Source organism: Plecotus auritus (genome assembly GCF_963455305.1).
Source record: "Plecotus auritus genome assembly, chromosome: 4".
NCBI lineage: Eukaryota > Metazoa > Chordata > Mammalia > Chiroptera > Vespertilionidae > Plecotus > Plecotus auritus.
The window spans coordinates 178,468,614-178,612,792 of NC_137775.1; the positions used below are offsets into that span (position 1 = coordinate 178,468,614).

The following is a 144,179-nucleotide window of genomic DNA, read 5'->3' on the forward strand; positions in this document are numbered from 1 at the left end:
CAGCTCTCCACAATCATCCTTACACAATGAGGAAGTTATCTAGCTGTTTTTTCCAGGTGGACTGGAAAACAACCAATGCAAATCAAACCTTCTCACTTCATCAAATATCATTCACCCAATGACTAAATTTACAAAACAAAGAGAGCCCTAACAACCAGTTTGGCTCAGTGGATAGAGCATCGGCCTATGGACTCAAGGGTCCCAGGTTCGGTTCCGGTCAAGGGCATGTACCTTGGTTGCGGGCACATCCCCAGTAGGGGGTGTGCAGGAGGCAGCTGATCGATGTTTCTAACTCTCTATCCCTCTCCCTTCCTCTCTGTAAAAATCAATAAAATATATTTAAAAATAAATAAATAAAAAACAAAGAGAAACACAATATGGAATGGTCAACTTATAACAACAGCAAGTTTTTCTTTAAAGTAATATGTGCTTAATTCTAGTTCTAATAAGGAAGAAATAATGTATCATCCAATATACCACGATCAAAATACATTCATCATTAATATTTGGGTATAATGCCTTCTAGTCTTTTTTCTGTGCTTTTTAAAAAAAGCATGTTAAGATATGTAATATATATATACACCATTTATATGATATATATCTACAGCATGTTAAGATATATATATATATATATATATATATATATATATAATATGTACGTATATATATTGCTGTTTTATTTTGCTTATCATTATTACAAATATTTTCCCATTGTGGAAAACTAGAAGAATCCACTAGAATTCAGATTGCTTCAAGAAAACAACCTAAGAAGCTATGTATGTTAATTCCCCAGTTAATTCTAGCATTGGAGAGGAAATGTAATCATTTTTAAATATACACAGAGCATTCTGGTTCTCCTTAACAAAGGCCTGCCCTCAAGGGAAACTATTTTGCCTCAGCCTAACAAACAGGTTTCACCAGCGCCTAACCAATCTGGAGGAAATAAAATATTTGAATTAATAATAACTCAGATATTCAAAATTAATGACAGACACCAAAGTCCAGACAACAACAGTATAAATATCAAAATACCTACACCCAGGTATATCATACTCAGACTGCAGAAAATCAGTGACAGAGAATAGAATATCTTTTTTAAAAAAAACCAGAAAAGCCCTAACCGGTTTGGTTCAGTAGATAGGGCGTAGGCCTGCAGACTCAAGGGTCCCAGGTTCGATTCCGGTCAAGGGCATGTACCTTGGTTGCAGGAACATCCCCAGGGTAGGGGGTCTGCAGGAGGCAGCTGATTGATGTTTCTCTCTCATTGATGTTTCTAACTCTCTCGCCCTCTCCCTTCCTCTCTGTAAAAAAAATCAATAAAATATATATTTTTTAAAAAGCCAGAAGAAAAGAACTCCTGCCTGTAGAGAAAAATAAAAATGACATCAAACTTCTCCTCAGAATCCATGCAAGCAAGAAGAGTGGAGAGAAATACTAAAATTGTTGAAAGCCATGTGATAGGAAAGTGTTTGGGGGTACCCAAGACCATCATCATGTTCCGTGACTCACTAGAGGGACTCACACCATTCAGAAAAGCTATTATACTTGTGGTTAGGGTTTACTACATATTACTGTGAAAGTGTACAGGTTAAAATCAGAAAAGGAAAAAGGCCCACAGGGCAGAGTCCAGGAGAAACCAGGTACAAGCTCCCAGCTGTCCGCTCCCAGTGGTCACAGACAGTGCTTAATTCGCTCAGAAATGGTGTGTGACACATGTGAAGTGCTGCCTGCTTGGAGCCCCCACATGACTGACCTTAGCTACTCAAGTCTCTAGTCCCCACCAGAGGCCAAGCTGATACAGTGTGGCCCGGGGTTCCAGGTGAACATAAACAGATGCTCACCATAAATCAAATTGTTGGTATAAACTATCTGACAAGTCCCAAGACCCCAGGTACACAAATAGTACACTTTTATCCCAAGGGCTTAGACATTATCTCTCAGGAATGGTCAAGAACCAATCCCAAGACCTTTGCAACGTATGGAATTTGGACAACCCAGGCCTGATGAATTAACACTTTACTACACAGGAAGCCATCAAGGAAACAGTAGCCTAGATGGGAGGCAGCTCACCAAATGGTATTAGAATTGAATACAGAGCTGCATGGTCCTGTGTGCCCCTTTTCTGTACAGGCCATATGTCCTCAGTGGAGAATATGCTAGAATATGAGCAGCCAATCAGGAAGGTCACCAGTGTTCTATCATCCTTTTGAAAGTCCCTCAGTGGGAAGAGGACTTGGCAGGAGCTCTGAAGCCCAGGTAAGATGCTAGGTAGAACATGGGATTACTGCCCTAGGATGGCAGTGTGATGTAGAGAATTGCTGGAAAGGCTTTTGGTTATTAAGCAAATAGATATATTAATTAACATAATGCAATTCATCTGTTAGCTCTTATAGATTATCCTTCAATAGATTATTGTGATACTGGAAATAAAATACATAATGCAGAGAAATAAATTATTTAGGTTAGAATTTTGTACTCTTAAGACATGCTAATGAAAGATGATACTTTATAATGGAGAAACTTTATTTCAAATAATAGTAATGAGGATGAGGATGATAATGAAAATGATAATACCTCCATTATCCACTCTGCTAATTCTATATAAACTCTTGATCCATGTAGCATTTAAACAATTCATTAATATTAGAAAAATGTAAATATCATATTCTTAGGTGTTTTACTTCCCTTCCTTCAATATATTACTCACAAGATGCAAATAGTAAAAGAAAAAAATTAAATTTTGGAGAATGATCCTGTTAAAAATATTCAATATTCACATAACATCACAGGGAGTTCCTTGAAGATGCTAAGTACATACTGTTACAGAATTTTTAATCATAAACTTGTTGAAAAAGCATTTAATAAAGTTTAATTCTAGTTCCAATAAAATGCACTTGTAGCTCCTCTTTCAAGTTTAGTTTTCAACTAAATAATAACAGCTCTCCATTGCCTATCAGAGGACATCCAAACTCTGACATTCTAGACTCCCCATTGTCTACTTCCATCTAACTTATCTGCCTCTAACTACAGCCCCCCACAAATGGTTCCCCTCACATCAGAGCAATTCTGGAGACTGGTGTCAAAATCAAGGTGTCAATGGATTTGGCTTCTCCTCTGGCCTTTCTTCTACTGTAAGAAAATACATTTCTGTATTTCAGTCACCCATCTACGGGTTATTTTGTTATGGCAGTGCTAGCAGACTAACACAGGCCTGAACACCAGGACACTGGGCTCATTGGAAGCCATTTTAGAAGTTGCCACAGAGGATGTTGGGCTTATTGTCAAGGCCCTTTTCTGCAATAATCTTTTAAGAGGACTCTCTGCTATTGCAGAAAAAGACACATTTAGCACTCTCCAATTTGCAATATTAGCCTGACAGCTATTAAGCAATCTGAAATAAATCTGTATTCAGAGAATTCTAAGCTCTGTGATTTACAGTCACCTGCAAAGATGTCAATTGCTAGATTTAACATTCTTTATACATTCAAAACTCAAGTATTCTAAGTGCATAACATTAAAAAAAAAAACTTTGATATTTGCCCCCATGTGTCCTAATTTGTTGTATTTAAAAACGTTTTTTTTTTTTTAGATTGGACCGATTTCATTTGCCAGCATTTATATATCCATGCATATCCTAGGCATCTGAACAGAAGCAAAACCATAGTAATATACTTTCTTCCAACTGAGTTTTTAAAAAAGGATTGACGTATGCTGAATTTCCTACAGCTATAGACTTTCAGAGAGCAGTCTTGCTCTTTTAAAAAAAATTAAACTAATAGTTTTATGGAGACCTTTTCAATGTAAAATAACTTGTGGGAGTTCTCTTCAAAGCACTTGAAAGTTCTAATAATCTAGCCACCCGCCCACATCAATACTATTCATTAGAGCCTCTTTTTACTTGAAAGGAAGTATAACAAAACAAAAAAATCGAAAGAAAAATAAGATTAATCCAAGCATATACACCAACTCCATTTCTCATTAACAACTGTACCAATTAAAAAATAAGCTGTCATGGACTTGTGGCCTCAGCCATGTCAGAATAGCCAGTATTAGACTTAGCCTTCCTGCCATAAACTGGACAAAATATATAAAACAACAATGTTCAGGATTGGATGGCAACATAGATTTTTTGGTAGGCATCTAAGTCTTCTTTGCCTACCAAATAGAGACCCTACAATGTGCCATGCACTATTTTAGGTGATAGGGATATAGCAGTGAACAAATCAACTAGATCCTCACCTTTATGAGAAAGCTAGGTAAATGAGGAGGGTGGGGAGCAGGAGCAGTATAATAGGAAGAATTAAAGGCAAGGGAGTATGACTCCCACAAGAAACTAATATGATCCTTTCAGAATTAATTACTAAAACCTCTTGTCATTTCATGTCACCCACACTTTCTGTAGTTGAGCCACACCAGCTGGTCAGGAATAATCTTAATTTTAAGGACTCTCTAGTGTCCAGCGCAGAACAGAGACCAATGCTTGTTGGATTGCCCTGCCCTAAAAACTAAAATTCAATAAAATGTAGTTCACAAATATAAGATATATACACACATGAAAGTATATTCTAGTCTCAACCCTTTCCTGTGTCTTGAACATGAGCTTTAAACTCTCTTCCTTAGCTTCCTGAGATGTGAGATATGGGGACTGGTACCTTACAACTTAATTCTGGATTTCTTTCTTTAAAATCTACTAGGTTTTATAGACAACTACAAGTTAACCCCTAAAATATAAAACCAGTTATGTTTACTATCCATGTTAAAATTTTATCAAAATGGACACCTGCCATAGCTTTACTTCATTTTCTAGAAATATGAAAGGGAAAATATACACCAAAATTCTAACTACAAAATTCACTGACAACACTAAATAAAAAGGAATGGTGAGGGCAGGGGGAAGAAGAAAGGGCCACAATTGTAAGCAATTCTATGGGATTGAAAACTAAAAATTGTTTTTTGTAACGAAGAGGTGGTTTTTTCTTTTAGCAAAATCATACATGCTGAGATTTATGATGTTGAAGCTATTACGTGCTTACCAAAAATGGTTTTCCTGCAGTTAGCTCTTCTCAAATATTCCACTTCTAAACTCTCCTTATATAAGCAAAGAGCCTCAACAATAGTCTCCTACGTCTCCATGGCAAAGGTAACAAAGCTTGAGGAAATAAGTTTAAATAGCTAAGAGGGTTTTACATTGGAAACAAGAACTTTCTGGTAATGACAAGACCAGTCACCTGAAGTTACTTTCATGATCATTCTCTCCTTGAACATTGGATGTTTAAAAACATTCAAACCAACGGGCTCCTCCCAAACAGCATCTCATCCTATTTCAAGCCTATTTTCCTACATTAATTACAACTCCCAAAACTAAGTATATCTATTGATAGAATTACGGAAAAAGCTAAATATAAACAGGCTTAATACAGGTCAAGCCCCAGGAAACCAGGATCTAGAACTGAAAACTGGTTGCCAGTAAGTGCCTTTTCTTCTATCAGAAAACAGAAAGTGATACTATTCTGTGTAGCTCTCATGGGCTCTTGCCCAGCCAGCTCGTTTTCGAGCACCACCGAGGGAAATCTTAGACTCACATTTAATTCACTAATAAATCAGACATACACTCCCCAAAGCCATTCCCGTCAATTTCCAACAGAGCCCTTTTTTTCAATCAGAACTGCACTCCAATTCAGGGCAGAAGAGAAGGGCCAGTTTATCGCAAGCTAAGAGCTGTTTCTACTCTCACTACCTCAGAATATTCCAAGGAAGTTATCAATTCAACACACAGGGAAACTGGAATCCATGTGTTAAGAAATTAACTTGGAACTTCTCTAACTTTTGAAGGTAGCATCTAGGCACAAATACAGATTCCCTATTTTGTCTTTTTTTTTTTTTCCTTAAACAAAACAGTTTTGTTTCTTTAATTGATTTTCAGAGAGGAAGAGAGAGGGAAAGATAGAAACATCAATGATGACAGAGAATCATTGACCAGCTGCCTCCTGCATGCCCCACTGGGGATCGAGCCCGCAACCTGGAAATGTGCCCTTGACCGTAACTGAACCTGGGACCCTTCAGTCCGCAGGCCAACGCTCTATTTACTGAGCCAAACCAGCTAAGGCCAGATTCCCTGTTTTGAAAAAGTACTAAAAGGCTAAATTTTTACTTAACAGTACTACTGTGTTCAATTCAAAAAGGACTCAACACATAACATTGTTAAAAAACATTTATTTTGATACAGTCTACCATAAATAAGTCAGTAGAGGTTCCACTCTGCCACAGATGCATCTGAGAAGAGCCCTGTGCCATTCAATTGGTGAACTTTTGAACGATGTCCCATCTCTTAGGCCAGCCAGAGGGCACACCTTCCATGTTGTTACTGTCCATTGATTGCTTCCAAATCCAGATGACCAAACAGTCCTTTATCCCCAAAGTAAGCTAAAATGTTTGTGAAGAGGAGAAAGAAATTAAACCCCAAAGTAAAAACTTCTTAAACATAGTTTAAGAACTAGAAGATTTTATACATTCATGTCAGTGTTTACTCGTCTACCAAATTCAGTTACTAGAAGAAAAAGATCAATCTCATTGAACAAAAGGAAAAATCAAACATAGAAACCCATATTTAAAGAATACAATTTTGTTAGTTTTGACAGTAGTTACATGTTATATAAACAAAAAGGAAAGTGCAAGTTGAGGTCAATAAAAGATATATGATAATGATTTTCATTAACATGAAGGACTGATGAACCCAGAAAATAAACCTGTAACATTACTAGATATAACATCAGTAAAATTAAAAATAACATTTATTGAATGCTTTCTATGGGTCAGACAATACACAGAAAGTTCACAACTCTTAGTTATGATCCCTATTTTAAAGAAGTTGAAACTGAGGCTTTGATATGGTTACATATTGTTAGTGGCAGAGTGGGATGTGACCCAGGTGCTCTTAACCATTAGCCCACACACATCCCAAAAGGAATCAGCCTTCATTTCTGCCTCACCTAATTCTTACCCCAAGCATTCTACCCACTAACTAGCCCAAACTCCTGAATCATTTGCTGACCAAGCAACAGGGTCCAGAAAAGAGATAAGAGGTGTTTTAGAGATAAGAGGTGTTTTATTTCTAAATCTTATTGATTAAAGATGTGATTCTTAGTAATATGGCAATAAAATTGTACCACAAAATGACAATTTGAGCATTCTGTAAAATTTTTTAAAAGTATTTTTCCTTGAACACCTATAATAATCTGAACAATAAAGATTTATTTAAAAAAAAAAGTATTTTTCCTTTGAGAAAAAAACACTCTTCTAGTTCCAATTTTCAAGAATGTATTAAAATCTCCCATTAAACAGCAAGTATTTATGAATACAGTTAAGATATGAAAATAAATTACTCATCTACTAAAATTTCCTCCTCAATGGTAATGAGCATCCAAAATAAAGAGAAAAGAAAATCTTCCTTGGCTTTATACAGATAATGGGAACAATAATTCTCTTAATTAACCTTAGTCTTGACATATTTTACCTAAATAATGTTTTACTAAAATATTGCCCTCATTCATTAAAAAACTGCATTTTTAAATGCGTATCAAGCAACATTTTTGACCACATGCCATGCACTGTCCTGGGTGAGCTGCATAAAAACAAATATTTTCCTCATCTCAAGGAACCCAACTAATTAGCAAAGAAAAAAGACCAGTAAATCATGAACTATATTATTTATGTAAGTATTACATAAATAAATTCATACATAAACAATAAACTTTATGTTAATGAACAATACATTTTACATTAGTAAAACCCTAGCAGCTATCATTGTTTCTTTCAGGGTACAAACTAGGCCAGTGGTCGGCAAACTCATTAGTCAACAGAGCCAAATATCAACAGTACAACGACTGAAATTTCTTTTGAGAGCCAAATTTTTTTTTTTTTTAAATATATTTTATTGATATTTTACAGAGAGGAAAGGAGAGGGACAGAAAGCTAGAAACATCGATGAGAGAGAAACATCGATCAGCTGCCTCCTGCACACCTCCCACTGGGGATGTGACCGCAACCAAGGTACATGCCCCTGACCGGAATCGAACCCGGGACCCTTCAGTCCGCAGGCCGACGCTCTATCCACTGAGCCAAACCGGTTTCGGCGAGAGCCAAATTTTTTAAACTTAAACTTCTAACGCCACTTCTTCAAAATAGACTCGCCCAGGCCGTAGTATTTTGTGGAAGAGCCACACTCAAGGGGCCAAAGAGCCGCATGTGGCTCGCGAGCCGCAGTTTGCCGACCATGGAACTAGTCCGTCTCCCCAGTGCAAACAGCACAGTATATGAAATGCTATAACTGGATAATTCTCTTCAGACACTTAGTCAATTCTTTCCTAAACACAGATACTCCTGGAAGGAAATCAGAGATGCCCATAATGACAGAAAAGAGACTCAGCACCAGAAAGGAGCGCTGAGAAGACACTAAGGTGAAGAAATGAAAAAGCAAGGGGCGATTGCTCCATCTAGTTTGCAACCAGGATCAACTCTTGGTGGGATAAATGAAACCAAAAAGTACAACCAAAGGGCACACTCTATCCCCACCTCTGGATCCCGGATCACTTGGGACACACACAAAAATGCTATTTTCCAGCATGCAGGTCCAGTCTCAAATGGTACCACAAGATGCAAAAAGCTCACCAAGAAATCAGAGTGAGCTGACTGATTAATGAATGCAATACTTTTTTGGCAGCTACTTTAGGTGCTTACAGGACAAAATACTATAATGTAAATACACAACAACCATAATATAAGCAAAGAACGACAGAATACTATGGGAACACAAAAACAGACGAGCTTCCGCTGGAAGATGGAGAAAATGATTTAGGGAAGAGGGGACATTTGAGATTGGGCTTTTCTAGAAGTACATTTTCAAGTGGAAACGGAGGGGAAGGAGCATTCCAGGCTGAGGGAGCACAAGTACATGGACAAAGGCATGAAAATACACAATTCATTCTGGAATTGGCAAACACCATCTTGCAGCTAGAGCATTGTTCCCATAGCACAGTGGTCGGCAAACTCATTAGTCAACAGAGCCAAATATCAACAGTACAACGACTGAAATTTCTTTTGAGAGCCAAATTTTTTAAACGTAAACTTCTTCTAATGCCACTTCTTCAAAATAGACTCGCCCAGGCCATAGTATTTTGTGGAAGAGCCACATCAAGGGGCCAAAGAGCCGCATGTGGCTCGCAAGCCGCAGTTTGCCGACCACGGCCAGAGGAGAAAGAAATGAGGTAAAAGCCCAGCCTCAACCTATGAACCAGGAAGTTACAGTTCAATTCCCAGTCGGGGCACATGCCCGGGCTGTGGGCTCAATCCCCAGTGTGGGGTGTGCAGGAGGCAGCTGATCAATGGTTCGCTTCATCATTGATGTTTCTCTCTCTCCCTTCCTCTCTGAAATCAATAAAAATATATTTTTTAAAGAAATGAGGTAAAGGAGATGACACAAAAATTATTAAAAATCACTATTAAGAGTTTATTGCGCACATATTACTTGCCAAGTACTGTTAATACTTCACATTCAGTATTCTTAATCAAGCCTCATGGCAATCATATGAACTAGTATTATGCCCATCTTATAAAAGAGGAAACTTCATTTTAGAAAGGTTACTAGCCTCTTCGGGAAAGATATCTGTTGGCAATTTCCAGTGCTTGGAAAAATGTTCCCACAGTCTGACCCAGTCGCCCATCTCTGATAACGTCTCTTAAGGTAACATTTCTCTAAGGAAACAACTAGTCTAAGGTCAATCAGCTAGTAAATAGCAGACACATTATCTCAAGTCCCCATTTTACAAAAAAAAAGGAAATGGCAGTTCAAAGAGGAAAGGCTAAGGAAAAAGGAACTTAGTGGTGCTCTCTGAAAGCAGTTTTAACAAGCCATAGCATAAATGTTAACAGTAGGAGGTTAAAGGGAGGGAGGGAAGTGAAGAAACGTAGCAGTGAGTGAAGACCATTTATTAGAGCACTTTATTAGGGAAAAGAGGATTAACTGCAGAAATGGACAAGTTGAAGGTACATAGGGTGCTCATCTCAAGGAAAAAGACCCTTTCCTCTTATATAAGAGGCTGATAAGGCAGAGAGGGTAGAGGAAATTCCTATCAGATGGCATTGTGCTAATTACATTAAGAGGTAAGATCATCTGAGGGAGGCCACGTGACCCAGTGGAAAGAGTGTAGGCTTTGGAGACACACATACTCATATTCCACCACCTACCAACTGTGACCTTCTCCGAAGAACTGAAGGGATAACTAGAAATATTGTATATAAAGTACCTGAAACAGTGACACATTGTTAAGTGACAGTAATATTGTCATTATTATTTTCTGCCCATTCTAGAAAAAAATGGCTTCAAGAAGGAGTTTGAAGAAACTGAAGACCTAAAATGGCTGATAAAAAGTCTGTTAGGGCAATCCACATGAAATGTCTGTAAAATAGAGGGTCAAGTTGAAATCCCACAGCAACTGTACAGGGGTCCTGGCCATTAGAGTGCCAAGACTATCAGTCCCTCCCATAGAACAAACCTGCCTGTTCTAGATTCTGCCTTTACATATATGTATATGCATACACACATATGAATAGTTTTCATAAGTATACATATACTCTTTGTACCTATGCATGTGTGTAGTTTTCACAACATGCATAGGTACAAACACTGGCAAGGTTGTTTCTGAGAGAGAAATTTAACAATGCATTTTCAGAACCGTAAGTGCTCAGATAGTTGACTTATTAATCCCATGAGAATTTATCATAAGGAAATAAATCAAAACCTATAAAATCTAGGTGCATAAAAATGTTCATTATATTATGTAAAATATTGAAAAACTGAAATACCTAAGTAATCAAAGCCTGGAAAATATATGGGATATCAACTCTAATTTTAGGTGAAGACAATAAAATACTACGTACTCTTATAAGAATGATATAAAAAGTTGTATTTATCTGAATAAGGTTAAGATGGAAATATGGGAAATTTAAAACAGTTTACCTTTTAAAGTGGTAGGATGATAAATTAGTGCTTTTTAAAAAAAAATATGCTTCACTGCAACATACTGAGGATTCTTAGAGGGAAGGTCGGGGGGAGGGAGGAAAGAGGTCAACCAAAGAACTTACATGCATAACCCGTGGACACAGACAATAGTGGGATGAAGTAATGGAAGTGGGGAGAAGGGAGTCTGGGGGATAAAAAGGAGGAAATATGTAATACTTTCAACAATAAAGATAAATTTTTTTTAATTAAAAATATCCTTCATTATGGTTACATGATACAGTTAATAAAAATTACAAAGGGGAGAGAAAGTACTTACCTGCTAACAAGCTAAACTGGTCTGCAAAATGCTGCAGTATTCCAACAGCCCAAAACTATAACAACAGGTAAAGCTCCATTACAATGCCTACCACTACTACTCTTCTGCTTCCCAGTGACTCAGTACTAACTATGAACATTTGCCCTGAAATGTTTATTTGTAAGAACAGTACCTCAAAACAGTTGGTTCAGGCATTCCAGGATCTGCACCCCTCTTAAATCCTGAGAGAGAGAGGGGAAGGGAGGAGAGAAAAAAAAAGAATACTAGTTAAAACCCCGGCAGACAAAAAATTTACAATCAAGACTTCCTTTTTCAATAACCTAGGGTAGCTGGAATGATATCCCAATCTACCAGCTTTAACTTGATCTACCTATGCTACAGAACAGTTTCTAATCTATTATGTCTAGGACCAATCAGTAGGGAAGACAAACTTCTTCCTATTATACACACAATTTAGCACAGGAGCTAAAAGCAGAGGCATGTACTATCTTTCATTATAAAACATATTCAAGTTATTATTTAACAACCTAATGAAAAGTCTGTTCTTATTATAAGCATGATTAAATAAACCTTAACGTTCGGTTTTGTTTAACCTAATCAAGTCAACATTCTTATTACAAGTATGATTAAATAAACCATTTACCATTTAAAATGTTTATTAGCACTGGCCAGGGTGGCTCAATGGTAGAGTGTCAGCCTATACACCAAGGGGTCTCAGGTTTGATTCCTGGTCAAGGATTGCAGGTTGATCCCAGGCCCCCATTCAGGGTGGGTGTAGGAGGCAACTAATAATGTGTCTCTCACACATGAATGTTTCTCTCTCTCCCGCTCTCTCTAAAAATCAATGGGAAAAATATCCTCAGGCAAGGATTAACAAAACGTTTTTTAAATGTTTATTAATTAATAGGACAACATATTAATTTGCTGAAATAACTGATTAAAATTAGAGTAGGTGTCAAGAACTGAGGGGTATGAAATTTTATCCCACTTTTTCAAGACAACAAACTTGTGTGCCATATTCCTAGTCAGAAACAAAGAACAATTTATTACTCCCAGCTACAGCTGTAGTCAGAGTATCCTCATATCAGAGACAACCCTGCATTTAGGGAACCAGAATTGTTTATAATGGGCAGTAAGCATGTCTCCCCTTTATTCTGGAGGGAGATACTATTTTCCAAGGCTATTCATTCTACAAACGCGTCCTTAAAAAGATAACATGGAACAAAGGTAGTCAGGGCCTGTTCACAAGAATTGTAGAAATTCAAGACACTATGGAAAACTGTCTCCCAACAGATGGCTCATTAAAATATTTTTGTTGGTAAATGTCCAAACTGATTCTTTATTATGTCCTATTTTACAGCACTGTAATCCCACTATACTCACTGAAGTCCTAAAAAAGGTATGTTTTAACCTCAACTACACAAGAAAATTAATCTACAATTGCAGGTTTTAGTGAGAGGTGAGATGGAGAAGTAAAAGAAGCAACCTGGAAACTAGGTTAGACATAAATTTATATACAGTGTAAGAAAAAGGGCCATTAACAAGGAGAAGTACTGAAAAAATAGCCTCAACGTCAATCTCAACCTGATTTGGATGCTAGGGTGAAAATACCACAACGGTAATCCTAGGAAAGAGAATATAGCCAGAGAGCACAAAAAGGAAAACAAATTCTAGGATGGCGAAGAAAAGCATTATCTACTCTTCGGACCAAAGCCCTTGATGCACAGATTGCAGCAACCAGCTACAGCTTTCTGGGAAGCAGAAAAGGAATCTCAAAGAGGAGGGAAAGGTAGATGAAAAAATGGATAAAGCAGCAAAGAAACCACAGGACAGAGACCAAGAGCAGACTATAACAGGACCCCACCTACACAATGGAAAAAGAAAATGGCACAATGAAGGGGAAGAATCAAAGCCCCCCCACCCCTACCTTTCTTAGCTAAAAAGAGAGCTGGTCCCACTGTTCCACCAGCCAAACTGGGCCCTTCTACCATTTGAAAGACGGGAAGAGGGGTAACAGCATAGACTGCAACAGTAAGCTGTCAATTATTTAATCCTTGATACTTATACAGTCACTAAAACCTGGAAAAGTAATGCTTTTAAAAAAAAAAAAAAATGTGGCCCTGACTGGTTTGGCTCAGTGGATAGAGCGTCAGACTGCAGACTGAAAGGTCCCGGGTTCGATTCCAGTCATGAGCATGTACCTTGGTTGCGGGCACATCCCCAGTAGGGGGTGTGCAGGAGGCAGCTGATCGATGTTTCTCATCGATGTTTCTAACTATCTATTCCTCTCCCTTCCTCTCTGTAAAAAAAATCAATAAAATATATTTTTAAAAAAATGTGTTCAAAATAAGGGAGGAAAAAGATCGTTTTTAAGCCCTGAATACTTAAGTATTCCCAGATTATCGGTTGGCTTGCAATTCTTGGGGAACGTCCAGCATAATCAAAGGCTCTTGCACTTTCTCTTAGGCAAGGCACCTAAAACGAATAGGAAGCTAAAATCATAGGATTTTGAAATGTGAAACTGAGTTTTAGAAAATAACAAACGTTATGCTCAAACTGACAGCGCTGCGGCTGTCTCTTCCCACCATGTTGCCTGAGTCGGGCAATTAAGATTAAACAGAAAAAAAACGACCCAAGGCTAGAAACAAGATAAAGTCCCAATGTGCAGCCCTAGATGAAAAATAAATGCCTGCGCACTCACAAATCTTTGCAGTACGGCATAAAGGTTAAGCGTATGGGCCTTGATGGCCTGCCTGAGTTCACAGCTCCCCCACTTAGCTGTGTGGCCTTCCGGCAAGGAACCAAACTTCTCTACGGCTCGGCTTCCCCGCCTGTACAAGGGGTTCCATAATAAAAACCACCCCGCCCTTCTTGGTGCAGGTTAGGAAGCAGGGGCATCCAACAACTACTGTCATAATCGCGCTTCAAGGCAGTGGCGGGTCCGCGTCTACAGGCCTCTTTCTCGTCAGGCCCACCTGGACAGGTGAGGACAAACCCCCTGAAAACCCACCTGGTGCCAAAGAGTGCAATGTGTCGCTTTCACATAATGTTCCTTAGTTCGTCTAACTCTCGCTTAGTCTAACTCTCCCAACAAGCCTGCAAAGCATGTCACCTCCGCTTCACAGATGTAAAAGCAGAATGGGAGGGATTGCGTGACTTGTTACAGACCATAAAAATACTAAGAGGCCGAACAGGAACTCGCACTCAGGATGGACCGACCCCACTTGACCCGACAGCCTCAAAGGACCTGAAACGTGACACGGCGTGGTCACATTTCTCTCCCCGTCCCAGAAGCCAAAAATGGAGTCGCAGCCTCCGCACTCCCTGCCCTCCCGTCTCCTCACAAGTTCTTCTCCCACTGACCCAGGTAAATCACGAGAGGGATAAAGCCCCAGCGGATGGCAAACTGGCCGCCCTTGAAGAGCTGCTGCAGCCTCTGCTTGGCCTCTTTGCTCAGCTTCACCATGGTGACGGCCCGGGCGGCGCTGCGAGCACCCACTACCGCGGCGGAGTCCTCTCTCCGAAGAAAGAGAGGCGTGTGCGCAGGCGCCACACACGACTTTTACGGCACGAGTCGTGAGCGCCGCCAGCAGAGGTCGTAATTCATCGCCCGGAACCCACCTCGCGCCCGCCGCGGTGGTGTCTATCAAAGGCGCATGCGTGGTCGAGTCTCCTCGCTGTCCGAGGCTCAAGTTCACCTCCAGGTTTAGGAACGCTTGTTTCGCCCGTTGCAGGATTCTGGAGGCACTGTTCTTTCCGTTTGGAACGCCCTCCTCTGTTCACCGACTTCTCCATTTTTTCAATAGCATCTCCACGTGTTCCCTGCCTGACAAAGAAGAAGCATTATATTCAAAAGGACTGGGTTTTAGGAGAAAAGATTAAAGATCCATTGTTCCTTGAAGGCACCATATTCTCTCTTATCTCTTGCTGTCGCCTCTGCCAGAAATGCCTTCCCACCCCCCCACCCCCCTTTTTAAAGTCCAGTCAAGTCATCTCCTCCAAGATGTAATCTTCCTTGCTTTGCTCCTGGCCCCTGTCTGGGCAAGATGAGCACTTCCTCCTGGTGCCTCCAACTCTCCAGTTGATTTATCGATATTTATTTATGTGACATTCTTCCTAAATAGACTACAGGCATTATATCCCCAGTGACTGTATATATTACTCTGCGGAATTGGCCAATTTGAGAATATTTTCCTCAAGCTGTGATAGATAAAAGAACACTTTCCATTGTCCTGGAGCAACACATATGATTAAATTAAAAGCTTGCTTTTTCCAAAATGTCATGTAGTTGGAATCACACAGTAGGTAAACTTTGGGGATTGGCTTTCTTTCACTTCGTAATGTGTATTTAAGTTCTCTCCATGTCTTTTCTTGGCTTGATAGAGCATTTTTTTATTATTAAACTTATTGGGGTGATATTGGTCAACATGAACATGTGGGTTTCTGTGTTATAAGATCTGTATATTGCACCGTACCCACCACCCAAGTCATATCTTCTCTTGTCACCTTATATTAGGACCGCTTTCTCCCCCCACCCCCTTCCCTTTGGCAACCACCACACTGCTGTTTGTGTTCACGAGTTTCAGTTTTAGATCCCACATATAAGTGAAATCATATGGTTCTTAGCTTTTTCTGACTGACTTATTTAGCTTAGCATAATGTTCTCAAGGTCCATCCATGTTGTTGCAAATGGCGCTATTTCATGGCTGAGTAGTATTCCATTGTGTATATGTACCACAATTCTTTATCCAGCCCTCTTATCACAGGACACTTTGGTTGTTTCCATGTCTTGGCCACCATGAATAATGATCGAGCATTTCTCACTAGCACAAAATAATATTCCATCATCTGGATGTACAGTTTATTTATCCGTTCACCTATTGAAAGACATCTTGGTTGCTTGCAAGATTTCGGCAATTGTGAATAAAGCTATGATAAATATCTGTAGGTTTTTGCATGGATATGAATTTTCAACATCTTTGGATGATTATCAAGGGCCATGATTGCTGGATTGTATGATAAGAGTATGTTTAATTTTGTGAAGAATTGCTATCTTCCAAAGTGCCTGTACCATTCTGCATTCCTACCAACAACAAATAAAAATTCCTGTTGTTCTACATTCTCCCCAGCATTTGATGATGTCAGTGTTTTGGAATTTAGCCATTCTAATAAAGTATAACAGTATATTATTGTTGTTTTAATTTGTAATTCCCTAATGACCTGTGATGTGGAGCATCTTTTCATATGCCATCCCATCACTTTTGCTGATTCTATTTCTTAAAAATTCACTAGGCCCAGGCAGTACTCAAGGGGTTGGGAATCACCCAAGGGCATACATACATAGCAGGAGATGGGGCCCCTGGGGACCATTTCAAAGGCTGCCCAATATAATTCAATTCAGAAAAAAAAAAGGAGGAGAGGAGTTGGAGACAAGCATAGACAATGCTTTTGAGGAGTTTTGCTACAAAGAGAAACAACGAAATGAGAGGTTAGTTGCAGAAAGATGTGGCATTAAAGTATGTTTCCATTTTAATTATTTTACAACAAACCAGATCATTCTTATCAATAAAAGTGGCATATTTAATATATTGACTGTGTAATTAAATAGAATTCTACTTTACACCATTATTCATATATTTCTTAGAAGTATTGTGACCAATCGTGCTCTGGTTTGTAAAAAAAATAAACGTGAGAGGGAATTTTAAAAAATAGTCTGGCCCTGGCCGGTTTGGCTCAGCAGATAGAGTGTCAGCCTGCGGACTGAAGGGTCCTGGGTTTGATTCCAATCAAGGGCACATAGCTGGTTGCAGGCTCCTTCCCGGCCCAAGCCCTGGTCAGGGCTCATGCAGGAGGCAACCAACGATGTGTTTCTCTCACATCGATTTTCCTCTCTGTCTTTTCCTTTCTCTTCCACTCGCTCTAAAATCAATGGGAAAATATCCTCGGGTGAGGATTAAAAAGAAAAATAAGTCTGTTTGTACCCATGTGGGGGTCCGTATTCCAGGGCTTCCAGGAGACTTGTCTGCACAGCCTCTCATTACTGATCAGCCACCGTTTATTTAGGCAGATAAAACCAATAGGCCCCAGGGAGGGCAGACATTCTCTCTTGGCTTGAAAACAAGCCTACAGCTGCTTGGAAAAGGCAGGCTGCTGGGCCGAAACGCACAAGTGGCAAACAGCCCAATGACACCAATTAATATGTTACTCAACTGGAGTGATCATTAAAATCATAAATAATGTCCGTCGTTGCTTTATCTTCTGACTCTACACTACAATAACACAATAAATTTGCACTAAACACAAAGACAAGAGTAAATGAATGGGCCCATTAATTTGCAAAAGCAAATGTCTTAGATATGTCTAATGCTAGTCCATAGAGAACAAGGGAGTCTTAGGATCAGGCAACTGCAGGGTTTGGGGAGGGCCATAAATAATGTGCTTTCTTCCCTTCCGTGCGCAGAACCCACTCAGGCATAAGACACAGAATGGAAATTAAAGTGTTAGCTTTCCAACTGATAAGATGGAGTCTTTAGAACTGTCTGTTCTATCCCCCTTCTCAGTCCAGACCTTGAGTCACCATTTCCTTATACTGGTACTGGGCACTGAGGGGAGAAAAAGAACGTGAATCCTCACAGCTAACATCTTTCTAATGGATTTGCTGTTCTTTGAGAAAGATGAGTCATTGGAGGTCACCTGCCATAACATGGGGAGGCCAAGCATTTAGAGCGAGTAAAATGCAGGATCATGTTACTGCAGGGTTAATGAGAAATAATGTCCCACTTGGTTTGGACTATCGGAAAAACGCAGGGGTAAAGGGGAGGGACTCCTCCACGATTTCCAGGTGATCACTTCTTGTCCCCTGTCTCCCCTCCCATCAGAGAAGATCAGAATCTTGGCCTGTTTCACTGGGAACAGGGGACAGGCAGGGGAGGGAAGCCAACAAGCATACCCCAGTTTGCATGCTCTCAAAATTCATGTTAGCACAGGATTTTATTGGAATGTCTTCTTTTCTGGAAGGGAATGAGGAGCGTGTGGGCAGAGGCTAGAGGCGTTATCCAACACAAGTTCCTCTACAGAGAAACAGGGTCAGACATGTGGGTGGGGAGTGGGGGAGGGGGGCAGAGGGGAGGGTCCCCTCTACCATCAGAGAGGTGCCCAACATCTGATGCCCTGGGATGCCTGCTCTAGAAAGGACGGCCAAATACACACTGAGAGGGGAAATCCACGGCACCAAGCCCTAGACCAAGGACTGGGAATGCAGGGATAAAGGCACACTCAAGGTGACCTAGGAAAGCTACAGCCTGGGTAAGACCCCACCACGGCTGCGTGCACGTGAGCCTAGAAGAGCTTCATCGTGTATACCCAACTGTAAAGGCATATGGAGGATAAGCGGCACATCTCTTGCCCTGAGTCATTTCCCACTTCCCCGGGCACTCAGGAGGCTGAGTTCTGGGGATTCTGTGGAGGAGTCCTCAGGGAGCTTATATTTCATCACCAGGACAACTCTGCCATTGGCGAAGAGCCTAAGGCCGGTCTATGCCACCAGAGAAAACCCTGGATGATCTACCAAATCCCTTCCACTCTGTGGCTCTTCAACTCCCGTGGCCTCTGATTTCCCCCTCGCCTGTGTGTGCTGTGCTGTCAGCTTCCTCCTGGGAATGCTGGACTCCGGGTGGGTACCCCCTCCTGCGGGAAGCCTTCACTGACCCCTCAGCGGCTGGCTGGCTTCGTGCGTGCCCCTGGACCAGGGGTGGGCAAACTTTTTGACTCGAGGGCCACAATGGGTTCTTAAACTGGACCGGAGGGCCGGAACAAAAGCATGGATGGAGTGTTTGTGTGAACTAATATAAATTCAAAGTAAAGGAGCAGAGGGGAGAGCAAGAGAACCGGATAGAACAGCCGGATCCGGCCCGCAGGCGGTAGTTTGCCCAAGGCTGCCCTGGACGGTGAGGTTCCGCGGATGGACCTCACCTTATGTCCCTTAAGGGCAGGGCCAGTTTCTCATTGAACTTCACACCCCAGCGCCCAGCACCACGCCTGGCAGAGTCTGCCCTCTGTAAATATCTGTTGCCTTAAACAGTCCCTCCAACCAAAATGATCTCAAGCGCTCCAGTTTCTAGGAAGCCCCAAATCTCAAAATTCCAAGGGCAGGTTAAAGATTAAACGACGTGTGAGAGCGAGGCTGGGGCGGGCTCCGTCTGTCCCTCAGGGCTTGTGTGACCTGCAGGCCACCCCAGGGGAAGGGAGGCATGGATATTCGGGGCGCGGCGGATACCTAACATTATTTGAATTTCGGGAGCTTCATCGAACCTGCAGGGAGGTCAATGGACACCACACCCAGGGAGGCGTTAGGGGTGGATTCTCAGAGTCCGCAGTCTCTGGGCTGGGGCTGGGGGACTTTCCCCAGGCCGCCGGCAGGGGGCACGCGAGGCCTCCGGGGGGTGGGGGTGGGGGGACGCGGGGAGGGAGCTGGGCGGGTGCTGGGTGGGGGCGGATGCTGGGCCGGGAGGGGCACTGGGGCAACTTTTTGGTTGGCTGCCTCCGGGTGCTGACAGCCCAGGCCCCTTTTAAACTTGGTTTCTCTGGCGCCCTCCCCTTTCGGCCGCGGCGCGCGACTTGGGTAAGTGGGTCCCGACTGGTTCGACGCCGGAGCGGCCACGTGGCCGGGGGTCTCCCCAGTGACCCTAAGGGTGCCCTTGTTGTCCCGGGCCTGCCCCGTCTGTGCCGCCAAGATCGGGGTTGTGCCCCAGCTCGGCGACCCCTCGGGAGAGGCGCTGCCAGCTCCGGGGATGGAGCCCACAGGGAGCCTCCCTGATAGGCCTGCCTGGGTAGGGACCCCATCGCGGTGCTGGGAACGCTCCCTCCCCGGGACGCACCCTCGGGTCCCCCTTCCCCAGTGCCCGGGAGCCTGGCACCTCTCGCGCCTGTGGTCCCGACGCCCCAGGGATCGGACCACAGGGAGCTTAGCTTCCTCAGAACGTCATTTCGTGGGAAGTTTAGCATTTCGAGGATTAGCCTGCCCCGGGCGGAGGCGCAGAGGCCGGGGCGGTGTCCTGGTTCGGGGCGCCCCGCGCGCCCCCGCTGCCCAGGGTTCTGATGACCGGGCGTAGCCAGTTTAGGAAGCGGCTGCGATCCGGGTCTGGAACGCGCTAAGTTTCCGTGCGGGGCAGGGCGGTGACGGCGTTGGCAACCCACGGGGGTAGTTTCGCCCACCCTCTCCCGCCACAGTTGGCCTTGCGTTGCCAGGGAGGCTGGGCTTTTCTAAAGGTCCAGGGGTGAGTCCCGCGGGAGCCGGTAACATTTGCAGCGTGGGAGGCCAGTCTGGGGGGAACATCTGAACCGCCGGTTCCACCAGGGTCAACACCAGGGCTGCCCCGGGAAAGGTTTGTCTCCAGGAAGCACTAAGTTTGGGGCAGGCGCTCTTGAGCTCAGCGGGCACATGAAGGGTTCGTTACCCCGTCCACATTGCTGCAGAAAGTTAGTATCCGAGTTGACAGATCTAAAGTCAGAGCTCAGTGAGTGAGTGAAGGAATCCTGGTAGCCCTCAGAGATACTACCTAGCAATCTTCGTTAGAAATGTGAGGCTCGGGTGGTGTAGGCGTTGGCCTCAGCTGTGAACGGTCCTTTTACTGATGAGGCAACCCAAGAGGACGTCTATTTTTATCGTGCTTTCAAAGAGGGAAATAGTGCGGTGCAGGCTGTGTTGTAAGCACATGGACGTTTGCTGCCCCAGCGCCCCAGTCTGGGGAGGAGCACCACCTCCCCGGGAAATGCCACGGCCAGGCTTTTACAGTTGCCTTCGGTGTGGAGCCAAACTGTTTAAACAAGTCCATCTGAGAAAGACATGCACCGAGAGCCAGGCCGCGTGCGTCTATTTAAGGGTTGTGGAAGCTGAGCAAGGGCTTTGGCTCTGGGCAAACGAGTGGCTGGCTTCCTTTGGTTTTAAAACCCATTAAAGCTTTGTTTGTTTTTGAATATATTTTTATTGCTTTCAGAGAGGAAGGGAGAGGGGGAGAGAGAGAGAAAAATCAATGATGAGAGAGAATCATTGATCCAGCTGCCTTCTGCACACCGCCCACTGGGGGATCCGAGCCTGCAACTGGGCATGTGCCCTTGACCAGGAATCGAACCTGGGACCCTTCAGCCGCAGGCCGACGCTCTATCCACTGAGCCAAACCGGCTATGGAGCTTTTTTTTTTTTTTTTCTAGGCAGATAACTGTTGCCAGTAATGGTTTTTTTTTCTAAAATTATTATTCCATGCTATGAAACTGGAAAAGTGGTGGCTGCTGACATTCTGTTAAATGGATTTCCAGAGTACAGGAATGTATTTCACTATTCATTTTACTCCTCTCACTGGAAATCTAGGTGATTCCCAAGTGTCAGGAAATTTGGAGATTGTCCCTTTTTAAAAATAGGGATTCTATTCAACAGTAGCTCTTTATTCCATCACAGTGTGCTAGTAGATGGTCACAATGAAAGACATTCTTGACCAAAACAAAAAGTCACCACGTGATATTCTTAACGTTATTCTTTTTACTTTCCTACCAGGCTCAGTCCAGCTCAAGATGCTGACAAACTTCAGGTAAATGGAGAGAATTGGATTAAGTTATGATTAAATAGTCGAGCAGAATTCTTGGCCAATGATGAGAACTCTAATCTGATGGGATATGCCCCTGCTCTGATGGGTTAAAGGATTTACCTGAGGCCAACCTGGTAGGAATTTATTAAATGCTGTCACATCCCTCCCCACTTTAAAAAGGATGTTTAACTGATGGACATTTAATCTTTAAAAATGTTTTTCCAATGGTGACTATTCTGAGATTGAAAAAAGGTGGAGATGAATTGTTAGCATTATTAACATAGGATTTGGAGTTTTAAAATGTGGTTTTTAAGTCAAACATGACAGTCTGAGTGGGGAGTTCTATGATCTATGGAGTTTGGTAAGCTGTTTTCTTAATGTCATGTCTTATCTAGTAATTGCTGATCTAATTACCTCCGGTGGCACTTTTCTTACAGGGCTGGTGCTGCTGGGGAGACAGAATTGTGCTGGAAAGAAGCTTTTCAAGTAGATAAGGTGTATCTGAACAGGTGATGGTGGATATATGCAACACAGAGGCTTTTGCTTTCTTTGTCCCTTTCACGCTAACAGCGGGGGTGAATTCTGGGGGTGGGGGGCAGATTTCTGTTAGAGCATGTATCTGCCCCATAGCGAATTCCCATAGAATTCAACTCCATTATTCCAGTTTTTGTTCCACAGCCCCGAATCCTGCTTGGCACAGTAACCAGACTGGGTATGCTATACTTATCTTAAGGCAGTTTTGTCCACTGTGCTTCAATTTACAAGTTATTTTAAATCCCATTCTTTTGACTGTAAAGATTTTTTGTTACCAAGTATCCTTTTAAAATCCTGGTTTTATATGCTTACAGATTTTTCTAAAGTGCTGTACACAGAACACTTTAATGATTAAATGTGACCCTTTTGACAAAACAGATAGATGGATTCCTAGGGGTGGGGAGGGGCCTGGGCGGTTTGAGGAGCTGTTTGACATCTTGATTACGCTGGTTATTATGCAGTGGTCTGATCTAGGATGAGTTTAACTGAATGTAAATTGTTCCAATAAACATGACTCTGAAAACTTACCCTTTCTGGCATCTTAATGACATTTCCAGTGAAGTCTCTGGGAAGATAGTCCTGGGTCAGCACTTGAGTGACTTCCTGAGATGTTAAAAGTGGTAAACACATCAAAACCACTTTGGAGTATGAATCACATAAGTGACTCATGTACACAATAAATACCTGAGAAACAGGACCGAGAGGTGTATGTTGGCTCACTTATCAAGGATATACAATTTCTGTTTATGGATGTTTCAGGCAATACTTCCTCGTCTTAATAGTTGCATTTTAAATCTCACCTGTGATGTGGCCCTTCTCCCTCAGTCTCTTAACAATCTGTTCTAGTGGCCACATGGTAGCAGAAAATGGAGTGGAAATTATTTTACCTGTAATAGTCTTGCTTTCCACATTGGCAATTTTCCCTTCGGAAAAAATGTTGCGTGCTCTTGGCCAGTACTGGCTAGCCAGGGAATTAGGAAATGAACAGAGGTGCTGCTAAGTAATCTGGCGTGGGTTGATCTCGAAGCTTAATGGATAAGCAAGCCACATGGTTTAGTCCTGGGAGAATCAGTCTGAACTCGCCCTTTTTCTCTTGGGATATTCAAAGATGCTTTTAAAAGGAGGGATGGGCCATGAACTGGTTGTGAGCCATAGCTCCAGTAAGTAGCTCTAACCTGCAGAGCTGTTGAGGCCTACCCCGGGACTAAGGGTGCTTCCAGCAGCTGCATTGTGCCATCTCACCAGTAGGAGCAAGCAGTGCCCTTCAGATGTCCTCTTAGGGTTCCAGGTTTGGTACATCCCCTGCTCCATCTCAGAAACAGTTGCCCTGTGCCTTGGTTATGTAGCCTAGCATCACCAAAGAAATCGGGAGGAGTGGAGCCATTCCCACATGTGTTCTGCAGTCAGCTTGCCCTCTGGCATAGCACATGCCTGCGTGTTAGCAGAGCAAAAGCAGGAGTGGGAAGATGCCAGCATGACTATTACAGGTCCAGGCTGCTCCTTTGTGCTCGAGGGCCCTGAGAAATGAAGCGAATTGACTTGAATGAAATGTTTTCAAAGAGGATTTATTAATTCAAGGGGAGAGGCTTGGGCATGAAAAGACTACAAAAGAAAATGGGATTGAAATACAGTGTTATGCTAATGGTTATGGTTTTGCTAAAAATGTGAACTCCAGTCACTAATCTCTTACCCAGTATTACAGTTACACTGCTGCTATGCCAGTTCAGGTACACATGTTGCGTTAATCTGATTTCAAGAAGGGGCATACCCTGTTTCTGAGGGCCTGAGAACAAGTAGTACTTTTTTTTTTTTTTTTTAATATAATTGATTTTTTACATAGAGGGAGAAGGAGAGTTAGAAACATCGATGAGAGAAACATCGATCAGCTGCCTCCTACACACCCCCTATTGGGGATGTGTCCGCAACCAAGATACATGCCCTTGACCGGAATCAAACCTGGGACCCTTGAGTCTGCAGGCGGACGCTCTATCTACTGAGTCAAACCGGTTAGGGCGAGAACAAGTAGTTCTTGTTTCTTAAAAGCAAGCAAATCTTTGTAGTTCAAGTGACTATTCCAAATGAAGGTATGTTCTTTGAGATTCCTGAATCCCTAAAACATTTATTTATTTGATTTTTTTTTTTTTTTTTTTTTTTTTTTTTACAGAGAGGAAGGGAGAGGGATAGAGAGTTAGAAACATCGATGAGAGAGAAACATCGATCAGCTGCCTCCTGCACACCCCCTACTGGGGATGTGCCAGCAACCAAGGTACATGCCCTTGACCGGAATCGAACCTGGTACCCTTCAGTCTGCAGGCCGACGCTCTATCCACTGAGCCAAACCGGTTAGGGCTCCCTAAAACATTTATATGATTTGGGAAATATTTGCTGTTTTCCCTGTGTGTTAAGTTCTGTGATAGAGGACTCCTGACTTGATGGAGATTGCGAAATGTGACTTAACCACATCACTATGTAAGATGAAGCTGATTAGAAGACTTCTGTTGTAAGGAATAATTTCACTTAGTAATAATTTCTGAATCAATAACTGAAAGACTCAACTGTTAGAACAAACTGAAGCGACTATTATAGCTATTTACACAACACCAATATATTTCCAGGATAACTTGAGATGGCTTAAACAGATAGCAAACAATAAAATAATTGGAAGAGGGAGTAAGCTTGGCAAGGAGAGAACAGGATTGTGTAAAACAAGCCATTTGACCTTGTGCTTTTGGCTCTGGGAGCCAGAGAAGAGAGCCAGTTTGGCAGATTTGCCATTGAGCACTTGAAGCTTTAAATGGAAGGGGCAGGGCCATCTGCATTCCAGGCTCCTTAGAACCCAAATGAGAAGATGCCTTCTCCCCCTTCATGATCTCTAATACCTTGAAGGAAGAAGTAGAACAGAGAAGACTGTCCAGATAATGAAACGGGATCTAGAGATAGTGGAGACATGCTTTTTGACTCTAGAGTCCGGTCAGTTGCTGAGTGAGCCCTGAGGCTGGACCTACTCTGCTGATGGTCAAGCCAGAGTCTGGGATAAATAACACCTCTTGAGAGCAAGGCCATGTTGAGATTGTGTGAACAGATAAACAGCCAGCGATGAGTCTGAAAGGCTCGTTGTTGTTTTGTACTCATAAAGGGCTGCCTTTCCAAAATTCACTTTGTATTCATAAACTGAAAAGTTCCGATTGCCATGTGTTGTGATTGTGATAAAGGGATTTAGCACAATCTGGGACTATGCAGCCATGACTAGAAGACCCCTTAAGTGGAGTTTATCTGTACTGCAAGGGGCCAGTTGTCTTGTGGTCCCTCCACCTCTACTCCCCAAATGTGACTTTCCCACATGCAGAAAGGTGCTCTGCACGAAGGCCTGTGTCCTCGCTTCCATATCAGCATTTACAGAACAGCAGCTCATGACTTCAAGTGAAGAGCTACAGGGATTTTCTTCCAGGCTCCTCAAACGCTAGTTTTCGTGTTGACTGTTTATAAGTGGCCAGAAACTCAGAATTAGCTCCTCGCAAACTAGTGTTTTTCTTCATCAGAACTGGTCAAACGGGAGGTCTTGGCTTGACGGCTAAGGCGAAGCTTGGCCAGGTCCCCTGTCCTGGCCCGAATCCAGAAACCACCCAAACGTTCTACTTCGACAAGTAGCTTCCATGCTCGTGCGGGGCACTGGGCACATCAGAGGCATGTTCCCAAACCAGCTGTAGAACATGAACCCACACCCAAGGAACTGGGACCAAGCTCCACCGCTCTGGTTTTAACATTGACCAGAAGCTTCTAATTTTAGAACCCAAAGAACAATAAAAACCTGGAAACATTGAGTCGTGTTGGCAAAATTAAACCCTTCAGGTTGTGTGCTTGAATCTGAGTTCAGTTAATGGGCACGCGGTGAGTCAGACCCTGTACAAGTCCTGGCTAGTGTCCATCACTGCAAATATGCACTGAATACAGTCGATGTTATTGGCTAAAGGTGACCGGAGACACACTTGCTCGCCAGGGTAGCAAGAGGACAAGGCAGGGCCCAGGAGCAGTGCAGGGAAATCACCGGAAACAAAGACGGGGCCAGTGTTCCTGGAGCGCTGAGCAGTCAGAGAGGCTGCCTGCCTCTCAGTTTGAAGCATCTTTCCTCTCTGTCTGCTGAGTGGGGGCATTTTTAATCTTGCACTTCCTTGTGTAAAGAAACTACATCACATGCCCTGTGGTTACACAGTGTGGAGATGAAGACCGCGAGGCCAGCATGACAACATGGATGAGGCCCATGAGGTAGTTCAGGGAGCACTGCACGCCGTTCTCAGCTCCTCGCTCCATTTCTGGAATGTTCTCTTGAAGATGAGTCACAGTGAGGTCAAAGGACCAGAGACCTGCAGGGCAGCAGCAATTGGGACAAAATAGATGTGAATAGGCGGCAGAGACTTAGTGAGAATGCCAGCCTTTGCACTGTACTGTCTACATGCACTTTTCTGTTGCTCAGTTTCCTCATCTGCGATATGGGAATATTTAAGAGCACTGTCTCGCTGGAGGATTACATGATAGAAGATTGCGGAGAGTGTAGCGTGGCCATCTGCATATGTAGTTACTGTCTTAATTTGTGGTATTATAATTATCTTTGTGAATCACCATTACCACCATCGTCACTAAGTAACAAAAACTTCATTGTGGATGTATTTATACCTTCCAGTTCATTTCAAACATGTTTAGGAAACAGAGCGAAGTTTTGAGTTTCCAATCCAGTTCCATTTCCAGAGTTTTCCTCTTCACTCCTGGTTTAGCAGATAAGGAATTGGCCTCCTCGCTCCCTCTACCTCACAACTTCAACACACGAAGGCTAAGTTTGATTACACTCCAGAGGCAGCCTCAGGACCTGCCACACAGACACCAACTAGGGCAGTAGCCAACCGTGCTGATGACAATGTTGCCCTGGAGTGACAGCATCTTCCCCGGGATTCTGGTGCCTGCTGCATGGGCACCGGCTCCCAGCTGCTGCCTGGGTGGTTTACCAGCCAGCTGGCCTTCTGAATTCCTATGGTCTAGCTCTGGTCCTTCAGAATCCTCTTCTACCCTCTGTCCTGATCCCTGGATTAAACTCTGAACTCAAGAATTATGTGGAGCTCGGCCAGTGTGGCTCAGTGGTTGAGCACTGACCTACGCACCAGGAGGTCACAGTTCAATTACCAGCCAGGGCACATGCCCAGGAACCAGGCTCGATCCCTAATAGGGGGCGTGTAGGAGGCAGCCAATCAATGGTTCTCCCTCATCATGTTTCTATCTCCCTCTCCCTTTCTCTCTCTGAAAATCAATAAAATTAGAAGAAAGAAAGAAATATGGGGAGCAAATATGCCATGTCCTCCCAAGTCTGCCTTTGCAGCACTGGCCACGCTTGCTGTCCTAGAGGGCTGCCCTGTCACCCTGCTGCCTGGTCAGGCCACACGTCCTTCTGGGCTGTCCTGACACCCTGGCACGTCCACTACGTCTCTCAGGGCTTGGCCTGCCAAAGGCCTCGCCCCACACTGCACTCTGACCTGGAGCGCGTCTGTAAACCCCATGCCTGGTCCTGAGCACGCAGTGCTTCCAGAGTTAGGAGTATTCGGAACCGGCTGCAGCAGAACAATGCAAAGCGCTCAGAGAACTGAGGGCTAATTATGCAGTGACAGAATTATTTCTAAATCAGGGGCACTAAGAGTTACAGCTCTTAGATTCTGGAAAGCAACGTGACTTATGGGCAATGTGCCCAACTGTTTTGTAGCCAAAGTTCTGTGACTTAGTTTCCATCAGAAGGAAACCAGTATTTACTGAGCAAATGCCTAGAATGAGTCCTGTGCTCGGGGATACCTGGTGGATACCAAGGCAGGCCACAGGCTACTGGTCCAGGTGAGGGGACAGGAGTCACAGCCACCGGGCCTGGCGTGCTAACCACACAGACAAGGGCACGATGCACCCCGGGCACTGGTGCTTTCCACATGTATGATTTCAGCAGCTCACCCCCAACCCCAAGGTCATTTGTAATTCGAATTGTAAATGGCACCTCGCTGGCACTGGGTGTGTGGGAGCCACTCGGCATCTGTTTCACTCAGCTCTGTGGTTCTCTCTGTCTCCCTGCGCACCCCACACTCCACCCTTACACAGCAATGCTTGTGAAAACGCCGAACCTGTAGCCAAAACATAAGAAATGGTGATGACTAAAGATGAGCGTTAATGTTCATGTTTAACAAGTAGCCCCTGCAGACCACACTGCCCACAGGAATTATTTAGTGCATCACCAGGACCTCCCTGACAGGTAGGCACCATCACTACTATCCCATCCCACCGAGAAGGAACCAGGGCACGGAGAGCTTAGGTACCTCGCCAGCATCAGCAGGCATTGCCTGGCTCCACGTCCGGAGCTGTCTCCCTCTCGAGCGTCCAGGGTGTCCTGTGCCTCTGGATCCTTTCCAAGGGTCAGCAACAAAAAAACAAACAAACAAACAAACAAACAAAAACAAACAACCCACTATTGCAATAGAGAAAAGTCTGAAGTTCTCTCATACTGAATGCTTTTCCCGGATGCAGGCATTGATGATGAAATCTCACATTTTCCAAATGTGATCATTTCCTTTGTGTCAGGGAGACAAGAGTCACTGGTGGACTTATTTTTCTTCCTTTTGAACTAAATATTTGATTGTCATAATATAATGTGAATTGCATAAATCTTAAATGGCTAATCTGTTCTCAGTTGTTCATACAATTAAGAGCTGGAAGTGCAAGCCAGATACCTCAATAGAGATAATCCTCCCACTTAAAATAATTTCGAGGTTAGGCAAACTCCATATGAAAGTACAGGTTTCTAACTCAGCTATTTGGGATTAAGAATACAGTTTCTGCCCTAGCCAGTTTGTCTCAGCTGATAGAGTGTCAGCCCTCATACTGAAGGGTCCCAGGTTCGATTCCAGTCAAGGGGATGTACCTTGGTTGCGGGCTCATATTCCCTCCATGTACAGGAGACAACCAACCAATATCTCTCTCTCACATCAATGTTTCTCTCTCTGTTTCTCTCCCTCTCCCTTCCACTCTAAAATTTCTTACGCATCCGTATTATATCAGAGAAATAAGGTTCCCAGGTCAACCCATGGTTTTATAACCTCTTAAATTGGGCCTACAAAACTTGCATTTTCCTTCCCAATATTCCAAAGCTCCTGTGGACTAAGGGGCTCTGGTCTCCATGGAGAAATCAGAAACGTATCACCCAACCCCATGCTCTCACCACTGTGGCCCCAGAGGTGGGAAGGTGAAGCTCCGAGTCCCCAGAGGGAAGGGGCTTGCTGGTGCCTGGTGCCTGGAGCAGGGGTGAGGCATGCGGAGCAGTGCACAGGATGCTTGCTGAATGAGTGAGGAAGACATCCTTGGTTTTTGATCCACTCCTTCCACCACCACCACCACCACATTTCCCACTCCATGCATTTCTTTTTTTTTAAATTGATGAGAGAAAATCATTGATGGCTGCCTCTTGCACACCCCCTACTGGAGATTGAGCCCACAACCCAGGCATGTGCCCTTGACTAGAATCGAACCTGGGATCCTTCAGTCCACAGGCCAATGCTCTATCCACTGAGCCAAGCCGGCTAGGGCCAAATTTTTAGGTTTTTTAAAGAATCCATCAGTGGCTTCCCAAGGGTCTATTTCCCCTCAAATAAAATCCAAATAAATTTTATGTCCGTGCCCTGCCCAAACACCCTCAGCTCATTCCCACCCCCATCTGCTTCTTTATTGGACAAGTCCTGTGAGCGCCAATGGCTTCCTCTCCCGGGCACCAGCGTCTCTGCCAGAGGGCCTCTCTCCAGCCACAGGGACATAAGGGCAGGCTGAACGTGCACAGAGGTCAATGTCCCTGTGAACAACCTTCGACTGATGAGTGACAAGACTTGGAGAAACACCCATTTCCTCGGTCCCTGGTGGGAGAATTCGGAGGTATGCCCTCCAGGGGTCCTCAAACTTTTTAAACAGGGGGCCAGTTCACTGTCCCTCAGACCGTTGGAGGGCCGGACTACAGTTTTAAAAAAAAAACTATGAACAAATTCCTATGCGCACTGCGGGCCCGGGACGAGTCGGCTGCTAAGCAGGACAGGCAGCGGCACCCGGCGGGCTGGATAAATGTCCTCGGCGGCCCGCATGTGGCCCGCGGGCCGTAGTTTGAGGACGCCTGCCCTAGTCTCTGAGAGGGCCGCCATGGGGCTGCACCACCGTCAGTGGTAACACATACATCAATGCACCTTTTTTCACAAAAAAATTTTAATGTGTTTTTTCTCCAGTTGAGATTATGCTCAGACACAAGCACTGGAAAGAAGACACAGAGCACTGATATAAAGGAGAAAAAAAAGGACAAAAGCCGTCTCCGAGTTTCATTACCGTGAATGTCCACAGCCTCCTGTAGCCTTTCTAGGAAGGTCCCCCTGCTTGTGGCTGGGATTTTGCAGCCAGCTGGGGAACTCGCTGGTAAACCCTGGACAGAAACAGGAACTCTACAAGAAGTGAAACCAACTTCCATCCAAAAACGAAACCACCACCGATCACATGAGATGCCCATGGCAACACCTGGCCCACAGACAGGGGAGTAAATATATGGATCAACTGGTCCAGCCGCCGGACCGCCTCATTCATCCCTGTACGTGAGAGGGAGGAAACATTGTGAGCCATTGGATTTCCGTCCTTCCTCCTGGGAAGTAATGTCGTGCATTTGCTGGCTTTGCGACCCATGCACTGGGTGAACGACGGCGGAAACAAGAAAGATTCCTTTCAGTCTAACTGTAGATTCGTCAGTCACAGGATTTTCAACCTGGAAAAGGCCTTCAGGATCAGTTGTGGGAATCTGAACAATTAACAGATGGGTAAGCTGAGGACTGGAGACACTAGGTTTTGTGGAGCTCATTATTTCAACTCCTGTCTCCGCACTCTTTTCTATCACACCGTACTGTCTTAACAACTACGATAATATCAATAGACATTATTATGGCCAGCATGTTGACGGAATGGAGATAAAGGACAGAATTGGCTGAATACTTACTCTGCCAGGCACAGAGTTCTACGCCTCCTACATATATTTGTCTCACTTAATCCTCACAACTCAAAGAGGTTGATGGTGTCTCCCTTTTTTACAGGTTAGGAAATTGAGGCACAAAGAGATGAAGTTATTTGCTCAAGGTCACAGAGAAGGGAAAAGGAGGAGCTGAGGTTTAAACCCAGGCAGTCTGACTCCAAAGCTTTTCCTCTTGACTCTTCTACCATAATTGAAGACTATATTTACAAGATCATTTTAAAAATTATAAGGAAGCTCAAACCAGAACCTGTGCTTTATTTGAGGCTTCTTTAAGATGAATTACCAGAGACTAGGAAGATTTTCTTTTCCGCAGAGACCGAGGACACTTTCAACGCCACGTCACCGGCTCTTACCACAGAGCTGTTTTATTTTGGATGGTGTTATTTAAGCCACACTACAGCCAAAGAAGTGCAGTTTAAAAGAAAGCATGATTATAAGGGGCTTTGTAAGAAGTACATTTTAATAGACTCCCCCATAATAGCTTTCTTTATCTTGGCTCTCAACGCTCACGAACATTTTCCAGCGGAGGGGACCAACTGCACAAATGCAGGGCAGGCCACGCGCTCCAGCTTGAAGTTGGCAATATGACTACATGGCAGTGTGAATGATGCAAGTTTTATAAACGAAGAAAAAACAAAGAAGATGCCAGATTCCTCCATTTAGCTCCATTCCTGAAAAGAATTCTGCCTCTCACTGTCACACAAGTGAAGATCAACAGTCACATTTGGGGTTGAATTCGGGGGTGGGGGGTGGAAGCTTATCACTGGCCAGAATTTGAAAATGCTTTTAGTGCACTGCTTTTCTAGGTCTAAAATGGCCAAGGAACTTCCATGATGTATTTTGAGGGGCTTCGTTCCTCAAAGTACCATTTATATATCCCTTTGATAACAATGTCATCCCTTTCTTAAGTGCTTCCTATGTGCAAATATAGCGCCAACCCTAACTGGGCTGGCGGAAGGGGGAAGGGAGTGGTCCTTATTTCTCCCATTGTATAGATGAGGAAAGTAAAGTCTAGACAAGGTAAGTGACTCCCAGCTGGTACGAGCCATAGCTGGTTTTATTTTTTTTTTAATATATTTTATTGATTTTTTACAGAGAGGAAGGGAGACGGAGAGAGAGTTAGAAACATTGATGAGAGAGAAACATCAATCAGCTGCCTCCTGCACACCCCTTACTGGGGATGTGCCCGCAACCAAGGTACATGCCCTTGACTGGAATCGAACCTGGGACCCTTGAGTCCGCAGGCTGACGCTCTATCCACTGAGCCAAACCGGTTAGGGCCATAGCTGGTTTTAGCTGGATTCAAATCTAGGCCTGTATGACTCCTAGTACCCTCTCTTATAGGCTACTTCGCTGCCTCTCTCAGAGACCTGATTGGCTGGCTCATCAACCATGTTCCCTGAGCCAGGCCTACTTCTTGGCCCCGAGGACCCACGATGCCCAGGGCGGCACAGCTCACCAGCCAGCTGGCCTCTGTTGTCACCTGCGAGGCTCACAACCCAGTCCCTCTGGATGGTGATGGTCAGCACCGTGCTGGCCAGGTTTGCCAGAGCCGCCAGGGTAATCACAGCTACGTAGCAGGCCACCTACAGAAGGAGGGCAAAGCCAGCTTGGAACCCAAGAATGGACTTCCTCAGCCCACGTGGTACATACAGCTACTTATCTGACAGCCCGAGGACGAGCTAAACGAACACAAAAACCTTTGAGAGAAAGAGGTTCAATGTAGGTTTGGAGCCCAACGTTATTGCGTTGATTCTAAGCGCTTTCTTCTTCCCACCCCATCGGCACCAGATCCGATGCTAATTTGTACTTTGCAGACAGAGACTCTGCTGTTCTATTGACTTCATGTCTGTGGAATTTGGGCTCTGATTCACAAATTAGGGGTGAGGAGAACAGTGGCAAAGACTAGCCAGATCCAAAACCAGCGAGCAGGGCTGTGCAGGGCTGTGCAGATCTGACTCACTGACGGGCACTCAGGCCTCGCCTCCGACCTCCACTCTGGTGGAGTAAGCGGGACGTGGGGACACTCACAGCGACCCAGCCAGGCCAGGTCTGCGTCGTTCCCCCCTGTAGGAGAACACCAGCATCAGGACAACACAGCCAGCCACGGAGGCATTCTGAGTGAAGAGCGAGGCACGAGCAACTGCGGATGGAAACACTATTTACTCTTGGTTTTAAGATTCAGGTTGCAGCTACCTCAGTGTTTGATGCAGAGCAACTGCATTGGACCAAATTGCTGTGCCAACCACGTTCTTGCTTCTATCAGCAACTGCAGGCTTGAGCAAAAGGCACAGAGCAGGCTCATGGACTCACTGGAGGCAAAGCCTTTGCAACAAAAAGAGAAAAAAAAGCAGGGTTTTGCAAGTAAATGAAAACATGCTTTGAGAGAAAGATGTCATGAAAAGCAGGATATTAGAAAAGTGAAAGAACTTAAAATTTTCTACTGCTCTATCACTCGCTTCTCGAGTTGATTTGTGATTGAAGTTATCAATACGGCCTAAGAACCAATACTCCAGAGTCTAAATCAGTTAGCCTTCCGGAGGGTGTGGCTTCAGAGAATGCCTTTTTCCAAGCCTTCTCAGTGGACAGAAAACAATCAGGTTGACTAGTCATCAGAAGAGAAGGAAAATCGTGGAAAATTTTACATTCTCACTGGGGAAAGGAGGGTTGCAAAGATAGTAGAGCCAAAAGCTAAAAGGAGATCTACATTTGAACAAATAAGTCTCCAGATATTAATCCCTAGTCTAGACAGATTACTTGGTACAAAGGTATCTCTGACACCTAGAAATGGACTTTAAGAAAAATGACACGAGTATCTTGTACATAGGCAATACCAGAATTTTTTAAAAATCAGGAATTTGATACTAAAAATCTGCGATGGGAAAGAATCTAAACACTACTTTAAAATGTAGTACCAGAGAATGACACAAAGCTGAGTACGTCTATTTCCAGTTTTTAAAAGCTGTGCTCTGTTGCTATTATGTTCAGATCTGTATTTCATTTCACTAAATAAACCAAAAGAGTGAGATCATAATTCACCACATTATTGTATATGCCGTAGACAAGAGTATTACCTCTATTTCTTGGTTTCCTGTCAATCCAATCCCAATTAAGACCCCAAATATTAGTACATATCCAGCCATCACTAGACCAAACACTGTTGGTAGGAGAACATTGTGTCCATATGATTCTATCAGGAACACAGACACGGCAAAGTGCCTCGTCTTCTTGAAGAAGGCAAGTAAGAAAAAATTCAGAAATCCCTTATATGTTTGTAAATTAAGGAATACATTTCTAAATAATTCAGAGGTCAAACTGTCAATCATAATGGAAATTATAAAACATTTTTAGCAAAGCATATCAACACTTGTCAGATACAGCTAAAGTACTGCTTAAAGAGAAATTTATAGTCTTAAATATGTATATTAGAAGAGAAAGTCCGAATCCATATAGATAAGAGCTGAGGGTCTATACAGAGAAGTTAGAAAAGGAACAGCAAATTAAACCCAAAGGAAATAGAAGAAAAGCAATAATAACAGTAAGAGCAGAAATAAATGAACTAGAAAAATGAAGGTGCAATAGAAAGGCTTAATAAAGCCAAAATCTGACTCTTTCAGGAAACTAATAAAATAAATGGTGGTATATTATACAGTGAAATACTGTACAGCAACAGAAAGTATGAAACCAGAGCTGCAAAACAGGAATTACCAACACAATGTTGAGTAAAAGAAGCAAGACAATAGAATATGTAAGTTAGGACTTCATTTCTAGAAAGCTAATACCAAACTTGGACTAAATGAAACTAAACTAAATTATATCATTCAGGGATGCCTACCCCACTGTAAAGAAAAGCGAGGATGTGGATGCCATAAGAGTGAGGCTCATGGCACCTCGCCTTTGCTGAGGAAGGGTGTGATGGAGAAAGGGGTCCATGAGGGACTTCCTGGGGTGCTGGCTACATCCTAGTTTCTGACTGGAGTAGTGGTTGTGGGGTATTCACTTTAGAATTGTTGGTTATAACTGTTTCTTATACATATTTGTTTTATGCGCTTTTTTTTCTATTTGTGCTATAATTGGTAATTCAAAAGCACTTCTAACAAAAATACACACACATTTTGCATCCATTATTTTGAGACATTCTAATTGTCTATTACACTTCTAACCATCCAAAATACATCACTTTCATTTTGATTCATCTTACCCATATGGACAAGGCACAGCTAACATAAATCAAAAATCTTGGGCTCATGAGGTAGATCAAAGTTGCTCCTAAAACACATATATACAAATGATAAATGTTACTAAATAGTAGAAGTATATATATAAAGCAAAATTTGCCAGATTACTCAGAGAAAGTACAATCCTTTTAAGAGGCTTTCTGGAACCCAAAAGGCAGAATAAGACACGGAGGAAGACATCAAAGTTGGACATACCATCTCCTGACCCAGGAGCACTACCCAGCCTCCTACCCCAGAGCTGGAAGACCAGTGTCTTGGGTCCTTCACACCTATAGAGGTCACCAACCCTGTGACCCCTCTCCAGGAGCGCCTCATCCTTTACCATCTCAGTAATGCCTGAGGCATCAGGGCTGTGCAGTCTGCCTCACACCCTAGCACTGGACAGTTCTTCCAGAGGCAGGCACTGCACTGGGGAGCAGGGTGTCTGGCTGGCATCACAGCCTGAGCTGGGCCAGCTCCCCCTCTCTCCGCCCCCGCCCCCCCCCCGCCCCCCCCCCCCCCCCCCCCGGCTCTCAGTTGGTATCAAGAACTTCTTGGGAGCTGGCCTCTCACATCAGGAATTCCCTGGAATGTTTCCCAATCTTCCATCTGGACTAGCCAGGGGAGAGGATCTGGCCAGGGGTATATTACCCCCTCTCCGCCCCCAAGTCCCCAGCTGATCTCACTTCAAAGTCACTCACTAACTTTATAGGCTACACTCCTTCCCCCATTGCATTTTTTATAATAATAACTTCCCCATTATCCTGACTTCTCTTCTGAAATCTTTCTCGCTGTTGTGCTGAGCTGATGGCCTTGTTTCCTGTGTCGCTAAAGAAGTGGAGAGGATTTTTTTGAGTTCCCATCATAGATAGCACCTGCCTACCTGCCCACACCTATGTTCTGCCTTCCTTCCTGTTCCTATGGGTGCCTGTCCACACTCCCTGCAAAGCCAACTCCTCACCATCTCTCTCTCCCCTCCTCTAGGACATTGACCCTTTAAAAAAACAAAAACAAAACGTAATGCATCCTTATTATATTAAGGCTAAATCAAAAGGAAATGTTTCATATAAAACATTGGAGGAATTACTTAAAAAATACTTATCCTAAGGGTTAACTCTATTTTTGGAGATAGAACAGTCACCTGGTTTCTATCGGCGATAGGACAGCTTCAAGGGGTCATTGAAGGGAGATAGGCCATAGGTACAGCCCCAATAAGACACTTGAGTCAGGGAGCCTGGTTGTCCTTTTTTGACACAGAAGAGCAAGGAGCTCTTGGGCCTGTTCCAACCCAGTCCTGCAGCTAATCCTCCATGTAGTGATCAATGTCATAACCAGTCACATCCCAGAGGATACCCAGAAACAGGGGGCAGCTAGCCATGATATATTTGAGCACAATGCCGGCCATCAACACCAAATGCTAAAGCATTGGACAAATGGGCCGTTAGGGTGGTGAGGGACTTCTGGACACTCAAAGACCTTCTGAGACCAGGCCGTGCAATTCTGTGCCTTCCAAGAACACGTGACTATGGCTCCCAGTGATGTTTAGGCGGCTATTATTGGTTTGGGAATTCATTTCCCTACAATGAGTGTGCAGCATCTTTCTAAAAGAAACTCTACTCTTGGATCAAAGGTTAGGGAAGGGCACATAACCAGAGGAAACTCTAGTTATGGCTATTCCCTGCTATGATCAATAATTAGCTTTCATTTAAAGAGCCCAGATATTGAGAATATCCAATTACATGGCCTCACACAGGTTGGGGAGAACGTAGAAATTAAAACAGTTGCTGAGAGCTTTTCATATCCTCATTCTTTGTTAAGTCCAATGACTCAGACTGAATTGGGGATATTTGTGACAGCCAGGCACACTTTGCATCAACAAGACAACATGTCCACCCTGCATGTAGAGGACACTCAATCAACGGTGGCTAACTCTACGACTACTAGTATATATTCCGTTCTGCTCCCTAATGTCTAGGACAACCAGAACCATCTTTAAAAGTAACCTGTTTATTAACATATATTACCAAACTTGAAAGTGAAACAAAAGATAGTTTTCATGGGTGGGTAAAAAGTTTCTATTTCACTGGGCTAAAGAGATCATGGGCAGGAAGACAAGAAACCTAGCTCCTTTGGGCCACCATTTATCTTTCTGTTAAACAGCCTCATGATAAATATAGTATGGGATAAGTTTTAGTTTCATTTAAAATCATTTCTGTTAGCCAAAACCGGTTTGGCTCAGTGGATAGAGCGTTGGCCTGTGGACTGAGGGGTCCCGGGTTCGATTCCGGTCGGGGGCATGTACCTTGGTTGCAGGCACATCTCCAGTGGGAGTTGTGCAGGAGGCAGCTGATCGACGTCTCTCTCTCATCGATGTTTCTAGCTCTCTATCCCTCTCTTCCTCTCTGTAAAAAATCAATTAAAAATATATTTAAAAAAATAAATAAATAAATAAAATAAAATAATTTCTGTTACCTAGTTAAAAACAAACAAAAAAACAGAACAATTCTCTTCCAGAGAAAAAGGGCATCTGTTTAGCCAAAGGAAAGCAGCTACCATTTTGCCTTTTTCTGGTTAACAGAACATCAGTTTTGTTCAGAGTCAGTGCACCCACAGCCCAAGGGGATGAATCACATCTGACATCATTGCCCAGACTCCTTGTGGCTAGAACTGACCTCTGACTGTTCTAACCACTGAGGTGTAAGCAAACGTCTCCTGAGGGCTACTGGGAAAGATTCTGCTTTCTGAGAAAAGAGGCAAGTGGGAGAGGACGGCACTGGGCTGTGGCCCACCCACCCCCTTGCCTTTCACTGTGGCCGTGATGCCCAGAACCACAGCACCTGCCTCACATTCATGAATTGACAGCTTCAGAGGCCAATTAGCTGAGGGGGACAAGGCAGATGGGCAGGATTAGCCAGGGTCTTGATGGCATCACCGGTTTACTGAATCAATCCTGACTTGACACCTTCTAGACTTCTTGTTTGGTAAGTAATGAGTGCTAAACATTCAACCCTTGTCTTTTACTTGCAACTAGAAATGTTTCCAAGGAAGGACAGACCTTCAGTTCCTGGTTCAATGACAGCTCATATACCCACTATCTGGATTTGCCTATTGCTAATATTTAACACATTAGCTCTATTTCTATATGTATATTTTCAATCTGTGTTGGAAATAAGTTGTGGACATCATAATACTTTACCCCTTCAGTACATATCTCCTAAAATAAGCATGTTTTCCTTCATGATCACAATGACATTATCCCTCCTAAAAATATCACTCATTTTCACCCTGCTGGTATGGCTCAGTGGTCATTCGACCTATGAATCAGGAGGTCACAGTTCGATTCCCAGTCAGGGCTGGGGTTTCAGGCTCAATCCCCGGTAGGGGGCATGCAGGAGGCAGCCAATGATTTTTTTTTCTCATCATTGATGTTTTCAACTCCCTCTCCCTTCCTCTCTGAAATCAATAAAAAATATATTAAAAAATATTACTCATTCTCTGACATCTGAGAGCTAGTCCTTATTCAGTTTCCCCTATTTTCTCCCAAATGTCCTTTTGTGGTTGGAGAAAACTTCTATTTACATGGTGCAAATGGGATTTGGGATTTTGTTTTACTTTTTCTCCTTCATTTAATAATGGGGAAAAAAAGTATCCACCATTCTCTCTTCCTATAATAACAAAATTTCATTCACCCCTATTATGGCTTCAGAGCCCTGGACAGCCCCTCAGAAGCTATGAATAAAGCTGCAGAGTTAGGATTTTACCAAATCACCGCGGAGGCTCTGCCACACCTTCCAGAAAGCATTGTAAGAATCCCCCTGTGGACTGAGCTCCTGGTATAGGAATGCTCTTCTCAATTAGATGGGGAGGCAAGGGGCTGAGAACATTTCGTGTGGCTTAAAGCTTCTCTAGTTTGGGGGCCTAACTGTACCCCTTCCCCCCAAAAGGCCCTATACATCCCACTCCGCAATTTACATGCAACAGTCTAGAAAAAAAAAATAGAAGATGACACCTTTTACCCACAGTTGTGGTCATGATAACACTAACGGTGTGTTTGAAATTGCCAACACCCTTTACAAATATAACTGGGAAAAATGAAGATGCACCTACACTCTGGCAGAAAGAGACAGGAAAACAAAGCCCATTGTTTTGTGACATTCAAGTTAGTGACATCCATTGAAATTTTTGTAAAACCTTGTTATGTAAAAGCACTGCTGATTGCCTTTGATTCTTTTAAAACCTCCTGTTTTACTTAATAACAACCCCGCAGCTCAGAGGAGCCTGCAATGCCAGGCCGCTGCTGTGGGCGCAGCAGCAACGTGCCCCTCGCCAAGCAGAGCTGCTTGATGCCTGGCCAGAGACTCACCTAAACGAGCCTTCTCTCTCCTCATTCACCGGGCGCTTGTGGTTTCTCTCTGCTTTCCAAACATTGCCGTGTCGTTTAATTCCCCCACCGTTACTGCATGCTAGGAGAAAAATACGTCAAGTAATAAAAAATGCAATTACACTACTGTAGTACGCTCATAAACTGGAAGAACGCAGAGTGTTTTAACTTACTTTCCATTGGACTCCTCTAAATCCATTAATATTTCATTTATTTCAACTGCAGAACGTTAATTGTGTCACCTATTATCAGGGCTTTAGTGCATTTGAACGAAGTCCTAGCAATTGCTGTTGACAGGCAGAGGCCTAGCATTAATGCTCAAAGCCCATTATTTGGGGGGAAGACATTCCCCAGCTCTAATCAGAGACACACATTTTTCACACAAAAAGTAGCTAAAGATATGTTTTGACTAAATTATCTGTGTTGCCGTTCAACCCAGGAACAATGGTCTAAGAAGTCATTTGTCCTTCTTTAACATGTTACTTTTCCCACTTTAATTGTTCTAAAAGGCCGCTGTATTACGCTTGGTGTAATGCATGCCCATCATAAATGAAAGCTTCGTCATGCTTTCACAAACATATATCCCCAAGAAGCGAATGCTCACTTCTGCTAGTGGCTATGGAATATCTCAAACTTGAATATTGTGCTTACCGAACGCAGACAGCGAGGGGGGCTGGGTCTCCCACTGGACTGGGGCCGTGTGGATGGATGAATCACAGAGCAGTGCAGCCACCGTGAGCCGCTTTTTGCGAAAGCGCTGGGGGTGCAATGTTGCCCGTGGGCTGGAGAGAGAGGGGCCAGCATTTTCTGCCACCCGTGACCGGAGGTTGCCACACTGGGAGAAGCAGACACGTCACCTCTCTTGTCTCAGCTTGGACAAGGATGAGAGATGACCAAAACATCCCAGGGTGGGTGGGTGGGAGGTAATCAAACAAAGACCTTGAATGCATATATATGCAGAACCCATGAACACAGACAATAGGGTGGTGAAGGCCTGGGGTGGAGGGTGGGGAGCAGGGGCGGGGGAGGGGTGGGCCAGAAGGGGTCAGTGGGGGAAAAAGGGGAACATATGTAATACTTCCAACAATAAAGATTTATACCAAATAAAATGATCTTCTCTGGGCCGAAAAAAAGTCCCTGTCTCAAAAACTTAGGCCATGTGCCCAAAGACTTCTAAGGTCTGTCGGCAATGCATAGCTATTATCATGGCTTAGAGAAAAGCGTTTTATGTTGAGCTTTGCAATATGTCAGAAGTCACTGAGGCAAACAAGCACTGGCCCTCTTCAGAGTTAGGAGGCAACAGGTCCCCAGGTTGCCTTCAAACTCACAGTGTCCCCTCAGGGCCCTGGCTCCCAGGCCTGCCCAGGGCAGGCTGCCCAGCATCCTCCTCTTCCTCCCTGCAGGCTTTGAAGCACTGATGCTCATCCTCGCTGCCTCAGGAACCGAGCTGCCCAGCCCCTGAGCAGATGACTCCCTACTGAAGGTTAAGGCCAACCACAAGTTCTGGGCCTCTTAGGTTGATTGGCCTTCTCTCCAGGAGCAAGGCAGCCTACCCAAAAGGATTCATCTTCTATGGAAATTTCAGGAATCAGTATTTTCCCTATTGAGTAGAGGAGGGTGGGGTTGGGAACGTTCCCAGTCCTTTAGTTCATGACATAAACATTTAGTGGCAGCTGTGGCCCAGAAAAACCTGTATGTGTGTTATTTTCTCTCACAAAACCTTAGAGCATTGAGTGAAAAATCCTTGCGGCCCTGATCTGCTTCAGTAATGTCCTAAAATATTTCTTACAAACAGGTGCAGAGTCTTGAGACAGCCTCCGTGCTTAGTCCGTACTTCCTGTTGGGGTTCCTGGTGACACAGCTAAGATAAGAAGGCTTTCACTTGGTAAATGCTCTACCCAAGAAAGCCAAAAAGCCACCCTCAAAGCATTCCACTTGGCACATCCCAGATACATCGTGTAAGTTTAGCTGCAAATGCTTCAGCCTAAAATAAATGGCTTTGTTTGCAGAAATATGTTTGGTACCACATGTTTGTCAAAGCTCCTCATCCACCTGGAGGTGCTGCAGTCCTGAAACGGGGAGCCGGGCAGAATCCTGCAGGCGGGCAGGGTGTAACGTCAGCTGCATTCCCACCAACTCAGGCCGCAGGCACAGGGCTGGGCACAGAGCAGGCAGGCAAGACATGAGCCCATTGGCTGTATTTGTAAGTGTGAAAATATAGCAATAGCAGGGAGCCCTGAGCTTGGGGCTCAAAGAATGACAAGGACATGTCCTCCACCTTTGATGCACACACGTGTTACACCACGTGGAGAGAAAAGGGTGCAGGTGTTTTTTTCAAAAGGAAAATATTCACAAAGTATATGGAAATATTAACACAACTTTGAAACTGCAGGTGGCTTCCCTAAACAGGATTTGGCAGAAGTCAAAAAAGCGAATTTAGCGCTCAAGGCAGAAACTCGATGGTACTTGAGAACAGGAAAAAGAATGTTACAGTTCTTCCTCCAACGGTACACATACACACAGACACAGACACACACACAGATTACGTTGTATTAGAGATGTAGATAGACATATATATACATAGTAAATGCATACATATATACGTAAGTATATGTACATATATTTAAACACACCTTCTGTGATGTATCACAGATGCTTTGGTCATGAACAGAGAAATAATGAAATAATTCCCAATGTTTGGACAGAAGTGGGGGTGGAAAGAAAACTTTCTTATTTGGCATAAGACCATTAGTTTCCTAAAAAGCACTTTTCTCTACACCAACTATAAAAATGACTTCAGAATTCACCATTTTATCTTTCCGTACCTGCAAGGAACAAAACTGACAGATACAAAGTCAATATTCAAAGAAAAGGAATTATTTGCCACTGGCCTCTGGGAAGCCAGCCCATCTCTCTTTTAAAAGATGTTTCCTATTGTTGTTATTCTAAGCAGGAGGAACTGGTAATTGGGAAACTGTTGCAAGGCTTGAACATGATAGTAGATGGGTTCCTCCCTTCCTGCACACCGCCTGGTAGAATTATGTACTTGACTGAGTAGCCCAGCAGCAGCTGAAACCTTAAGTTATCAGGCTCAAAGTGCCACAAGGAGGAAGGGTGGGGCACGAGCTCAGACAGAAGGTCTCTCCAAGGCATGTATGTTCTAGTTTAGGCCAGTTGTGGGCTGGATGCACTCCTCCCACAGACACTGGTGGGCAGTGTTTCTCCAAGTGCAGGAAATGCTCACACCTATCTGTGCCCAAGCCCAGACTCGGTCAAACTGCCTGGGTTCAGATCCACACTCTACTCACCAGCCCTGTGGCGGCAGTCAGGTTCATTGATTTCTCCCAGCCTCATCTCTCACCTCTGAAATGGGGATAATCGTAGTACTTACCTCACAGAGTGGTTATGAAGCTTAAACTATGATAATGTAGGAAGGTGCTTAGAAGAGAGTCAGGGGTAGGGTTAGTGCTCAAAAGAGCATAGCTATTATCATTTATGATTAGCAGTATTTGCATATTTCATTATTACCATTATTATTATTATCATCATTATTATATTCAAGGATTTGGCCTGACTTGAGGTAAAAGTATGAAACGGCCATTATCATGAGGGAGAAGGCAATGAGTAAAATGTGGGGAAGATAAAATTATGCCCACAAACACTCTCTCTCTCCTTTCCCTCCATGCCAGACCCTTGCCCCGAAAGGTTTGGGATTAATGTAGACATTCCCCCGGGATTAAGCTAACAAACTGAGTCCCTCTGAACATGATTCACAGAAATGAGCAAAGCCATCAGAGGACAAGAAAAAAAAAAGTATTTTACTCCTTTTAAATTAATTCTTAAATAATTAATGCATAGATTCTCCTCATACAAATTAATACAAATAAAGACAAACTTTCCCTCGACCATTCTTGCCAATTCTAGAACCCTCCCCGGAGGTATGGACTGCTACTAGGGTGCAATGCATCCTCCAGACCTTGTCCATAGGAAATACACACTGTTCGTTGTGGTTCAACAGTGTCTGGAGATGTTTCCATGTCAGTATATGTAGATAGTTCTACTTCATTCATTCTTTTCCGCATGTATCTATTCTTGTTAACCGAATGGATTGCTTTAATAGGTCTGCCCCTCTGTTGGGTCCAGAAGCAGTTGCTTTGTGGGGAAATGTCGCTAGCTTGAGAGTCTGCAGATGTGTGCTTTGGTTCCAGCACTAATTAGAAGTGAGATCCTGAGATAATCATGAAGGCATTCAACTCCAGTTCCCCTCTCGAGTTAATGAGAGAATTGGGTTACATGGTTTCTAAGCTCCGATGCAGCTACAGTAGTCAGAGTTCAGCTATTGGAACAGGGAAAGCCGTGAGTGGGAAGTCCAAATACTCTGGACTTCCATTTAGGAGCTGATGACTTCTCAGGAGGTTCTTCCTGTGAATAAGTTTCTGCTTTCCACAAAGGTAGGTCCATTCATGACCTATAGTCTGGCTCATTCTTTTAATGCATGTAGAGTATTTAATAGGAAGTGGGCCTTATTTGATTAAAGTCCAGATTTATTTTTGAGTAGTCACAGGTACACAAATTTGTCTGGTAGACGTTAGTTGGAAAAAACTGCAGCTGGGCTATTTATTTGGGATGAAAGTAGGGTGTTAGACAGCAGATTTTGGGAAGTGAGTGCTAACAGAGGGGGATCTGAGTGCTCTAAAATGGTTCATTTCATCATTTGTTCAACACTTCCTGAATGACCACTATGTCTACTGGTGAGGATATTAAAGAACCAAGGCCATTAGTCTTTGTACTTCCATAGCCTTAGCCATTGCCCGTTCTCCACCCAAGGGTGTCTGCATGATGGTGAGACCTGTTGCTCCCCATCCATCACCAAGCTACCTGCTGAGGAGAGTCCAGGTGGAGCCTGTGGAGCTGCTTGTCAGCATGCTTTTTTAATACGCTTCCCTTCAACCCCACAACTCATGCTGTATTCCGTAGAGGGGAGAGGGGATGGCTGACAATAACCACTTTATTTCTCTTATCAGTATTTCTGAAATATATTTTAAAAATTGTTACTGACACCAAAAAGAAATATTCTTTCAACAGAAAACTGGGACCTATTATGGTGTCAATGAGCAGTGATAAAATTTGGAGTGTGTAGGGAGGTTAAAGGTGGAGGTCGCAGTGTTGGATGGGAGGAGGAGATCCAGCAAGTTCCACCTACCTTCTCCCCTTTAGCCTCTGAACTACGGTGGGTTGTAAAGACCTGGAGAGTCCGTAGCATGACTGCTCCACACCCCCTGGTGCTAAGCCCCCGGGGAAGCTAAGTTCTACTCCTTTGCCCCACATTCTGTTGGACCACTTCACATCCCCAACCATGTTCCCACTACTCCCCAGATATAGTCCCAGAGCTCTAAGGTTGAGGGGCTCCCAAACTTATTTCTCACTTTACTCTCAGGATCAGCCTTGTCTGTGGAGTTAGAGTTACAAGCACAGAACCTCCCAGCCCCTTCTGACTCTCTAATCAACTAAGGAAGTCCCTTAGCCTCCAGCCCTTAAGACTCCTTGCCTGCTCACATTAACAGTGATAGTCTAGCGGGCGCTGGAATTAACCCTAGGTTTCTTTTATGGAATGCTAAACACAAGTCCACGGAGGGCCAAGCAAATCTCCCGGCCCCATCTCCTGCCACCAGCCTCCAGCCTCCCCATACTCATCACAAGTTTAGAGCCTTCAGCAGAACTGTAAGGTAGTCCCATTGTTTGTTGTTTTGTTCGCTGGTTGGTTTGCAGCCCCCTTTTCCTACAATGACTTTCTCCTGTGCCCTCCCACTGCCCCTGGATGCCAAGGGTCCTGATTCCAGGGCTCCTCCCTGCAGGAGAGCCCTCCCAGCTCACCCTCATCACAGTGTCCCTTCCAGGGTCCTTGTGAATGGTCTGAACCACAAAGACGACGCTGGGATAAATGCATGCATCCTCTTCTCCGGCCCTAGGAAGAGCGGCCGGCTCTGTACCTTCCCAAGGAGTGATGCTAGGAGGGTTCCCGGAGGCAACAATGCTGTTAAACCTTTGTCTTTAATAGTATATTCAAACTCTATTGGGTGAAAGGAGTTGAAGATTTTTCTGAAGCAGCTCATACCTCCCCACATTGGCCTGCTAATAATGGAAATTCATTATTCTATGAGTTTCCCTGATGTCCCTTTTCATCCTCAAAACTTGAGGGCTGCAAACAGAGAATACAACTGCCATATGCCTACAATTCAGCAAGACAGGACATTAACATTTATGTAAGCTGAAAACACGTTTCAGGAAATGAAAACTGGATTATATGGACACTTCGGCAAAAATACTCTGGACTTTCAAAAGCGGTCATTAACTACTATGTCACTGTTAGGCAGGCAGAAATTCTCAAAAATATTCCACATAGATTACTCATGTTTACACACACTTCTTTTCTGACAAATCATTCCACTTATATTGAATGTCAAGAAAAGTTTTGACTTGCCTATTCTTGACATTTCACTTTTAAGAGAAAATATTTGAATTATCAAAAACTTTCATTTTAGCTAGTTAAAAATGCATGTGCATACTATATGTGTTTAATAAAGTAATTTCTTTAGAATTATAATTCATTTCTGCTGTATCTAGGAGTATTCTGGACACAGAATGGTGGAAAGATGAATATGTAAAATTGAATAAAAGGTCTAACATTCCTTCTTCCCTTTCATTCATTTGTATCCCTTTCTACACCAGGCTCTGTTAAACTTAGTTCTACTTGAGGCATTTATGGGCAAATGTTATCTTGCAGAAAACATCAGCAGAGGTACAGGCAGGAATGACGAAATGTAAAAGCTACGTAAGTAGTAGAGACCTAACAAGCGCTAAAGCCCGTTGGGTGGGTCATCCCCATGGGAGCCCAGACACCTGAATCCCGAGGGATGTGTCCCACCTCAGGGGACCAGCCTTCCCTACCCTACCCTTTCCTCCTGGTGAGCTGCACTTCTAACTTCTATGAGATGCTCGGCATTCTTATCATTTTTCCCCTCGCATAAACCTTATTCTGCCCCCGACAGTGAGGCAAACAACCCTGAACATTTTTAAAAGCATCACTTCCACAAGTCATCATATTTCACCTGTCGAAATCCATTCTTTGCTTCTTAGCTAGTTGTCATCATTTAATGTTCCACCGCTTAGATCCCTTGTGTACAGTGCTATTTCTCTAAGCAACCACATGTAGGAAATGGTGTAGGGCAAAGACAGCGCCAAACCTCAGCAGGGCAAAGAGGCTGTTTTTATTATTGTGGTTTCCTTATATTGTACACACCGTGCTATCCAGCTAGCTGAGCTCTGTGGCTAATATCGTATTTGAAATGAAAATGATTCCACGTTCTTCAAAATTTGCATTCTCAAAAGCTGTCTTCTTGAATTTCTATATTTTAAAAACAATCTTCTAGAAATTAAGATCGTTTTTAAATCGGCTTTGCAAATTCCAGCAAGTGACTGAGTCCATATCGCTCGAGGGTCTATTCTGTCGAGTCCCCTTGCTTCCCCCTAGCCAAAAAGATAAGCCATTTAAAAATGTTGTATAATTACTTTTTAAAAACAAGCTTTAAGTATTCAACATACAGCTAGTGAGGCTCCCTGGGAGTTATGGTGCAGAGCGAGCAAGGGATAAAGGGACACATGGCAAGAACTGGACGAGGAAAATTCATAAACTGAATAGGACTCTAAAGCAATGGAACAAAGCGATCATTATTGGGCGGACTGCAATTCTGGTTGAGCTGTTTCTGAAGTAACCCTGAATTAATTCGTTCAATTTGACCCCTGCAGAGCTGGTTGAAGGGCACACAGTTCACAGTTGCGTGAATTCCTTTCATATGACAATTAAGCAGCAAGGCTAAAGCGACTGCTGCCTAGCAAAAGGCAGAGCCCAGGAGGAGACTGGGCTCTGATCCTAGTTTAGCTGCAGACTCCTGACTTGATGAAGTCTCTGAAAGTGTCTGCACCTTAGTTTTGCCTTTTGTTCAATTCTCTTTGGTTATTGCAGGGACTTCTTTTGTGGGGGAGGAGGACATGGATCTTAAAAAGTTTCACTGAACCTTCCCTGGCACAGAGAAGCAAGGCCTGGTTCTGTTCCCATCTCCCACCCTAAGCCATCGATTTTTTTTTTTTCCAAAGAGGAGTCTTCTTTGACATCTGGGAGTCCAGAGTGCAAATCCAACTCTTGTTAGCTCTGAACATTGGGCAAATGACTTACCTTCTCTAAGCCACATGCACTCAACAGATACTGAGTTACTACTATATGCCAAGCAGTTTTCTAGGGGGTGAACAAGACAGAGCCCGCACTTCCTAAGCTCCCAATCTTACGAAGTGAGAAACAACGAGCAGGTGGATGAAGAGGCATTTAGTATGCTGTCAGGTAACCCTAAGGGCTGGGAGGAAGGTAAAGCAGGTGGAGGAAAGAGAGTGAAGGGAGGCTGTTTTAGATGGAGCCTCAGGAACGGACTCTCTGGGTGTGAGGCTGGGTCCAAGACTAAAGGAAGCAAGGGACTGAGCCATACCTGTGCGGAGAACAGTGACTTGCAGATGGGAACAGCTCACCTGCTCCGAGAATGGCCAGGGGCCGGCGTGGCTGGAGCGAGGTCAGTGTGAGGCAGAGCAGAAGATGAGGTCGGGGAGGTCCGTGGGGCCAGTGCCTGCGTGCCTATGGGCCTTGTGGGACTTTAGATTCCATTCAGTGACAGGAAGTAGTCGGGGAATTTTAGCAGAGAAGTAATATGATGTCATGTTATAAAGTTGGCTCAGGCTGATTTATGGAGAATGGACTATCTGGAGGTCACCATGGAAGCAGAAAGGAAGTTATAGTAATGACTGTGGCAAGGGATGCTGGTAGTTCACTAATCTATACCATGAGGATAATATTAACAACCACCGCTTAGTGCTGTTGTGAGAATTAGATGAGATCATGTAAGTGGCTTAACACAGCGCCCAATACATAGCAATAACCCAATGGGAGCATTACTATTGTTTGGGGGCAAGTCTCCTACCTCAATGGGCAGCACCTTTTCTGAGCTTTGGCACTCCCCTTGCTCAAGGGACTCCAAATACTCCTTACTCCTAAAGCAGTCCTACACACAATATGTGTTGGGTTACAGATGTTTGAAAGGTTTTCTCAGACTATTTTTGCTGATTGTGGTAGTAAGCCCTGCCATTGATGACAGTAGAGAGGCAGCACGTTGGAGAGCAACTGGTCCAGCAGCCCTTCCGGGGGCATCTGGTCATGGGGGCGGGGTGGCTGTCTGAGTGTCACAATGACAGGGGTCAGTGCTGGCCCTTACTGGGTGAGGTCCAGGGATACTAAATGGGATAGCCCCACACAATCGTTTCCATCTCAAACTGCTCCTGTTGTCCCTTTGGGAAGCAGGTGGATGGCAGAGAGTCTCCCTCCATGCAGGTGTACACGGCCCACCTCCAGGGAAGTTGTGCAGTGGGGCAGGGAGACCTGGAGATGCTGGTGTGGAGGAACCAGCATTGGATAGAGGATCAGGCCTCAGCCTCAACTCTAACAATACAAGTCATGTGACTTTAGATATTTCATTCATCCAGCTTCCTTATCCATAAAAATGGGAGCCCGGCTGATGTGGCTCAGTGGTTGAGTGTTGACCTATGCACCAAGAGGTCGCCTGTTCCATTCCCAATCAGGGCACATGCCCAGGTTTCCGGCTGGATGCCCAGCAGGGGGCGTGCAGGAGGCAGCCAATAGATGTTTCTATCTCATCTGTTTCTATGTCTCTATTCTTCTCCCTTCCTCTCTCTTAAAACCAATAAAAACATTTTGTAAATGTTTTTTTAAAAACGGGAGAATTTTCCTTGAATACCTTTGGAAGTTTAGGGAAATTCACTAAGATAATTCCCGTGTGGGCATTTATTAAAATATAAATAATCACGAGGCCAAACAGCCTGTCTCTCTGCACACACAAGTCGCTAATGAGATAGAAGAGCTAGTCTCTGCCCTAGAGAAATTATAATTCAATCATCATTAACAAAGAGCTGCAAGCTCCCATTAGAGAAGAAAGTAGGAAATGTGCTTTCAAAATCACAGGCCTCGCTTCCGCAAAGCCAAACATTTTATATTTAATTAAACTTTGCAAATGCCAATTATTTTTCCCCAAATTAAGCATATTTTCCCAAGTATATTCATATTGTACTAAAACATATTAAATAAAAGACACTCAAAATGCTACTTGGGTTTTTTAAAACAAAATTACAAGTAAAATTGTTTATGACACACATCTTCTTTTTAAAATAGGAAAGGAAGCAACCCAAGGGCACAGATTAAGCTTTTTCTGTTTTGCCTTGTTTTTGTTTCAGTTATGAGTATCTCCTTTATGGCAAAATAGTGTTGTTGGGAGAAATTCTGATCTGCTAGAATAAAATTAATCTTTTATCAAAAAAAAATTTTTTTAGTCAGGGAATAACCACTTTGATGCATTCATTCATTATTCATTAATTCACTAACATCATAATTTATTATCTACCATAGGCCAGTTTTGCACAAACTTACAAATCTTTATTCTAAAGAGCACTCCTAGTCCAAATAAATGACAAAATAGGAATAGGAGGTAGAGGAGCAACAAACACTAAAAGCTAAACTTTGTGTAATTCTTTGAAAGAGATGGCTTTCTTTAGTTAGTAAAATAAATTACTAATAACAAAAATAAGTGTGTTTAAATGTACTGAGGTTAAAATTTTGGCAAACTAAGTATATTAAGTAAGATTAATTACTTTGGCAGACTCTGTTTACCCTATATTCACCCCTTCCTTGCTAATAACACTAATTTATTCAGGCAGCATCAGAAATCTCTCTATCTCAGCGTAGCTGGATTTTGCCTCCATTTCCAGAATAAGAATTTTAAGTTGTCAAACCGAGTCATTCTACGTGTGTACGATGATTGCTGTGAAGGTGGTGATCAGAGCCAGTCTTAGCCAATGAGACGTAAATAGACCTCTGCTAGGTAGGCTTCCAAGATGGCTCTTAATTCACTGTACTGGAAAGACAGGCTCTGATTAGGGATGTTAATTTTAATTCCTAGAGCAACCACTAAAAAATATAATAATAATAACACAAAGAGGTATAGCTAAAATGCCAACAGATAAATTAACATGGAATACTAAGAAAAATTTTAAAGTAAAACATTGGGAACAGAAGAACAAAAAACAGAGGGTACAAATGAGGAGATGATGAAATGGTAAACTGAAATTCAACTGAATCAATAATTACATCTGGTTGATATTCTCAACACATCATTTAAAAGGCTACAAAAGACATACTTGAAACAAAAAGATACAAATTGGTTTGAAAGAAGTGGAATTTTTTAAATGCTATGAATTCTAAAACAATGTTTAAGTAACACAGATGAAGGCAGGAAAACAAAAACAGAGGGAACTAGCATGATTGCGAGCCTATTTCTTAGCAAAAGCATTATGAAGTAATCAAGCTCCCTATATGAATGCATAAGCTATATTAAAAAGAGAAACCCTAACAATACTGAAATTATAGGTCCCAAACAATACAGCAATAAAAACCATGAACTAGAAAGTGCCAGAAATGAAAAGGAAATGGAGCTATAAATATAACTTAAAATCTCAACAATCCATTATCAGAATATGGCAAAACATACACATAGACACATTTTTTTCTTAAAAGTTGAATAAAATAATAAACAATGTAGTAATAACTCCATTAAAAACTTAACGGTAAGGAAGAAAATATATATTCTTTTCAAGTTATCATGAATTTTTCACAAAAAGTAACCGTATTTTGGGAAACAATTATGTGACTGGGAGATGCGCTAAGGCAGAAATTCTACATGCAGTGCACTCGGACCACAACAAAGTTACATATGATGACAGAACTTAAAAGTGTCCAAATAGAAGTATATTTCTATATGCTTTCCAAATGCTTAGCTAAATTACAAAACAACACAACATGCAAATACATTATGTCAACATTTATGGGATACTACAAGGTCAACCTTGCAAGCAGGGCTTTCTAAGGATAGTGTCTCAGGCCTGCTATTAACTCTTTTCTGCAGGCCTTCTCTCTAGGATTTTGGCTCTGAGGGTCCTAGTTGCCTAAAAGTTTTCCAGTGACTTCAGAGTTTTGAAAAAGTTTATGGAGTTATACAGTATCTTCTATGCTGCCACCCATTTCCCGGATTGGATTCGTAGTCTATCTAGTAAAACAGATCTTTATTCACCATCATGTGTTAGGTACCATACTAAAAATTCCACAGTGCAAGGGTCCAGTGAGGGAGACAAATGTGTGAAAAGATAACCCCAGTACAATGCCCAGGAATGATAAGATTGTAAGCAAAACAAACAGAAACCATCTCTAATTTTTTGTTTGCATAAGGAAATTCCCTTAGGATGGAGACAATAATCTGCTTACCTGAGCAAACTGCCAGCTTTTCAAACAGGTTATCAAGACTCTTGAAGACCCTTGCTTGTGGTTTCCACCGATCCTAAACCATTTCATTAACGTTGTCAAAGCCAGTCAGTTCCCCGTCTTCATAGATGTGCCTTAAAGCATTTGGGCACAGATCCCAAAACTCTACAAATATCCAATTTCCAGGTTCTGGGATACAGCTAAGTGTACCAAAGTGGTGCACTCTCTTACTGCAGTTTTAGTGCTTAGTTTTACTTTATTAACAGATTGTCTGATGATCGGTGGGAGAGTTCAACAATATAACAACATGTTTTGGTTTTTTTTTAAGGATTGCTCATTTAATTGGTGTGTACTATACAGAAGATCATTTTTCTGTCAGGCCAATTCACCTTTCACTAACAGATCTATCTATGTTGCCGTTAGTCAATGTTAATTGGCTTTATCTTAGGGAGGCCGCATTTGGAATATAAGACCTCTTCAACAATTTGTCCTTTTTAAAACAACCTAAGTGTCCATCGGTGGACGAATGAATAAAGAAAGTGTGGGCTGTTATTCAGTCTTAAAATGGGATATTATTTAGCCTTAAAAAAGGAAATCTTGCCATTTGTGGCAACATGGGTGGACCCTGAGGACATTATACTAAGTAAAGTAAGTTAGAGGCAGGGGTGGGGAGTGGGCAAAATGGGTAAGCAGGTTAAAAGGAACAAACTTCCAGTTATAAAATAAATGTTATGGGGATGTAATCTTAAAAGTCTCATCACAAGAGAAAAAAACCTTTTACCTCTGTATGATAGTAAATATTAAGTAGACTTATTATAGTGATCATTTCACAATATATACAAACATTGAATCATTATGTTGTACACCTGGAACTAATATAACCTTATATGTCAATTATACCCCCATAATTAAAAAAGGAGGTATAATCCTTTGTAACTACAAACCACCACCAGACACACAAAGATTCATTGTTGTCATCTACTGAGCTAAGTTTGTATAAGAGTCAACCAAGGAACTCGTTAGAAATACAGGTTTCCATGCTTTACTCAAAGTGATTCTGATTCAGAGGGATTAGCACAAGGCCCAGGAATCTACTTTTAAAAGCACCAGTTTTTCCCTAATTCAGGCTGTCTTTAGATCACACTTGAGAAATATATATATATATCTCCACATTAAATGCTCCACATATAGTTCTTAGGAAAATGGGGTTATATTCTTTCTCTATATTGTTCTATGATATGGTGTTGTTGTTTTTTTCAGGGAAAATTGTTATATAATCTTTTTGAATAATCACATACAAATCCTATTGTTTTTAATGGCTACATTATATTCCACTATATGCATGCACCATATGTTATGTAGTCCCCTATTAATGATCATTTAGGTTTTTTATGTTTTGTTTTGTTTGCTACTACAAGCAATACTGCAATGAATACCTTTACACATTTGTGCTAACATTCCTGTAAAATACAGAGAGTGGAATAACCATAGAAGAGAATTGCTAGGTCAGATGGTATGTGCACTTTAAAGTTTGATGGATCCTGCTGAATTGCTCACCAATTTAGTTGAATTGATTTACAGTGCTGCCTAATGATGTCCCACTCCTATACCAATACCAGTATCAATCCTTTTCATCTTTATCTATCTGACGAGGTAAAGTATAAATAAAATCTTAATTTGCATTTTACCATGTTTTTAATATCAGAATAATCAGCATTCACCGTACCACTGAAATGAAATTATCTAAAATTCTATAAAACATATCATTTATTTTTGGAAAACTTTTATTTTTAACTTAAAACTTAAGTCTATCGTTTATAAGATAAATGGGGTGGATTTCCAAATATATATCCATTACATAGTATTTCTTAGTTTTACCAAGTGATAAAAAAGAAAAGTGAGAGTCATCAGTCTCGTGCTCAAGCCCTAGCTTTGCCATTCAGTAGCTAGGTGACCTTGGGCAAGCTGCTTACTCTATTGAGAGCTTCAGTTTCCTCTTTTGCAAATGGGGATTATACTCATTTTATTTTATTTTTTTTAAATATATTTTATTGATTTTTTACGGAGAGAAAGGGAAAGGGAAAGGGATAGAGAGTTAGAAACATCGATAAAAGAGAAACATCGATCAGCTGCCTCCTGCACACTCCCTACTGGGGATGTGCCTGCAACCAAGGTACATGCCCTTGACCATAATCGAACATGGGACCCTTGAGTCTGCAGGCCGATGCTCTATTCACTGAGCCAAACCGGTTAGGGTGGGATTATACTCATTTTATATGATTGTTTTTGAAGGTTAAATGATATTTTAATTACAAATATTACAAACACCACAATAACAATGCAAGGAAAATTACCAAATGACTAGAATTATTTGTATAAGTCTTCCCTAATAATTATAAAATAATTATGTTGGTATTACCAAAGACAGATTCTATTAGATGAGTCAACAATTAATTGGGGTTAATAAAGTCACTAGAAGGGTGTATTTTCCACAAATTTAACATAGTGCTTATAAAATCACTGCTCTGGTTGTTATGATTCACCACGAATACTCCTTCAAATATTTCCTAAATTACGTAGTTTCTTAGATGAAATGGAATTATCCAAATATGTAATCAACTATTCATCAAGATTTTTATTTCAAGTTTCTAAGAGGATCCTGTTTCTAAGCACACAGTAATGCAACTCAAGTAATGCCACAGAGACTTCCTAGAGCCAATAAATGAAATTCTAAAATAATACATTGGACACCATTATCCTTGATTCTTTCCCAAAACTAACACCAACCTAACTCATTCTTTCATTAAATGTCTCAATACCTACTATGCACCAAGTCCTATGCTAGGTACTTTGGGCATATAACCTGCGCTCAAGAGATAAAGACTCATATTCAAAACAAAAGGGCAAAGCATTATCTAAATGTGCTTGTTCCTTTGAAATGACAAATAACCAGCCCAAAGTACATGACGCGTGGAACTCACCTTTTGGATGGACACTGATACACTGATGGATCTGTTACATTTCTCACCCCTCATCCATGTAAAACATAAAGCAAGGAATGAAATGCCATTGCCTTATGACTTACTTCCAAAAAGCTCTCTCAATGGCTCAGCTTATCTAAGTCTTCCTCCTTTATTTTCTCCTTCCACATCATGATTTTTACTAAGTTTTATGATGATTTTTTTAATGAGTGAAATTATCTGGAAAAAATATTTTTTCAATTTTGATTTTAATAAAAGTCAGCACTGCTATATAAAGTATTGCATATGGAGACCATTTACACAAATATACACAACTTCAAAAAACTAAACTCCAGTTTATTTCCATAGTGTTAAAAAGTTCAAGAACACATAAAAATATCCAAAATCATAGTTTATTCTTTAGGAATGTAAACTCTGGAAATACAATTAGAAACAGGTATACTTAGTATGAAAAAATTAGTATCACTACATAATTAGAAGTAAAGATAAGAGGTACACAATAAACTTCATTTAAGAGAAATTAACTGTGTGTGAAACAGGATCTTGAATTTACTAGTAGAAACTTCATAGCAAGACACAGTTAGATACTCTAGAACTCTACGATAAAAAAACCACAAAAACATCTTCCAAATGTTCACTGCTAATCTCTTTAGATATGCACAAGGTACAAAGTATAGAAGACAACATATTTATGTTCTCTGATGAAGAATATAATAATATTAAACATAAATGTGAATAACTCAAAGTATTGAGTATAATTTTACTAAGCAACAAATCTAAAAGTATAAATTCATGCTAATTAAAGGATTAAAGAGGTTTTTTTCCATCCAAAGATTGGGTAAACACTATTATACATTAATTTCTATCTACAATGCTTAGTTTAAGGGTCCATCAAATTATTCCTGCTTTTTAAGACTTTTAAGAAAATATTTTTCAGTTACATTATTTAACATATATATTTCCCTTGAAGTGTATCCCTGTAATAAACTATAGATTTATCATGCCCATAGACTCAGATTTTAACAAACTTCTTTAAATATTTATTTAAAATTGTCTGAGAGTACATTTTTTTCCGTAATTTAAAGATTTTAACACTTTTAGTCTTCCAAAATAGGCAAAATCCCTTAAAACTGGAATTCTTTTTATCTATTTTGGTTTAAAAAATATTTTTTCCTTTAATTCAATTTTTTGTTCTTAAATGAGTAATGTGTGCTAAGAAGTTACATCGTAATTGAAAAGAGCAATAAAGTATTGCTTTTCAAAATGAACTTTGTCATCATTTAAGGACTGAGAATTTCTACTCTGCAAGTCCACAGAGGTCCTTAAAAAGTTCACTAGTGGTGTACAAAGAACTCCAGGGTGCTCACTTGCCCTGGGTCCTCTGGAAAAAATCTTCTTTGTTTCTCTCCTCACTTAGATTCCAAAAGGCAAATGCTGGGAACCCAGTTTCAATAGAAGACCACAGGTATTTGGGTATTTGAAGAGTGAGAGGTTTAAAATGAGGAATGGAGCTACAATGTCTGCTCAGATCCTCTGAGTGATGGGGTGTAAGGCTCCAATCTTGTGCAGAATCCTTCTCATGATTAAAAAAATATATTATTCTAGATATGTAGGAAGTCTGTGACCAAATGGTCACATCAGTATCTTCATGAGAAAATGACCTACAAAAGCCACCCAACTTTCAAATTTGGAAAAATGAGTGGGAAGAGAATAGTAGGGATAATTACAACCATTATCATAGCATTATCCAATATTTATAATAGCTATAAAATTTTTAAATGTATAATCCTTATTTAAAAATAGTACCAAAGGTACTGTAAAAGAATTTTATTGTTACTATATTCTCCAGAAAATTAACTGGTGGAAATTACTTGGAGCAAAATTCAGGACCACCCCACTGAGTAAGCCTTCAGAGTTTTTAAAAGAATGTACACGTGCAGATTTGTTGTGCTTTGTATAAAAGTGTGGTATTCCTCTGACACTTAAAATTACAGACATCTACTGCTCTGATTCCATTTATGGTTAATAAGAAAAATATAAAATTTACATTTTTATTGTAAAATAAATGAGAATCATTAAAATGTAGAATGAGAGGACTTTAAAAGTCCTGTCATTGACACTATTAAACAATTAATTTACCATTAAAACAATGATTATAATGAGCTAGTATCTAACATATTTGATCTAGGGTTGTGAGACCACTGAGAACTCTAAATGTTAGATAAGTGATTTGTTTGCACTTGATATTCTCTTCTCAAACTTTATTGTATATAAAAATCACTCAAGGATCTCGCTAAAATGCAGAATATGATTCAGTAGATCTGGGATGACCTGAAATGCTGCATTTTTAACAAGATGCCAGGTGATGTCAATGCTACTATACTTACAGTTCTCAGACCACATGAGTGGCAATGATCTAGAATAATACCAAAATGAATTTTCATTATAAAAGTTGAACATTAAAATCTCATCTCTCATTTTGCCAACTAATGTCTCCACAAACTTCATCTGCAATATTTCCTAAGCATCTTAACTTGCTTAAACTGCTGATCTTTTAAATTAGTTCTTAAAACTATTAATACTGTTAGTAGCTATGCCTAGGGGAAATTCTTTGTTAAAGAATTACAAAAAGACAACAGGAAATTCACAGTGACATTTTATAAACATTTTAAATTGTACACAGGATTCCTATTAAATTAATACTATAGCAACCCTCACTGTCTTATTGCCTTACTTTTTTTTAACTACAAGTTATACCAATAGATTGCAACAAATTATGTTAAAAACCATATTCTATTCAGAGTTAATAAATGAAAATGAGTTCATGCCTTTTGAATAATTAGATTTAAAATGATAGCCAAAGCAGTTATGGTCAGAACTGCATTTATATTATAAATGTGTTAGCACTGAACACACACATTTTTCACATATTTGAACTCTGCATAAGCAGGTATAAGAAGAAAACTAGTATTTTCTCTGTGTGACCACAGCGAGGGACCATGAAGAAGGAGACCACTGTGTACTAACAGTGAAAGAGAACAAGTGGACAGCTCTCTAGGCCTTCTTTCCCAGTCAGCTTACTCTCATCCTTAGCCTTGCTTTCTCTCTTACTCTGAATGATTACTTATTCTTGATTCACAGGCAACCTTAACCATAGCCGAAATGACCATCACTAGCAAACACCAAACTTTAACATCCATTGAGAAGTCACACAGCTCTCTACAGCCACACACAAGTTTGCTTAACTTCCACCATATTGCCTTTTTTATATTTATTTTTTTCATTGGGGGTAACTACATTGATTATTCTTCCTATTATAACAAAAACATTAAAAATAGGCTTGTTCACAAAATAAAAAACACATGTAATTTTATTAATATTTTATAATTTTAAGTTTAAGAATACAAACATAAATAACCCTAAATTAGTTAATAGATAAATGTCCTATCTTTTTTTCATATTTTACAGTAAAAAAATTTACCTAATTTCCTTCATTTGCAGACAAACAATATGGCTGACACTGGCATCTTGAGAGCTATGTTGCAAGATTTATACAATTTCCAGGCCGCCTTCAAGGATGTATGCTTTGAATTACAGGAATCCAAACTAACTAGGATTTTCGAAGTCAAGCGGCATGGTAAGTCAGCCTTACAGCCTAACTTAGAACCTGAAAGGGATTTGCACCTGCTCAGCCCAGATCAAACACTTCCAAACAACATATCTGCTAGCAACATGATTTTTGACATACAAATGTTCCCAAAGATAACTAGAAATTCGTCTGTCCATCCACTGGAATCATTTAATAGTCTAGGTACTAAGCCACCGAGCACTTTCCAGTGCTTTATATAAATTCTTCTAGTAATCTTAAAGATGGTCTGGTTACAAACATTCTCATCAGGCACTTTTCACATCATTTTTGTTTTTTCACATGCCCATTTTTCCAAACTGACTTGCTGAACAGCCAGCTGTAGAATTCCCGGAGTTGCACCTCTGTTTCATCCTTTTAAAAAAGTTCCCATACATGGAGATTTCCTTTTATTCTGAAGTTTAAACTTACATCTACAAAATAGGAGTTATTAGGGGGAAAAAATAACTCATGTCCTCACATGAGATGTAACCAATCTGATCAGACCACCTGCCAAAATGTATTGTCACGGTGACAATCTTAGGGCAACAGAAACAAAGAGAAAAAAATACACATAGCCAAGAAATAACAAAACCATATTTCAACTTTACTGCAACCTAGACATTATTCCCTTGATAAAGCCTTCAGAACTTAAAACATTGGGGCTCTGTCAGGAGCAGGGATGAAAGACCCTGGCACTTTCATAAAGAAGCAAAGCCATAATTCCAGATTCATTGGTCACACGAGAAAACTCTTACAAATTAATCTGTGGACAACGTGATGCTAATACTAGGAGGTCTCTGCTGACCTGATTGGTGCTTCATTGGAAGTTCAGTCCTTTCAGAAACGTAAATAAGCTTTTCTTCTTGGAGACTACAAGCGGAAAACCTGTTGGCATCTGTCCCAGTCCCACAGCCAACAACAGCTGATGGGTTATGTGGGACTGTGACACCACTGACTTGCTCAAAGGATTTACTAAATACAGTCGCAGCAGTCTTAGCCAAACCATGGCTGTTAGGTTTAGGCAGGGACTGGCTGGTTGTTAACGTAAGTCTCTTCAAAGAGAGAAGCTCAAGATTCTCACTTTGGGCTCTCTGAGTTTGTTTTCGAGCAAAGTGATCTTTGCACAACTCCCCTGTGGTTTCTTTTTCTTTTCCTCCAGTTTTGTTTCCTCCTGACCGTCTCTGAGTCTTTCCTACACTTGTCTTGTTACTAGAATTGTGACTATTGTTTGATAAGCCTGACTGGCTGGTACTAGATGCAGCCCTGGAATAAAATCCCTCGTCAACTTCAGATATGTCCATCAGTTCTTCTTGATCTGTTAATTCTGTATTTCCTAAACAAAGAAATAACAAAGATTAATTAACATCAAGTATTTTCAACAATTCTTTTTTCATAATTAATGCTAAATCAATTACACTTTAAATAATTAAACTTTTGCATAATTAGGTAAAGCAAAAGATTATAGACCAAAATCAAAGAATAAATCAAAATGTTCTATAAAATGCCAAAAAGAGTTCATTGTAATTAAATAACACTAATTTAGAGTATATTAAACAAAGAGCATGCCATAAACCACACCCCACTGTGGTTTTAGAAAGAATTTTCTTACTATCCATGCAAAGAATCAGAAATAATTAGGAAAAATACTACACAGTAAAGCTAGGGGCAAGCTCTCCTCCAGTAACAAAGCAGTAGAAAAATCAAAGTTCTTACTAAAGAACTTTTAAAAAATTTTTATTAAAATATTTTCAAAAATCGTTAAAGGTTGTATACTATATTGTAGGTTATTTTATAAAGATAAAAATATAGACTATAAGTATCTCAAACTTGTTAAAATTTTATATATATATATATATATATATATATATATTATCCTTCATATCAAAGATGGCAAAAATACAATGAAATAAATAACTTTGATCTCAAAACATAAGCAGAAAATTATTTTGAAAGCAATTTTCTGCCTCAGTTTTCATAGCAATTTACTCAGAGAATATATAGGTATAACCATTCCAAAGATCATTAAGAGTCATTGAGAAATTATGGTGCATAATCCATGCATTTTGATTATTAGAATACATGCAAAATTGTTGTGACTGTACAACTGTTGCTTAAAACATGCAGCAGTGACCCTTTTCCATGAGATACCTTGGAGTGCAGCTATAAAGTGCTGTGCTAAAACTGCACTCTGCCAGGTGAGTTTATTCCATCCTCCATCAGTTTTCTTACAGATTTTTGCCTCCTGATCTCTGGCAAGCCTTTGCTTTCAGTTCTAGGATCTGTGGCTGTTTCCTGCACACCCTGTATATGCTGAGCATCAATCTCTCCTAGTGTTCTGCCTTTTTCCCCATTCCCGGTTCTCTCTCCGGCCACATTTGTGACACTAATCTCAGGAATGACAAGGATGCCCAATTCAGTAGTATCATTATTGTTGTCAGGTTGCTCTAGAATTGAAGATGATAAGACAAAATGATGGCTGAAAACAAAACAAAATAAAAATGCAAAACAAGAAAAACAAAAGATCCAAAACAAAAACTGGACAACTGAATGTTACAAATTAAGTCAAATATTTGCACTGCAGAAATTTCCATAATTTACTATACTGATGGCACTGGAGACAATAAGTTCATCTTGTTTTAAATGACAATGAAGAAACTCACAAAGCATCAATACATGTTCTGCATTTTTTCACACACATATTTGACATGGACTATGAAACAGAAATGTTTTATAAATCAAAACGGGATTTCTATTGTTTTAAGATAATAGCATGACCACTTGAACCTATTTATAAAGCCTTAGGCAAATATTCAAGGATATACAGCCAGAACTCTAGCTTTTGTCAACAATTAAATCAAGCCACTTAGGAATTCCCCTTTGTACACTTAAAATTCTATTTTTTATTAGATTACATAAAGCTGACTCCATAAATCACAATATTGGAAAAATGCTCATTCACTTATGATACCATGGTTAATAACACTACAGGTATAGTTTTTGTCTCAAATACCAATCATCTTTTATATTAGTAAATATTAATGCAGCTGTGATATAACATTCCACAAACTTAGGCCATCTTATAACAGTTATTACTAAGCTAGAGAAGAGTAAAAATGGATTTGGAAAAACAAATTGTGTGTTGGTCCTTTATTCTTGAAAATGGCCATTGCAATCAAAACAAAGAAATGAACCTCCTAACTAGTTTATACTTGTAGACATATTATTCTTTTTGTCTTAAATCACAAAGGCATGATTTTATTTAAAGTAGTCAAGGAAATATCTCTAAGAAATAGAAAAAAAAATAGCCTGATTATGTCTAGCATGGGCCAGTAATGAAAATTAAAGTTCAAAACAACATAAGACTATGTAAAACATTTTATACTCTTAAAAAAATGTAGACCACAGATCTGCTTGAGAGACATTACATATTATTTTCAAATGCTTTTCATGATAAGATCATAATGTTCTCACTGATGGTGCTAAAGCATGTGAAACAGTAACAGTAATGCTTTTCATGATAAGATCATAATGCTTTCACTGATGGTGCTAAAGCATGTGAAATAGTAACAGGTAGTAAAAGAATGGAGGCCAGAGCCACATATTCCTAAACTTTGGATCTTAACCTTTAATGGCATGTTGGTATCAGCTGGGGATCTTGAAGAACTACCGATGCCTGGCTCTCACATGAGACATTCTTATTTAATTGGTATGAGCTATGAACTGGGCACTGGGATTTTTAAAAGCTCCCAGGTAACTAATGTGCAGCAAAGTTTGGAAACCACAGTTCTATTCTGATCTTTCACATTTTGAAAACTTAAAAGTTATGGATGTCCTGGGTAGCCCATACCCGGCACAATATGCACTTTTGGAGGGCCTCAAACCTTCATGTTGCCCTGGGCTGGCTGGCCAGTGTGCTGGTATAATTTCCCATTTACTTAGTGCTTCAGAAAAATTTGACTGATGGTTCTCTAAATGAAGTTTTTATTTCCTGAACAGACCAAAGCATGTTGGTAAGGTAACATCACACTGCAGCTTCTGGGTGTCCCTACAACACAGGTTTAATGAGACTGGAAAGTTCCAACCAAGCCTATCCCCCATTACTAACAGCTGTGTTCAAAGTCAGGGCAAGTAAAATCTTAGTGAGGTAAATGCCAGAGGCTCCTACAACTGAGAGTAAAATCACCACGGCACTGTTGGGAGTGTCTATTTACACTGTAGAAGCAGTTTCACAGATCTATTAAAGGGACCATCAACCCAAAAAATTATAAACTGTGGAGATTATCCAGATATAACAAAGCCAATGCATATTAACACAACAAAAATTTTAAAAATAAGCATAGGTGGCCTAATAGAAAATACTACTATTTGCATCAAATGGCACTAAATCATTTTTTTGAGTGTGTTCACATAATATTATTCAATTACTAGAGGCCCAGTGCACAAAAGTTGTGCACTTGGTGGGGTCCCTCAGCCCAGCCTGTGCTCTCTCACAGTCTGGGAGCCCTGGGGGGATGTCCATCTGCTGGCTTAGGCCCACTCCCCATGGCAGGTGGACATCCTTAGCGCTGCCGCTGAGGCGGGAGAGGCTCCTGCCACTTTGCTGCGTTCACCAGTTGTGAGCCCCGCTCAGGGCTTCTGGCTGAGCAGTGCTCCCACTGTGGGAGCGCACTGACCACCAGGGGGCAGCTCCTGCGTTGAGCATATGCCCCCTGGTGGTCAGTGTGCATCATAGCTACTGGTTGTTCCACCATCCAGTCGATTTGCATATTAGCCTTTTATTATATAGGATATTCTCAAAACAATGTGTTCTAGTGAGCCTCTGAAGTAGGCAATTTAACTCCCATTTGCAGACAAGAAAACTGAAGTTCAGAAAGAGCCACAAAACTATTCAGTGGGGAGCTAAACAGCAAAATCTTTTGACCTAAAATACTATAAATTCTAACTCTTCAATTCATTAAAATCAATTCGAGTTAAATGTTCTCTGACATCCTTCAATAAGTTTAACTTATTTGGTAATTTCATAGAAAGCAACTGTGGTGAAAATTTAGAATTCTGCAAGCAAAAATATAAAATGACAAGAATAATAATATAAAGTAGCACTAGACAACTGGATTGCTAATTACATTTTCTGTGATAGTGGTGAAGATCTGCAGCCCAAGAAGCATAATATTAAAATTTTTCAAACATGAAATTAGGTGGCAAGTAGAAAAAATAAAAGCATGTGTTTTTTCATAAGCAGAAATCTTTAATTAATATATGCATATTATCTGGTAAAAATGGCAAAAATTTTAACTGCTTAGTAAAGTAAATTCATAAAAAGAAAAGCAGGAAACTGTAAAGAGCTAGAAAGAACAGAAATATAATTCTCAGGAAAATTACAGAATAATTATGCAATTCCAATAAACACTTGTTACATGATATTGTTCTCCATTATTTCTCCAACATCTTCTACAAAGCTCTGTGACCCAATCTCCCTACACACACCTTCTTACTGGTATCACTGTTCCCTAAGCCTGGAATGCTCCTCGCTTGACCATCCCATCAATATTCCCCATATTTCATATACCCTCCTCCCTACTTCTTAGCACTAATCACTCTCTAACCTACAATTATTTACCTTGTCTACCAGTAAGTTCCATGAGGGCAAGGATTTTTGCCTGGTCAGTGCTGTATATACTCAGCACCTGGGAAAGTAGTTTGCATATATTAGGTGCCCAATAAATATTTGTTTGATGGACTGAAAAATTTCCTGTTATAAGGTAAAATTATTAGAATAAATAAAACATGCAGAAGACATGAGAAAGGTAGGCTAGGAATGTGTTACTTAAATTTGGAAAAGGAAAAATAATAATCAGCTGTTATTAATAAGAATTTTTTAGCTGACAGAGAAAAGCAAAGGCTCTTTGCTTTGGAAAAGTGAAGTCGCCATCTCTAAATGTAAGTTTAGTAAAATACACAGACACTAGGGGGGTGAGGGCATGTGCCAGGGGTTGGGGGTGGCTGGGGAGAGGCCAATGGGGAGAAAGGAGACATATTAATACTATATGTAAATCTTTAAACAAAAACAAAACAAACAAACAAAAAAACCAGGAGGGAAAAAAAAGATTTTTTAAAATCTATAGTTCATTTATTATGTCATCCATAGGATAACATACATACCTAAAAAGAGGCAGCTAATCCTTTCTTTAAGAAAATTATAGATATGTTTTAAGGGAATATAAATGCATAAGAAAACAGAATCTGTTTAAAAGCCCAGAACTTAAAAATCTATGCAAAAGGTGTCATGACTGTTCTATAACTATAAAAGCAATACTTACATTTGACTTCAAATAATTCGAAAAGTTCAAAAAAGGTCCAAAGAGAAACTTCTCAGAGAATATTTTATTTGTATACTCTCTATAAATATGTAACCTTCTCTCCATATACAGAAATGAGGAGAGTTAAAGAATACTTTTAGTGGACATTTCCAAATTGGTTCTCAAAGGCACTCAAATAATTTCTCCCTACAAAATTTCTTCTGGCTTTGAGGGGGAGAAAAGGTAAAACAAATTGCAAATATTATTAAAATTGATCATAAAAAGCTGTGATTTCTCCCCTGTGTAATGTTATAATCCCAAATATCTACTTCATCATATTACTCATGAAACTCTTTATCCCAACTTTAGCTTTTATATTTTAAAGGCTGCCGTATTTATTAAAAGTAATCATTTAAATTAAGGAACAATATATTTTTTTCATAGAATTCACACAGCTTTATACTCAGACTGCTTTATGAATCTAAAATAATCTGGTTATAACCAAAGGCACTTATAAAATTTATCTGCAAAAACAATAAAATAAGCTGAAGCTTGAAAAAATTAATCCTCCAACTTAACTGTCTACATCGTACAATTTTTATATTAATTATTAAAAGTATTTTAGAGTAAACCCCAAGGAAATTCATATACATTTATTTATAATTTATAGGATATATTTAAAATATCATAAAATATCTAAACAACTTCATAACCCTTAGTCCAATCAGTTTAAGTTTATACTTTATCATATTCAATGGAATAAAATTCTATCTATATCCATTAAGTTATTCATTGCAGTGTTATCTATAATAGCAAAAAATTAGAAACAAATCACTTAACAAATTAAGGGAATAGCTAAGTAAATGACGGAATATCAACTCTATGTGGTATTATGTAGCCATTAAAATAATTGGAGCTATTAGGAGGACTTGGAAAAATTTTTTGTTAACTGAGCAAAAGCAAATTTTTTTAAATAATATTTTTAAATTTAAAGAGAGCACAACTATGAAAAATATATATACATGTTAAAAATATTTAAAAGTATAACTCTTTAAATACTGGGATTATAAGTGAATACCCTTCTACCCAGTTTACTATCATGTTGTTACACAGTTTTTTCAATACAATGAGAAAAGAAGGAACAAATTGCTCAGTCTGTATTACAAATTTATCATTCATCCACTCATTCATGCATTCAACTACTACTTATTGAGCACCTACTATGTGCCAAACATTGTTTTAGCCTCTAGAAACACAATGGTCAACCAGATAAAGACACTGCCTTCACAGAGTTTACACCGTAGAGTGGGAATTAAGTAAACAAGACTATTTTAGAAAGTGGGAGTAGCATAGCAATAAAGAAAAATGAGAATAATGGGAGAGTAAGCAGAGTGCTAGGGGAGAAAGTCTACATTAGATGGGTGACCTGGGAAACTCTCTTTGAGGAAGGGATATTTGAGTTGATATCTGAATGATGATATACAAAACAATATGAAGTGTGCAATCTGGCACTTTTTCATCATTTAAATTTCAGCTCAAATATCCCAAATGGCTAATACAAAGCCCCTAGGCAGAACTGGCTTAATATGTCGAAGGGTTAGAAGGAAGGGTGACAGCAGTCTTCAAATGAAGTCAAAGCAGCGGTAGGTAAGACATATCACTAGGGCTACCTGTGACATAGTACGGAGCTTAGATATCATTCGGATTACAAAGGGCAGCCATTGACAGGTACACAGATCAACTAACTGGATACTTCATTGGCATTTTTTAAACAACAGAAGTCACATTTGTGTAACGCAAAATAATGAGCATGAAGTATGTCCTAGGTCAGAAAGAATAACACCATAACAATTCACAGCCTGGGCCAATAATTTGCAAGGCATATTAAAGGAAAGTGAATCTGCCATAGAAACACAGAATTAGGTCCTGGTAGTTAAAGGACTATACTCTGAGCAAGTACACAAAGACTAAGAAATCTGGCTCTTGAAGCCAAAGGTAGACTTTCCAAATACGAAAGGAGCAGTACACAGAAAAATGTCATCTAAATGATTTGTTTATAGACACACTAGAGGCCTGGTGCACGAAATTCATGCACAGGGGGCGGGGAGGGGGGGTTGTCCCTCAGCCCAGCCTGCACCCTCTCCAATCCAGGACTGCTGGCTCCCAACTGCTCGCCTGCCTGCCTGCCTTCCTGATTGCCCGTAACCACTTCTGCCTACAAGCCTGATCACCCCTAACCACTTCCCTGCCAGCCTGACTGATGCCTAACTGCTCCCCTACCAGCCTGTTTGCCCCTAACTGCCCTCCCCTGCAGGCCTGGCACCCCTAACTGCCCTCCCCTGCAGGCCTGGTCACCCCTAACTGCCCTCACCTGCAGGCCTGGTCACCCCTAACTGCCTTCCCCTGCAGGCCTGGTCCCCCCCAACTGCCTTCCCCTGCAGGCCTGGTCACCCCCAACTGCCCTTCCCTGCAGGCCTTGTCACCCCTAACTGCCCTCCCCTGCAGGCCTGGTCCCCCCCAACTGCTCTCCCCTGCAGGCCTGGGTCCCCCCCAACTGCCCTTCCCTGCAGGCCCAGACGCCCCCAACTTCCCTCCTCTGCTGGCCTTGTCACCCCTAACTGCCCTCCCCTGCAGGCCTGGTCACCCCTAACTGCCCTCCCTGCTGGCCTGGTCCTTCCCAACTGCCCTCCCCTGCTGGCCATCTTGTGGCAACCATCTTGTGTCCACGTGGAGGCAACCATCTTTGACCACATGGGAGCAGCCATCTTGTGTGTTGGAGTGATGGTCAATTTGCATATTACTCTTTTATTAGATAGGATTGGTCAGGAGCTATACCAGTTTCCTTAATAAAGAAGAGTCAAGTCTTTTTTTATTTTTTATTGATCTTAGAGAGAGAAAGGAAGAGGAGGGGGGGGAAGAGAGAGAGAGAGAGGTGTGAGAGAAAAACATCTATCAATTGCCTCCCACACATGCCCCGACCAGGGATAGAATCTGCAACCTGGGTATATGCCCTGAACCGGAATCAAACCTGTAACCTTTTGGTGTATGGGACGACGTTCCAACCAAATGAGTCACACAGGCCAGTGCAAGAGTCAAGTCTTTAGTTTTTGTTGCATATATAGTAAATGATACAATTCTCCTTCCTGAGGTAGATTCAGTCACTCTCAATAACTTTTGTCATCTTTATTAACTCTCAAGTTTTTTTTTAAAAAAAAAATCCCTTCAAGAATTGCAACATGGATGCTGCTGGACCAGGTGAATCCTTCATGATGATTAAAGATCCTCATGACCCGACAGACCAAAACAGGTAAGCAACATCTATTGTAAAACTATCTATAAAAGCTTATTTCTTCCTCTGTGTGCAGTGTGCAACAAATGCTCCTAAAAGGGGGGTTGGGAGGATGGTGTAGTGCTCAATAATAAGTAACAATAAATAACTTCATTAACTACAGCAAGAATTACATATGACCTCCTTAGTAAAAAATACAAAACAATAATTTACAAACGAATGTGTTTGCCTAGGACCAATATCTGTAAAGTATCTTACCTCTCTGTAGAGACAATTATTTTACTTTTACTTAGACATAGACTAAGTGTTTTTTTGTTTTCTTCTAAAGTTGGCTAAGCCAGAATTCTTTCCTCTTTAAACCTAATGTTCATATGCAGAAATTTTACCAACATGATATTTTAGCTCTTTGGTCAATAGGTCCTTTTTCTTTTAGTCATCTAATATTTCCTAATATTTTATTTTGTCCTTCATGAGTATAAAGTTCCATATCAAGAATGCCAGTTAAAATTCATGCAATGCTATCTTTGGCCAGAAGGAAATGGTTATTTTTGGTCTAAATGTTTTATCATCTATATTGGGAAAGGAAAATTTGTTCCTCAAATAGCATTTTAGAATCTGAAAATAATGGGGCTTCTCAAAATTATACTAAAATTATTTAAACCTTTTTATAAAACTGCTAGTTTTCCTAAATTTCATTAATAAGTATAGACAACTTTCAAGTTAAAAACATAAGCTTTATACATTTCTAATTGCAGATGTAAAATTCCAATAGTCAATTCTTTAAAGTTTGCTACTTTGGAGTTTAAAATGATCATTTCTACATTTTTCAAAATGCTTTTATTAACTACTAGCAACTTTTTTTTCCCACTAAACAATTTTCTCATAAAGTCATAAAATCATATTTACAAAGTAAATGTAGTTTCTATAGTCCGGAAGTACAGTATTCTATTATCTGACATTTATGTTACCATTAAATCACAATTTTTTAGAATGTTATTTTAATGCTTGTTTTCTTGATTAATCCCCACTTAACATGAAAATAGAAGAGATTCAACTTGTATATCTCATTTATGCAAACAGGTAGGTATCAATAATAAAAAGAAATAATAAACCAGATCCTTTCCATTTAAAAAAGGAAAATGTGGTACATTTACAATGGCATATTATTCAGCCATAAAAAAGAAAGAAATCCTATCATTTATGACAACATGGATATACCTTGAAGGAATTATGCCACGTGAAGTAAGGTGTCAGACACAGAAAGATAACTACTATATGACCTTACTTATATGTGAAATTTAAACAAAGGAAAAACGAAACTCATAGATACAGTGAACAGATTGGTGGTTGGGGAGCACTGGGGGGTATGGGTAAAAGGAGTCCACTGGTCAATAGATACAAACCTCCAGATATAAATATATATATACTTTTTTTAAAAAGAAACTCCTAGGGATGTAATGCACATGTACAGCACAGCGGCTATATTAATAAAACTGTATTTTATATTTGAAAGTTGCTAAGAGAGTAGATCTGGAAATTCTCATCACAAGAAAAAAATATTTGTAACTATGTGTGGCAATGGATGTTCACTAGACATGCTGTGGTGACCATTTTGTAATATATACAAATAATGAATCATTATATCTCAATTTAAAAAAAAAATAAAAGAAAAAAGATTAAAAAGGGGGAAGAAACTCAAGGAAAGGGGATTAAAGGAGCCAACTGCTTTCTTCTTTCCCAGCAGTAACAAAGAAAGAGGCAAAGAGAAAAAGAAAAAGACTTTTCCTTAAAGTTCATGCTTCTCCCTTCTTCTTCACAATTCTAATCTTGTAGGCTTAAAATTGCATATTCCATGTCCTCACTGTGTGATACAGTTCAGAGTCTGGGAAGAGATCCCTCTTCCTGGGAGATTTGGTGTGGTAAGGGAGTAGTATGGATATAAGTGAAATAGGAAACGCATTAAGAGTTCCATCAAATAAACTCTAAATGTGTTTTCACACAGTCATAAATTAAACCTACAGTCTGCAGTACTCTGCTTCAGAAACATTAAGGGATGAAAAGGCTTATGTGAGTCACTATGGAATTTACAAGCCCTTTAGCATTGTTTCTGCAAAAAATAATATATAAATAAATTAAATTTTATTGTAATTCATATATGTAATTTATATATGAATGTAATATAATAAACGTTATTTATATATAAATAAATTTAATTATCCATTTACAACTTGAAAATTATTTATATATGTAAGAACTAGAGCAGAGATATTTTATCTTCCCCATAAGAAGCCAGTGTCAGCTAAAGAGCCCAGAATAATAAGGTTTTCAAGCAAGAATCAGGACTACAAAGATGGAAAACAGAAAAGTTTTTAATTCAGCAAAACAAGGTAACAATGAAAAATATTGCTGTAAAAAGGAAAGCCAAGGCTACACTAAAAACAGGAGAATGCAACCTACTTGTAGAGATAAATAAGGACCTTAGACTAGGAATACTTTAGAGTCCACTGGATAAAGGGAACTCTTACTACAGAAGTGGAAAACCAGACTAAGCTATATTCTGTATCTGCTCCATTCATCTGACTTCTTTGTGTAGTTCATTCTCTTCTAAATCCTCATCTGTGACTTTTTTTGTTACCATAAACAGGAGTGTTAGAATTGTGAAGGTTGAATAAGTGTAAGAGAATAGATGATAAGGAAGGTTATTTTAATGAAGCTATAGCCCTAAGTGCCAACTACCCAAGTGGAGGCCAAAATGTAATCTGGAAAATATGTAAGTATCTAATAGATACAATATACCTCAAGTAGTCTTTTCTCTTGTTTTGGTAATTTATTCCTTTAAAATTATTTCTGGAAAAATGCCTTCTATTTTATTGCAGGGTGCATATCTTATTCTGTTAAATGCATGCATGGACACATGCACACACCTTCTCTTTCTCTCATACACACGCACAAATACAATTGAGCTTCAATATTTTACATTTTTAACTGAAGGACCCATATTTTTCTTCCTAATTCCCAATATGCCCATTTAATAGCAAGAAAGGAAAGTAAACAAAAGGAATTAAAATTCATTCTTACATTTCCTAAAGTGGTATTTTGAGAGCCATTATGTCCACAATGACCCATATGATCTGGTTCATTGCCTCTGTGCCTATATTCACCTATTTATGCCCAAACAAACACTGATCTCTAAGGTACTATCTAATTAAATGACTTTACACTTATAATCTAGTTCCATTCAGTAACATAATTTTCACTGAAGAAACTGAAGTATCTGTTTGTTTTAAATAGTAACATGATTTGCCTTGCTAATGGCAAACATTGCCATTGTTGTTTTTTTAATTTCTTTTATTGATTAAGGTGTTACATATGTGTCCTTCTTCCCCCATTACCCTCCCATCCCCCCTACTCATGCCCTCACCCCCCTGTTGTCTGTGTCCATTGGTTAGGCCCATATGCATGCATACAAGTCCTTTGGTTGATCTCTCCCCCTTACCCCCACCCTCCCCTACCTTCCCTCCGAGGTTCAATACCATCATTTTAATGCCTTCCTAAAGGACCTTCAAGAATTGTCACACTACCTTTAAAGAGAAATAGTGATCATTGATTAAGCTGGAAATTTTCATCATTATTCATTTGACATACTATCTCCTAGTTTCCCTGAGAAAGAAAAATGACAACTTTTCTCATCATCAACTTTCTATTTCACCATAAATAATCTCATTCTTCTCACATTTGCATTTCTCTAAAGAGACCATAGGGACAAATATAACTAAATATACCAAAAGGAGCTACCATTTTCATCAATTTATAGGAAGAAGAAAATAGAGAACTGATTTTGCTTTTCCCCTAATCAATGTTTGCTTAGGGCAAAGAAGTGACTTTTTGCTTCCCACTCTATTATTACCTTCTGAGAAAGGTGATACTGATATTTACACGGATATTTGCCACTACAATAATTTCCAGGTAGAAGGGGAGTTATAAAAAGAATAAGAAATTAAATAAGAAATAATTAATTATAAGAGAAGGAAGAGAAATAGGAAGCATTGAGAAGACCATGGTGAATAAAATTAACTTCCAATAGAATTTTCAAATAATAAAATGAAACAGTCAAGGAGGAATATTAAACAAACAATCTTTGAAGAAAATTAACTTCCAGAAAACAGAAATGCCTAGGGTTGCATCAATACTATGTTATCCTTTACAGGAAATCCAGAAGAAAATGTTAAAGTCCCTATTAGTCGTTCTACTTCAATATGCAAGTGTACTTTGCTAGAAAGATATTTGAGAAATCAGAAACATTTGCAAGTAATTGTGAATAGAAACTCAAAATGTATGAATAATTTTTAAATGCATTTTTCTACTTTTCTATTGAAATGTAATTTAAAAACGAATACAATATTTAAATAAATTTTCACTCATGTATGTAACATAAGGGGCTCTACTTTCCTTATTGCCTGTCACTCATGGACAAGTAATTAGAAATTAAAAGTGACCCAATAACACTTTCTTCCATGCCACTATGATACTGTTACCTAAAGCCAGGAGTTACAGTACTAGAGAAAAATGTGATAGACTCAACAATCCTCTAATGTGTAGAGTTTTTTATTTCCTACCATGTCTTTTCCACCGATGACCTCTTATTGACATGCTGGTTACTGCATTTCTTGATATTCTAGAGGAAGTTGGTGTGATTTCAACTTGAATACACCTTGTACCCTCCTTACTAGATTTCATGGCACCATGAGGCAATGAAGCCTTTATGGCATTAGCAACCTAAGAAGGAAACATATAGTTTAAGATTGGTATTAAAAAATAAAAATGTATTATTATACCTTAGATAAAACAAGATGTTAAATTTTAACAGGTTTAAAAAAAAATACTTTCTCTAAGGTATTTCCTATAAGATAATATGTAAATCCAATCCTCTGGAATAAAGGGTAAGAGCTCAGAAGAAAACTTACAGTTAAATATAATATGTAAGTGATGAAATTTCAAAAGATTAAATTATATTTCCAAATACCTAATGCTAACTAATAAGTGTAGCTCTAGCATGTTAAGGAGAACATTCTTATAAGTTAAAAAGACTATTTATCAGATATCCAAGAAGTTAGCCAAATGAAATGGTCAAATTTTATTATATGTGTACCTTTTCAAATATAAAATTTTCCTAGTATAACAGGAGCATGAATCACTGAGTATTAATGGCATATGACTGGCTACTCTTCAATTTACAGTTCTAATTTGAGAATTTTTAAATTTAAAAAATTGCATCAATAAATGAGGCACTTACCAGCAATGGCTCTGGATATAATTCTAACTGGGCTCTGTAAATAATATCATCCAATGCTTTTTCAGCTAGATCCCATTCTCCATTATAACTATAAAATTAAGTATATAAAATATAATTATTTTAAATTAATTCTATATACTTGAACAAAATACAATGAGAAACTATCTTTACTGAGGAAAATAATTGGTCAGATTAGCACATTGACTAGCATTATACTCTCCTTAAATACATATTTCTAAATCTTTGAATTCCTTTCAATTGTATCTGAAAGCCAATTAATAGAATGGAATATTTTATAGATGTACATTTCTTCTCTAAAGATATTTCTATTTATGAAACAGATATAAAAATAAGCCAGGCAATATCAAAGCATTTTATACTTTCAAAGCAAGTCAGAACATAGTAAATTTTATACCTTAGAATAATGTTCAGAACACTCTATGGTCAAACTAGTAGCCCGGTGCACGAAATTCATGCATGGGGTGGGGTTCCCTCAGCCCAGCCTGCACCTCTCCAATTGGAGGGGACTGGGGGACTCTGGTGGCAGGCGCGTGGCACAGCTGAGGGGACTGAGCGCCACCATCTTGTGGCTGTGGGCACCGCCATCTTGTGAGGGTGTGATGGTCAATTAGCATATTCCCTCTTTATTATATAGAATTATATAGGATTATTCTGTAACTCCCACGGTTTTGGGTTTTTTTGGTTTGTTTTTTTTTTTAATATATTTTATTGATTTTTACAGAGAGGAAGGGAGAGGGTTAGAGAGTTAGAAACATCAAGGAAAGAGAAACATTGATCAGCTGCTTCCTGCACACCCCCTATTGGGGATGTGCCCGCAACCAAGGTACATGCCCTTGACTGGAATTGAACCTGGGACCCTTCAGTCCGCAGGCCGATGCTCTATCCACTGAGCCAAACCAGTCAGGGCAACTCCCACGGTTTTTTAAAAAAAATTTTAATCCTCACCTGAGGATATTTTTTTCATTGATTTTCAGAGATAGTGGAAGAGAGAGGGGAAGACAGAGAGAAACATCATTGTGAGAGAAACACATCGATTTATTGTCTCCTGCATGCACCCTGACCAGGGCCTGGGCTGGGGAGGAACCTGCAACCAACGTACATGCCCTTGACCGTAATCAAATCCCAGACTCTTTGGTCCACAGGCCAACGCTCTATCCACTGAGCCAAACTGTGGTTAGGGCTCCCACAGTTTTTAATGAGAATCTACAACTACTGGGGTTTGCAATATCCTAAGTAGTTACTTCTTTGTATTTTGGTAGTCATTTAGAAGTGTACGTGATATATTTTGCAAATATTAGCAATATATCAGGGAAAAAAAGTGTGAGTATAATGAGACAATATTAAAGGTCTAATCCAGGGGTTAACTTTTTCTTAAAGGACTAGATAATGAATATTTTTGGCGTGTGGCCCATAAAGTCTACTCAATTCTGTCACTACAGCAGAAAAGCAGCCATAGATCACACACACACACACACACACACACACACACACACACACACACACAATTTTTTTGAAGCAGGCAGCAGACCACAAAGATCATAAATTCTGCCTCATTCAAGAGGTTTGTAATCTACTACGGAAAGTTAAAGTACCAAGTGAATATAATAAAAAATATAGTAAGATATGTGTAATAAGAGAATTACCAAGTAAAAGATAAGGTTCAAAGAAAAATACTAGTATCTAAGGCATTAAGGCTGAGTATCAATATTAGAAACTAATAATACATTATTTGTGATCAAAGATGCTTTAAAATGTTTTTTAAGAGTTACAATTTCTAGAATGGAAAAAGATATTCATTGGGGGGAAAAGGCTATTTGAAAATTACAGCAAAAAGAGTAATGAAAAAAGGAACTGTGCATATACTTAGGTGCTGCTAATTTTCGTTCTGTTCTTAAATTTAAGTGTTTTAGTTGGATGCAAATTCTTCAGAACATTAAGACATATTTGAAATAAAACTATTATCAAGATCTTGATATTCTTTCACAAAAATATGCCAATTATTTATCTATTGAGATAAGTATATAGTAACAATAAAACAACAAACTATAATTTTCCAAAAAGATAAAATGTATACTTTGTATATGAAATAAACTTACAAAGCAAAATAAATCCCTGTTAACATCTGCACCATGAATTCTGAAGAAACTGGTATCCTGCTACTTACACCTTTGTATTTTCTTACATGTTGTCTGGGATATCCACAAACACAGATTCTAGAAAGACCAAAATAAAAATATTTGTAAAATTGGTAAAATTTTAGGTAATTTATTTTTTAACATTTACAAGCCAACAATTTACTGGGTATGCTCGCTTCTCTAAACAAAACAATCTTTCCAAACAGAATATTTGTCTGTAACATTTTCCTAAGCAAATTAGATTGGGGGGAAAATGCATAAAGCTAGAGGGGTGTTAGTATATAGTAAGTGAATCATATTCTCAGAGTTGATTCACTAATTTTGATCAAATATTAATAATTTTTAGTCACTGTAAAACCTAGTACATGGACTCAGCACTATTTATCATAAATAGATCTGTGGTGTGATTCTCTATTCCTGAAAAAAATTCTTTTAATATATTTTTATTGATATCAGAGAGGATGGGAGAGGGAGAGAGAGACAGAAACATCAATGATGAGAGAGAATCATTGATCAGCTGCCTCCTGCACACCCCGCACTGGGGATCAAGCCCACAACCTGGGCATGTGCCCTGACCAGGAATCGAACCATGACCTCCTGGTTCATAGATGACACTCAACCACTGAGCCATGCCATCTGGGCACTGACAAAATTCTTGACACAAACTGCAGGCTTAAAATAATACTCTAAAATGACATTCAAACATCATACAGTACACACCTTAATAAACTAAAGATAGATTGAAATTTTTAATGTTAAAAACCATAAGAGAAATAAAATAAGCAAATAGTTACATATTCTTTGAATGCCTAAATATGACAACAAAGGTAGATTCCTAAAGAAAGAGCAATATATTTTTACCAAAAATTTTTAAAGAAAGTATCATAAAAAATTGAAATAAAAAGAAGTATTTATTATAGTGAAGAATACTTAAGGTGTACTAAAGTTAAGGAGTACTTATTATAATGAATAGGAAGCCACCTAAAGTCCAACACAGCGGACCAATTATAAATCATTCAGACAATACTATGAAACAATTAAACATGATGTGTGTTTTTTTGGTGTGTGTATGTGTTTTTAGTGAAAGCAATTTTATTACAGAAAGCTCCCTGCTGCAGGGAGGGAACCCAAGCAGGTTGCCCTGATGTTTTGAAAGTATACTTAAATAACAGGGAAAAACTGTACAAAACCACGCATGTATCCTAATCTGTATAAAAAGATCATATACAAAGTTTTAGAGTTATCTCTGGACTTTGGGATTATAGATGTATTTTCTTCCTTTTTTTAAAAATCCTCACCCAAGAATACGTTAGGTTTTTTTTAATTGATTTTTTAGAAAGAGAGAGAAACATCAATGTGAGAGAAAAATAGTGATCAACTGCCTCCTGAAGGCACCCCAACCAGGGATCAAACCCAAAACCTTTTTGGTGTATGAGATGATACTCCAACCAACTGAGCCACCCAACCAGGGTAACATACTTTCTTTTTTATATTTATACTAGAGGCCCGGTGCATGAAAATTCGTGTCCTTGGGTGGGTGGGGGGTGTCCCTCAGCCCAGCCTGTACCCTCTTCACAGTATGGGACCCCTCAGGGGATGTCTACCTGTTGGCTTAGGCCCGCTCCCTAGGGGATCGGGCCCAAGTTGGCAGTCAGACATCCCTCTAACAGTCCAGGAGCCCTTGGGGGATGTCCAACTGAAGTGGGCCTAAGCAGGCAATTGGACATCCATAGCACTGCGTGGAGGCGGAAGAGGCTCCCACCACCACCGCTGCACTCACCAACTGTGAGCCCAGCTTCTGGCTGAGCGGCGCTCCCTCTGCGGAAGCGCACTGACCACCAGGGCACAGCTCCTGCATTGAGCACATGCCCCCGGTGGTCAGTGAGCATCATAGCAACTGGTCGTTCTGCAATTCGGTCTATTTGCATATTAGCCATTTATTATATAGGATATATTATCTAAATTTTCTATAATCAGCATGCACTGCTTTTTTTAAAAAAAAGGAAGTTTTCATTTTCTTTTTTTAAATTGATTTTAGAGAGGGAGAGAGAGATAGAAACATCAATGATGAGAGAGAATCATTGACTGGCTGCCTCCTGCAAGCCCCCTACTGAGAATCGAGCTTGCAACCCAGACATGTGCCCTTGACCAGAATTGAACCCAGGACCCTTCAGTCCGCAGGCTGATGCTCTATCCACTGAGCAAACAGCTAGGGCTTTATTTTCAATAAAACAGGAAAAGAGCTGTATTCTCATAATGTGCTGTGGTTGATATAATACAACGGTTACTTAATATAGGACTTACTCCTTTCCCCCCATGTAATTACTACCTGGAACTTAATATTTCCTCTACTCAAGGAATCTAAACCTTTACTTAAATATGCCCAAGTATACCATAGACCAGTGGTCGGCAAACTCATTAGTCACAGAGCCAAATATCAACAGTACAACGATTGAAATTTCTTTTGAGAGCCAAATTTTGTAAACTTAAACTTCTTCTAACGCCACTTCTTCAAAATAGACTCGCCAGGCCATGGTATTTTGTGGAAGAGCCACACTCAAGGGGCCAAAGAGCCGCATGTGGCTCGCAAGCCGCAGTTTGCCGACCACTGCCATAGACCATTTCAAAAATATACTCCTGAGGATATCATTAATTCAAAGCAACTTTAAAAGGTAAGTATAAATTCATTTGATATTGAGAGGATCTTAAAACTCTTTATAACCATGGGTAAAAGGGAGCAGGGATACTTATGGACTTAATGTTTGTGTCCCCCTCAAATTCATGTTGAAGCCCTAATCCCCCAATATGGTAATATTTGGAGATGGGGCCCTTGGGAGTAACTAGGTTTACATGAAGTTATGAAAGTGAGGCACCCACCATGGGATTAGTGCCCTTAGAGGAGAGAGAACATGTGAAGGCACAGTGAGAAGGCAGTAGCTTGCAAGCCAGGAAGATGGCCTTCACCAGGAACCAAATCTACTGGCACCTTGACCTTCAATCTGCCAGACTCCATAACTGTGAGAAATAAATGTCTACAAATGCCATTCAGTCTATAGTATTTTGTTTCAGCAGCCTGAGATGACTAAGACAGAAACTGAAAAAATTGAGCTGGACATGAAATAAAACCAACTTAAATGTTGTTTGCTATTATAAAAACTTATATCCAAACTAAAATAGACTCCTCTTACTCTTATCTAAAAAAACAAACTTAGAACCACCTTACCTTCTTATACCTTACACCTTTATGATATATGTGGAAGTAAATAACAGAGATGCAATATATGAAAGATAGAATTTTTAAATTTATTTATTTATTCAGTAAATATTTATCAAAGGTTTGTATTGTGTCATACTCTAGGGATATAGATGAAAGCTGTAGCACCCACAGGGATTCACAATTTAACCATGGAGACTGTGTAGTAAACAAATATTTCAATGAACAAGTTACAGAAATAACAAAAGGAGAGAGTTGAAAACTCTAGTGGAAGAAGTAGAGAGTCAGAGAAGGCTTCCCAGAAAGCTATTTCTTTGGACTTCCATAATTTATTTAACCAACCTAGTGACTCATATTAACTTATTTTACTTTTTTTTTTCTTTTTTAGTCCTCACCCAAAGACTACCATAATTTATTTAACCAACCTAGAGCCTTGAAGAAAAAAGGATGAAATAGCATGACATCAAGGAGACTGGGGAAATTTTAGTAGGATAGAATGCTAGGACGCTAGGGTCAGATCACAGAGTATCTTATACCCTGCTAGGCTTTATCATGTAGGCAATGAGAACCAACTAAAGGTTTTGTTTTAAGCAAGGGAGTGACATGATCAGCTTGGTCTTTGAATTATATCACACAGGTTGTATTGGAAGTCACTGAAACAGGAGAGGAGAGTATCAAAATATCCCACGAGTGAGAGGAAGTGAGCCAAACTAAAGAAGTAAGGGTGGAGTCACATCTAGGAAATAAAATTGAATAGGAGTATATGATTATTTCTACACTGGGGTGGATAGCAGTATGGATGGTAGTGTCATTAAATGAACTTGGACAAATAAGATACTGTTTTAGAAGATGCTAAGTTTTGGATATATGGTATAGATGTCTTTATCTATATCTGTATCTGCATTCCTGAGCCCTACCATCTACGACACTACTCCAGAATAGAAGCTCGGCTTTATAGTCTGCTTTAAGGTCTAAAGGTGAAAGTTGCTGCATCAAGTCACTCCTTAAACTAGTTTTTCTCAAGTGTTGGTCCCTATTCTCATTTTAGTCCATAACAAAGTTTTACTAGACCACAGTGACATGAGAAACAAAGAAAGCTAAACATCTCATTTTTAATTTATAAATTATTGTCCTTCCCTTCCACTCTCCCTGTTTTTTGATATTAAAATAAGTTTCAGTTTTGTTAAATAATGTTGATGGTAGGTATTTATAACATCACTTGGCAAGATAAAAACTTGGCAACACTATGTAGATATTCTACCCGCTCCATCTTTTATAAAAATTTTACAGATCTTATAAAATTCAAGAGTCTGGGCACCTGTGACTAACAAGAAACATATTAGAGAAACTCAGTAAGTGGGAAAGATGGCACATTGGTATCATCTTCCAACGTCTAGGAAATGTAATTATGCTAATTTAGGAATCATCTGACTCTCCAATTCTCTATCTTCTCTTACAAGCCTCTTGCTTTATTACCAACCTTCTCCCTCTGGTCCTGTACAGTTTTATATCTTATTCAGTATCAATTTCTGATTTTCTGTTTGGTTCATTTTGATTTGATTTCTAAGTATTGCTCTATGCACCCTCCCTCTTACTTATACTTCAGAGTTACATTTTCTAAGTAAGTCCCCCAAATCTAAATTATTCTACAAGTTTATTAATTATCTATTATCCCTATTTACTTAAATTACCAAAGGCATTTTCTATATCTTTTTGTTTTGGTTTGTTGTTTATTTGTTTTTTAAAGGTAACATGTTCATCATAGCATATCAGATTTAGAAAATGACAGAAAATGACACAGGAAAAAATTAAAATAAACCATAATTCTACCAATCAGAAATAACTATTGTCATATTTTAAATCAATGCTGGAATCATTGCATATATAATCTATCAGTAAATACCTTTTTAAATCAGAATTTTTAAATGCTTGCATAGTATACCTAAGAACTACCATAATTTATTTAACCAATCTAGTGGCTCAATTTTGTTTAAACAAGGAAAGCTTAAAAACTGTATCTCTTACTTATTTCTTGGTACCAAATTAGAGCACAACAGAAATAAAAAATAATTGTTTTTAAAGCAAACAAAACAGAAACAACCACATGCCAAATACTGAAAGATCATAATGGCTCCATCCTTTTAATTATATAATATTATTCTTTTCTGGTGAAATATTCCATTGAATATTCCAAGAGTGTCCACCTCAGCTTCTTCGTTGTATTTTTTGTGACTATAATAACTTTCTATGTGTTGGCTAGGCAAACTTCATATTAACTTATTTAACTTATTTCCCAATTTTTAATCCTCACCCAAGGATATTTTTCCATTGATTTTCATAGAGAGTGGAAGAGAGAGGGAAAGTCAAATAGAAATATCAATGTGAGAGAGGCACATTAATTGGTTGCCTCCTACACACACCCCAACCAGGGCCCAGGCCGGGGAGGAGCCTGCAAGTGAGGTATATGCCCTTGGCCAGAATCGAACCTGGGACCCTTTGGTCCGCAGGCCGACGCTCTATCCACTGAGCAAAACCAGCTAGTGCAACTTATTTAACATTTTAAATACCCCTAACTGGTGTGGCTCAGTTGCTTGGAGCGTCATCCCGTACGCCAAAATGTGGTGGGTTTAATTCCCTGTCAGGGCACATACCAAGGTTGCCAGTGTGACCCCTGATTGGGGCTCATGTGGGAAGCAACTGATCAATGTTCAATTCCGTCATGGCATAGACCAAGGTTGCAGCTTTGATCCCTCGTTGAGAGGCAGCTGATCAATGTTGCTCTCTCACATCGATGTTTCTCTTTCTCTCTCTCCCTACCTTCTCTTGCAAATCAATAAAAAAAGTTTTAAACAAATAATAAAATAAAACAAAAACAACTTAGATATATAACAAACTAGCAACCCTAGATTCATATATTTCAATATTAAAAACATTTAAATTTTAATTTACCTTGAACAAATCTGACACAATGATTGAAGAGAAACACTGGGCATATAGGTTAAGGCAGCATTGTAACACAACAAAAGGAATGTCAATACTTCAAACCTAAAGATAAACCAAAAGAATATTTACAAATCTTTAAAATTTTAAGTCAATCATAATTAAATTAAGCAGGCACTGGGGAGAGGTATGTTACAGAATAAACCTATATAAAATAATCACAACAATAATAATACAAAACTCCAAAAAGAAAAAAGACTTCCCAAGTAACAGTCACATTAAAATTATCTTAAAAATTCGACGTTTCCAATGACATCTAATGCAAAGGATAAGTGGCAAATTGGGAATACGGTTTTTTTCTCTTGTACAATGACTCAATATTTTAAAAAATTGTTATACAGGGGAAAAACCAAGATGGCGGCATAGGTAAATACCTAAACTGCTGCCTTGCGCAACAATTTCAAAACTACAATTGAAAGACAAAATGAACATCATCCAGAACCACAGGAAGGCTGGCTGAGTGGAAATTCTACAACTAGAAGTAAAGAGAAAAGCACGCTGAGACTCAGAGGAGCTGCAGGAGGCAGAGGTACGGAGACATGCGGGCGGAGAGGACTGGCAACTGAGTGCGCGGCTGGCTTTCTCAAGCGGGAGGGAGACAAAAGCTCCTGACTGCGCTGGACTCCAGTTCCAGGCGAGACTCTGGGGACCCAGACTCATTCGGGGTGAAACTGGACTCTCAGGAAAGAGAAAAGCACACTGAGACTCAGAGGAACTGCGGAAGGCAGAGGTACCGAGGCGCGCGCACGGAGAGGGCGGGCAACTGAGGGCACGGCTGGCTTTCTCAAGCGGGAGGGCAGACAAAAGCTTCTGACTGCACTGAACTCCAGTTCCAGGCGAGACTCTGGGGACCCAGACTCATTCGGGGAGAAAGACTGTCTGGCAGCGGGCGGAACTCGAGGGCGGCTTTCTCTCAGAGGTGCTTGCAGCAATTACCATGGGACACTGAGACACAGGGGCCTATTAGGGTGGGGCTGACGAAAACCAATGCTGTCTGCTCTACCCTGAGACTCTGCCCCATCCAAGCTGAGCACAGAGGCTTTTGCAAGTCTTGTCTCATAAGGGTGTCTCCAGCACAGAAGTTCTCCCAGCATAGACACAGCTGATCCTCACAGCCAATTGGCCTGGAGGTCAATTCCTCCAAGGGATACCAACAACAATCAAGGCTTAACTACAACAAGACTGTGCACACAGCCCACAAAGGGGTGCGCCAAGAGTGTCCACCTCAGGTAACTGGGGAGGCTGAGCCACTGGGCCATATAGGACACCTAGCACACAAAGCTACTCTATCAACTCAGGGAAGCAAGCAAAATGCAGAGACAAAGAAACAGATCACAAATGAAAAAAATGGAGGAAAACAAATGACTGGATATAGAGTTCAAAACCATGGTTATAAGGTTTTTCAAGAATTTTCTAGAAAAGGCCGATAAATTTAGCGAGACTCTCGAGGATATGAAAAAGGACCAACTAGAAATTAAGCATACACTGACTGAAATAAAAAATATGATACAGAGATCTAACAGCAGACTACAGGATTGCAAGAATCAAGTCAAAGATTTGAAATACAAAGAAGCAAAAAACTCTCAACAGGAAAAGCAAAAGGAAAAAAGAATAAAAAAATATGAAGATAGTGTAAGGAGCCTCTGGGACAACTTCAAGCGTACCAACCTCAGAATTATGGGGGTGCCAGAAGAAGAGAGAGAGCAAGATACTGAAAACCTATTTGAAGAAATAATGACCGAAAACTTCCCCCACCTGGTGAAAGAAATAGACTTACAAGTCCAGGAAGCGCATAGAACCCCAAACAAAAGGAATTCAAAGAGGACCACACCAAGACACATCATAATTAAAATGCCAAGAGCAAAGACAAAGAGAGAATATTAAAAGCAGCAAGAGAAAAACAGTTAGTTACCTACAAGGGAGCACCCATATGACTGTCAGCTGATTTCTCAACAGAAACTATGCAAGCCAGATGGGAGTGGCAGGAAATATTCAAAATGATGAACAGCAAGAACCTACAACCAAGACTACTCTACCCAGCAAAGCTATCATTCAGAATGGAAGGTCAGATAAGAAAAAGCTAAAGGAGTTCATTACCACCAAACCAGTATTATATGAAATGCTAAAAGGTATTCTTTAAGAAGAGGAAGAAGAAGAAAAAGGTAAAGATAAAAATTATGAACAACAAATACATATCTATCAACAAGTGAATCAAAAATCAAGTGAATAAAAAAATCTGATGAACAGAATAATCTGGTGAATATAATAGAATCAGGGGCATAGAAAGGGAGTGGACTGACAATTCTCAGGGGGGAAGGAGTGTGGGGGGTGCAGGAAGAGACTGGACAAAAATCGTATACCTATGGATGAGGACAGTGGGAGGGGGTAAGGGCAGAGGGTGAGATGAGAACCGGGTGGAGGGGAGTTATGGGGGAAAAAAGAGGAATAATTGTAATAATCTGAACAATAAAGATTTATTAAATTAAAAAAAATATAAAGACATTGGCACACAAAAAAATAAATTAAATAAAAAATTGTTATACACAACTCATTAAACATTATTTATAAGCCTACTGAAATAATGTTTTTAATCAGTGTGGTAGTATAGGTTATGTCTCTACAGCATACCTATTCTGTGCTGTTAGCATCTCCCTTTGGGGGTGAGGTCCACTGTACACAACTTTTGACAAACCATGCTGGGATAGTGCACTCTCAGTCAGAGCCATGGACCCAATGCTGGAAGGCTTAAAAAAAAAAAAAAAAAAGGACATTTGAATAAAGAAGAAATAAAAACCTTTCTGTTAAAAATGTGATACTTAGAATACATATACCACTAAGAATAATTGCCATGAAATCATATATCTTAAAAATATTCAGATTGTCTACTAAATTTTCTGCTCAAAGAATAACAAACAAACTACAAATAGAAATAATAGTTTAACTTCAAAAATTCTACATAAAACTTTGGAAAATACATAATTGCTACCAAAAAAAATAGACTAGTCTTATCCATTGGAAGAAGAGAAAAATATTTCAAAATGAATACTTTAAATAGATTTCTTAAGAATCAGATTTTAGAGCTTAATGATTTTGAATTCTCATTTCAAATTTGAAAATAGCAAATACTTTAGTGTTTTATACTTACAGTACTAATAAATTGATCAAAAACTTTGTCTCAATAACCAGACCCCAATTTATAGCAACTTCAAATCTTAACAATAATAAGCATACTTTGATAAAATGCCTCTTACTTCATGATATACAGATGGTTTGGATAAAGATGGAATCGTAAAACTCAATACTTTGCTATGTCCTTGTTTGTCAACTATTTCCTACAAAAGTAAAAGAAAGTATATTAAAATATTTATGTTTTGCACATAAATTTAAAAGTTAAATTTAAATTTTTATTCTCAAGTATGACCGGAAAAGAAAAGAATTTTAAAGTCAACTGAAATCTTAAATTATGATAATCCATCATAAATTATTGAGAAACATTTGGAGTTAACCTTCCACTTTTAAAATATAAGTAATATAATACTCTGGTTTCTCTTCAGATTGCATAAATCTTTCACCTTTTAAAATTTAAGTAGCATAAAAAATTAAATATAAGTAACATAATTTCAAGGATGGCTGACATATAGATGTAATCTTAATAGTCATTAATTTTTTTAATGTAAAAAGTTACATTTTCTAAATCAATTTACACAGTTATGAAATATGTCAAGAAAAAGTTCTTACTTTCTTTTCCATTTTAAAAAGTAGAAATCTTAAGTATCTAGAATGTCATACTAATTAATATACAAACACTACTAGTAATTCAAACTACATGTTAAATCAATGTTATAAACTCTGGAAACAGTCCAGATTTTACAGAACTATTAGTGGTAGATGTTAGACTAAATTTTTTTCTCCTAAACTTTTTGTGAAGGTCACAAACAATTTATAGACAATAGATTTTAAGTTTAAAAACTTTTAAATTCAATAATGATATTTTCAGATACCTCTATAAAAGAATTGCTCTTATTTTCAGTCTTCAGTCAATCCCAAAAGATTTATTTACATAACTAGAGGCTCGATACACGATATTCATGCACAGGTAGGGTCCCTAGGCCTGGCCAGTGATCAGGGCCGGCCAGGGCCTCCCTACCCCAGCTGCTGGCTACTGGCCAGGACCTTCTTTCATTCCGCGTCAGCCCCTGGTGGTCAGCATACGTCATAGCGAGCGATCAAGCTCCTGGTCTCCTGGTCAAACTCACAGGGACACTTTGCATATTAGCCTTTTATATATATATAGAAGATTATATGTATGCCCATATAGCCCTCAACCTCATAAAGTTATGTTTGGAAGAATGAGCTGAATCATTTGATGTACAAAAAAAACAAATATTAGATTTACAAACATGAAAAGTAGTTGCTATTTGCTTTTGCTGATAATGTTATGCATTTGCTTTTTCCAAAAAACATTTTGTTAACCACATTAAATACAAACCAAATTGTAAACCCCTAGAAGAAGAGCTTCAATGCATCCACTGCTGTGCACATTTCTGCTCGCTGAGACGGCTAGGTAGCACCAAATCAGTTCTGGAAGAAACTGCAGTGTAAATCGAAGTAACTTCTCCTCTCCACTGCGATAGAATTCAAAGAGCTGGTGACAGACAGGTTCTAGCAACTGGAACAGGGCAAAATGTTAATTCAAAGATTGGACTGTATTTGAAAAACATTGATATATAAAATATAAAAGTTTTTCTTTGATTGGTAATTACTGAAATATATAAATGTGTTTCCCATTGTTTTGTGGGGGAGAGCAAAACTACTCATTGCTAAACTATTTAGTAAAATTTTGAACTCTATTGGAAGGCTCAAGCAAAGCAAGTGTATATAGAAGCACTTTATAAACTTTAAAATATTTTATAACTCTAAGTTAGCATTGTTATTAAAACCATATCTTTTTAACTTCTTAAAATAACTAGGACATAGTTCCTCCTTAATATCTTTAATACCCTTTCTTCCTAATTAAAAAAATGCCACTATATAAATAATTGGCTACAGGGTTGGAGAAATTGAAGTGGGAATCCTAGGTAGTTACTGTCACCTCCTAAGTTTAGAATTAGGCAACATTTGACAACAATGACTGGTGTGTGCAATAGCTGAATAATTACAGAGCCCTTAGATCTACATCCCTATTGTAACCATGGTTAATTGCACTGGATAATCTAAACATTGTTGTCATTTTGTTTTAAACATGATTTGGAAATTATCTGTATAACCTTTCCTCTCCCACCACAACCTCTGAGCTATCTGTATAATAGACATTTTTAAAATCAGAAAGTCAAGATAAGAGACCCTTGTATGTAAGTATTATTATAAAGCATATTCAGTGATCACACACAGTCATAAACAAATATGTGAAGAGATTCAGAGTAGTCATTTTTCACACCATCAGGCAATAAATTTAAGTCAAGTTACTAAACATATTTTCAAAAACTACCAATACTTGTAATGAACAGAAACTAATTTATAATGGATGTTTATATATATACTAGGGGCCTGGTGCATGAATTCATGCACCAGTGGGGTCCTTCAGCCTGGCCAGAGGGATGGGCCGAAACCGGCTCTCCAACATCCACCGAGGGGTCCCAGATTGCGAGAGGGTGCAGGCCAGGCTGAGGGACCCCACCAGTGCACGATCAGGGCCGGGGAGAGATGCAGGAGGTTGGCCAGCCGGGGAGGGACCACGGGAGGGCTCCAGGGCATGTCCGGCCCATCTCGCTCAGTCCCGATCAGCAGGACCCCAGCAGCAAGCTAACCTACCGGTCAGAGCATCTGCCCCTGGTGGTCAGTGCACGTCATAGCAACTGGTTGACCGGTCAACTGTCTGCCCCCTGGTGGTCAGTGCACGTCATAGCAAGTGGTTGAGTGACCTTAGCATATCATTGGTATATTATGCTTTGATTAGTTGAACGATTGACCGGACACTTAGGATATTAGGCTTTTATTATATAGGATTTTTTTCAGAGAGGAAGGGACAGGGAGAGAAAGATAGAAACACCAATGATGAGAGACTCATTGATCGGCCGCCTCTTGCACGACTCCTACTGGGGACCAAGCCCACAACCCGGAATCAAACTGTGCGTGACCCCCTGGTTCATAGGTTGGTGCTCAGCCACTGAGCCACATCAGCTGGGCTGAGTTGTCTTTTAAGAATATGGATTACAGCATGGGAGAACATATTTGTCAATGTTTTATCCAACAAGGTTTTAATCTCCAATATTTGTAGGGAACTCATACAACTTAAACGGAAGATAAACAATCCAATCAAAAAATGGGCAAAGGATCTAAATAGACACTTTTCAAAAGAGGACACACAGAAGGCCAAGAGACACATGAAAACATGCTCAGTCACTAATCATCTGAGAGATGCAAATCAAAACGACAATAAGGTACCATCTCACACCTGTCAAAATGGCAATCATCAACAAATCAACAAATGACACGTGCAGGTGAGGATGTGGAGAAAAAGGAACTCTCGTGCACTGCTGGTGGGAATGCAGACTAGTGTAGCCACTGTGGAAAACAGTATAGAGTTTCCTCAAAAAATTAAAAATGGAACTCCCATTTGACCAAGTAATCTCACTTCTAGAGATACTAGTATATCCCAAGAAATCAGAAACACCAATCAGAAAGGATATATGCACCCCTATGTTCACAGCATCACAATTTATCATTGCTAAGATTTGGAAACAGCCTAAGTGCCCATCAGCAGATGAGTGGATTAAAAAACTGTGGTAAACCTACACAATAGAGTACTACGCTGCAATAAAAAAGAAGGAACTCTTACCATTTCCAACAGCATGAATGGACCTGGACAGCATTATGGTAAGCGAAATAAGCCAGTCGGAAAAAGATAAATATCACATGATCACATTCATTTGTGGAATATAACGAACAACATAAATTGATGAACAAAAATAGATCCAGAGACACAGAAGCATCAAACAGACCATTCAACCTCAGAGGGAAGATGTGGGGGGAGGTTAAGAGAGCAACCAAAGGACTTATATGCATGCATATAAGCATAACTGATGGACACAGACTGTAGAGGGGTGAGGGCATATGCTAGGGGTGGAAACAGCCGGGGAGAGGTCATTGGGGGGAAAAAGGAGACATATGTAATACTTTCAACAACAAAGAATTTTTTAAAAAAGAATACGGATTACACACTGCCTTTACCACATTAATCAGGCAAAAACCATAAAACAAAATTATATGCAAAACCTCCTAAATCAGTGCTTCTAAATGTGTGGTCCATGGACTGAAAACCATCAACAAACTGTTACCAGTCCCCAACAATATAAATACAGAAACCGAAAGGAGGAAACTTTTATAGCAACTTGATATTGCTACAACATCCAAGTGGATGATCAGCAGACTTATTCAGAGTACAGATTAGTTAGGGTTGATCAAATCTGTGTGGGTCCTCACATGTGATGTGAGTTGCATGTTCACCATGACCATTAGGTATACATATTCTGTGACATATTAGAAAACTTTTAAAAACTGGTCTTTCATCACAGTTTGAGAAATAGTGCTATAAACCATTAGAGCTGTTTTCACTGTTAATTTGAATAAAAGAAATGCTATGAACCAAACTAGCCTATCAGAAATTTACCTTAAAACTCTATCCAAAGTAGCCTGGTTAAAACACAGTTCATCAAAAGAATAATTTTTAAGTCTTTCAAAAATATTAAGCATAAAATGATAAATAAGATTTAACTTGCTTAAAAAATTATAAAGCACATAGCTACACTTATTCTACTTGGTAAAATAATTCTCAACTAAATATGGAAAACTTTAAAACAGCTTTTACCCAAACATTAAAAACTAAAACTCTTCAAGAAACAACTTACACAAACTATAAAAATTAAGAAGCTTTGGGGAGGGGGAAGGGACAAGCAAAATATGATTATTCTATTCAGTTATTCCAGTAAACATTTTTGTCACTATACTCCTAATCTTTCCTTCAGCACTTAAAATTCATGATGCACTTTATAGCACAGTCAGCAGAAGCTGGGTTATTCCAGATCCCCTCCAAAAGAGGTGAACTACTCAAATAACCAAAGACTCTAGTTCTGATAGTTTCATCCCAAAGGCACATAGGTCTATATAGGACTGAACTCCAAAGTATAAGTTATTTTAGCACTGAATAATAATAATACTCATGGTATTAGAGCATATCATGTCTTCTACCAAAATCAAGTACAAAAGAACCACATGTCTCATATTCCTCCCCTCTATTCCCCCTCTTTCCATTCTAACTGGCACAGCTCAGGTTCTCAACAGCTCCCTCCTAGGCTACTTTCATAGCTTCCTAGTCTCTTGTTTTGAACTTTTCCATCCTCCAAATATATCCGCCACCTAGCCACTTTCTTAAAAGAATAATCTAATCAAGTCATCCCTTCAGTGCAAAGAAAGTCTAGACTGTTTATGATAGATTTCAAGATCCACAATAGTTACAACCCAATCTATCTTTCCAGCCTCAGTTCCTACCAGTCTTAACCTCTCTTAACTACTGCATTAGCCTATGTAATTGCTTTTTTTCTAAATGCCATGCCTTTTTATTGTCAACACTATTTCTAACCCTTTTCTATTTCTATTATGAATGATGGGATTTATAAGCATCAGAATCTGGAATACAGATCATTTTAGCACCTTCGAACTAAATTTGCTACCAAGAAAGAAAGAAAAGGAGATGGAAGCAAGAGAAAAGAAAGAAGGACTGGGGAACACACCAGCCGGTGCTTGCCTTTCCTGAAATGCCTTACATTTTTTTCAGGCCTCTGTAAATTATCCCTACGGCTTAGAATGGTCTTTTATCTTGTACACCTGGCAAATTCAAGCATATCCATCTAGCACCAGTTAAGAATTGCCTTGGAAGTATGTGTTTACTTACTTTCTACTCTTTCCTCTTTTGAGAGGAATACTACTCATCTTTGAAAGATGCTACTTATCTTTGATTTTCTATTGCCTAGCATTGCGGCTGGCTCATAGTGGACACAAATATTTGCCAAAGGAGTAGATGAATGTAGTGACCCAGACTTTTCTAGGCTACCTCAAGCAAGATAGAGAGAGATAAGGAGGAACATGTTCAGAAATGGCTTTTGGATTTTGGTAATAATTCTATTTCTTGGCCTGGGGGTGGGTACACTGGAGTTCATTTTATTATAAATGTTTTTTTACTCTGCCATTTTTGAACATACGGTATTCTTCTCTTACCCCATTTCTCAAAGGCAATCAGTTAAACACTAATAATGTACACTATAGTTGTCTAAACACATATTTTTCTTACTCTTTTATATATGTTATACTTCACAATAAAAATTTTAAAATCAATCAACTGTACTAGTACAATCAATAGTTCTAGTACAATAAACTGTAAGAGTACTTACCTCACTTTGTGGCTCCTGGATAACTTTATAAAGAGATGAAACTAAAGAACTCTTATCTTTCAAATTTGTGGCATAATTTGGTAAAGATGCTTCTGGTAGTGTCTAAACAAAATAAAAAATACATTTTATTTTTATGAAATGTCCAGAATAGGCAAATCCATAGACAGAAGGTAGACCAGTTGTTTTCAGAGATTGGGGGATGGGAGAGTTGAAAGTGGCTAACAGGTACGGAGCTTCTTTTTAGGGTGATGGAAATGTCCTAGAATTTGATGCTAGTGTTAGTTGCACAGCATTATGAATATACTAAAAATCACATTGTCACCTTAAGACAAAAAAAATTGTTGTGTGAATTATTTCTCAAAAAAATAATTGCAAAAATAAAACCAAAAATATGTTTAGTCCTCTTATCAACAGAGATGTAAATTAACATCAACACTTCACCATTAATCACAGTGTAGGGTAAAAAATGAGAATACAAACCATGTGTAAAGCCAGAGATACATTTTTCTGTAGTATTATATAAGTTAAAAATCTCATTAGCCATATTGATCCTGCTTTTTTCAAAATCCTGCTTTTTAATAAACATTATATTAATAAACATTGTTGTATAAGGATTGAATGTTTCAAACCTGAAAGCTACAGATCATTATCAGAGTAACTCTTCTGAGTTACATATTGTGACTGTTAAATTAGGTAAGGCTGTTCTCCTTTATAAAATTGGGGAGAAATTTTCTCAGAACTGCAGAACAAGGTAAGCACACTACCAACAAACCAGTTTGCCTCATGACATTCAAAATATAGACAACTAATCACAGCTTTCCAGCATCACCCATTCAGAAAGGACACCATGACCATAGAGGAATGAGAAGAGATAAAACTCCAGGAGTAAGTCAGATGGTTTAGAATAAAAGTAGTAGGAAAATCTGAAAAGCAAAAACAGAACACTTCATAACAAAGGATAAAAACCTATCCTAGAAAATACCCCTTCCTTAACAACATGTCTGTCTTCCAAGTCATTCTTCTTTTTTTTTTAATATATTTTATTGATTTTTTGCAGAGAGGAAGGGAGAAGGATAGAGAGTCAGAAACATTGATGAGAGAGAAACATCAATCAGCTGCCTCCTGCACACCTCCTACTGGGGATGTGCCCGCAACCAAGGTACATGCCCTTGACTGGAATCGAACCTGGGACCTTTCAGTCTGCAGGCCGATGCTCTATCCACTGAGCCAAACCGGTTAGGGCCCAAGTCATTCTTTCTCATGCACATTACTTCCTTCAAGCAATCAATCAACAAAAATCCAGCAGCAGATATTATCTATATACCTATATATATATAAGGGTGAGTGACCAACGACCGTGCGCCCGTCTGTCCGTCCAACCAGCCAGTACATATGACACGCATCTTCTTCTATATATATAAGGCTAAGTGACCAACCACACGTCCATCCGACCGCCAAACTGACCGGCCGGTACATATGACGCACACTGGCAATTTAAAAATAAACGACTCATGTATGCGTGATATTTGTCCTGTCTGACACTGGCCTCCCATTTAAATTAATTCAAAGACAGTTTCCCATGATGCCAGCATTTGCAATGACTATTAATAAATCACAAAGACAAACTCTAGACAGAGTAGGAATATTCCTACTTGAACCTGTTTTCAGACATGGTCAGTTATACGTTACTTTCTCTCAAGTTCGAAGAGTGTGACGTTAAAGTTAAAGTTGTAAATACTTCACCACAAGAGAAATTAGTCAAGCACTCTGAAAGTGTTTTTACTCTTAATGTGGTATACAGAGAGATATTAGAATAAGTTTAATCAATTTATCAGTCATTGTTTTTATCAATATTGTTTTTATATCATGTTTTTGTTATTTTTATATCATGTCTTTGTTATTATATCATGTTGCTATTGTTTATTTATTATTCAATTTATGTTATTTTCATATACATTTTACTAATTTTCTTTCATCTTTGACACTTCTAATATAGAGAAAGGGCGAATAGCGATATTAAAATATTACTTCTAATTACTTTTCTTTTAATGTGCACGAACCCATGCACTGGGCCACTAGTGTCTCAATATATTGCTAACAGTCATTCCAAGATACACTATTTTTTACATGTCCCATATCCTAGTATTTCATGATTTAAAGTGGGTTATGGTTGCCCAGCCAGTGTAGCTCAGTGGTTGAGCATTGACCCATGAACCAGGAGGTCATGGTTCAATTCTGAGTCAGGGCATATGTTCGGGTTCAGGCTCCATTCCCAGTGTGGGACGTGCAAGAGGCAGCCAATAATGATTCTCTCTCATCGTTGATGTTTCTATCTATCTCTCCTCTCTTCCCTTCTGAAATCAATAAAAATATATGGTATACAGATATTTATATTTTTAAAACAAACAAACAAACAAATAAATAAACAAACAAACAAATAAATAAATAAATAAAATAGGTTATGGTTAGTATACATAGGTGTATGTGTGCATAAATACACATAGAAAATTAAACAGCATAATTTTTATAATAAGGATATCTGATTCATTTTCACTTTACTGTGAGCTCCTTGAGGATAAGAACTATCTTATTGCCTCTCCAACCATAGCACTCAGCACAAAGCCTGGTACTCAAACATTTGCTGAAGGAATTTATTATAGATGAACAGAATAAGAAATGAATATTGTCACTGTTTACACACCAGTAGATTCTTTAAAATTAGGTCACATCTCACTTTAGGTTATATAAGTAAATAGATAGTTTTAAATTTTAATAAAATAGTTTTGTTCAGCAGAGTAGTAAGTAAATGTGAACTATCTGGGAACCTTCCACCATTCTCAGGTGTTGGTGGAGGGGAGGAGTTTTACTGCAGCTGTTTACATAAAGAAGAGATTAGGGCATTCTTCAATATTTCAAAAGCATGTAACAAAAGATCTCCAGACAACATTTCATTTCCCTTATTTGATCAAGAGTAACCTAATATTGGAGGAATTTATATAAAAGGAAATAATAGTCAAATAAACAGCAGATTTCTAATACGCTGGATAGAAATGAACCTGAATTATATATGCAAACTACATTATTTTATATACACATACATATGTATGTCTAACTATAAAATTTTAAATTGAGTGAATTGAAATTAAATCATAAAAAAATTAGTAAAAAATAAAGATTATTACAATATTATACTATTTAAGCTAAAAATGGAAGATTCATTTAAAATGTGAGCTACAATTTTAGTTTATGTGCCAATTAAGCCTCATGAGGTAAAATATTTTCTGTGAAACAGCCAAAGACAAAACAAACAAACAAAAACAGCTCTTTTTGGAAAAGCCAACCTCTAGAAAATACCCTGGACCAAACTACTACTGTTAAATGACAGGATAGGTCTCCTAAAAATTAGTGCCATGAACTATTGGATTTTATCACAATTCTATTTGTATTTCATTTTGTGAATATAGGAAAAGTTAATTTTGTTTATACAAGGGGAGAAAACATAATTGCTGTATTTACGAACAGTGCTTTGAAAACCTTAAGATCTAAAAGACCCTAATGATTTAAATAGTGTTACAGCAAATCTTTATATTTTTCTGCACTTGTATCAGTTCAAAGGTACTGGCCTTTCTTTTTCCCACTAATTTTTTTAAAAATTTTTTTTAATATATATTTTTATTGATTTCAGAGAGGAAGGGAGAGGGAGAGAGAGGTAGAAACATCAATGATGAAAGAGAATCATTGATTGGCTGCCTCCTGCATGCCCCCTACTGGGGATCAAGCCCGCAACCCAGGCATGTGCCCTTGACTAGAATCGAACCCAGGACCCTTCAGTCTGCAGGCAGCTCCATCCCCACTGATTTTTAGAGAGAGTGGAAAAGAGAGGGAAAGACAGAGAGAAATATGGATGTGAGAGAAACACATGGATTGGTTGCTTCCTGCACGTGCCCGACCAGGGCCCAGGCTGGGGAGGAGTTTGCAACCAAGGTATGGGCCTTTGACCGGAATGGAACTCGGGACCCTTGGGTCCACAGGCCAACACTCTATCCACTGAGCCAAACCAACTAGGGCAGTACTGGCCTTCTTAAATACCAGTTAAGCTTTCACACTTTTTAGAAGGCAGAACTGGAGACAAAAAAGCAGTTATTGGAAATTATGTTGGAAAATTAGTCTTGGTAAAATTTGAAGACAGATGCTTCATAAGAAAGTATCATTTGGCAGATGGTTTTTTTAAATGTAAGGATGTGATATGGGTTAGGTGAAAGAGAATTAATGAAGATGGACAGATGGGTAGAGAACCAATAAATAAAGCAACTCTGTTCAAAAACATTACACATAAGACTGGATTTTGAGTTACACTGAGATTCAGTGATTACCAGAAAATTGAAAAAATTAGGAGTCTGGAGTCTGGAAATCTGCTAGATAAATCTATATATAGCATTAAGAAAAATGATACAATCTGAAAGATAATTTGGTACAAGAAAAACTTTAAAAAGCTAGAGGTTGAAATTCATGAAATCGTAAAATAATGAAGTTCCAGTCTAATTATTTTGTTGGTATATCAAGTGCACTGAAAACGAGAGCCCAAAGCCAAAGTATACACTAAATGGTTCTTCCAAAGGGGGAAAAATCACACAAAGCAAATTGAGTTATCTTTATACATTTGAGAGAATGTTGAGTGAGGTTATGTAGTTGGGAGTTCATACTGTGACCATGGAACAGTGTAGAACAGCCTTGGGCAAACTACGGCCCGCGGGCTGGATCCGGCTGTTCTATCCGGTTCTCTTGCTCTCCCCTCCGCTCCTTTACTTTGAATTTATATTAGTTTACACAAACACTCCATCCATGCTTTTGTTCCGGCCCTCCAGTCCAGTTTAAGAACCCACTGTGGCCCTCGAGTCAAAAAGTTTGCCCACCCCTGGTGTAGAAAGAGCTAAAATCATCTTCACAGACTACCTAGACTTAAATTTTTCTGATGAGAATACTGAGACCCAAAAAAGTTATGTGATTGGCCCAATATCATAAAACCACCCAGCAGAAGAATTATAATTAGATCAAGATGTTTCTGATTTCTCAGAAACTTTGTACTACTTTACCAATCATGACGACTTTGGCCATATTAGCACATGGTTATTAAATTAAACAACCAAACCCCAGCAGGCATGGCTCAGTAGCTGAGCGTCAACCTATGAACCAGGAAGTCATGATTCGATTCCTGGTCAGGGCACAATGCCTGGGTTGCGGGCTTGATCCCCGTGTGGGGTGTGCAAGAGGCAGCCAATCAATGATTCTCTCTCATCATTCATGTTTCTCTCTCTTCCTCTCTGAAGTCAATAAAAATATTTTTTAAATGAAAAAACCAAGCAGAGGCCTTTTCTAAAAATATATACTTGTATATATAAAAGCCTAATATGCAAAGTGTCCCCTCGGGAGTTCCACCCACTGGGAGTTTGATCACTCACTATGATATGCGCTGACCACCAGGGGGCAGTGCAGAACGAAGGACGGCCCCGGCCGGCAGCCAGCAGCCACTAGGGACCCTACCCAGGCACGAATTTTGTGCACTGGGTCTCTAGAATTTATATAAGTACTAGAGGCCCGATGCATGAAATTCGTGCAAGAGTAGGCCTTCCTTCCCCGCCGCTGCCGGCACCAGGGACCCGGGCTGGCTTCCCTCCAGCTGCCCACAGGCACCGGGACCTGGGCTGGCTTCGCTCCAGCTGCCTGCAGGCACCAGGGACCCAGGCTGGCTTCGCCATGGCCCCGGCTTTGTCCGGAATGATGTCCGGTCTAATTAGCATATTACCCTTTTATTATTATAGATATATCACTCAAAAATCTAATCTCATGTGTAATGTTTTTGAACAGAGTTGTTTTATTTATTGGTTCTCCAGCCATCTGTCCATCTTCATTAATTCTCTTCCACCCAACCTATATCACACATCCTTACATTTTTAAAAAACCATCTGCCAAATGATACTTCAGTATGAAGCATGTCTTCAAATTTTGCCAAATTTTAAACAAAAATGTAATTAACATCACAAATCATTTCCAAAGACAAGATACTCTAATTTTAAAAGTACTTAAGAGGTTTGTTCTAAAGCACTTTTTTGCATTCTATTACTTCTAAAATACTGTTGATTTTGCCTGATAACCTTAATCTCTTTACCCAACATAAAGAAAACCAAATTAAACACACATTAACATAATTCAAAATAATACTCAAAATAATTTTCAGGAACCCATAGCAAATTACCAAGGAATAGGAAATATCTCTTTAACTGGCTATTATATACACTAGACAATAATTTAAAACATTTGCTATACCAAATTGACTGAAAATTGGGTAATTTTAATCTTGCAGGATTAGGGAAAATTAAATTAAATTACTTTTTATTTCATGGGGCCCAGGATTTCAGTCCTCTCCTGCCAATGGAAAAATTTCCTTTCCCCTAATTCTCCTAATTTCAATACAACACCTTAGGGCTCTAGGGTTCTTTCTTGCCTCTCCCCATTCCATGTTTCTAATTTCTTTCTCAGACACAGAGAAATCTAACTCCCATTATCCTCCATATTACTTATTTGCTCAAAGTAACCAACCTACCAATGTAACTACTCTGGTTGACTCTTGTACATGCCATCTCTGTAACCCTCCCTCCAAAAACCCATTTCCTCAAACACTCGGAACATTACTGCCCTTACTGCTACACTTCCCAGGGTATCTATATAGTCAAGCCTGAAGAGAAGGGGAATAACAAACAGAGGCGAAGGGAAGGGTCTCAGTCATTATTTTAAATTATTTGCCTTAATAGTTGACCCCTCTCCTATTCCCTATCTTTCAACATGATATCTTTCCATAACTCCCCTATTAAAGAGTTATTGGCTAATTGGCTATATTTGCTTTTGCAAATTTGACTTCACCATTAAACATAAGAATGTTCTAGAAGTGGTACTCAATTGTTAAACTTGACAATTTCCATCAAACTGCAAAAAAAAAATAAAAAATCATGATATAATGAACCATATTGAACCCTCTTGAAGCAGAAAAAAAACAAAAACTTAAAAACACCTTGAACACTTAATTCACAAAGACAACATATGCATCAAAAAAAAGCACATAAGATTTAGTCAATCTATTACAATATGCAAAATTTATACAGTGCACTTTTATAATATTCTAATTTACTTTATAATTACTTAGGGGTTCCATAGAAGGATACTCTATTCTTGACTATTACAAAGTTGAAAAAGTAAAAATCTGCTCAGCCATTCATTCATCAGGATGAGGTAACAACGACCATAAGGCCAGCTGCAAATTTAATAGGAAATATTGTTTCTCTCAGACACACTGTAGCCGAAAGTATCATAACAAGCTCCTCTTTTGAGTGACTACTGTTGTTACTCACTGAGAAGTCTTATTGTCTAAAATCAGAAATATCAAAAACATAGCTGTTTTGCCAAAACCGGTTTGGCTCAGTGGATAGAGCGTCAGCCTGCGGACTGAAGGGTCCCAGGTTCGATTCCGGTCAAGGGCATGTAGCTTGGTTGCGGGCACATCCCCAGTGGGAGGTGTGCAGGAGGCAGCTGATCGATGTTTCTCTCTCATCGATGTTTCTGACTATCTATCACTCTTCCTTCCTCTCTGTAAAAAATCAATAAAATATATTTAAAAAAAAAAAAAACATAGCTGTTTAAACATTAATCAGTAAGAATGAAACATCCCACTTCTGCCTGGAGGGGCTACTTCACCTTGATACAGAGAAGCAGGCTCAATTTCCAACATAAGTACAATGGTTCAGAGGAGGGGTTTTTGAACACAACATTCCATATAAATGTTAACTTTGTAGTTTCCAAGACAACAGTACCCTGGGTCTACTTCAAAGTTGAGACCAGATATGACCCCATTTACACATAGCCCTGCTTTAAGTCCATCAAAATACAGCTTCATTTAAATTTCATCTGAACTCCACCCTTCCTCTAAACCCTACAATTTTATCTTTTCCTTTGTTTGGTGAAATGGCTGCCTGGTACCTGTTATATAATCTCTGTCACTGAAACAAGCCAGAAAGTCTGACTTTGTCAGACTATATGTTTGTCCCTGAAGGTCTTGGGGTAGTAGGGCTGAACAAAAAAAGTGACAGCTGCAGCCCAAATCTTTCATTCCTGTGGTTCATGATCATGAAGCTCACATAATTATGTGTAACAATGAGACCCAGAAGACAAGGACAAAGCAATTAACTGGTTAAAGCAACACAATTTTAGCTATCAGAGACACAAGTCATGAAGCAAGAAAACAGGCTTTATTTTCATCAACTAACCAAAAGTTATACACCCCTTATATCGCCACTGAGTTAGCCAACTAGAGAAAGATCCACTGGTAGAAAACTGGGTGAATATCTTCCCATTTTCTCTTCACTGTTGCTCATGCCCACTCCCATTTAACAAGTTGGGAATTTGATGGTGGTTGAAGAAAGTGACATCAAAATGCAGACATTAACCATTCTTTGCAGTGTTGCCATGAAAAGGAGAAAACAAACAAACTGTTTGAACCACTTTTAAGAAAAAAGGAATTGATCTCCTAGAAAAGATTACTATGTGTAAATAATTCCCTATCAAGATTTGTTGGGACATACTTCTGCTTCCCCAAATATTTAGCTTTTCAGTCATATAAAAAAAAAAAGCCACTAGAATTTAAACCCCAGACAAAACTTCTTTGGAATATAATAATTATATTAAAACAAATTTTACCTTAAACTCTGACAACCATTCCTCCACAACCCCTTTCTCTGAAGTGAACATCTTTCCACATCTGTTCTAAATCTTCAATCTGAAAATTAACATAGAAAGTTGTTAAAATTTTAAGTACATTTTCCTTATAGTCAGATTATTATAGATAGAAATGAACCTATAAAATTTAGTTATTTCCTATTAGCAAAAGTAAAGCAATTTCAAACAGAAATTACTGGGTTCATTTCAAAATCAATGTGCACAAACAAGCATTAAAATGCAAGAATTTTGACAAAAGTGTAAGTGTCATAATATGATGAAATTGGCTCTGCAACTTTCTTTCAGCTTTCATGAATGCCAGCTGCAAAACATACTGAACATTTTTTCCTAGTTTCAAGTGAATAATTTCAAATAGATGATGCCTCACAAGAAAATTGCAGAAAATACTTTAAAACTGTGTATTTTCAAAAAGACATGCATCAAAAATTGACTTTATAGAAGGCATTAAAGTAATTTAATTTGCTTATATTTCAGTTATTTATAAGAATAACAGTCTACCTAGGAAAGCCACTTGGTTCCCTGAAAGCTTAATATTCATAAAACAAAAGTAAAAGTGGTAATATCCAAGATAATGATTGTATTCAACAATAGTTATTCAGAAGATTGGAATTACTTAAGTATAAAAAAGAAAAAAAAAAAAGGAAGCTTAGGAGATGCAAAACAAATTTATCTCCAGCAAAACTTGTCAGAGTTCAATGTAGTTTTCTTCACCCACCCATCTATATGAGAGTAGACTTAGAAACTGCTTCTTAAGGAAAAACCTTAGCTCTACCTAAATTTCCTAACCTCCTAATTCAGGTACAAAACCTGCATTAGGCTTCTTAATTTTCATCAGCATTCTCAAGTAGTAGAAACTGAGACAGAATTGCCAGAAACTGAATCCTAATTCTATTATACTGGGCGCATAACCTTGAGCAACTTATTTGCCTTTTTTCATCTGTGAAATAGAGATAACCATAGTACCTACTTTTAAGATGTGGTGAGAATTCAACAAAAAGTTGTAAATAAAGAACTTACTGCAGTACCTACAATAAAATATTATTATTATGCAGTAGTATTATTGAAGAATATCAACTCATACAGTCTCCGCTCAGCTATTAAAATATACAGATGTGCCTTAATGAACAACACAAGGTTTTAGCTAAATAATAAGTTGTAAAACTTGTTGTTTAATTTCCATGAAAAACATTGTTAAGAAAAAATATATATACATATTCATATTCAGGGAGAATTACTTGAGAGATACACATTTTATTTTTCAGAATAAAAATAGCCCATTTTTTAATTCTAAATTTTATTCTTGGATCAAGTCAGACAATCAGAAAACCATCTATTTATACCGCATTATTGATTTCATAAAACTGCATTCAGATAATCTGCAATACACTTTGAAATTATGTCCAAGCTTACTGAAAACACTGCTAGACCACATTATCCTCTTTTATTTTTTATCTCTATTATTGAAAGTATTATATATGTCCCCTTTTTTCCCCTATCACCCCCCTCCAACCCGCCCCCCATCCCATTATTCCCATCAAGAGAGGAAAAAATTCACATCTTCCATTTTCAGTACCAGAAAAACCTGTCCTTTACTAGTATACTTCCAATATCCCATCCCCCCCCTTCCCTTCTCCCTTTCTTTCCTCCCTCCCTCCCCTTTCTTTCTGTAAATATGTGTATATTAATTTCAGAGAGAAATGGAGAGGGAGAGAGAAATAGAAACATCAATGATGAGAGGGAATCATATCGGCTGTCTCCCACATTGTATCAAGCCCAAAACCCAGGCATATGCCCTGACCGGGAATCGAACCGTGACCTCCTGGTTCATAGGTCGATGCTCAAACACTGAGCCATGCTGGCCGGGCTTGCTTTCTCTATATCTGCAAATGTCTGAAGGCAAACAGGAAGGTGTCTGCGTTTATTCTGATTTCTCTCCCTCCGCCTTATTAAAGAAATCTTAATGACTAGCCATCATAACAATATGAGAGCTCTCTAAAAATGTTTTTCTTTCTTTTTCATTTAGAAAGTTTTCCAATTCAAAGGATTTGTTTATTGACGAGTAGGATCTTAATAGCTACTCAAACCAATATTCTGGAAGCAAGAGACATCCCCAAAGCAGAGTGCAAAAAGATGCAACCCTCACACTCCCAGAGTTAGAAACAGCCATTCCAAAATATGGGGAATCATGTTTCCCCCCCTTTTGAATGGGGTGTTTAGATTTCCTAAGGTCAAATCCACAGCCTACCTGGCTGCCTGCCATATGCATATATATTCTCCAACTAATGGAAAACAAGAATGATGGGCCCTGTTTTTATCATCTCTGGGAGGAAATGGATATACACAGAAAATTCCCTTGAGAGCTTAGCGTGGCTGGACAGAGAACAGGATGCACACAAGTAAGTGCAACCTCTAGACAGTGGAAGCCAGAGAGAAAGTATTCTCACTGGTCATAAGGCCAAGTTCTCAGGACATATGACAAGACAAAAGGAGAGACACCAGACACAGAGAGAAATACAGAATTAATAAAATTCATAAGTACTCATACCAAATAACCAAACAAATGGTTATTGTTTATCTAATTTACTAGATAAACAATGGATAAATACAAAAAGAAAAACCATCATGTGCATTTATATTTACTGTGTTTCACTTTGCTTCACAAATGTGTATAACAGGATAAAAATAAACAAATCCAGGCAAAAAGAAAATAGGGGTAAGAGTATAATATAAAGCAATAGGTAAGGTTAAATCAGGCCTGTTTTGTTTTGTTTTGTTTTGTTTGAGAGAGTTAGGACAGAAACTTTGACTCTCATTTTATTAGCATCAATGCAAGAGAATCAATTATGAGATTCATAGTATCCATAATATGAAAGCAAACCAGTTACTCTACTAGTATGTGTAACTCAATCTATTGAAAAAAATCCACCCCATTAACCGGTACACCTAGTAACCATTCTGCACTTATGAAGAAAAAAAAAAAAGGCAAAAACTTATTAAAAGACAATTTATACATTTTTATGTCCTAAGAACTGAACTTGGTAACTGTCAGGTTGGAAGTTCCAACGTATGGCCAGACAGAAATGTGTGCTAAAATCCATTTATGGCTATGGTGCTACCAAACTGCTGCCAGCCTTCAAGGAAATTATAACCTAAAATTACAATGATTATTATGAGTAATGTTCCAAATAGAATATTAGATCATTTAAAAGCAAGGGCTTCCAAATCAAATAAACAAAATGAGATACCTATATTTTAATATTGATAGAGGTAAAACAAAGAGAAATTTCTAGGACTCCTTGACATGAGAATTCCATGAACTATGGGAACAAAAACCCATTGGTGAAGCCCTAACTCAGGCTACTGTTGGAGAGTGGGAATTTTTGAGCATGCTTCCTCCTAGTGAGAAGGCTAACCCCTATATTGTAAAACTACTATTTGGAATTCTCTGCTGTTTTTTAGACGAACTCTTATCCTAAAAAATAACTTTGCTTTCTAGCCTGCTTGAATAACGAGGAAGATAAACTTAGCTGTCTGACCTTGTAGGCCAGAGACTAGAGATGCTCATACTCCCAATGCTAGGCCAGATGCATTTTTAATTGGATAGAACTGAGTTGTTTTCAAGGCCAGCAGCGAGATAACCACTAAGCACACATAGGGCTGGCTCTTTAATTAAGGAAAACTGCTTGTTTTAAATTGTTTTAGACTGTTTGCTCTGAAAAAGAAAAAAAAAAAAAAAACTGTAGTGAATGGGTTTAAATACGGTCGGACACAAAGGGTCGGGGCTGCTCTCTGATCTCCCTGAGTGGAGAGGGGACAGTCGCCGGCCGGCAATAAAGGCTCCCTAAATTTTAATTTGGTCTGGACTCCAGTGGTCTTTACTCGCGTTCGCTCTACAACACTACAATTAGATTAAAAGAATATAGTAATGTAAGGGTTGATACAATTATGAAAACTGGAAGGTTTAAACAGGCTTTATGTTAAAAAGAGTTATGTCAACTTTATCTGAATGTTTTATGGGAAAGGATGTCTGGCAGGGAACAATTCATCTACCTAAAACCTGTTGATAAAGTTCTAATGGAGGCTATAGTTAAGATTTAATGGTTGATGGAGTTAAGATACAAGATTAGAGGCAAGCTGTTATGTTTTGCACAGGCTTCATGTAAAGTAACTGCATCTCTTTTATCTGATTGTATTGTGGAAATAGACATTGTGTCTCACCAGGAAACATTCCCCTGCCTGCCTGGGACATGAAGGCTGTCAGTTCTTTCTTTTGGCTATCAGAGGGAATGATCTGGAAGGTAATGACCTTTGCAGCCTCTTGAGTCCATGCAATTGTTTAATACTGCCAGAAATAATTACCAATTTATTCCAGCTAAAGCCTGACAAGCTATTTGAAAAGATTTAATAACTCTTTTTAAAACAGAAATTTGGCAAAATCGGAAGCTGAAGATTAAAGAGTATGATAGGATTTCTTAGAAATCATCTCTCTCCCCACCCCTCACACTCCACAGGTTTAGCTCAGTTGGTTGAGCTTCGTCCCATAAACCAGGAGGTCGCAGGTCAGGGCACATGCCCAGGTTTTGGGCTCAGTCCCCAGTGTGGGGCATGCAGGAGGCAGCGATCAATGTTTTTCTCTCATCCATGTTTCTCTCTCTCTCTCTCTTTCTCTCTCTCTCTCTCTCTCTCTCTCTCTCTCTCTTCTCCCTTCTTCTCTCTGAAATAAATTAAAAACAAAACATGTTTTTAAAAATACATCCTCTCCTATGCTAAATAAAACAACACAAAAAGCATATACCCAGAGGGGGAAAAAGCTAATCAGGGATGAAGTGGCTTGGGAGGAAGGTCAACCTATGATATCGTTTGAGAAACTGAGAGCAATTGCCCTTATCTTACAAAGGACATTGTGAAACCAGAAATGCAGCTCTAGAAGCAGTTCACAGCCCACCTATCTTTATCATCCTCAATTCCTAAGACCAAAGAGGGGAAAAAAAGAAAGCCATGTGTTTTTTTAAGTACAAACATCTATAGAAGCACCTTGCTCAATATCTAGGTATGGCTAGACATCTGGAAATCTTCTCTACTGCCTGTCTTCCGAACTCAGAAACTGGGAGTATAGTCTGCTCCAATCATTAACCTTCATTTTTCTTGTTCCCATAGAAATGCCTTTTATTAAATACCTGATTTGCTTGCATCATAGGACTAATTTTGGGAGCCCACCTGCATCACCACTTCCCGAAATGAATAACTGTTTAAATGGTCTGACCTATACTTAGACAGACTAGTTTAATGAGATATGGAACAATCTCTATTGACCCAACTTCTGGAATGTGATACTTCTCTCAGGAAGCTTCAGAGGAGGGAACTGTTGGGGTTCAGAACAAGTCACCCCAAGATGTGTGTCTGTGGTATTCAGATTATTCTGAGCTAAAGACAACCGAGACCCTGTGGGCTCATGAGAAACATCTGTCCCCATCAAACCCTTTAACAAACTAGAAGAATTTTAGTTAGGGGCATTACCCATAATAAGAGATCATCAGAGACTACCTTTCTTATAAGTACCGCATGCTAACCGATTGCACCACTGGAGCTGCGAGACTACCTTTCTTGACCTATCTACCTGGCAGAGCTAACTACTAATTACTGAACATCTCCTCTTCTTATTGTCCTGTAATGACCCAACACACTGTACCTCATTGTTAGCTCAAAATGCCCAATATACATACCTCATTATAACTTTCTGTCCCTGAACCTCTTCTCTATGTGGGGTCTCTGACTCTCTCCTACTCACATTCTGCTCACATTCAAGAAAAAAGGGATAAGGAGGAGAGAGAATGCCTTCTACCTAAGGAGACGTCCTTCCCTGAGCTCTTGATAACTTCCATATATAGCTCATTGGCCAGAGTTCAGTATTAATGGCCACACAGCATTATAGGAGGCTAAGCAAAATAATCTTTAACAGGGTGACACATAGCTAAAAATTTGGGTTCTACTCCTGAGAAAGAAGTGAAAAACAAATAGTTGTGAACAATCAACAGTCTGTTCTACAAGTGCCTTTTGTTATCTGATAGGGGCTAGTTTATGTTACTATTATAAATGAGCTCTTCTCTTTTTTTAAACTTTATGTTTTGTTCTTTGTAATTATAATTGCTAATTACAAGTATTTAGGAAAGCCATCCTTTTCCTATGTATTCTGATTATTTCTACCAATCTTACTGAATTAGTTATTCAGACTTCCAGTAATCCTTATCTATTATCTTGAATATTCTAGATAGACAATCAAGTTAATTATAAATAACTGCTGACAGTCAAATTTTTTATTCTACTTCAATATTAATCTCCAATTAATCTTACATATAAGAATTTTGTCATTTGATTGTCATGTCATAGTTTACATTTCAAACATTTTAAACTTACAGGTATTAAAGTTTGCTGTCATGGACATGATATGAAGAGATGTTGGCACTACTGCTAAGACAACAAGTTTCATAACATGTTATTTTATAAAAAGATTCCTGAACTTTTCAAAAATTAATAATCCAATTAGAAAAATATTAACCTAATTAGCTAATAAAACTGCTTGTTTGGTTCATAACTAAGTGAAACCTCTCACTACACAGACAAATAACCTGAGCCAATCCATCCTTATCCCTCACACACTCACAAACAGACCTGCTAACACCTATACAAAGCACATTCTTGTAACAGGTTAATAACATGCACTTAATCTTAAAAGGTAAAGCTATGAATGGAAATTAAATGAAGATCATACAGTTGATTCAAAAAATGGACAAAAAAAGATGGGGAAACATAACTACTTACAGAAAAATAATTTAGGCGCCTAAGAGGGATTTTAAAATGTAACATAATCACTAAAAAAAGGTTAATGCCACATTGGGCTGCATTAATAGAAAATATGTAGGACAAGGAAGTTAAATCAGTGACGCCAACAGAACATGATAGTGTAAGGATGCTGAAAAAAGCTAGACTAGTGACTGGGGCCAGAGTTCTGTTTCCACCAATTATTCCAGCGTGAGATGGCAAATTTGGTAACAAGTTTTGGTGACTTGACTCTTAAGTGACATTGAAGTGTAAAAAAAAATGACAACTGTCCTACCTACCACACTCAATATTTAGAAGGAGAAAATAAAACATGAAACCACTCTAAATTGTAGAATGATAAATCAATGTAAGGTATCATTACCAGCACTGATTTGAGGAAATATTTTTTAACAAACTATCTCTAGCTGAGGATAGATTTTATATTTTTTAATTGTCCCAACTTATCAGAATGGGACAAAGTAAACTAAATTAAGTTTGTAAAAAAAAATGTTTAGTGTAACTTCTTACTAGAATTTGAACTTCTCAAAGCAATTTTTCTTTATCAGATTTCTCAAACCTTTGAGAAATTTGAAGTGCTCAAAGAATTTTTCTTAACCAAACTGTAGTGTTATTTGTGACTATTTCTATAATTAATTTGATATCAGAGAGTTGATCAGGATTTAGCTCCTATTCCTAGAATATATTTGTAAGGCTGGTTCTATAACAGTTGGTACTAAGGCTGAAAAAAAGTCAAATCTAACAGGCAAGTTTCAATGACATAGCTCTTCAATGTAATTGTTTATAGTCATTTATCTAACAATTCAGAATTTCATAGGTAGAAGAAAAATTTAGAGATCTAGTCTATCTATCTCACATTAAGAATCAAGGCACATACAGCGGTAAAATATAAGATCACTCTCCTAGTTACAGAAATATCAGAATCCCCAACTCCTGGATCCTTCCAACTAAACATCATATTGTTATTGCACAGCGGTTGGCAAACTGCGGCTCGGAGCCACATGCGGCTCTTTGGCACCTTGAGTGTGGCTCTTCCACAAAATACCACGGCCTGGGCGAGTCTATTTTGAAGAAGTGGCGTTAGAAGAAGTTTAAGTTAAAAAAATTTGTCGCCGAAACCGGTTTGGCTCAGTGGATAGAGCGTCAGCCTGCGGACTGAAAGGTCCCAGGTTCGATTCCGGTCAAGGGCATGTACCTGGGTTGCGGGCACATCCCCAGTAGGGGGTGTGCAGGAGGCAGCTGATCGATGTTTCTCTCTCATCGATGTTTCTAACTCTCTATCCCTCTCCCTTCCTCTCTGTAAAAATATCAATAAAATATATTTAAAAATAAATAAATAAATAAATAAAAATAAAAAAATTTGTCTCTCAAAAGAAATTTCAATCGTTGTACTGTTGATATTTGGCTCTGTTGACTATTGAGTTTGCCGACCACTGTAATATTGCAGATTATAATCAGGGAAAATAAAAGGATAAACCTCTGTATTAATTCACTAACTGAGGTAAATGCAAGTACATTAAATAATTTAGGCAGTGCTTCCTGAGCTGATGTTATAAGAAAACTATTCAGAAAGATATTAACAGTGGTACTAAACTAAAAAAAAAAAAAAAGGTTTTCCCCATGAAAATTGTAACTATTCAAGAAAGTTAAAGAGTTTTCTTTCTTTTAAGCTTAATCAAAGGACTTTTCAGGGCCTTTATATGCTAAATCTGTGTTATAAATCTCCAAGAAAGGTGTTTAGAATGAAGTATTTTCCCAAGAGGATTTGATCATGGAATCCTTTACTGTTCAGACACAACTGGCATCATTGGGAATAAAGTCTGGAAAACATTTAGTGTGAGTCAAATGTCTCATACATAGCAATGATGGATGTCCATGGATAATATTGTGATAATGACTAATATTCCTCAAGCACTTATGTGTTCGCAACCATGCTAAGTGCTTTATGGGAATTTTCATTTAATCCTCACAGTCTTCTCAAGTGGTGATAATATAATCTCTACTTCACAAAAGAAGCAGGAGGAGCAGAAGGAAGAGGAGGAGGAGGAAGAACAAGAGAGGAAGAGAAGGAGGATGAGGTGGAGGAAAAAAGGAAGGAAGGAAGGAAAGAAGGAGGGAGGGAGGGAAGGAAGAAAGGGAGGGAAGGAAGAAAGAAAGAGAGGGAGGGAGGGAGGGAGGGAGCAGCTGCTGCTAGCCTAAACAAAAAACCAGTCCAAGGTCACATACTAGTAAGTGGTTGAGTTAGGGTTAGACCCCAAGCAGTCTAACTACAGAGTCCCCATTCTCAATCACCATTCAACAATCCAATACTCTTTTATTCTTTTTTTCTCCCTAATATTTTCATTCCAAATTAAAAATTAGAATATTTTCATTCCAAAATAAATTGGTAGGGAAAAATAAATTACATGGATGATTCTCTTTGGCAGCCAAGTTGAAAATTATAGAGTCATAGAAAAAACATGGTAGGGTACTGGAGTCAGTCTTTATTTCACAGTTAGAACCAGCTCTGGCACTTGTTAGCCTGTGACTTTCAGAAAATTCTTGGTTTCAGTATTTTTTTTCAATGACTGGAATGAAGAAAAAGAAGAGAGATGAAAAAGTGTATCACTGACATTTACTATAGTGACCTCAGAACTGTTAATAAGGGTGCTCTCAACTGTGAAAAGTAGTTATCAACATCTGCATTATAGGAATGTCTTAGGGATTAAAAACAATACAAATATTAAACAAAGAACTTATATGCATAGCCCATGGACAAACACTGGTCAGGGAAAGCCTGAGAAGGGGGCAGCAGCAGGGTGGAGAGTGTTGAAGGGGGGGCATATGTAATACTTCAAACAATAAAGTTTTTTAAAAGGTAAAAAATAGCCCTAGCTGGTTTGGCTCAGTGGATAAAGCATCGGCCTACAGACTGAAGGGTCCTGAGTTCAATTTTGGTCAAGGGCACATGCCCAGATGGCTCGATCCCCAGTGGGGGGCGTGCAAGAGGCAGACTATCAATGATTCTCTTTCTCTCTCCCTCTCCCTTCCTCTCTGAAATCAATAAAATATATTAAAGATAATAATAAAAATGCTCTTTTTAAAAAAAAGGTAGCCGAAACCGGTTTGGCTCAGTGGATAGAGCATCGGCCTGAGGACTGAAAGGTCCTGGGTTCGATTCCGGTCAAGGGCATGTACCTTGGTTGCGGGCACATCCTCAGTGGGAGGTGTGCAGGAGGCAGCTGATCGATGTTTCTCTCTCATCGATGTTTCTAGCTCTCTATCCCTCTCCCTTCCTCTCTGTGAAATATCAATAAAATATATTTAAAAAATAAAAATAAAAAATAAATTAATTAATTAATTTTAAAAAAGTTAAAAAATAATAATACAAATAAAGCACTGGCACACCATAGACATAAATAATGATAGCTCTCGTTATCACTAACAAAATATTTATCACTTTGACAATTGAGAATGAATTTCAGGATCTTACACTTCCTGAAATGGGATGGAGGGAGAATGAGAGGAAGGCTTTATTAGATTCTAATGCCCTCCAGTTACTGCCATCCTTATTTATGCTTCACTGATTAACTTGCTGATTTAGTAACCTAATCTACTGCCACTGCCTCCAATTATTTCACCACCAATTTATTCCTTACCCCCTTTACAGTATTTATTATTCTTATCATATACTCTCCATGGTCTTATAAATAAATAAATCTATTGGTTCTTCCTCAGTACTCATTCTTTCTCTTTAACCTTGTCACAAGTGTCTTCCTTTCTAAAACTCTACTAGGAAGACGTCACTGACTTCAGTATTCTGATTCTATCACCCATGTAACCATCCTTCTGATTTTCTGTCCTTCTCTAGTAGTCTAGTTGATTTGCACAGTTCTACCTTCCCTACTTAGTGGATGCTTTCCCCCAACCCATTTCTAAATTACTTTCACCTTCTTCCCTATTCCTCTATCAGGACCCACTTGAAGTTTCATGATTTTCCCCAAAAGTCTCTTCCTCTTCTAAACTACTAAAGTGTGTACATTTTAGGGGCTATGCTGTCACTCTGTCCACCACTGTAATATCTATGGGTTAACAAATGAGCAGGAAACTTGAAATTTAGGGGTGAAGAGGGTGTATATGTGCCTAGCAAGTTTAAAGAGGCCAAATGGGCAACTTGTTATGCTCCACATGGGCAGAGGAGGGGAGTGTAGTATGTGTATGTTAATTAGAACCAGTACTCTAACTCAATTAATTAAATGTTATTGACATTGAAAGGGGCAAAAAAAAAAAAAAAAAGCACAGAAGGGCTCAAAAAGATAAAAATAGAGTTCACAATTGCTGGCCCAATTTTAGCACTTTTAAGGCTTACATTATTCTCTAAATTTCCAAGTCTATAAATCACTCTATAACCTGAAATAATTTTCATAGTACAGTTTAAGAACTCAAATACAATGTTTTCATTAAGTCTTGTGCAAATAACTAAATGAATCTTTATGCATTTATATGAGAAAGCAACTAATGTTCATCAGCTAATCAAAAGACTCTTTGTTCAAGAAACACACACCAAACAAATATCACTTAACATTTACTACTACAAGGCTACACTGACACAAACGTCAACAACGGCAAATATTTAAAAAACAGTAGGAAAGTACTGTTTCCAAAACTCCTTGATCTTACATCACATTCTTTACAAGGTACAAAATTCAGGAATACAAATTGTTTTCGAGCACCCAATAAATTAAAATGTGAATTATATAAAGTGCATTATATTGCCCAACCGGTGTGGCTCAGCAGTTGAGCATCGAACTATGAACCAGGAGGTCACAGTTTGATTCCTGGTCAGGGCACATGCCCAAGTTGCAGGCTCGATCCCCAGTGGGAACGTGCAGGAGGCAGACAATCAATGAGTCTCTCTCATCATTGATGCTTTTCTCTCTCTCCTCTCTGAAATCAATAAAAATATATTTTAAAAAATAAAAATAAAGTGCATTATGCAAATATTATCTCATTCCCATTCCAGGATCTTCTACTTAAAGAAAATGGAAAACTATTTTCTCAACATGCTAAAAAAAATTGTAAATAATGCACAACTTTGAAACCATAAAATTATTCTCATTTAAATGAGAAACAAGCCAAAGATGTTCACTATTCGCTACCATAATTTAACATTATCCTAGATGTTCTGATAATTAATTTTTTTAAAAAAGGAATAAATATTAAATATTGCCAAGAAGACAAAACTATCATTTGCAATGCTATAACTGCCTTATTACAAAAATAATAAAAACCATTAGAATTAAAAGCTCATAAAATGACCATTTAGAAAACAGTATACACAAATCACCAACTTTTCTATGTCCCATACTTAGAAGATGTAATCCTCTTTAAAATACAATGAAAAAATATTACATTCACAATAGCAAAATAAGTTTTAAAATATCAAAATTTAACTTTGAAGACAGGCAGAATCAAATGAAGAAAACTATAAAACACTGAGTAATTAAAGATGACTTGGAGAAATTATACTAGAGGCCCGGTGCACAAAATTTGTGCATGGGCGGGGAGATATCCCTCAACCCCGTCTGCACCCTCTCCAAACTGGGACCCCTCGGGACGGACCACTGGCTCCTAACCACTCACCTGCCTGCTGGCCTGATTGACGCCTAACTGCTCTCCCTGCTGGCCTGATCACCTCCAACTGCCCTCCCCTGCCGGCCTGATCACCCACAACTGCCCTCCCCTGCCAGCCTGATCACCCACAACTGCCCTCCCCTGCCAGCCTGATCGCCCCCAACTGCCCTCCCCTGCTAGCCTGATCGCCCCCAACTGCCCTCCCCTGCCAGCCTGATCGCCCACAACTGCCCTCCCCTGCCAGCTTAATCACCCACAACTGCCCTCCCCTACCACAACCCACCTCCTCCTCGCAAGGTGGTGGAGACACCAGGACCAGCCTCCTCCGCGCCACACAGAGTCGTGGGACCCCAGGCCTCACCGCACAGAGCAGCCACCAGGTTCCACCTCCACTGTGCATGTGGCCATCTTGTGGCAGCCATCTTTGTAGCGGCCATCTTGTGACAATGTCACAAGAGGGCGTCCCACAAGGGCATGACATCACCTAGGCTTTTATTATATAGGATTGTAAAGATATCAAAATTACCTCCAAAATATTAATTTAGAAATTCCAATGGGGATCTTTTAGAATCTTAATAAAATGTTTCCAGTTAAAGGTAATCTGGAAAAATAAATACATGAAAAATGCCAAAAATCTTTTGAAAAAGGTAATAGGAATTCACACAACCATATAATAAGATATATTAAAAGTTTTAATAATTAGGACTATTTGAAATTACTGGATCAATAAAGATCCCAATGAAGCAGAATAAAAGGCCTAGAAAAAATCATATGGATATATACAAACATAATTTGTTATATAATAAAAATGACATTTAAAACCTCTGAGGAAGGATATGAAGAAAAGGGAACCCTTGTACACTGTTGATGAGAATGCAGATTGGTGCAGCCACTATGAAAACAGTATGGAAGTTCCTCAAAAAATTAAAAATGGAACTGCCTTATGATTCAGTAATTCCACTTCTGGGGATTTATTCAAATAACCCAAAACACTAATTTGAAAAAATATATTCACCCCATGTTCATTGCAGCATTATTTACAATAGCCAAGATTTGGAAGCATCCCAAGTGTCCATCAGTAGATGAGTGGATAAAAAAAGCTGTGGGACATTTCCACAATGGAATACTGCTTGTTTGTGAAAAAGAAGGAAATCTTATCTTTTGGAACAGCATGGATGGACCTGGAGAACATTATGCTAAGTGAAATAAGCCAGTCAGAGAAAGACAAGTACCATATGATTTCACTCATATGTGGAATCTAATGAACAAAATGAACTAACAAGCAAAACAGTGATAGACTCATATATACAGAGAGCAGGCTGACAGCTGTTGGGGGTGAGGTGGGGGGCTGAGTGGCAGAGGAGGGAGGATTGAGCCAAAAAAAAAAAAAAAAGAGAGAGAGAGAAAAAAACTCATGGACAACAGTGTGGTGATTGCTGGGGGAGGGGTGGTTATGAGGGTGAAGGAAGTTAAAGGTGGATATAGGGCGATAAATGGTGATGGACGGAGACTTGACTTGGGGTGGTGAACATACAATACAATGTACAGATTATGTGTTGTAAAATTGTGCAGCTGACACCTGTATAATTCTGTTAACCAGAGCCACTCCAATAAAATCTATAAAAAGGGGGAAAACTGACTTTAAGAAACACAATAATTGTGATGCTAAAGAAAAAATTAAAAATAATAAATCCTTTGAGGAAAAATAATTGTTCAATAAAAAGTATTAAAATAATGGACTTGCCAATCTACATTAAAATACATCCAAAATAGAGTAAAGATGTAAATGTTTTTTAAAACTGTGAAAGTAATATAAGGAAATAGAGGTGAAGATATAATCTGGTAATTCGAGAAGGCTTTCCTAAGCAGGCAGATACCATAAAAGAAAATTTTGATAGATTTAACTACACTAAAAATGTTTTAAAATCTGTGTAAAAAGCCCTGGCCAGTGTAGTTCAGTTTGATAAAGCAACATCCTGTACACCAAAAGGTCTCATGTTCGATTCCCAGTCAGGGCACATACCTAGGTTTAGGGTTCGATCCCAGGTTGGGTGCATGGAAGAGACAACAGATTGATGTTTCTCTCTTCCTATCCCTTCTCTTTCTCTCTCTCTCTCTCTCTCTCTCTCTCTCTCTCTCTCTCTCTCTCTCCTCTCTCTCTCTCTCTCTCTCTCTCTCTCTCTAAAATCAATAAAAACATATCCTTGGGTGAGGATTTTAAAAATCTGTTTAAAAAGAAAAACCTACACCAAAAACAAAATTAGGATGCAGATGACAAACTGGAGAAATTATTTGCAATGTAATTTGACAAAGATATAATAGTTTCACATACAAAGAGCTCTCCTAACTCAATTTTTAAAAATCTCCAATATCTTAATAAACAAAGGACACTAATGGATAATTCACAAAAGAAATACAAATATTTAGTGTCACTAATAATGAAATAAAATTTATAGAAGATACAACTTTTCATATTAAAATGGCAGTTTTTCATTGCTAGTGCTGAATATGAAGAGGTTACTGGCTTTCTCAAAACAATTAATAAATGTCAGTAGTAATTAAACCTTTCTGGAAGGCAATCTATTAACATCTATTTAAAATAATTTAAATATGCATAACTTTTGACTTCAAAATTTATCCTAAGGAAATAAAAATATAATGATTAAACTGTCAAGAACCTAACTGCTACATTATTCACTCACATTTATTGAGAAAAGCTTAAATTTTCAACAATTGAAATGGTGGTTAAATAAATGATGATAAATCCATTTGCCAAATATTATCCACACATTTAAAATGATGTTAAATAAGACCAAAGTGATAATAATGATTATTTATGCTTTCCTGAACTTCACAATATTACAACAATTATTATGTATTACATTAGTAACTAAGAAAATACAGAATGTTTACAATACTGCTATAGTAACAATGGTATCCAAAACCAGGGCAACATTGATATTCCCACTCTATTTAGGCTGCACCAAAATCAGGGATGCCAAGCCTCTCTAGGTAAGAGCATACTTTAGTACTTTAATCACAGTGAAAGAAATGTTGAGAACTCTAGAAAAGAATAAAAAGTTTTTCACTCCACCTTTATGATCAAGTACAATATGAAAAAATATTTACATATTAGCCATTCTGCTTTTAGCCCCATGCCAAATGTAAGAATCACGAGTAAGGAACAAGCCCTGGACCTCAGCACCAATAGGGCTCAGCTTTTACCTACATTCAAATTGTGAGCCAGAAACTATTTTCTAAAAGTGAATGGGGGAAATATAGGTATTATCTTTCTCAGTATAGAAAGCATGGGCCTTCGACACTTTCTAATCACAAATCTTCTCAGTCTCATTTGGGAGACAGAGCCATTATTTTCTCCTCCAATGTATTTAAAAGGCATATATCGTCCTAACGACAAGCCAGCAGGATTTCTTCTGAGCAAAGATGTTGTAAACAGGAGATTTTCAAATGTTAAATGTTCTCTTTCCTTAGTGCAAATATGCAGCCTAACTCTGCGAGGGCCAAAAAGACTCTGGCTCTCAACAATAAGCAATAATCAAACTGTTAATTCCATCTGCTCCCCTCCAAAAAATTACAAAACATTACATGGAAGTGCCAGCGGTTTCAGGCTCCATTTAAGGGGCTTTCTGAAGGGCATCCATTTTCACAATATCAACATGCTAATTTTTTTAGCACTTCGGAGAACCAATCCTGATACTATATGATGACAACTTTGATGCTGATAACAAATATACTATCTTTAACATCTTTGTTAGAGATGTTGTTTCCAGAATTATCTTCCTTTCTTATTGGTTAAAGCACTAAATTCCAACCACTTCTATTGTCTCAGGAACTTAGTTCCAATAAACATCTAATCTTTCCTGAATATCTTATTTCTTGCTTTCCTTAAGAATGCAAAGAAACAAGCATAACATTTCTTCAACCTGAATCCCTCTGTAGTGGTTTCAACATGCCTGCTCAGTGGAATTACCCAGGGAACTTTAAAATACCTATGCAACTAATCTATTGTAACAGAAAGTACAGCAATTGTTTACAGGGATGAAAGGAAAGGGACATGAGAAAACTTTTGGAGGTGATGAATCTGTTCATTATTTTGGTGATGGTTTTGTGAGTGTAAACATATGTCAAATAAACTACACACTTTAAATGTGTAGTTTATTAAATGTTAATTACACTTCAATAAAGCTGTTGAAATAAATACTGATGTCTAGGTCCCACCCACAAATTGATATGGGGGCTCCCCCTGGAAACTGGGATTCTTAAAAACTCTCCAGATGATTGTAAATGTGCAGCTAAGATTGAGAACCACTGCTCTATATCGATCTTCATCTCCTCTCTCCATTCTTTCAGTTTTCTTGAAATGCCTCATTCAAGCATGTTTACTTTATCATCATCACCCATTCTTTCTCAATTTTCTGAAGACTGGTTTCTGAATCACCACCCAGCTAAAACTGTACTTGTTAAAGTCACCTATGGACTCCTGACAAATTCACTGGTTCCTGGAGTCCTCTCCTTACTTGATACCTCTTTACATTATTCAAAACTGGCCATCCATTCCTCCTCTATGTGACAATCTCTCCACCCTTAGCATCTCTCCTGATGGCCCTCCCACCTTTCTCTGACTCCACCTTTCTCTTCTATCTCTTTCACACTATTCTTCTACCTACTTCTGCTCTTTATCAGAGTCTGTTCTCTGGCTGCTGCTTTTTATCATGCTAAAGGCTTTCCCTGACTTATTTCAACATAACTAAATCAATACAGCTTCAATTTAACCCCCAATTTTCCCTCTAATCCTGATTTCCTTTACAAATTCCACGTCCTTAGATCCAAACACCTATATCTTCACCTAAATGCTCCATAGCTTGGTCAAATTCAAAAAAATTGAAAATATAATTTATCATTTTCCCTCCACTTATGTGTTCCTCATTTCCAATCAATGGAACGAAGTCAAATCCTCAGGGTCCTGATTCCTCCTCCTTTCTTCCCAAAGGTGACAGGGCCAATCAGATTCTACCTCACTCTGTCAGAGTGAGGGTCTAAAACACAAATCATTCGTTTCTTATTGATCACTTTCAACGCAATCCCCTTAGCCAGGAAACAATTCCCTGGTCCAGCCTTCTACCACCCTCACTAGTCTCATCTTCCACCACTTCCCTAACCCCTGCAATTCAATGTCAATGTTATTGACTTTGAACTTGTCATTGAGAATGACTTCTCTAAGCTATCATGGTTTCTCATGCCTCCTTGCCTTCTCACTTTCTATATTCTCCTCTTGGAAAGTGATTCATTGCACTTGGCAAAATTATACCACACTTCAAAACTCTACTGTGTGCTCCTGACTCTACCTACACCAAGCTGTTAGCCATCTCCTACTCTGCTCCCTTACTACACTAGGCACATCACTTACCACATGGTTGTATGATTGTTATATTACTTACCTGTCTTGTAAAATAGTAAATTCCTTGATGACAAATAGCTATGACATTCATTTCTGTATCCCTAGTACCTAACAGCTTGGGTCAGTACAAAATAAATTTGTTTGACATAATTTCAATTATTTACAAAATATAAACCTGATACCCTAAACATGTTCTTCATACTAACATTATTTAAAGACTTCTTAATATTCATTATAAAATAAATATCAGGAAACAGGATCCTGAATATAACAGTCAAATATCTTGACTATAAGATATTTTTAAACTCTGTCAAAATGACACCACTCTAAAAAAAAAAAAAAAATGCAACCAACAGCAGATTTCAGAAAAGATAAATACAACAAAGAAAGGAAGTAGGAATAACATACTAATCTAGCCAATGCCTTATCTGGATGTCCATATCCAGGTACTGTTAAGGCTGATAACTAAGAGGGTTTTATAATCCCTCTCTGGTAATAATCAGTGTAAATCAAAAAAGAATAAGCCAAATCCAGAATTTGTTTTCTAACCATGTGATGGTTTTCTCCTTTACTATTTTGTTTACGTGAATTATTTGAATAACTAAAGGTTTTTCTTTCTTGCTTTTCCCTGCACTTTAAAAATGTGGTGCTTTGGAGTAATGTGGGTCTTGCAAACCTTAAAATCTCTTAACCTAAAGAAAAAAAAATGCTTGTAAGTTGGGGGGCTTGAAGGGGTAGAGTTTGGATGTTAAGAGAATATTCTTAAGGAAAACAAGCCTCCCAGGAATATAACATTGACTCAAGGTTACACAGATCCTTATGACTTTATGTAGATAAGATTTTAAAAGCAGAAAATCTCAAACTGTGAAGTGTTGCATGAACCAAAGAGGTGGCATACCAGCTCCAAAACCTACGTGTGACTCAAAGGACAAATAATTTGCCAAAGGACTGCGTGGGCCCTCCCGCCTGCAGTCAGGGCTCTGAGATAAGCAGTAGCTGCCAGGCCAGTGGCACCAGCTCCCCTACCTGGAGAGCCAGCGGAGCGGCTGCCGGGCGGGCGATAGCGTAGGTATCCGACACCGATTCTGTGCACTCACCACCACTAGGGCAACGTCAAATCTTTCAGAAATGCCTAAACTCTGAGTGTACAATGCACACATGTGCACACTGAAGGGCGGACACCCAGCTCAGCTGAGGCGTGCAAACTTGAGGTCTTTCAATGCAACAATGTTCAGACAAAACCCAGACGGTTCTCGAGAATGTTAAAATCGGCCTCGGGTAAGTAATAACTCAAAGAAAAAAGGAGGCAAAGGCTGAAGAGATCTCCAGTGTAATAACCAAGGAGGGAATCGTGGCTGCTTTCTGAACCACTACGTCCTGCGGGGGACCCCAGACCCCAGCGAACGCTTTCAAAGAACGAGGGGGGTCGACGGGACCACGTTGGCCACTAGACTGGACCGAGAGCGGTAGCCTCGCTGGGCTGGGAGGAAAGGATGGGAGAGGTCAGGCCGGAGCATCAGCCGCGGGCTGGGGGTGAGCGGCTCCCAGCCCAGGTCGACTCCGCAGAGGGGCGGCCGTTCCCCCACCCCAACCTCTCCACCCCACCCCCCAACCCCCACCCCGAGGCAGCGACACCCGGGTCACGCCCGGAGTCTGGACCGCTCCTCGCCGGGAAGAAAGGCTCGAGTCCGCGCGCACAAGGCTGCCGCCGCCCGGGCAGCAGCAGGAGGGGGGCGCCCAACTTCGGGGCGAACAGCCGCCGACCGCAGCCCCTCACCCGAGCCCGCCGCTCGCGGCCCGGGACGCCCCCGCGCCCAGCGGGGTCCTGCGCCCACCAGCGACGCCTCGCGCGGAAGCCGTTACCTCCAACGAAGCCGCCTCCCAAGAGACAAAGTCCCCGTCCCCTCCCCGCCGCCGCCTCACCCGGCTCCTCCCTGACAAAAAAGTTATCGGTCGTTGGGGGCCCGCCGTGGGTCGTTCGACCGGACTCACCAGAGCGGCTCCCAGACCTCCACTCCCAGAACTTCACTCGTCTGGCTCGAAGCGATAGCGAAGGCGTCTGCTCTTCCTTTTCCCGAGTAGTAGCAGCACCTGCCCCCCTTCTTCCTAGCAAAACGGGTCCCGACGAGCCATCTTCCCCCTCTGCTCACTGACTGACAACCCAGCTCCGAGAGCCGCCACTGCCGCCAGCTACTCTGACAGGCAAGACTAGGGACCCGTCCCCAGGCAACCAACCACTACCGCCCCACTCCAGTTCGGCCTATTGCTGTCGCCCGGGGCGGGACCAGAGCAACTTCTCCACCAATGAGAATCTTTCTCTGCTAGGTCTGGGGCGGACCCGTGAGGTGGGAGGGAGAGCTACTTCGGTGGGCGTGGTCTCCGCAGTGGGCGTGGTCGGAGCGCCCAAGTGGAGATGATTGACTGTAAGATTTGCGACAAAGAGTGATCAGTGACGGTCTCGTAGACTCAGCCGTTAGGATTTATAGCCCTCTCAGAAGAAAATAAGCCTTTCGGAGTGATGTTCACCATAATCACAGAAGAGAAACTAACTGATATTTTAATTTCTTGATCAAAAGAACTTACTTCCCAGTAATTGGAGACACAAGAATTTATCAAAATTTTACTAAAATTCTAAGCCAAAAAAAGGCACGTTTTTATAAAATGGTAATAAAAACTCTTCCCACTTTATTATATCGTTGCTTTTGGCCTTAGCCTGGAAAAAGTCAAATACAATTTCCCAATATTCTTCCCATGGACTCCCCCTCACTCCCCACCCCTCCATCTTCCTACTTCCCTACTCTACAAGACACACATTATTTTGTGTAACGACTGGAACCTGAGCACATCTGAGCCAGCTCCTACATATAGTCCCTCTTTTTTAAAAAATATATTTTATTGATTTTTTACAGAGAGTAAGGGAGAGCGATAGAGAGTTAGAAACATCGGATCAGCTGCCTCCTGCACACTCCCCACTGGGTATGTGCTGGCAGCCAAGGTACATGCCCCTGACCGGAATCGAACCTGGGACCCTTGAGTCTGCAGGCCAACGCTCCATCCACTGAGCCAAACCGGCTAGGGCTAGTCCCTCTTTTTTTTATCTTGTCAACTCCTCCTACCACATCCCTCTCAAATCTAATCAGAATTAATTAGAAGAAAAACGGACCTTCAACCTGGAAGACAGGAAGTCATTCTAGGTTTTTACTAGATAGGGGGAAGACTTCTAAAGCAACAGGTAAGCTTTCCAAATATGCCACACATAAATAAGAAAACATATTACTTGATATCAAAAGGGCATTAAGCAAACAATTTTAGGTAATCATTTGGGCGGATTTATAGAACAATCAGACAGGATCTCCCTTCCAAGAGCATAGCCATGATTGTTAGCAAATAATAACAAAATGCAGTGATAAGGGCAACAGAGGTAGGTTCAAAGAGCAAGGAGAACACACAGGAAGAAATTATTGTGTTTAAGAAAGGGAACTTCACAAGGAAGGGGATGTTTGAATAGGATCTTAAAAGATAGCTAGGAGTTTACCAGGGAATAAAGTCAAAGGGCATTTCAGGAAGAGAAAAAGCATGTTCAGAGGCATGGAGTTGGGAAAGGGCACTGGGCAGTTAGGGAACATTGAAAAATGCGTAGGCTGAAAAGTGAGTAGCAGCCAAAAATTAAGCTAGAGCAAAGGGTTGAGATGATTGTAAAAGGCCGCATGAGCCACACTAAGGTATTAGGTGAGCATTGTCCAACAGAGCTTTCTGCGAAGATGGAAATGTTCTATACGGTATTTGATAGCCATTATCCACATGTGATTATCGAATACTTGAAATATGGTATAACTGGAAAACTCAATTTTTATTTGAATTCTAATAACTCCCATATTGGACAGCTCTGATTTAGACTTTATTCTACAGGCAATGAGGGACCAACAGAATCTTTTAATCATGTGGACAACACAATCAGGTTTCTTTTAAAGGATGAAAATCCTAAAGCCAGTTTAGAGAGTATCTGTTCTCTTTAAGGGGAATCTTGACAGATCAGGGCAGGGAATTGGTGGAAAATTGGGGTGATAATTTAGATCAGCTGGGCCACAGCCTGGCCAGGGAAAGTGTTTACCCAAAGGATTAGGAACAGGAAGATCTAGTGAGTCTGTTATACCCTGACATCTTAAAGAACACAAGTAACCAAAACAGAGAAATTGAATTCTGCTATCAAGTCATGGCAAAACAGGGAGTAGGAGAGTGAGGGGCCAAAAAGAAAAAGAAATCCAAAGGGTCAGGTAGCTCATAAAGCAGGGAGAGAGCATGAGTGAACAGAGAAATACACACACACACAATCAGTTTTACTGGCCATTATCTATGTGAGCCACCATGTGTTGGCCTGATTTAAAGAGCCAGAGTCTCCAGTGTCAGGGAAGGCCCATTAGAATAGGGCAAAACTCCAGGAGAGATGAGAGCCTGAAGAACCACACCTGCGGAAATAGGGATAGGAGGGAAGGGCGAATGTTTATTGACTTTCTGCACACTGTAAGGCATTCAGCTTGACAAGAATGCAAAGGAATGCTAGAAGCTTACAGTATACATAGCTGGATAGCAGGTGAAAAGTTAAGCAAAGATTAATCATTCGACACAACAATGAAAGAGATGACACAAAGCAGAACATGACTGATTAATTATTCAGAGGATTTCCTAGGCAATAACCGCTGTGTGAGTTCAGAAGAGGGAGCAAGTCCAGCAGCCAGGGAAAGCTTCACAAGAAGGTAATACTGATCTGAGTCTTGAGAAATGAACAGGAATTTGAATCAGGGGGGCGGTGGTGGGGGGGGAGTGTGAGGAAGAACCTCTTGGAATGCCTGGAAACAGAACAAAGAGGAGAAGCACAAGCAATGGACAGAGGGCACGGGAGGCTATTTGGGCTGGCCAGAGCCTGGCAAGCAGTCGGTTGGAGATAGAAAATAGAGCGCCTTCGATGCAAATTCAAATGTTCAGATTCTGTCCTTTTGCCTAGTGGCTTCCTGCCTGCTTCTTCAAATTACTTAGGATGCCTTCTAAAAATATAAATGCCCAAACCAAGACACACCAAATAAATCAGAAAATTGGGGGTGGAGCTTGGATGTAGGGTTTAGTTTAAAAGCTTCCCAGTTGATTCTAACATATACCCAGGGTTGAGAACATAGAAATGGCAGCATAACATTACTAATGCCAAATCGGGACTGTGCATAGGATGGATTGAGTGGAGAGAGAACTGAAGGCTGCCTAGTATATTTACATATCTGTTTCCTTTCCGCAAGAAGACAGGAAGCAGTTGACTGCCTGACTTCACTTCCTGTTTTGCAGTGGTAAGATGATACAGAAGGCATTTTAAGTTGTCTTTCCTCTAGTCTAGAGTAAAACACAAACACGAATTTATGTTTGCAATCCACTCTCCTTTTCATCACAATTTGTGCATATAAAAATAATTTCAACAATAACAGTCTGCAGTTAACTGTTACATATAACTATTAATATTTTAGCAGCAAAGCACCAGGAAGATGCCTGAGAACATTCTGTTTTAAAAGAGAAATGCTTTTAACCTACTTTATTAAAGTCAGCATATTCCAGACCTTCCATGATTGCTAGCCTCTGATAGCCATAGGCACAATTCTATATTAAATATTGAAATGCATTTACTTTCTTACCAAAATGTTTATTAAAATGTCAGTTAAAAAAAAAGAAAGAAAGTAAAGGGGGTCGGAGGAGGGAGGGGAAAAAAGTAAGTAAAAAATAAACAAACAAAAAAGAATAAAATGTCAGTTGAACATTATAAAGCATAAACATCTTCCCTATGATATTAAATTTCTGGAACTTTAAGGAAATTTTCGCTCAAATATACTTCTATTAAAATCAGCCAGAAAATAGCTAGTTAACATGACTATTTTTTCCAGCTTTATTGAGATATGACATATAACATTGTATAAGTTTAAGGTGTACAATGTAATAATTTTATTTATATATCTGTATATATGTATGTGTGTGTGTGCATATAGTGAAATAACTCATAAGGTTAGTTAATACATCCACATCCATCACCTCATATAGTCACCATTTTTCTTTCTTTCTGAGAAAGAAAAATATGTGTGTGCGTGGTGAGAACATCTAAGATCTACTCTTAACACTTTCAAGTATATGATATAGTATTGTTAATTATAATCACCATGCTGTACACTACATCCACAGGACTTATTTATCTTATAACTAGAAATGTGTACCCTTTGACCATAACCTCCCTACTTCCCCCAACCTCTAGTCTTTGACAACTACCAATAAAACATGACTATTTTATTTTTATTTTATAGTGTTTTTTTTTTTAATTGTTTGAAGTATTACAAATAGTAGTACATATGTCTCCCTTTTTTTTTTCCCTATTGACCTCCCCCCAGCCTCCCCTACCCCCCAGGACATGCCTTTACCTGCCCCCCTCCCAGTGTCTTGTATCCATTGGTTATGCTTATATGCATGCGTACAAGTCCTTCGGTTGATCTCTTACAGCCCCCTCCCCAACCTCCCCTGCCTTCCCGCTGTAGTTTGACAGTCTTCAATGCTTCTTTGCTTCTGTATCTATTTTTCCCCCATTTCTTTCCTTTAAAAAATCTTGCCTCTGCAGACTAGAAATAAACATATAATAACAAAAAATGTTTGAGTCCCAATTTCAATGTCCAACAGTTCTGAGTCCCCATTTCAATATCAAACAGTTCCTTATGTGTACATGTCAGCAATGATATCTGGATGGTGGGCACATGGTGGCAATGCAGGTCCAACCCTCTCTGGTTTGGTCCTAGGCAACCTGCTGTGTCGCACAGCTGCTGACTGCTAGCGTGGCAAGGCGTCGTCAGCGTCTTCCATCTCTGGACTGTTTCTCCTCTTGTCTTCGTGGTTGGAGCAGACCTGTCAATTCCTCTCTGTTGCAGGAATCCAAAACATGACTATTTTAAGTGAAAGAGTCAGGAGAATTTTGACAAACCATGAAAAATATATTACTTCAATGGTCAGTATACTTTTTTAAAAAAATAAAAACAAAAGAATGTGACTAAGAGGTCATTCTGTCTTGCTGTGCCAGATTTCCCTTCTTGGAGAGCCACTCCAGCCAGTTCCCCTAGCTGAGGCAGCAGCCTAAGCTATGGTCTATGCCATATAACCCCCTTCATAGAACAGATAACCAGGCCTAAAAGGTGACCTGATGTGAACACTACCCAAACAGGGATGATGGGGACTACCTACCTCCATTCTCTTTCAAGAATGTGAACTGGAAATGGAAAGAAAAGTCAATCACGCCGAAACCGGTTTGGCTCAGTGGATAGAGCATCGGCCTGCGGACTCAAGGGTCCCGGGTTCGATTCCGGTCAAGGGCATGTAACTTGGTTGCGGGCACATCCCCAGTAGGAGGTGTGCAGGAGGCAGCTGATCGATGTTTCTCTCTCATCGATGTTTCTAACTCTCTATCCCTCTTCCTTCCTCTCTGTAAAATATCAATAAAATATATTTAAAAAAAAAAAAAAAGAAAAGTCAATCACATGGTGGGAATAAGGAACTAGGAAGAAGCCCTGAGAAGCCCTAAGAGGGGCAAGTTATGAGTAAACTGAAGACATTTGGCAGAGAAAAGACATACAAAGTGGAGGATGAAGTTATTGGTAACAAAGGAGTAGTAGAGGTAGAGACAGTACAATGAGTCACTGTAACAAAGATGGGGATCAATGAAGTCCTGCTGTCCAGGGGACAATGAGACAGCTCATTTCCTACACTGCACCGGTGTTTGTGTTCAACATATGTAAGATCCAACGGCAGCTCTTCCCACAATCCTATAAGATTCCCATCTGCATCACCTAAGATATTCTAAGTGAATTGCTGTACCTTTCACCCTGTCTAAACCAATAGGTGGACTTGCAGAATTATAGACCAAGTGAAAGAAGCTGGACCAGTTGCATTGTGCAAAGAGAACTTTATTCTTCAAGGTTGGTTTCGGGTTTTTCTAGGAATAGCATCTGGAAAGAAGAGAATTTTCTCCATTATTTTTCAAAAAGGATTCATATATTAAAATTAATTTTAATATCTTTATAACAGATATTTTAAGGGAAAAGTATTCTTTCCCATGTCTTTTAATAGTTGAGCCAATTTTGTTCATATTTGTGAGAAAGCTATATAGATGGGTATGGGAAACCTAATGACTAACTGCTACCCTCAAGTGATCGGGAATGAAAATATCCACATATATCTTCTAAAACACTTTATTAATCAATATCTTCTAGAAGAATTGTTGGATGAGTCTACTTATGCAGCTTTTATGAATCCTGTTTTTGAAAAATATTTTATGACCTGGGAAAAAGATGGATACAAAACGGCATACATGACATGGTCACAATTTTGCTAATTTTTTGTTGTTGTTAATTCTCAACTGAGGATATTTTTCTCTTTTTTTTTTTTTTTTTTTTTTTTTTTTTTTTTTTTTTTTTAAACATCGATGAGAGAGAAACATTGATCAGCTGCCTCCTGCACACCCCCCACTGGGGACGTGCCCACAACCAAGGTACATGCCCTTGACCGGAATCAAACCTGGGACCTTTCAGTCCGCAGGCTGATGCTCTATCCACTGAGCCAAACCGGTTTCGGCAGGATATTTTTCTCATTGCTTTTCAGAGAGAGTAGAAAGGAGAGAAGGAAGGGGAAAGTGAGAGAAGCATCTATGAGAGAGAGAGACATCAATTGGTTGCCTCCCGCAGGTACCCCGACCAGGGCCGGGGATCAAACCTGCAACCAGGTAGAAGCCCTTGACAGGGAATCGAACCCGTGACCCTTCAGTGCATGGGCAAACACTCTAACCACTGAACAACACTGGCCAGAGCAATGTTTGTGTCAGGACTCTATACAAGCAACATGTAAGCATGGAGAAATCATGGGTAAATTTTCTTTTCTTTTTCACATGTTTTTAACTTACCAAATGTTCTACAATAAACAGGAATTAGTTTTATAACTAAAAAAAGAGGTATACATTATTTTTTAAAATAAAGAGACTACAAGCTGCATATCATTTATTGTTAATTCTGCCCAAATGACCCTCTTCCTTTTACATTCAGTCAATGCATGGTACAAAATTCTTTAAAGTGCCCTCAGAAATCCTACAGAGAACCTCTTGTTATTGCTGGAAGCAAAAACCTCACTGGTGAATACTTAATACAGAAACACAAACTTGTAAGTAGATTGTGTCTTCCAAATGAGGGCTCAGATAACAGAAAACACAGAAAAAATATATAGATAACTGTAATAAACAGGGACACCACCACCTCCAAGTAGAACTGTGCTTTGTCATCTTTGGCTCCCACGATAGTAATAATAATAGCTCCGCCCATAGAAGAACTTCTGAAATACAGGCTAAAGGAGAACATGAAAAGTTGGCAGTTTTCCTTTGCTGTCTTGGTTTGGTTTACGACTCTTTTTCAGGTTTGCACACCCATCCCCAAGTCCACAGGCCAAGTGGAAACATGATCTCTCCCCTTTCTGACCATTGGTATGCATCAGAAGCAAAGTATTTCAGTTGTATTCAGTGCAGCACTTCATTGTGGATCACCTTGAATATTTCCAACATTTTTTCCTATGTGTTAACTTCTCACCCAGAGAGAAGAGGCAGCAAATGAGTCACACACTTATTTGGTTTCCTTGCTGTGTGATGTCGCCAAATAATTCAACAAGCACAAGTAATGGGAATGGGTAGATGAGTCTGGGAAGGAGAGCCACACCCCCAAAGAGTTTTGCTAGCACATTCACTCTGGTATGTAATTCTTGGGTTAAGAGAGTCCAGTGTATGAATAATACTTCCATTTTTCACATTTTGTTCTCATATGCTTAGTCATCATCACCCCACCCTGATATTTATGCCAATAAAAAGTTCCAGTGAGCGAATTCAACCGCATCAGCAATGTTCAGTAAGGACACCATGAAGCTGGTCTGTCTTCATACCCGTTATGCTGCAGAACCAAGGAACACCTTCTCTAGACTTCTCTGCTTTAGCTGAGGCAAGTCCTCTGCACAGGCATGGGGTGCATGTCCAGGCCCAGCTATCTGGTTTCATTTAATGGGGGCCATTCCAAAATAACCTCAACCTCTATGCCCTGAACCATGATACTAATCTCTAAAGTCACTCTTGAGGATTTTTTTTTCCAAATTTGAATTATACCACAAAGAGAAAATGTCACATCAGTCATCAAAAAGTTGGCAAATATTAAATGATTATGTCCCTAACAAAGGAAAGAAAATTGAGAGGTTGGGGGGGGGGGGGCAAAGGGAAGCAATGTAGATGTCTGAGCCTGACAATATCTAGGGGGGGTCTCTCACTCTGAAGACCATGGGCACTAACAGGAGCTAAGAAAAATCAGGGGGACTGTCGAAGGAAAATATATGCTAAAAAGGGTCAAGCAGGGGCAGGCTATGTTAATTTGCACTATCCCTGCCATTCTACATTCTAATTTTGTTTTTAGTTGAAGTACACATATAGAAAAAAAGAGAAAACAAAAATATAATTACCTCAGGGGATTGTTACAGATGAACACTGTAATCATTGACCCAGGCCAAGAAAAAAAAAAAATGGACAACAATCCAGGAGTCCCATTGGGCCTGCTCTTAATCATTACTTCCTTCTTCCTTCCCAAAAATAACCATCATTTTGACTCCTACAGCTTTAATAGATCTATGACTAGTAAATTTTATATAAGTGGAATCATACAGAATACATACTTTTGCGTATGACTTTTCCTCTCCAAGTTATGTTTGTGGAGTCTATCCATGTTTCTTGTTGTAATTATAGTTTATTCTTTTTCATTGTTGCATGGTTTTCTACTATATGAATACTAGAGGCCCAGTACACGAATTCGTGCATGGGTGGGGTCCCTCTGGGTGGCCTGCCAGGATCAGGCCGAAACCCGCAGTCCAACAACGCCTGCAGCTCCTACCTGCCGCTCCCGCTCATCCCAGCCCCACTGTGCCTGCCACGGGCTCACGCCCAATCAGTCCCGATTGGGAGAGACTAGTGCTGCTGCAGCAGCACTCACCAGCCATGAGCCCTGTGTCTGGAACCTTCCTAAGAGGAGTGGCCTGTGGGATCGGGCTGAAACCGGCTCTCTGACATCCCCCGAGAGGTCCCGGATTGCGAGAGGACGCAGGCCAGGCTGAGGGACCCACTGGTGCACAATCGGGCCGGGGAGGGACTGTAGGAGGGCTCGAGGGTGTGTCCAGCCCATCTCACTCAGTCCCAATCAGCGGGACCCCAGCAGCAAGCTAACCTACCAGTTGGAGCATCTGCCCCCGGTGCACGTCATAGTGAGCGGTTGAGCGGCCTTAGCATATCATTAGCATATTATGCTTTGATTGATTGTTCGGTTGTTCTGCCATTTGGTCTATTTGCATATTACCCTTTTATTATATAGGATGTCACAATGTATCTGACAATTCTACAGTTGATGGATGTTTGGGTTGTTTTCAGTGGAGGACTATTACAAATAATGCTGCTTGCAGCAGTCGTGTATGTGCACTTTTCTCAAATGCACATGTATGTGCACTTTTGTGGTATATATATATTCAGGAGTAGAATTACTGGGTTTAGGGCTAGCATATGCATCATACTGTCAAATCATTTTCCAAAGCAGTTCTATCACTTACACACTCATCAGTGGAATATGAGAGTTCCAGCTGCTCAATATCTTTATCAATATTTATATTATGAGTCTTTTAAATTCCAGCTATTCAGGTGGGCATGTAATATAGCTGATTGTGGATTTAATTTGCATTTCCCTGAAGAATAATGCAGACCTTTCCATGCTCTGCACTTTACTTTTTTTTTTTTTTTTAAGTGGAGGAGAGAGGCAAGAGAGGAAGTCAGAGCGGTACAGTGTAAGAGGGACGCAGCATGCTGTTGCTGGCTTTGAACATGGAGAAAGGGAACCACAAGACAAGGAACACAAGAGCCTCTGGGAGCTGGAAGAAGCAAAGAAACAGATTCTCCCCCAGCACCTCCAGAGAGGAACGTGGTCAGTAGATATGGATTTTAGCCCAGTGACACCCATGTCAGACTTCTGACCTACAGATAAATTTGTGTTAGTTAAGGCAATTAAGTTTGAGATAAATTGTCATGGCTATGATAGGAAGTATTAATGACATTCAGAAACAAAAAAAAAAATCAGTATCCAGTGACACATAGTTACTTAATTCATGTTTCAAAATCCAAAGACGTGGTCACATTTATGGGGCAGCAGTCACGTCTAGAAGAGGGCACTGCTATTGCAGCACAGCACGGGCACTTTTGAACTAGCAGGGGTTTATACCTGCTTCTAAGAAAAGAATTTTAATCACAAATAAGAGTACCAACAAGTGCACCTGCTATACAGGTGAGGAGAAGCCAAACTCCTCTACTGGGTTCCATGTGAGCACCATCGGGAGTGAGCCCAGAACTCATGCTCTGCAATTTTAAACCATTTCTTCGGGTCTGTTTCATTGCAAATCACTTCTCAGCCACATTTCAATTCAGAACCAATGATCATTTTCTAATTAGAATATATCTGACATATAAAATCGAATCCATTTAAGGTGCACAGCATTTTGACTTGATACATTTACATATTGTAATATGATTACCATTGTAGCTATAGTTAGCACCTCTATCAGGTCACGTAATTATCATTTCTTTTTTGTGGTTGGAATATTTAAGATCTAAACTCTTAGCAAGTTTGATGATTATAATACAATATTGTTGTCTGCAGTCACTGCACTGTACTATCCATCAGATCTCTAGGACCTGTTTTTCTACAAGTTGCAAGATCAACAATAATGTATTAAGTCCTATTGTGAGCCTGAGACTACATGAGTTAGTTGCCTTCGTGTACATGGCCTGAAGATTTTTCTGGGTGATTTCTGGTCAGCCCTGCTGGTTTAGCTCCCGTATACTTTCGTTGACAATGTAGAGAGAACATTTCTGAGAAAAGAATGTGCCAACAGGGGTGAGGGCAGTGGAGAGGGAAAGGGTTTAAGTATAAAGAGTAAAAAAACAGCTGGGTTTTCAAACTTTACAGCTTGAAAATAGTTACTTACAGTTTCTATAACTAAGTAATTTAACCTATGAGCCATAAAATACGATGGTGATTAATCCTGATACAGGTAACACTAGTTTTGTTTTGTTTTTTAATATATTTTTATTGATTTCAGAGAGGAAAGGAGAGGGAGAGAGAGAGAGAAACATCAATGATGAGAGAGAATCACTGATTTGCTGCCTCCTGCACACCCCCACTGGGGATTGAGCCAGCAACCCAGGCATATACCCTGACCATGGCCTCCAGGTTCCTAAGTCAACACTCACCAGCCGGGCAGTAACACTAGTCTTTATAAACAAAGGGAAAAGTGAACAATGACAGGTGTTTGATTGTATTGTGAAATAAAACTATCCCAGAAAGACCTTTCTTTGAATAACTCATACACAGAAGAAGTTCTCTGAAAATGTGGGCAAACTTTGATAGCATAATGCTCTCTGAGGGCCAAAGAAGGGTTGAACATGGCCTCAAATCCCATCGGACAGAGTGTTTTCCAGAGCTGGCTGCAAATTACCTTCCTCTGCATCTCAACCAAGAAGTGGTGCTAGGTGACCCTCTCCTCGTCACAGGTTGACTGCAGTATTTGAATATCCCATCATAGGCTCTGTTTATCAGATTGAGATACTGTAAGTGTAGAGACAGTGGCCAGGAATGAGACTATGAGGAGAGTACTTTGAAAGAATAGCACATGACATGCTAAGTAACAACCTTAGCAGTTAATAAACACACCTTTGTCCAGCAGATCTTCTGCTGAAATCTCACTGAAAGGGAAACCCTAAAGGACAGGTAGACCTCCACAGAGCAAAGGGCCAAGGACAGTCTGAGATGCTGAGCCACATTCAAGGCAATGTGGGGGGAGACCAGCTAGCTCCTGACTAAGTCGGGAACTAGCTTTTGGTGATAAGGAATGAAGAGGAGGAAGGAACCTTTGGAAGGAGGAGTGGGCATAAAGTGACATAAGGCAAAAGTCAAACATTTTCCAATTTTCCCTAAGGCTGGCACCAAAGTATTAAAACCTAAAGTATCCTGCATTCCCAGGTTGGCCAAAGCCACCAATGAACCTAATAATAGACCCAGCATTTTGACCACCTTAATTACTTATTACCTGTGGTGCATTTGGAAGGATGGAGTTGACCTCTCCTGGTGAGCCAGTTTTCTCTTATTCATCCAGTTTGCCCAAAGAGATATAGGTGAGCTTTAATATAATCACATTTTCATGTCTGTGCAATTTGCACCTTATTCAGATAAACAGCCTAGTGTTGTTGGCATACATCTTCTGGGAAGAAAATATTCATCTCTCTTTTCCCTCTCTAGGAAACACAGAAGATCTGAGAAACTGAGTTTTGAGGTAGACTCAGAGGGCACAGCTGTGGGCAAACCACGGCCCGCGGGCCGGATCCAGCCGTTCGGCTGTTCTATCCGGCCCGCGGAGCCAAAAGAGCGGAGGGTTCTCTTGCTCTCCCCTCTGCTCCTTTACTTTGAATTTATATTAGTTCACACAAACACTCCATCCATGCTTTTGTTCCGGCCCTCCGGTCCAGTTTAAGAACCCATTGTGGCCCTCGAGTCAAAAAGTTTGCCCACCCCTGGAAGATGCAGAGTGGGACAGTGGCAAAGACACATTGTGGAACTAGAAGTTGGGATTAAGCTGAAACCTCACACTGATCTTGTAAGATGTGTGACTTTGAACAAGCTCTGTGGAGCTCAGCTTTGTCATCTGTAAAATGAGGGGATTGAACTCTGTTCTGAAAATATAATGTTCCCTTAGTTGACATATTGGGGTTTTGCTCAAAGTTTTTACCCAGAAGTTAGGAGTGTGGCTAAAGAGGCCTGGTTATTGTCCATCTCCTCTCCAGAGGTTGTTCGTTCTGGTCCCTGAGAGGCTCACTACTCAGATTGCATCCCCCTGGGCTCCTTTGATTTCTGGTTCTATCTGGCTTGAGCCAGTGTGAGATACCTGAAGGAGAACTGAGGGGAGGAGGGGGGCGGGGAAGAGAGAGAGAGAGAGAGAGAGAGAGAGAGAGAGAGAGAGAGAGATTTTTTTCCTGCTTCCATGTCCTGCATCTGCAAGTCCAGTCTCCAGGGAGTGACCCTTCTCGCTGCTAACCCCTTCACTCTCCTTGCCTCCTCAGCCTACAATGGTAATAGCTTCCCACTGTGGCTAGTACCTCAGCATCCTTGCTGGCTCCCTTATGCATGCCCTCATCTCTGTAAATAGTTCCTTTACTAATTAATGCCTCTTCCATTGAATGATTTGGAGTGGAGAATTCAGTTTCCTATCAGGATTCTGGCTCATACAAAAAACCTTCTGTTCAAAAGGAAGCTGTAAATTATAGAACTCCCTTCATCCCCCCCCCCCCTCACTCCCCACTTGATGTTAGCTATTACTTCTTTTCTCATTTGCAGAGGATGATGAGGTCTGAGGATGTATTGGAGGAGGAAAGGCATACAGAGTTAAGAGGTGTGTTTTTTTCTTATTATTACTTACACTATTGTTTTCTAACTGGACTTCATCAGAACAGCAACTCACAACAATATACAGCTACACACTTTACACAAAAGAAATCCAGGTTTGGAAATGGTTAAATTATTTGGCTAATATAAATGCCAAATTATAGGACCCATGTTCCAAAGATCATTCCCTCCCTCTCCACACCTTTTCTGATAAGAATTATTGGACTTGACTTTGAAACATAACCAGATTAAGCAGGCAATTTCCAAGATTTCCCTTTCATTTTTGCATCCAAGATATCATAATCCATGACTTTAATTTTATGCATTTTGATTGTTAGTCAGGAGTTGAAAGTTTTTCAGAACTTGGCTGTACCAATTTACTCACATTTATATTCTTTTCTTCCCGATCATAACCTTCCTCCCTATGTCCTCTTCTTCCATCCTCCCCCAGTCATCATGGATCGAGGCCACTACATCATCTAAAATAAAGGGATTTGAGAAGCTTAATGTCTATTGTAGCTATCTCAGATTTGACTGAAAATGTCTGTGATGTCTGAAAACTAGATGTGTTGTTGATGCAGAAGATTGGCAGGGAGGTGGGGACTTTGCAATTGTGGAGAATAATAACGGGAGCTCTTAGAGCACTAGGAAGCTGTGAAGTGGAGGGAGGAATGGAAAAGCTTTTAAAAGCAAAAATAGCTTCCTTTCCTGAGGTGTGTGCCATAGAAGCCCAACACTGTACCTCCTGTGGGGGGTAGAAATGGGGGTGGGGGATTATGGTCAAATAAGTTTGGAAAATACATCGTGCAAAGTGCAGCCCCTTCCTGGAGAGCCCAAAAGCACCTGAAAGGCACTGAGAACTCCTGTAGTAAAAGCACCTGAAAGACACTGAGAACTCCTGTAGTTTGCCCTAGCCGGTTTGGCTCAGTGGATAGAGCATCAGCCTGCGGACCAAAGGGTCCCAGGTTTGATTCCAGTCAAGGGCACATACCCTGGTTGCAGACTCCTCCCTGGCCCGGGCCCTGGTGGGGGCATGAGCAGAAGGCAACAATCGGTGTGTTTATCTCACATCAATGTTTCTCTCTTCCACTTACTCTAAAAAAAAAAAAAAAAAAATCAATGGAAAAATATCTTTGGATAAGGATTAACAAATAAACAAACAAAAAGACTTCTGCTTAATGATTGAATCCCCATGTTACCCCTCTAAATTTTTAGACATAGAAACATTTTTAAAAATAATTTTTAAATTTATTTCAGCGAGGAAGGGATAGGGAGAGAGAAACATCAATGATAAGAGAGAATCATCAATCCACTGCCTCCTGCACACCCCCCACTCAGGATCAAGCCCAAAGCCCAGGCATGTGCCCTGACCAGGAATCAAACTGTGACCTCCTGATCCATAGGTCGATGATCAACCACTGAACCACACTGACCAGACTAGTCATAGAAACTTTTAAAATAACCTATTATCATTCTCTTGTAGAAATATTAAGGAATAAATGTTGAGAAACACAGTACACCGTACTGGGAGCAGAAACTCAGGGAATAAAAAGGAGAGAGCATGATTTCTATCTTCTCCATCTCCCACCTCCTGAGCAATATGGCTCTTGCCCTGGGATCCCAAATCAGACTGCTACTCTTCCCCACCCTGAGGAGCATTCTAGCTCAAAATGGTCTGTAGAACCAGATTGGCAAATGCTATGTGTTCCACAATGTTTGTGAATGAGTTAATGGTTGGATAAAATGAGATAATCCCTGTAAAGCCCTTAACATAATGTCTGACACCGAGTACTAAGTAGTAACAGATGTTATTATTGCTATTTATTATAATTTTCGGTAAAAACTCAAAACTTGTTATTGGTTCCTTCCAAAATAACTGAAAAGGTTAGGTAGGTTCTGTCCTCAGGTAACATAAAGAGAAACTAATGTTCACACCACAATAAAATGACCTTTCACAGAAAGAAGTCTTCCATGGAAAAATATGGACAAATATGTGCTTGCTTATAGTCATAAAAAATGAATGGCATGTTTGTACATGGAAGAAATGAACTGGATAAACATATGCATTTTTTCAGTTTTGTGATGCAAGAAGAAAGAGCAAATACATTGTTTGAGAGTTTTGTTTTTTTATTTTTTATATCCTTCTCATAGTTGCAATTATTTAGGTAACAATATGAAACATGAAGGAGGTAAAGTAATTTATTTCACTTATGCTCCTACCTGACTTACAAAACAGAATGGAGGCTCTGACAAACGGCAATTGTTAAGATAACGTTGATCTGCTTCTTTAGAAGGAATTTGTCTTGTCTAAGACTTTCAAGTGCTTCCTAATTTAGAAATGTACTGGAGTATGTTTCTCACTGACAACTACTAACTAATGACATTGAATCTTTTGAAAGAAAATTGTTTTTCTGCTCACAGTACATTGTGAAAGCATTAAGAATAGGTGTGTGCTTTTATTGAGTACTTTCTGTGATTAAAAGCATAGAAATGGATTATGATTTATGTAGGTATTATCTCATTAATGAAAGATAACGTTGTCAATTATTTGGGAAAGAAAAAGCTGGTATTAAATTTAAATGTTACTCATTTTAAATACAGGTATTTTGCCCTGGCCAGGTGGCTCAGTTGATTGGAGCATAGTCCTGATAACACCAAAGTTGTGGGTTTGATCCCCGGTCAGGGCACATGCAGGAATCAACCAATGAGTGCATGGATGGCTGGAACAACAAATCTCTCTCTCTCTCTCTCTCTCTCTCTCTCAGGTCAATAATTTTTTAAAAATACATGTATTTTCATTTTATTGAGTTTAAGACACTCATTTGACATTATGCAGTTAGTTACATGTGGCCAAAGTAACAGAAGCTCTGATTTAAAGTAGCTTAAACAAGGAAATTTGCACAATCTTACATACCAGGAGGTGCTTGGTTGATTCAGTGGCTCAATAATGTCATCAAAGGCTTGGACTCTGTTCCTCTCTCTATTCTGCCATCTACATCACTGGCTTATTAGCGAGGGTGGTTCTCTCCTCGTGGCAATAAAATGGCTGCCAGCAACCAATAAATATCGATTATTCTTCTACATCAGGAAAGAGTAAACCCTCCAACCAAGGAAGAGGAATCTTTGCCTTTTGTCAGATTGGGCCTGTTGACTACATTTGCTCACCCCCAATCAGAGGAGTGACACTGTTGTTCTAAACCAGTGATTCTCAAAGTGCAGTCCCCAGGTCAGCAGTTTAAGCTTCTGAGAACCTGGAAATCTGTTAGAAATGCACACTTTCAGTCCCCACTCCAGCTCTATTGAACAAGAAATGCTGAGGGTGAGGTCCAGCAATCTGAGTTTTAACAAGTGTTCCATGTATTCTGACGTTTGAAGACCACTGCCTTAAACTAAAAGGAACCCACCCCTGGAGATGGGGAAAGGGTGGATGCCCAGACCAAATTGGGGTTATGTTAGGAAATGAAAAGAGAAAGTTATGCTTCTTGAGATACTAACAGTATACACATCTGGATTTTTCAAGAACAGTACTGGTTTCAAATATTCCATTCCATGGGGTTTTCAAACAAGGTCATCATTAAGAGGACTATCTCAAAAACTCTCTTGAAATCCTTTTGTGAATATACTGTCTTTGCTCTCTCTCACTCTCTCGCTCTCTCTCTCTCTCTCTCTCTCTATCTATATATATAGATAGATAGATAGATAGAGAGAGAGAGAGAGATAGAGAGAGAGAGAGAGAGCAGGACTCAAAAGAGCTGAGTTCCAATTCTAGTTCTGTCACTGATGAATTCTTTGTCCTTGAGAAATTCACTTAGACTCTATGAACCCCAGCTTTTACTTCTGTAAGGGTGTTGGCAACAGAGAGTCTTTAAGTTCCTGAAGATCAAAACAATTATAACCAGCATTTATTAAGAACTTACTATGTGCCAGGCACTGCCAAGGATTTTATTTAGTGCACTATCATTTAAAACTTAGAATAGCCTCTATGAAGTATGTAACTTTCCCAAGTTTACAAGGCTGCTGAGTGAAGAATCTGGGATTCAGGTCTATCTGACCCTACAGTCCATGTGCTAAGCCTCTGCTCTACACTGGCCCACTCTCTTCCACTCCCACCCCCCATCATACTAACTCTTCATGATTCTATAATGTATTTGGTTTCATATGGTTTAGCTCATCATGCTTTTTTTTTTTTTGAGAGTCATCAACAGGCTTTAATGATGAATGAATACACAAAATGTGGTCCACCTACACAATGGAATATTATTCAATCATAAAAAGAAATGAAGTACAAAAAAAATGAAATATTGATATGTCACAATATAGATCAGCCCTGAAAACATGACACTAAGTGAAAGAAGCCAGACACTGGTCCCACACTGTATAATTTCCATTTACATGAAATGTCAAGAATAAGAAAATCTATAGAGATAGAAAGATTAGTGGTTGCCAAGGAACGAGGAGGAGTTAGAAGGAAATGAGGGGCATCCGCTAATGGGGGGATTCTTTTGGGGCAATGAAAATATTCTAAAATTGATTGTGGTGATGGTTACACAATTCTGAATATACTACAACCACTCAATTTTACACTTTAGATGGGTGAATTATATCTAATAAAGCTGTTATTTTAAAAATGGCTTTATTGACCCTAAAGATGCCAAAGTCCAGGGATTCCCTAAGCAGAGGATTCCAGAGCTTCTTTCTTCAGCCAAAGTGGGATCTGGCCGCTCTGATGGTGCCATTAGCACAGCCCTTCTCAAAACAAACTTGCCCTCATCCCAGAATGGTTGGAAGCTCAGGTGAAAGATATGAGTCCTAAGCATGTGGGTTTAACTGCAGCCAGGAGGGGGGACTGTACATCCAGCAGCTGCTGCAGATTTTTACTCTACACAGCAGCTGGAGCAGGGGGGCGGGGGGGGGGGCGGGGGGAGATATAGATTTTTCTCATTTTTATCTTACATGTTTCTGAAATACTATTCTTCTTTTTGGACAAATGATGTATTCATTTCCCATTGCCATGTAATAAATCTCCACAAATTTATTGGTTTAAAACGGTACCTGTTTATCATCTCAACAGCCGTGGGCAAACTACGGCCCACGGGCCAGATCCGGCCCGTTCAGCTGTTCTATCCGGCCCGCGGAGCCGAAAGAGCAGAGGGTTCTCTTGCTCTCTCCTCCGCTCCTTTACTTTGAATTTATATTAGTTCACACAAACACTCCATCCATGCTTTTGTTCTGGCCCTCCGGTCCAGTTTAAGAACCCATTGTGGCCCTCGAGTCAAAAAGTTTGCCCACCCCTGGTTCAGGATGTCAGGAAGCCAGGCATGGAATGGCTGGGTTCTCTGTTCAAGGTCTCACCAGCTGAAACCATGGTGTCAGTTGTGGCTTGGGTTTCATCTGGGATTCTGATCCTCTTCCAAGTTCACTGGATGTCGGCAGAATTCAGTTCCTTTTGGCTGTAGAATGAGGTCTCGTTGGTTTGCTGGCTACTGGCTGGGGTCAGCTCTCAGCTCCTAGAAGCCATCCTCAGGACCTTGTGCCCTGGCTTCCTCCATCTGAAGCCACATAGCCAGAGTGGCAGAGCCGACTTGCACACCTACCCACCATGCCACAGGGGAAGGAAAGTGGAAGAAGCCAAGTTCACCAGCAGGTAAACACATGTCTGTGTACCAAATCCAAGGCAAGAGATGAAAGGCAGCCTTGGGACCCCTTGGTAGAACATGGAGCACATCTGGGGCTTGAGCTCTGCATGACCCTTGATGGAAGAATCAGCAACACTCACTGTGGGATAGCACTTGGCAAGGCTCTGCTCGGTTGACAAAAGCTGGAAAAAGCTTACAGCAGGCCTGCTCTCTGCGCTCCCAGAAGCCCCTAGTTTCTCTGAGGCGTCCAAGAGGCTCAGAATACTCTGGGCACCAGTTTCTTCTTCTGAGAAGCCCCAAGCCTGGGTTCCTCTCTGATTCACCCCCAGGTTCCAGGGTTCTGTGCTGGGGGCATAGGCACCTCCCTGCGGGCAGCTCCAACGTGCACCCGGGAGGTCACATCCGGGGCGTGCCAGCCGGAAAAAGTCATCATGCTTTTTTAAAGACAGTTTGGTATAATGAAAAGGATGTGGACATTGAATTCAGGCGACAATTTGAACCTTGGCTTAACCCTCTCATGATCTATGACTTCAGGAAAATTACACAGCTTCTCTGAAACTTAAATGTCAATCTATAAAATAACATTTTTGTTTGGTATTTGTAAGGATTAAAGGAGATGATACATATAAAAGTGCTTAGCACAGTGCCTGAACTATAGCTGGCATTCAATAAATGTGCATTTCCTCCCTGCCTAGTGCCTGTTGGGAAATGTTATTTGCTGAATAAGGGGAAGGGGGTTGTAGAACATTCATTCATTCATTTATTCATTTATTTATTCATTCATTCATTCTTTATTTATTTATTTATTTATTTCCCAAAATAGTTCCATTCCTTAATGACCTTACTGAGCAGCACAGGGGATGGAAAGACTACCTGTGACCTCTTGGCTAAAACTTTTCTAGACGTAAGAACCCAGATAGAGAAGCTCATCCAAGACAGGAACAGCCTAGAGCTTCCATCAGCCTCCCCTCCCCCCATGCCAGCTCTCCCAACAATCTCTTCCCCGAGTTTTTTCAAGTAGGCTGCGTAGGTCTACATTTGAATTTGGGAGATCATTTCCAAATTTCAGAAGTATTCCTTTTAACCTGTGTTAATCTCAAAATAGAACAGTCACTGTGGGGTAAGGATTCCCCTCTTTCCTTTCACAGCTCCCTTGCAACGGAGGGGTAACAGCTCCCATAGACCGAGCTTTGGGAAGGTTATTAGGCTCATGGCAACAAAGGCCATGCTCCCTAGGAAAGAACCTTCCCTCGAAGCAGCTACATCAACAAGGGAAGAATTTTAGCCTCCGAGATCACAGTGTGCTGTGAATATTTCATGACTCACTTCCATGGGGTTTAAAGGATTGTTTAGGCCAATCACTTTATGGCTCTATCAACACATCATTTTTAAAAGTTAAAAGGTAATTGATTTAGGAAACACACACCTTTCAAATACTTAAAAAGTAAGAAGTTCTTATGTTTGCTTTAAATTTTAATGTTATAGTTGGTTTGAGCTGTTTAATTTTGTCATCTTGAAGAATAACTGACTTTTAAAGTAAATTTACAATAAATGGCTTCTGAAGTTATTTAGTGCTTATACTTTCTTACAACATTATTCAAGCCGAGTGGACATTTATAGCCTTGTGATTTTCCAAGGCCATGACCAATACCCCTTATAGTCATATTGTGAAGCAAGTACTTGACATTTGAAATTCATTCCGAGACTAACTCTCTAAAATGTTCTTTATTGTAATCAGAAAGCAGTAATAGATCATAAAGATAAATGTATGTTATCCCTCTGGTTAACATAAAAACACAAAATGAAAAAAAAAAAAGCTTGTTTTGCATCTCTCTTTAACTAACACAATGGCAAAAAAAGCCTATGGCAATACATCTTGTGTCTTCGTGAGCAGAAAAGAATATAAAATTGGGAAATATCAAAAAATGTCATTATTGATAGTCATTCTTAATACTTCAACATTATAATTGTGCCAAGTTTTCCTATAAAGTTTTTATTTATAACTAGTAACCTGGTGCACGAAATTCATGCACATTAAAAGGGAATTAATTAGAGGAAATATTTTAATATTGCTACTTGCCCTTTCTCTATAATAGAAGTGTCAGAGATGAAAGAAAATTAGTAAAATGTATATGAAAATCTTCCTCCTGTCAGAGTCTGGGGCACGCCATGGGAACCAGAGTCAAGTCCCCGCCCACACACGTGCTCCTCAAAATCGCGCGAGACCCAGACCCAGCTGGCCCCACCCCCATTGGGCTAGATCCAGACCCGGCCGGGCCCACCCCCATTGGGCTAGATCCAGACCCGGCCGGGCCCACCCCTGTCAAGCCCCACCAGGCGGGGGGCGCAGCCTCAGGTCCCCTGCCCCGGCCCAGCACCATGCAGCCTCAGGTCCCTGCTGATTGCTCATTAAGGCTCGTTAGGGCAGTGGTCGGCAAACCATGGCTCATGAGCCACATGCAGCTCTTTGGCCCCTTGAGTGTGGCTCTTCCACAAAATACCACGGCCTGGGCAAGTCTATTTTGAAGAAGTGGTGTTAGAAGAAGTTTAAGTTTAAAAAATTTGGCTCTCAAAAGAAATTTCAGTCGTTATACTGTTGATATTTGGCTCTGTTGACTAATGAGTTTGCCGACCACTGTGTTAGGGACTCTCAGCCTCCACTAAGGGTGCAGCCATCTTGTGTTACGGGATCCCTGCCTCCACTGTGGGCGCAGCCATCTTGTTATGGCATGATGGTCAATTTTCATATTCCCTCTTTATTAGATAGGATATACATTTATTACATATATATGTATAGTTATATAATACATAATTGTTCTGATATTACAATATGGAGAGCTGGGTTAATGACCAAGGATCTTGCAACTCTATGAGGTGAAACCCAGACACAGTGTTTTTTAAAGCTCCCCAGGTGATCATCATGTGCAAGCAGAGTCAAGAGCCACTCATCCCAAAGGTTCTACCACCCACACATGAACATGCACACATATGTTTTCTTAACCTCACTGGGAACGCCTACTACGAGTAATAAAGTCTCAGAGTACAGACAAGTTCAAGAGCCTTGCTGCCTGCTCCCTCTCTCCACTATCCCTCTTTAATTTCCCCTTGGGCAGAATATCCAAGACTGGTTTGCCGTGTGTGTGTGTGTGTGTGTGTGTGTGTGTGTGTGTGTGTGTGTGTGTGTATGTGTTTAGCAGTAAAGCCCTGTTCTTTTGCCAAATTAAATTTCCTCCAGACTCAACAAATGAATCTGAGCATAGCAAAACTTACAGAATGGAAGTGGAGTGCCTCAAGCCCCTTCTACTCTCCTATTCCCTCTCCATTATCATCAAAACCCAGGGCTTCCGAGAGCACTATTTATTTATCTATTTATCTATCTATCTATCTATCTATCTATAGCACCATTTAAAAACCTCCCATTCAGACACTAGGGAACGTGCCAGAAGAAGGCTAATTTCAAATGTGATAGGGAGAGCCCAGAGCAATCTGCTACACCCTATATAATAAAAAGCTAATATGCAAATAGACCGAACAGCAAAACGACTGGTCGCTATGATGCGCATTGACCACCAGGGGGCAGATGCTCAACACAGGAAATGCCCCGTGGTGATCAGTGCACTCCCACAGGGGGAGTGCCACTCAGTCAGAAGCCGGGTTCACGGCTGGCAAGCACAGCGGTGGTGGTGGGAGCCTCTCCTGCCTCCTTGGCAGCCCTAAGGATGTCTGACTGCTGGTTTGGGCCTGCCCCCTAAGCTGTCAGTCGGACATCCCCTGAGGGCTCCCAGACTGCGAGAGGGCACAGGCCACGCTGAGGGACCCCCCCCACCACCTCTCCGAGTGCACGAATTTCATGTGCACCGGACCTCTAGTTGTACAATAAGCAGCTCCATGCAGGCAGGTCCTGGATCAACCTCTACTTGCCCAAGACCACACCATGACATACCAGTAAGTGTGGATTTTTAGAAGATTGTTCTCCTCCAATTATTGGTTTGAATAGTTCTAAGTAGGGCTTTTTCTACTGGGTAGTGGAGTGAAGCAAACCATATCCTGTTCTCCCCTCCCTGCTGTCCCCCTGCCTGGAAATCAGGTCTCAGGGAATGTCCCAAGGGACCAGAAAAGTGACCGCCAGTCATAAATGAGCAGTATGCAGCCTAAAAGGGGTGTACCCTTTTTGCTTTGGTGATTTGAGGAAGTAGCTGTGGGCAGGTAGCCTAAGAGTCTTGGTTTATGTTAAAAGCAAAACCAAGGAAGGCTGGTTGGCATCATGTCCTCTCTCTGGCCACCTCTGAATCTCTACCACTGGCCTTTGTGAGCCCCCCTGCAGGGCTTCAGACCTGGGCTAATCATTTTGATTCACCAAACAGAAGAGAGCTTGGCTGAAACTGCTACCTGAAAGTTAGAGGGTGCACAAATGTTCTGTGCCTGCAACAACCCAATGGTTAATCTAATACCAATGCTTCGAGAAGTTAACCAACTTGGCTAAGGGCACAAAGTAGTAGA

At 39.9% G+C, this 144,179-nt stretch overlaps 2 protein-coding genes, 1 long non-coding RNA gene and 1 pseudogene across 6 annotated transcripts; 1 reads left to right on the forward strand and 3 right to left on the reverse strand.

Annotated features, from left to right (window-relative positions):
- Nucleotides 1–6,196: 6,196 nt before the first annotated feature.
- TOMM7 (translocase of outer mitochondrial membrane 7) lies at nucleotides 6,197–15,280 on the reverse strand. Its single transcript, XM_080666448.1, has 3 exons — nucleotides 14,697–15,280; nucleotides 11,506–11,554; nucleotides 6,197–6,423 (listed from the first exon to the last, which is right to left on the reverse strand). Exons 1-3 carry the CDS (start codon nucleotides 14,797–14,799, stop codon nucleotides 6,408–6,410), a joined length of 168 nt encoding a protein of 55 aa, XP_080522574.1. The 5' UTR covers nucleotides 14,800–15,280; the 3' UTR covers nucleotides 6,197–6,407.
- A 4,574-nt stretch (nucleotides 15,281–19,854) lies between these two features.
- Nucleotides 19,855–22,975, forward strand: LOC308246218. The gene is made up of 3 exons (XR_013960377.1): nucleotides 19,855–19,953; nucleotides 21,883–21,916; nucleotides 22,351–22,975. It is a non-coding gene; the product is annotated as an uncharacterized lncRNA (long non-coding RNA).
- A 2,991-nt stretch (nucleotides 22,976–25,966) lies between these two features.
- On the reverse strand, nucleotides 25,967–36,077 carry LOC308246887 (ferroportin-like; annotated as a pseudogene). The gene is made up of 9 exons: nucleotides 35,984–36,077; nucleotides 35,716–35,783; nucleotides 34,589–34,741; nucleotides 33,546–33,657; nucleotides 32,974–33,100; nucleotides 30,893–31,080; nucleotides 28,470–28,593; nucleotides 26,654–26,808; nucleotides 25,967–26,116 (listed from the first exon to the last, which is right to left on the reverse strand). The product of its transcript is annotated as a ferroportin-like (transcript).
- A 20,642-nt stretch (nucleotides 36,078–56,719) lies between these two features.
- HYCC1 (hyccin PI4KA lipid kinase complex subunit 1) lies at nucleotides 56,720–120,696 on the reverse strand. 3 transcript variants are annotated; one of them, XM_080664065.1, is made up of 12 exons: nucleotides 120,485–120,696; nucleotides 100,585–100,663; nucleotides 91,840–91,941; nucleotides 86,883–87,062; nucleotides 85,645–85,725; nucleotides 85,022–85,137; nucleotides 82,343–82,438; nucleotides 76,141–76,257; nucleotides 74,024–74,111; nucleotides 73,347–73,506; nucleotides 61,294–61,589; nucleotides 58,632–60,478 (listed from the first exon to the last, which is right to left on the reverse strand). In XM_080664065.1, the coding sequence occupies exons 2-11, from the start codon at nucleotides 100,633–100,635 to the stop codon at nucleotides 61,321–61,323; spliced, it is 1,260 nt and encodes a 419-aa protein (XP_080520191.1). In that variant the 5' UTR covers nucleotides 100,636–100,663; nucleotides 120,485–120,696; the 3' UTR covers nucleotides 58,632–60,478; nucleotides 61,294–61,320. The 3 variants fall into 3 exon arrangements, with proteins under 3 accessions (XP_080520189.1, XP_080520190.1, XP_080520191.1); XM_080664063.1 differs by lacking the exon at nucleotides 61,294–61,589 and having other exon boundaries at nucleotides 56,720–60,478; nucleotides 120,485–120,689; XM_080664064.1 differs by lacking the exons at nucleotides 61,294–61,589; nucleotides 76,141–76,257; nucleotides 82,343–82,438 and having other exon boundaries at nucleotides 56,720–60,478; nucleotides 120,485–120,689.
- Nucleotides 120,697–144,179: the final 23,483 nt, after the last annotated feature.

Bases quoted from the DNA above. Each gene is read 5' to 3' on its own strand.
- HYCC1 (XM_080664063.1), bottom strand. From the start codon at position 100,635: ATGTTCACTTCAGAGAAAGGGGTTGTGGAGGAATGGTTGTCAGAGTTT. The intron at 87,063-91,839 runs GTAAGTACTCTT...GCCCTGTTCCAG, and splicing joins TCCAGGAGCCACAAAGTGAG to TTGCTAGAACCTGTCTGTCA. The intron at 85,138-85,644 runs GTAAGAGGCATT...TTTTTTTTTAAG, and splicing joins AACCATCTGTATATCATGAA to CCTTCCAGCATTGGGTCCAT.
- TOMM7 (XM_080666448.1), bottom strand. From the start codon at position 14,799: ATGGTGAAGCTGAGCAAAGAGGCCAAGCAGAGGCTGCAGCAGCTCTTC. The intron at 11,555-14,696 runs GTCAGTGGGAGA...TCTCTCTCTCAG, and splicing joins CCCTCTCGTGATTTACCTGG to GATTTAAGAGGGGTGCAGAT.